Source organism: Oculina patagonica, chromosome 13 (genome assembly GCF_052425735.1).
Source record: "Oculina patagonica isolate OP01 chromosome 13, crgOcupat, whole genome shotgun sequence".
In the NCBI taxonomy this organism is placed as follows: Eukaryota; Metazoa; Cnidaria; class Anthozoa; order Scleractinia; family Oculinidae; genus Oculina; species Oculina patagonica.
Genome location: NC_135770.1, coordinates 19,103,157 through 19,227,646, shown reverse-complemented (window position 1 = coordinate 19,227,646; position 124,490 = coordinate 19,103,157). Strand labels below are relative to the sequence as shown.

General features: G+C 38.0%; 5 protein-coding genes across 6 annotated transcripts; all 5 read right to left on the bottom strand.

Moving 5' to 3' along the window:
* Nucleotides 1–4,384: 4,384 nt before the first annotated feature.
* On the bottom strand, nucleotides 4,385–39,989 carry LOC144634540 (uncharacterized). 2 transcript variants are annotated; one of them, XM_078493522.1, is made up of 25 exons: nucleotides 39,979–39,989; nucleotides 38,143–38,274; nucleotides 37,514–37,749; nucleotides 31,478–31,694; nucleotides 29,272–29,510; nucleotides 28,545–28,629; nucleotides 28,248–28,404; nucleotides 26,667–26,860; nucleotides 25,492–25,782; nucleotides 24,672–24,968; nucleotides 24,118–24,274; nucleotides 23,338–23,543; nucleotides 19,924–20,214; nucleotides 19,509–19,820; nucleotides 18,451–18,598; nucleotides 17,050–17,243; nucleotides 16,045–16,332; nucleotides 14,955–15,153; nucleotides 12,966–13,642; nucleotides 12,014–12,249; nucleotides 11,105–11,225; nucleotides 10,675–10,754; nucleotides 9,275–9,366; nucleotides 8,549–8,917; nucleotides 4,385–4,653 (listed from the first exon to the last, which is right to left on the bottom strand). In XM_078493522.1, the coding sequence occupies exons 3-25, from the start codon at nucleotides 37,739–37,741 to the stop codon at nucleotides 4,449–4,451; spliced, it is 5,283 nt and encodes a 1,760-aa protein (XP_078349648.1). In that variant the 5' UTR covers nucleotides 37,742–37,749; nucleotides 38,143–38,274; nucleotides 39,979–39,989; the 3' UTR covers nucleotides 4,385–4,448. The 2 variants fall into 2 exon arrangements, with proteins under 2 accessions (XP_078349648.1, XP_078349649.1); XM_078493523.1 differs by lacking the exons at nucleotides 29,272–29,510; nucleotides 37,514–37,749; nucleotides 38,143–38,274; nucleotides 39,979–39,989 and having other exon boundaries at nucleotides 31,478–31,689.
* LOC144636999 (transmembrane protease serine 13-like) lies at nucleotides 38,138–60,621 on the bottom strand. The gene is made up of 7 exons (XM_078496179.1): nucleotides 60,606–60,621; nucleotides 53,492–53,666; nucleotides 52,278–52,477; nucleotides 47,749–48,039; nucleotides 45,648–45,846; nucleotides 39,979–40,574; nucleotides 38,138–38,274 (listed from the first exon to the last, which is right to left on the bottom strand). The coding sequence occupies exons 1-7, from the start codon at nucleotides 60,619–60,621 to the stop codon at nucleotides 38,138–38,140; spliced, it is 1,614 nt and encodes a 537-aa protein (XP_078352305.1).
* Nucleotides 60,622–62,281: 1,660 nt separating this feature from the next.
* Nucleotides 62,282–99,391, bottom strand: LOC144636998 (MAM and LDL-receptor class A domain-containing protein 2-like). The gene is made up of 35 exons (XM_078496178.1): nucleotides 99,367–99,391; nucleotides 98,895–98,933; nucleotides 97,669–98,040; nucleotides 96,768–96,918; nucleotides 96,074–96,267; nucleotides 94,780–95,070; nucleotides 94,165–94,360; nucleotides 93,137–93,670; nucleotides 92,470–92,642; nucleotides 92,009–92,244; nucleotides 91,425–91,641; nucleotides 90,079–90,311; nucleotides 89,359–89,443; nucleotides 88,947–89,103; nucleotides 88,193–88,374; nucleotides 86,369–86,659; nucleotides 85,099–85,294; nucleotides 81,538–82,247; nucleotides 80,876–81,111; nucleotides 78,860–79,013; nucleotides 78,130–78,289; nucleotides 76,678–76,871; nucleotides 75,705–75,998; nucleotides 74,331–74,615; nucleotides 73,535–73,691; nucleotides 72,792–72,985; nucleotides 71,789–72,079; nucleotides 71,018–71,213; nucleotides 69,662–70,371; nucleotides 68,430–68,665; nucleotides 67,328–67,517; nucleotides 66,647–66,720; nucleotides 65,008–65,108; nucleotides 63,437–63,829; nucleotides 62,282–63,001 (listed from the first exon to the last, which is right to left on the bottom strand). The coding sequence occupies exons 1-35, from the start codon at nucleotides 99,389–99,391 to the stop codon at nucleotides 62,731–62,733; spliced, it is 8,418 nt and encodes a 2,805-aa protein (XP_078352304.1). The 3' UTR covers nucleotides 62,282–62,730.
* A 5,101-nt stretch (nucleotides 99,392–104,492) lies between these two features.
* On the bottom strand, nucleotides 104,493–118,855 carry LOC144634592 (uncharacterized). Its single transcript, XM_078493604.1, has 8 exons — nucleotides 118,742–118,855; nucleotides 116,637–116,896; nucleotides 116,379–116,493; nucleotides 115,704–115,826; nucleotides 114,501–114,584; nucleotides 111,724–111,757; nucleotides 111,035–111,170; nucleotides 104,493–106,985 (listed from the first exon to the last, which is right to left on the bottom strand). The coding sequence occupies exons 1-8, from the start codon at nucleotides 118,812–118,814 to the stop codon at nucleotides 106,470–106,472; spliced, it is 1,341 nt and encodes a 446-aa protein (XP_078349730.1). The 5' UTR covers nucleotides 118,815–118,855; the 3' UTR covers nucleotides 104,493–106,469.
* LOC144634562 (uncharacterized) lies at nucleotides 108,507–110,700 on the bottom strand. Its single transcript, XM_078493559.1, has one exon. The coding sequence runs from the start codon at nucleotides 110,625–110,627 to the stop codon at nucleotides 108,765–108,767; it is 1,863 nt and encodes a 620-aa protein (XP_078349685.1). The 5' UTR covers nucleotides 110,628–110,700; the 3' UTR covers nucleotides 108,507–108,764.
* Nucleotides 118,856–124,490: the final 5,635 nt, after the last annotated feature.

The following is a 124,490-nucleotide window of genomic DNA, read 5'->3' as shown; positions in this document are numbered from 1 at the left end:
CTGTCAGCGGATAGGATGCAGAGCTTTTCTGTCATACAGACATGACAGCGTGACGGGTTTCCTCTGTAAGAGCTTGCTCGCATGGCAATCGACCACATCGAGAAATCGGTCGGGTTATGGTCTATTTGGTCCCAGATGGAGGATCCCAACAGGATCGCTCAAAACGTTACCCTCCATGGATGTAGTTCAATTTTTCTTTCGACGACCATTAACTGCACAGGCTGATGATCGCCTTGTGCGTGAAACTCGAGCTGACTGTCCGTACAGTCTCTTCTATAACTAGTATTCCGCTCTGCATGTATTTGCATCGAGCGCTCTTTCGATTGTGGGTGAAACAATTTACATTTTCCTTTGTTTGCACAAAGACTTAACATAGACTTATGTCTTGATATGAAGGTTTTATAGTTACATCACTGAAACGCAGCGATGTAAATATAAATACAGTGCGTACTATAGAGTTTATATGTTGTTCTTCATCATGATTTGTGTTGATGCGCGGCGCTTTTAACTGGCGACTGAGATTCTCAGTACAGCATGATTCTAGACTGGAAAAATTATAACCGACCTTAGAAGATTAAGAAAGAGGGGGGAAAAAAAAAAAACTCGTTTTTCCATATAATATTTTAGAATACAAATATCAGTCTTGCTTTCCCCTTGAACTAGCAACCCCCCCCCCCCCTCCCCTCCCCCCCTAGATTTTCAGACAGCATTACTAGGCCCGGTTTATTCAATAAAATCACATTAAAGAACATGCATGCCGGAGCATTGAAAATGTATTTCCAGAATTTTGATTGGCTTGGTGGTTATTACTAGAGCTTAACATGACTTCAAACGGCATAAGCGAACTGACATACCTTAAAATTCGTCGCAAAATATTCGTTTTCTTGACGATATCCTCTTTTCCTACTTGTGAAATGAAATACAGTAAATGTTAGATTTAACTCAAAGTTATCCATATTTCCGTCCAAAAGCATCTCCAAATTGTTCCGCTACGGCCGGACTTTAGTTGGATTCGCGCTCATCGAACTTGAGACAAACTTAAGACATAATTATGTCTCATTTTCCCGGTTTTTGTCTAGGCCTCACTTTTTCGCTCGGACCACGTGACCCGAAACGAGTTGATCGCGACGAAAATAGAGGCCTAGGACTAGGCAAGTATATTTCAAGATTTCTGACAAGCTTAGTGGTTATTACTAAACTTCAATGTCGACCAGTAACCAGTAAGTAGTGAAATGTTATAATTACCGCAAGTCCCAAAGTTAGACAATCGACTACTTTAAATTTATACAAATGGCATGTATATGTGTGCTCGGAAACATTAAAAAAATGTTTAACCCGCTCCTCGTGGTGAAGAGACAATAGATAAACAATGGCTGTACTCATTTCATTTCCAAGACTTAAAGCGAGAGTGAAATATCAACATTTCAATCATAAAAATAACCACGAATGGAGATAAAACTTGTTTAACAATTATTAATTTTTGGACTAGATTGAACAAAATATCGTGATTTGTCAGTGGCGAGCAGATTATCAAATCTGCGTGACACTGACAAATCACGGTATATTGCGAAAACCCAGCTTCGGAAGCTCCCCTTATGTAACTTCCAGAATATTTAAGCAGTCACCATAAAACTTACAGGATGTATTGTATGCCCGAAACTCTTTCTTTTGGTATACGTCACGTGGGATGGTGACGTCACATCACGTGACAATTACATCATGATGTCAAAACAGCCGCCATCTTGGATCCGCCATCTTGGATTTTAAAATTTTTCCAAAATGCCAGAAAACCATCCAAAATCACTGCAAAGTACTCAAAATAAATAAAAATGTGCCTTAAACCCGTAAAAATGTAAAAACAATTCCCTTTAAGTTGATGTTCATTAACAGAAACACGCAAAATTACAAATTTGGGAAAACATGCCTGTCAAAATGAAGTTGCCATGGTGATTTCAAGTTCCTGACACATCATCCAACCCTACCAAATTGTTGCCAGATAAATTTTAGGAAAAGTCAGAAAGTTTGGCAGCGTTTGGTTAAGTCATAAAAAAAGTTATACCTTATTACATGAAATTTTCGCGACACGTTAATTTCGCGAATTCCGCGATTCTAAAAAATTCGCGAAATTAAAGTGACGCGAACAATAAGTGTCGCGAACATAACATGACGCGAAAATTTAGTGACTCACATAATGTCAATAATCACGAAGGAATGAGTTTAGTGTCACTGACGGAAGAAATTTTCAATGTAAATGGATTTTGTTGTCAATTGGCTCAAGAACAATTATTCATGCACGTACAATTCCAGCCTGACCAACCCTACTGTAGACATTGTGAGAACTGCCCTAGATCTGTTGTTGCTATTGTCGAGATTTAGTCACGCCCTTGCGTTTTTGTTAATTTTGGCGTAATCGTTCCTTTGATGAAGTCGTTTTATTTAATTCAAAGGCATGTTAAATAATATTGCAAAGCAAATTTTAATTGTGTCTTACTCAAAAACGCTAAATTGAAGTGATTCAAAATGCAAAATTTTCGCAAAATCGCGAAATTAAAGTGTCGCGAAATATGCGCACCTCAAAATCGCGAAATTAACGTGTCGCGAAAATTTCATGTAATAAGGTAAAAGGTCAAACTCAGCGCGGGCCTCAAAAGCCCCCCCCCCCCCCCCCGGTCTGAATAGGGTTAATGCAGACGACAGCGTAACTTCGCCTTCGTTAATACGAGCTGGTCTTCATCCAATTCTCTTTCTTTCAGATATTGCCGAAAAAAATATAACAGGAATTTTTATTGCCTTCTTTGTCTAGTAGCTAGACAAATCCAACTGCTCTTCTACATCTGTGGAAAACGGGCTGCCATTTCTCGGAAGTGAACACAACTACGCATGAGCAGAATGTTGTTTGCAACAAAATCACTGTCAGACGCTAATGCACACGAGCAGACCATTATAGGTAGGCAGCTATTTGCGGATCACGTGGTGGGCTATCGGCCAATGAAAAGGAAGAGGAAAATGCATCGAATGATAATGTATTTTATTAAAAAAAGAACCGAAGAACAAACGTTTATATACAGTGGATGACGGCATTTGGTGCTTAGGATAAATCTCTTAGTATAATATACTTATATTTATAACACGTATATTAAGACATTAAAATTGTTTATGGAATATGGCAACACAGCTACAGGCGTACACTTAGATAATAAACACTCGCCATCATCCCTGTATAACCGTTGTGATTTGCGGAGGCTTTAAGTTGGAGTCAATTCCCGCCTTGAAGACACCTCGCTATTACGGACAACCCGTTATAATGAGAAATAAAAAAAACTAAAAAATACGGTAATACGGTAAAACTAAAAATAACTCCCGCTACTACGGACTTGCTTTACTGCGGACTCCAAATTGTGGTCCCGAAGTTGTCCGTTATAGTAAGAGTAGACTGTATAAAGAATCATACCTTTAAAACGATTTATCGTGTGAAAATTAAAAAAAAAAAAATCAAAAAAAATTCTTGTACTATTTCTGGGATCGTTTTTATATAATTATTGTGCTGCCTCGTTGTCCATGACTTCAGAATGACTCCACCAAAAATAGCTTATAGTTTGTGCTCTAATGATACATTTTGAATGGCAGCACTGAGGTGCTAGTGTCGGTAAACAGCATATAAACGCAGAATGCCTCAAACTACAAAGTCAAAACTACCAAGTCATACGCAATTGCCTTACATATTATGCAACATAATTTATACAATGGTAATGAAGCAACAACCGTTCAGTCTGCAGCGTACCATGCCACTTCACTACTACAAAGGTGCAGTAACACCTTAGCACCTTGACAATTCGCTTTAACAATTTTAAAATTAAAACAATTTCGAGGAAGTCAATTAGCACATCAGCAGGATTTCGTGATAAGCAATGCGCCAAAGAAATCTTGTACATTTTAACAATAAATCTTTATAAAAAAAACAAGGTCCAGTGAAAAAAGAGTGCTTTTTCCAGCAACGTTTAGGGACGACAACGTTTATGTGAACGGCGGATAAATGATGAAAAGAATGAAATTATCCTTGCAGTGTGTTAGCAATTTAAGCTATTGCAATTGCTTAAATTGATAACACACTGTGAGGATCATTTCGTTCATTAAAAAAAAAAAAAAAAAACGACAAAAAATAACAATTTAAAAAGCGTTGAAAAAGCTTTCTTTTGGAAGTTCAGCGACAAAGAAGTAAAAGTACTAGTGTACCAAAAGAACGCTGATGGAATGAAAGAAGAAATATATATATATATATTATATATAATACTCATTTTGTCGTTCCTCTTACTACAACTTAAGTTAGAAGAATAAATAATTACTTTATATTTTAACTATATCTATATATACTATAACTGTGTAGTTTAATTGATTTATTACTCTGGACCGTGACAGTCAGTCCTTGAGGACATTGGATAATTTTGCAGCTACAATTTAGTTTCTTCTTCCGTCGCTTTTGATGCATCTTGAGAGCAGAAAGCCACACCATTAGTTGAACCGCTCGAAGCTTCATTTGCTCCACTTTCTTGGGAAGTCGTTGGTTCATTTACTAATGTACCATAAACGTGGTCGTCACCGTCTACGCCTTCGGTGCCTTGAAAGACGGCTCTTCCTGGCTCTAGTCTGCGCAACCTTTAGGTATAATTTGAGTGAGGGGAATAAGATTTGCAAGTAATGGCTATGTTACGGGGTAACATTACTAAATAATAATAATAATAATAATAATAATAGTGATGATGATGATGATGATGATGATGATGATGATGATGATGATGACCACGACGATGATGGTAATGATGATGATGGGGATGGGGATGAGGATGATAACTCGTATAGGGTTGCATATTGTAGCAAAAAACAGATTTTAGCTTCTCCATGTTGTTGTGAAACGTAAATCAAGCAAATCTTCAATAAAATTCAGTAAAAACGTAGCAAAGCTAGATTATTTCGATAAATCTTCACCACATCGATATTATATACCAGTGACTGTAATTTGATACTGAAGTGGTATCAAATAAACTACCTGGCAAACGTAGTCGTCAATGTAAAATAAATGGAGTTTTCTCAACACTTTCTGGTAAATAGATAATCTTAATTTTCTCTACATACAGAGAAAATATAGCAAAAACCATAATATGGTGTTAAATTAAAAGAGCAAGTGATCTCGGTGGACAAGGTCGGGCGTGGGAGGGGATGGATGCCACCCCTTTAAGTTTTTTTTCGTAATCACGGCAGACTACCTCGAAATGTTCGAAAGCATGTAATCAAGTTAAGAATGGGAAGAAATCACGAGGATAGTGAATTGAGCCTAGAATTAATTTGTTGATTAAAAATAAATAATTACGTTGTCAACGTCACGTTCAAAAGTGCTACTGCCGTAATAACAGCCATATTCTGGATAGACGTGTCGGCGCTGCAAACTACAACATAAAAACTTACAGCGCGGCTACTGTAACCGGGGTCACCCAGACAAAGTTAACCAATCACAAAGCAGAATGGTAACAATTAATTTCAACATTTTTTTCCTTCAGCCAATGAAATGTCGAGTACAGAACAACGAAATTTCAACTTCTTCGTTCGCCACGAAAACACATCAATGCCAAATAGTTTGGTTGTATGGCGCTGGATTTTCAATTAACTTCGATTGCATCCCTTTTAAGCTTGAGTATCTGTGACAGCACAGGTTGAAAAGTAAATATCAGCGACATTAATGAAAGAGGAGTTCGAAACTGTGTCAAAACAGGGAAAGCAACGGCCGTGCCATATGTCTCCAGTAGTAAAAGTGCGTGGCGGAGTTCGCTCGTGACAATTTCAAACAATTTCCTCTACGGCATCAACCGGAGTTTTGGTAGTATTAATTGGAAAATAAATGCGCGTAAGGCCAGCAAAGGAAGACATTCTAATGTGCATAACAGAGAAAGCGACGATGACAACATTTTTTTTTCAGTTCACACAATAAAATGTCAGTTGAGTAAAATTAAAAACAGTAAAATTTCATTTTGTTCACTCGTGAAGCTATTTACTTTATATGTCTAATAGAGCGTTAGCTAGCGTTGACGTTTCGATTTAAAATTTGGGTAGTTTCACATGCTGTACAAATGAATGTCATTCGTCATGCAAGTTTTCAAGAATCAACTTCAATCTCTGCGAAAGCAGTGAACGCGATGGTCGTTTGTTTCAAGTTTGTTTGGACAAACTGATTATCGAAAAAAATAAAACTTATAGCCGGCTGTTTCAGTGTTTTCTCGCAATTGTAACAATGCAGAAAACGGAACACATTCCAAACAGAAATATCGCTAACGTTTTCATTACTAACTAGCGAGTGAAACTGTTTTGAACTTCATCCATCTTTCGACGTGCTAAAGAGCAAGACGGATCGAAATCCGCCAATCACAGCCCACTAGCATGACCTTCTGAACTTGTGGGTCATTTGCATGAAACCAACAACGGTGGTCGGGACTTTTCTCGGAAAAATCGAAGCTTCTCTGCCGTACAAATGAGCGACCAATTTTAAACTTGAGGGGGACGGCTGCACACAGGATAAAACCATGTTTTAAAAGCAAAGTTGAGGTGCCCGAGAGAGCCAACCGGCGGCCAAATACGCCATGTACACTCCTCATCATCCAAGACCAACAACTCGACAAGCTTGTGAAGGAATTTGTTACGAAAAGAAATAAATTCAGATAAAGTATGTTAGTGGTGAAAACATCACCGATTTTCCTCTTCGGAATTGTGTCTTGCACTGTTTATACAATTGCAAGAAAAACTGAAAAAGCCAGCAATTAAGTTTTATTTTTTCCGAGAATAAAATTCTAAAAAACGTACTTTGCTTTCACTGCTTTAACAAATCGATTCTTGAAAACTTGCATGACGAATGACATTCATTTGTACAGCATGTGAAGCTACTCGAATTTTAAATCTAAACGTCAACGCTAGCCAACGCTCTATTAGGCCATCCCCTTTTTTTTTCGTTTATCGTCGTATGTGTTTTCTGATTTTGGGTTGGTCGGTCGGAATTAAAAAAAATTAAAAAATAAAATAAAAGTGGATAAGGAGTCTGGAACTAGGAGGCCCGGTACCTCAGCATAATGTCCGTGGAGCCTGGAAACAAGAAGACATGGTTACAAAGTCAACATGGCGGCAATGGAGGAAGGAAAAATCGACGTCGTGGTTAAACTCAAACAAGAACAGCGTAAAAAGGATGAAACATTATTTAAAATAATGTGTCATTGCCTTCTATACCTTCTGTATAATTTTTTTTTTTTTTTTGAAAACGCGAAAATCTGGGTCGGTCGGACGACGCTAAAAAGAGAAAAAAAAGGGATGGCCTTAGACATATAAAGTAAATAGCTTCACGAGTGAACAAAATGAAATTTTACTGTTTTTAATTTTACTCAACTGACATTTTATTGTGTGAACTGAAAAAAAAAATGTTGTCATCGTCGCTTTCTCTGTTATGCACATTAGAATGTCTTCCTTTGCTGGCATTATGCGCATTTATTTTCCAAATAATACTACCAAAACTCCGGTTGATGCCGTAGAGGAAATTGTTTGAAATTGTCACGAGCGAACTCCGCCACGCACTTTTACTGCTGGAGACATATGGCACGGCCGTTGCTTTCCCTGTTTTGACACAGTTTCGAACTCCTCTTTCATTAATGTCGCTGATATTTACTTTTCAACTTGTGCTGTCACAGCTACTCAAGCTCAAAAGGGATGCAATCGAAGTTAATTGAAAATCCAGCGCCATACAAACAAAATATTTAGCATTGATGTGTTTTCGTGGTGAACGAAGAAGTTGAAATTTCTTTGATCTGTACTCGACATTTCATTGGCTGAAGGAAAAAATGTTGAAATTAATTGTTTCCATTCTGCTTTGTGATTGGTTAACTTTGTCTGGGTGACCCCGGTTACAGTAGCCGCACTGTAAGCCTCAAAGTGCAAAGCGGACCATAAATTTGGACACACGCGAACCATGCTGCTAGCAATAATGACCATTAAAAATAAATGTACGGTCTCCTCTTTTTATGCATGCTTGATTCTCTCATTTTTCACGGTTATGGCAATGGGGCTCCGCTTCGCAATAACAAAATGGTAAACATGCCCGTCATCATCTAAAAACCACGGTAAAAAAAGCAAAACTAAAAAGACTAATAAGCTCAGGATAGCATGTTTAACCCTATTCAGACCGGGCTTTTTTGGATCTTGTCAACCCCATACCCACCCCCCCCCCCCCTCCGTAACGTCCACAATATTTAAGCAATCACAATGAAACTTAAACAATATATAGTTGGCTAAAGCTGTTAAGCCCCGTGGAAGCTAGGTGGGGGAGCCAGTGGTTGTGGAGCCCCACCCCAGGGTTTTCATTGTTTTATCGAGTTTGTCATTCGTGATCAGACTTAATTTTCGTCATTCGAAACCATCTTGAAGATACAACATTTTGAATTTCGGAGTTTCGCGCCACACAAAATCAAAATAGCCGTCTGAAGGCTGTCACGTATAAAAAATAAATGTACGTACAACGTACCTTTTAATTCTCTTAAAGCCCAGAAAAAGAACGACGATAAATACCAACAACAGAACACCACCCAAAGAGGCTGCTATAGCAACAATGACTGATTTGTCATCTTTTTCTGTAGGCATTTCCGTGGTTTCTTTGGTGGAGAATAAAGGCTGAACGCTTAAGAGAGTAATGTCCATCCATATTCCAATGCAATACATATCACTCTTCACTATGGCTTTCAAAACATCTCTGTGAACGACATTATCCAGGGACCATCGGGAAAGTTGTAAATAGAAGGCTAACAAGGTTATTAGCGGATCATCGGGTGACTGCATTGGATAACCTGGAAGGATGTGAACCAAATCGCCTGAAAATACTGGCTTGTTGAACGAACTAAAAAAAAGACAAAAAAAACGCGTATAACAGTTTATTACATAGAATAGGGCCAAAAATGGGGAACAATAGCTTGGTTATGTATTTTTACTTTCTTTCTGCCTGGGTGTACTTTGCTTTGTGTTATTGAGGCGATTTACTATCGAGTTTACACTTGATTTCTGCTCAATTCAATTGCAATCAAAAAGGTTCCTAACTCAGCCAATCACTCGGGCTAGAATCTTGTCACAAAAACTGAAATGTCCTGGTAAAAACTCTAAACCGGGCCTTTTGTAACCCGAAATTTTGAACGTGCAACCCGGTATACTTTGGAAAATGTTGATTTTTTTTTGTGCGTGTGATTGTTTTTTAATTTACCTTGTTGGATTACATTGGACTCCGTCAACAGCACAGTAAGCTGTAGCCATCATTGCAACTTCTCTTTTAAAGACTTTAGTGTTTTCGTTCCACTATAAAGACAAATACACGAACACACACACACACAAAGAAAAATAGATTAGGAATAGGAAGCAATTATCAACGAGAAGAAAAATGATTAAAGTCTCTGTTCAGCGTGGAAACATGTAATTGAAGTGGTACGAAAACTCGATCTTGCACCTGCTACATCGACACGTTTTCTCTCCTGCAACCTCCCTCTTCCATTTTATCCAAAACTTTGACTGCACAGTCCCCTTACAGCCGTAAAAAAGTAAAGTTTATTTGTCCAGCCAAGTGGACCATTATGTAGGCGAGCTTAAAATCCAGTTCCTTTACAATAAAATATTCAAAGAAATGTTATGTTTGTCCTGCCTGGACAGAAAGCTTTTCAACGATATCTGGTAGAAATCTCGCTCGTTTATTGGTCGGTAGCTATTATGAATGTGAATTTAAAAAAATGATCTAACCTAAGGCGCAACGCAATGGAACCTTTGGAAAACTTGCGAAATTGTAGTAATTTTTTAATAGACGGAAAACGAAGAGTTGTGAAATGTCGGGAGACGGGGCTTTTGAAGCCCGCCTAAACTTTCAAGATTTGTAGCTTTAAAACAATTAAAGCTACAAGCACCAAACTTTGCAACTTTTCCTAACATTGTTTTGGCATTGTTTTGACAGTAATGTCATGTGCTCATACACTTTGACGTTAATATTGAAACCATTCTTTAATAACTTGACACGAGTTCTACAGCCAATAAAATCACGGCTAAACTGAACAACAAACTTAAACGGACCAGATTTAATATCGATGATGTTATAACTTATAACATCATCGACTGACACAACATTTCACTGAGGAAAATAAAGACGAAAAAGAAGAAGAAGAAGAAGAAGAAGAAGAAGAAGAAGAAGAAGAATCGTTTATTAAAAACCATAACACTTCGCAGTCCTTAGACTGAATTACGAGTACTGTTGTTACAATGTTAAAAAAATGTATTCAAACTGTATGTATATAATAAGATTTAAAAAAAATATATTAAAAACTATTTACATTAAATATTTTGAACTGTTAAAAATGATTTATACGATCTAATTTAAACTACTGTCTATAATAAAAGAGTTTTTAAAACGGTCCGACTTACAAACTGGTGTGTCAAACACTCTCCTGTTACGAATTTGGCGACTATTAGTTGACCTCTTAGACAGCAGATTGACAAGGTTGTGGTCTTTTGTAGTTACAATATCATTGAATATCATAGAACCTATTCATAAAGAAATACGAGGCGGGAATCCCATTTGAGAGAAACGTAACAATATTAACAAAAATAAGAATTAAATTATACCTTTTTGATATCCAGGCCTTGAATTTTCAATATGACTGCTTCTTGCCTTCCCCTTTTTGATGGCGTTGGCGGAGTCGTTTCTTGTAAATGAAGAAATTAAAACAAATCTTTATCAATTTTTAACAAATACACCTTTTATTAAATGTGTTAAGTTCAAGTTAAGACTTGCATTTCGGCGTTGAAACTTTTGTTTCTCCAGCACCATCGAAAAGTCACCATCGTTCGATGCATGACTATTTTATTGTCACTTGCTTATTAGCCTTTCATCGACTAAAAATTAACGTGACTAATGTTAATAGCTACTGTAGCGCGCGAATACGCCTAAAAACAACCAACAACTATAACGAACTGGCTAATAGCAGTTCTTTCTTTAGAGAGAAAATGACAGTTTCAAGTTAATTGTGAGACAGATATAATAAACAATTTATACCTGGTGACGGAGTAGTGTGAGGCGCTGTAGTCTCACCCAGGCAACTTCCATTCCTTATCAAGACATCATCTATAGCTAAGTCACCCGTAAAAGAAGATCCAACTATTCCTTCAAAGGTCACCTGGAAAGTAAAGAGTTCATATAGTGGAAGTTAGTGTTCAGTTCAGGCCTAACCAAAAGGTAAAAACGAAACAAATGCATAACTTAAAGTGAAAAGAGTCATATAATAGTTAATTTTGATCTAAAAATCAAAATTTCTTGTTCGCAGTTTAAAATAATTATAATTAATTTGCGCTTTTACCTATTTTGATCCCTGTTGATATTAGTTTTATATAATATATAATGTAGTCATAATTTACGCAGGGCCACTTTTGATACGAGCCAACCTGCCTAAATAAAGTTGACCTTCTACCTTTTACTTTTAGATAAGGAGTTTTGATTTGCAAAATGATTCCAACATGGATTCGAGTTTTTGTTTTCGCTTAACTGTCCATGTTATTGCTAATGATGATGTTTCCTATCTGATAACGCTTGAGTCTTAAACTGGGTCATTAGTGGTAATCAGTTTTATTATCTATTCTAAGCAAAATAATCATGTCAATTATAATAAACAAATCTGCATAAGATTTATATGTATGTTTCAACAATACAAAAGAAACGGTTAAAGCACGATTTTTGAAGAACACGAGAAAAATGTTCTCGCACTTTTCGTGTGCTTTAAAAAATATCAAGTGCTTACATTGTATGGGCTCAACAATGTACAACGAACAAGTTTACTCTTCTTTGTAACGTGTTGATGTCGAGTGCGTGTTTATGGACCAATAATAAACTCAAACTAATCAATCGAAACAATTATTTTATTGAATTTCAATACAACGGGAAATAATGGTCGATATCAAGTATACTTACAGTTTTATTTAAATTAATGATAACCTCCGCCTTTCGCCAATGTTTACCATGGTCTCCGGATATGTTAAATACTACCACATTTCCACTGAATACGGAAAGAGTGCCCATCGCTTCTCCATACATATGATAATAGAACTCAAGACAAGCCAGTTCTCCATTTCCAGGCACAGAGAGCACAAGCTTTGCGTTATCACCGGCGACCCGGGGATACGACGTTTCGATGTACATATAGTATCCTGTCCAGGAAAATATAGGATAATTAGATAATCAGATTATATAGGATAATTGGACAATAATTAGGTAATATAAGATAATTAGACGATAAGATAATATTTGAAATGGTTAACCAATCATATAGCACAAAATTTAAAAAAGGCGCTTTTATATATATATACATTTTTTTTACTTCGTTTATTTGTTGTTAAATTTGTACCTCTTTGGTCTTTTTTTTTTCTATTTTTTTAATAGAAAAACCATTATTTCGAGGTTTCATAAACCATTTTTTCGAGTTGTAATTTAATTTGAAACATTTTTTCCCTGGTTCAGTGAGTGTATAGCCACTGTAAATCTTGTTCTTGACTTTGCTCTTTTTAGGCTGATTTTTATTTGGCATAAGAAAAAGTATAAGTAAAGGCCCATGGGAAGAACAATCACACCTTTTTATGCAGCTCACACAAGGAATGTCTATGCTTGCGCTTTTAGTTTCATTAACTTATCCTAACGGCTAGGCTTGTGCTTACGTCCGGTAAAAAACAAGCCATAGATGAGGGACGTTTAATCTATATATCACCTCAGCAAATATACTCGAGCTTTCTTCCTGTCAAAACTGCCAGGTTGACATTTTGTATATGCATGTCAACGTTCATCCAAATGTTTACTTTACCGGGATGAAAAATTTGATATTTCTGGACTATTTTTGTTGTCTAAAGATAAATTGACAAAGAACACTTACCGTATAGTCCGGTAGTGTGATCTGACGACGGTCCCGTAGAGTAAGGTGGAGTTAACCCACGATTACGTGTCCAGTTAAACACATCTGAGGTGGACTGTTGCCAGTCAGAACACAAACCAACGTCAAAGTCACATGATGTTAAAGGAGGATAAATACCGCTTATTATCCATGATTTCAAGTGACGAATTTTGGCGTATACCATATAAGGGTAGTCACATGTAAATTTACCCCAACTGGCAAGTCCCTCCAGATACCATTTACCGTTAAACTCGCAAACAAGTGGACCCCCGCTGTCACCGCTGCAGGCTCCCATTTCACCATGGTATTTACCAACGCATATCATGGAATCATCTAATGAATTAGAAAACAGTCCACAGCGTTGCTTTGAAACGAGAGGGATAGAGGCCTGCATGAGCTCATTTGTATGGTTACCATCACTCCATTGTGTCCCCCAGCCAGTTATCCAGCACGTTTTGTTAAGGTCATCCAAGGGAAGCTGTAATTTGTTATCTGACAGACAAACAAGGCCAACTCCTTTGCCTATGTTAGCCGGTTTCGATAGCTGGAGAAGTGCGATATCGTTGCTGCTGTGGTAATTTTTGTGCTTAATGATTCTTATGACGTCGTAGTCCTGTTCTGTCCCGACAGTACCATTAAAACTGTAATGAGCTCCCAACCTGAAATGCAAAAAAGGTTAAAATGTACACGCACAGTATATCAAATCGTCTATTTCTTCTGCCCTTCAAATTCTCCCCGTTTATTCTAAGTTTAACCGTTTTTGGCAATTCAAAAAGCTATCAACTTAGATTCCTAAGGAAACTGGTTTGCCAACACCCGACTTTAAAGCATGACCCAGTTATCGACAACTACATAAGTAAACTTTTAGTTGTCGAATCTGAACTTTTGTTTTAACTAAATCTTTTTCAAAGGAGAACTATTTTGTTGACCAAGACTTACTTAGAGATAAATTGCTTTACAAGCTGGTTTGTTTTGCTGTCTTGACACTGAAGGTATATACGTGGTATTGTGATTAGTCAGGTACCCAGGAGTCCAAAAGGGCTTGACTTTCACAGAAACAGCGTAAAAACTCTCAGATAATTCTTTAAATCATTTTTACAGCACATTAACAATGCTTTAAATGAATTTCTGGATGTATTATGCTTAAAATAGCTAAAGGAAAGACATGACGTCATAATTAAATGCATCAAAACATCATCTTAAGGCGAGAATTAAGCTTGGCAACATTGATTTAGTAAAAATAGCTATGTTGACAAAAATCAGACAAAAATGCCCGTGGGTGTCACATTTTGGACTCTTGGGTACCTGACTAGATGTTTCATATGAAAAGTCTAAGTGTAAATGTGAGAAATATTTCAGAGTCGATATTCATAGTGTGGCACTCCTTGGCTGTTGACTCGAAAACTTTTTTTACTCCTTCGAACTTCTCTGTTTGGCCTACACTTTTGCCTAAAACAGATACATCCGCACTTTGTTACTTGACTAATTTCTGCTAAAAAAAAACGTAAACAGACGCCTGCTACGCAGGCTATTTCTTATTCTAAGCCTACATATCACATTTTATTATATAATCTGCGGTTGTTTATTGGGATTTTGACCATGAAGAAAAATAGTATCCCGACGTGTGTAAAATTACGATATTTTTTTACGTGTGCTTGATATCACCAAACACGTGCTGACAATTTTGGTACATTTCAATGGTGAATGAGCCAATGGAAACATCTTTGGATCTTCGGCAATCTACGGAAATTTTCGAAAAAGTTCGGAAAATGTTCGTAAACATTCGATTGACCTTCGGACGACATTTTGAAAATCTTCGGAAAGTTCGGGAAATTTTCGGAAATCTTGGGAAAATTCGTCAAAACATTGTTATTAGTAGGTTTATAGAATGAACAAAATAATACATAGTTACTTGGAGATATGGAATTTATATTTTCGTTTTCACATCGATATCGTACACTTTCTCATTACCTCACTTTAAAATCTGACGGTTGTTCAAATCCTATGCAGTTAGCGGCTGTGACAACCCAGCGTGGATCTATCAAAGAAGCCCCACAAAACTTTTTTCTATATCTGCTTATAAATAGCATTGCCTGCCAGGGCCAGCTGTTAACTGGTGCAATTGTACCACCAACACTTCGTGAAATGCTAGGCCGAGACCCACAAGAAACTGAAATGAAACGAAACAACAGACATGAAATAATAATTGAGGATAATTAAATATTTATAGTGCGCAAATTATACTTGTAAAAAAATGATCAAATGCGCATAAGTGATAACCATTTAATTCTACATTTACCAAACGTTCAAAACGTATGAAATATTTAATATTTATCAATTCTTTTCCAAAATACTGATGAAAATCGTCTGATATGACAAGGGCAAAGGCTGGAGAGGTTAAAATCAGACGCCTTCCTCAAGATTGAGCAGGGGAATTATTTTATTTTGGCACAAAAAAGACATTAGTCATGCAGTGCCTTCTTAAGGCATTGGACAAATCTTTAAAAATTACGTATACCGCAGGATATCTACCCTATAGAGATTACTGATAATAAGGACCATATTTATCTAGGCATCATGACGATTGTTTTGATAAAAAAGTACCTAACTGCCCACTTTGATAACAGCTTTATTGCCCGTGGACTTAGTGACCTCCCGAGTGACTATGAGATTATTTAGGGACACCATTAACAAATTGCTCTCTTAAATTATTTCACCACATATTGAGACTATCTCAATTCCTAATTAAAACACTGTAATGGATCCTAGCTGTTGGTTTCGAACTAAGCAATTCACAGAAAGTCTCTAGGTGAGCCCAAATGTCGATCGGACTTTTTCGGTACCCTAATAATAATATTAATGTGGGTAATAATGTAGATGTACAAAAGGTAAAATTGAAACAGAAACATAAACACGTTATTTAGGCTGGCCACGGACATTCTTTATCAGGTTCATTGTAAAGTACGTTATTAATAGTTTGATAGGGAAAAGCCACAACTAAAAACTCCAAATTTAACAACGCACAAACAAACAAACAAACGATATCAAAAATACTCCTTACGCTTTTTCGTTTTAGCAATCACTTCCAGATTCCTATAAGGTCGACCCAATTCATCCACTCCAAACACTTGTACTCCGTAAGTTGTCGAATGTTGGATTTCATCAATTTCTGTACTCAGCCTTTTTCCATCTATTATTTTGTGATCCAGTGCATTTCCATCTGTTTTGTTTAAAAGGATGATGTAATAGAGTACTTGACGGTTAAGTATACTTTTCAGGTTTGTCCACTGTATTAATAGACGTGTCGTGCCGTTATCTGCGGACACTGTCCAGCCAGGGAGCACAGTAGCTGAAACAGACAACATCCAATGGTTACCTGTTTACAGTTACATATCATATCGTTTGGCGAGAAAATCATGTTTATGTTCCATTTATAAGGAAAATAACTTAGTCTTTCAATCCCTCTCCTGGTTGGGGGGGGGGGGACTAGTGACTTAAAGTAAGGGGTGGGGAGGAGGGGGGCTTAAGAGCCTCCCCCTCTTAGTAAGTCTTTACTTTTGGCAGAATTTGGGGGGGGGGGGGGGCATCCCTGAAACACCTTAAAAAACAAACGGAAAACTTGAGCGGATTAAACAAGCCTACATAATCCACATGGCGATGTTACCTCATTTACTGGCTAACATCAGGCCTTCTTCATCGGACAGACTAATAGAAACCTTACCACGGCCTTGACTTAACACAAATGAGTGACTGGAAGACCATTTCTAATCACCATCGACTTGCTAACCACAAAATCAACTTGGCTTAACCAGCTATTTACAGCGAATGACTCTAGCACAAAACTGACCATTTAGCTTTAACGGACATTATTTACTTTATACTTGACTCTGAAGATGACTTCCACTCAGGCTGTCAACAGCAAGAGTTATTTTCAGATCTACTCTCACACGAACGACCACACTTTACGTATACGAACCACCGACACTCTTTGATTTATACACACTACACATTCTTAGTTACATGCTGTCGAGGCAGACCATGCGAAAAACGCATTTCTGTTACGTACCTGCATTAAGTCCATTTTTTAACACCGCGAACTGCATCTTGACAAGGCTTGATTTCTTTAATAGCACGACATTAACTGTGATGTTGTTGGATTTCCCGAATGGAACTTCGACCAAAGATCTATGACTTGGATACCCGCAACCCGCTTGGTAAAACTGCATAGTTCCGTTGCCGCCGAAGATCTTGACATACTCACTGTATTGAGATGCAAGCAAAAAATGCGAATGAAATAATTTAACATCGCGTTTAAACAAAACTTTTGGAAATTTCGGATTGGAAGCCATCTCAGATATTAATTTTACAGCGTCTGGATTTTTTTTTATTAGTGACGTTGCTAGGGCTACAAAAACCCAACATCTGCATTCAAAATTTGTAGACACAAAATTACATAAGCAAACTAAGGTCATGCGAAAACAAACAAATCAGCAAATAATCAATAAATGAATCGATAATTGTCGCAAGCAACGAATTATTACTGGTTTAACTTTCAAGTTGTATAGTAACTCTTAGGGCCGATTTACACGGTGCGATTGTCGCATACGACATGCTTGCGATATGCTTACGACAGGCCTACGACACGAATTGTGTCGTCTAAATCAAACTTACAACTCGCTTACGACCGTCGTAGGCCCGTCGTAAGCTTGTCGCATGCGACAAAATCGTACCGTGTAGATCGGCCTTTAGGCAGATAAAAAAAAAAAAGATTTTAGCGCTAGTGCACACAGCCTGAGCAAGCAAAAAAGGCAACTAATCGAATGCAAGCGATGTTCAGTTAGTCAAGAGCTAGTCAAGAGGATTGGATCTTATATAAAAAAAGTATCGAGTTCGTTTACATTTGCGGTTTGAATTTGTACAGGCAATGGCGTAACATTTCAAAAGTGATTCATTTTAAAGTTAACGCGAGACATGGAACAACTATTGTGCGCGTCTGAATGCACGGCAAATTACAAATTAAATAACAATTATTACAGAAAATGATGTTAATAAAAAAACAGATAACACGACACTAATGTACAAGAAAAATAACATCACATTAAAACGCAAGAATTAAGTATCAAGAATGTTTGAGCTGCTTATTCAAAATACGTAGGGTTTTCTGAGTGGACTTTTAAAATTAACTGCAGTCTGTTGGGTGCGGAATCTACAATAGAAAAACAGTTATTTGAGCACCGCCTACGGCATGTGTAATTTAGTCAACATATAATTTTATTGACATGCATTCTGGGCACCGGGTGCTTTGTATTTTATATCAAGGGCATCAGTATTGGACAAACTGGCTCGATTATACGAGAATACGATAAAAAGCGGCAATTATAAGCTATCTGGTCTCCACATGATACAAATATCATCACTTCGACTATGTTAAAAACATCTGTAGAAGGTCGGATATATCTTTAATTACCTGCAATTACTTAAGTCCAGCTTCTGAATTAGAAAGAGGGTAACTGCGCGACTTACACCAACATTCCCTATAGTCAAGTAGTATATGTCATTGTAATCTGGCCTAACGTCTACAAAACCAGTCGATTGGTTTACAGTGACCTCCAAACCTGAAAAAAAAAAGTAAACGATGAAACAACAAACTGAAAAAGTCTTACGGTCGCTTGATTAAACGCCTTATTGTTAATTAACACGTCTTTTAACCGAGATCGAGAATCACAGCAGGAAAGGAAGCTCAAATTACTGGGTCAGTAGCTATATCAACAATAATTCTAGAATAGAGCAGAAAACATGCATTTTGGAGAGCCTGTGAATTTCAATCTCTATTTCTTAAAAAAAAAAAAAAACAACAACAACAACACATCGTTTTGCCAAAACAATCAAAAGCAGTTTAATGTCAATTTTGCTTTGACATATCTTTACTATACCCAAATATTGCATCGGGACTGTCTCGTAATTTGGTATTGCTCTCTGGTTATACTGCGTCCTCATTCACATATCCCTCGGACGTGCAAGCAAATTCATACCCAGACCGTCGCTCAAGAGGGAGTGGATGGACCCCCCTCTTTAAGGTTTTTTGCTCTATTAAGGCACAGCGAAAATACTTTGCACTGTATAGAAAGCCCGTTGCATGCTCTACAAGATGACGTAATTTGGTGTTGGACGTGACGTCAAATGATGTCGTGTGACGTCATTAGAGCCGCCATCTTGGATCTGCCATCTTGGACTTCACCATTTTTCTAAGAAATTCAGGAAATAACGGAAATTGATGCAAAAGAAAGCCAGAGTGCTCATGGAATGTAAAAAATAAACAAGTTGTATGATTTTGTTTCATAAAACTTGAACACACCTGTACGTCCTTGGGTCAATCGCTTTAATTCATTTCGATGCAAATCCAAAACCCATCGTCATTTGGGTTACCGGTGCCAGTTCCGTGTTTAACCTTTGAGTTTTCATTGGCTAACTCACTGTATTGTTTCAAGTTAAGTCATAAGCGTTGCTTTATTTATGGTGACTTACCTGTTTTATGTGTAACGCTTTCAGAAGATGGTCCCCGTCCTTTAGACGTGAAAGCCGCCACTTGGATATAGTATAGTTGTTGTGGTTTTAGTCCCGTTAAAGTAACCCATGTATTATTAGGGTTAACTGTTACACTGCTTTTGTTATATTGCGGGTATATACTGTCAGGTAGTGAAAGAGGAAACATGTAGTCAACATAATATCCTGACAATCGTCCATTGACATACTGCTTAGGAAGTGGATTCCAGTGAACTGTGATCTCAGTTGCTCTCACATTTGTGAAAGTGGCGTTTGATGGTGGCCTGCTAGGAACTGATAAAAAAGAGCAATGATTACAACCAAAAAGTAACGATATATAAAATTATGACTTAATACATATCCCCATCTGCCATCGATAACATTTATTCGTACATACCCCCTTCTTTTGTCCAAGCGGTGACTTCCGCACTCTTATAAACCTCGCCTTTACGGTTTACACCAACAACAACAAGACGATATTTGCGAAATGGTAACAGTCCATGGAATACAACGGAACTGACATTTCCAGTCCGGATGCTGCTGATTAAACTACTGCCATTAGTGCTTTTGACAAGACCAAAGTAGTGGAGAAGTTGATGCAGGTTCGGTGCCAGAATTGACCAGTGGATGAAAATACTTCTATGTGTAGTATTGGCGATGGATACACTCCAGTTAGATATAGGCAAAGCTACCATAAGAAAGAAAGAATACAATTAGTCCGTAGATTTTTCATGTAACTAATATCGTATTATATGGCTTCAAGTTTGTAAAAGCGATAAAACATAACATATATATATTTTTTAAATAGACCTCGGGGTCCATACTGTAAGATATACAGCTATTTCAATAAACGTTGTCGGGTCAAAGCTTAAAGCTAAAGGGCAAGACCGCATTGAGTTCTGGGTATTCACTACAAATTTGCATATAAGCTTCATTAAATGTACAAATTTGTATTTCGCACGTGAGGAATTCACGAGTTTGTTTTTCCACTCAGGAGGCCTTTCTGCAGCTTTACTTTCACTGTCGCTGGGCTCTGAGATTTGAAAATTCGTCTAAAATTCAATGTGCTTAAAAGCACCCTGTTTCACATGTCTGAAGAAAGAGAAAACGTGCAAATTCGCGTTGGTCGTGTCACTATATATTTTAATATTTAGCACGTGCAAATGCTCCCTTCTTCTACCCATACTGCCTTTCAGTTTTGTCTTTAAGCTTTGATCCGGACAACGCTTACTAAAATAGCTGTATACCTTCCTAGTTCATTTCCATAAAGGATGCGTCTCAAACAATGACAGTGTGATCTGACAAACGATATCAATTGCTGTTTTGGCATTAACGTAGGCAGAAATCATTTTCTTAAAGCGTTCGATACGTTCGTTCGACCGGAAAGGTGAAGGGAATTCGCTGCCACTTCCTCCTCAGTTTTTTTCGAACTTCTGAAAATATGATTTAATCTATAATTGCCCGTCAAACTACCAACTTTCTATGAAGAATGCATGAAATATTTTGCAGAATGTTCGGCGGCAAAGCAAAATAAAATACTGTAAACAACCTCGCAGATGGTAATTTTAAAAATCGTTCTGTGGAACAATAAAGCTATCTGCATTAATGGAAAATCAGTTTACAATCATGGACTTGCAGATAAGGGCATACTTATTGATGATAACGAGCTCATTACAAGACATAAGTAAAGGGAACTTAGGGCCGAATCGCACTAGCGGACAAGTTTTAAATGTCATAACATTTTTTACAAAAACAAAATTGTCGCGACAAGTCAGAGACATTTTGAAGAAACCAAAAGGTGTAATTATTAGTACAATAGCTCTGCACGTGCTTCTGCCATCCCTGTACATTTCTCAGCACGGTCGTCTTGGGCAAACATCAAATATGCAGTACAACGCGTTAACAAAAATCTAAAACAATTCGCATTTAAAGTACGCGTGTTCTCATGCAGTGATAATGAGTCGTCTCAAGATAACTTTTTCTTTTCTCATTCTTACATTTGGCCGAAACTCTTCACTTATAAATATGCTTTGCCTCTCGCGAAAAGATTTTGCGGCTGGATTATGAAAGTGAGAGTTACATCACAGTGCATACTATCCCAACAACTTTTGAGTGCGTGTTGTTTTTCGGTGCAATTTGGACCAAACACAATAGCAAATCAACAACATATTGTTATCTGGCATTACGAGGGGCATGGGAATGCGACTTGTCATGAGTTTTCCTGCCTTGAGGCAGGACCTCGGCCCCTTTGATGATTTGTCCATTTTGACAAAATTTGCCCTTGTCCAACAAGTCGTTCGCACTTTTTTTGCAATTGTTTGACAACATATATCGCGCGTGCAACGCGGACCAATCATAAGACAACTGCTTCTCTGTTTTCCTGAAATGCTGGACAAGTTCTAGGTCTCAAAAAACGCACTCGCACTTGTTTTCTGTAACAAGTGACACGTTTATGATGAAATATACCAATTGTTACAAAATTTGTCCGCTAGTGCGATTCGGCCCTTAGTATCATTCTCTCCGTTGGATGCATTTAAACTTTATTGTGTAATTGATGCCTTTCCAGCTGAATGGCGGAGATTTCTAAGAACATACAACTATAGGGACATGGAGCCCTTCAACATAGGAAATCAAACCCAGCTACAGTTAAACCACCGGCTAACCATCCTATGTTTGTCACAGCATGCCCATTTGAATATTCAAATTTCATTACTAATTGCTACTGTAAATATGTAAGTTTTCTAAAATCGGCTTTTGCGACTTTTATTTGCAATAAAATGAAGTAAAAATATTTTCGCATTGTTAAGGTTTGTTTTTATGTCGTTTTCTTGGCGTTTTGTAGCGCGAGAGAAAAGTTCTGGGAGTTTAAAATTTCGACTCGTGTACAGAATGCAAATATTTATACAAGGCGTGCAACTTTGACATACAAGAATCGAGTATCGCCTCTTGAATGTAGCCGAAAAAAACATATTTATCTCAACTTATTTTCTATGGAGTTACCGGCCCTCGAAAGAACAGTCTTCGAACTCTAGTCTGGTGTTATTTGAGTGCGATCGGTTCGCCCCGTTGCTCTTTTAAACAAGCTGGAATATCACATTAGTCCGTAAATTTGCCGATTTACTTTGACAATTTATGCAATATTCGCTGAAATTGGTCAAAATTACTGCCTATGCCCTCTACTGGAAAGCAATTCTGAGCCACTACAAAATGTTCTCTGAGGAACCCCAAAGAAATATTGTTCGGAAATCGCGATAGCGAAGCCGAATACAACTTGAACTGAAAATTTAAACTGCGTCTCTACTTCAAATGTTTCAATTTTTTTATTTTTGTTGTTTTTGATATTAACATTTCTTTGCACTTATGTACTTTAGTTCACTAAACAAATCTAAGTAATGGCAAGTATAAATAAATTTTCCGGTTCAAGTTGTCTTCGGCTTCGCTGTCGCGATTTCCGAACAGTATTTGCATGGTTTGAAACACCTGCCGCCAGGGACGGCGGAGCAATTTTCCAAGTGGGGGGGCTGACTAGTGACTTGAAGTGGGGGGGGGGGGGGGGGCTTAAAAGACCCTTCTCTTAATAAGTCTTTATTTTTTCTGAAATTCCGGGGGGGGGGGCTAAAGCCCCCAAACCCCCCCCCCCAGCCCCCCGGCTCCGCCGTCCCTGGCCGCACGTGGCCGAGACAACTATGGATATGGATCAATCAGTTGCCGAAACAAAGAGTGTTTTGTGCTCAGGTTGCTTTACATAATTATGATAAATCATGCATGTTTTCAGATTCTTCAAATGATGAAACTAATGAAACTCGCTTACCTGAGCTAAGAGATCGATTTAAAACCTTGTACCAGACTTTGACGTAGCCGTAATCGCTTGAAAACTGGACTTCTAGAGTAATGTTGTGTCCGTTCTGATATGGTATTTCCAATGACAACCCATCGGAAATTGTGTCATGCCTTTCTGCAGCAAACACCTCAAGCCCATTACTGTGAAAAACCTTGATGTAGCTTTTGTGCCTACAACTTAATCGAACAATTAGTTAATGTAAGCTCGTCACATACGTTAAAGTACTTATTATGAATTTGGCTGAAAAGAAGGAAACTTGGGATTGTTCTTAAACAAATCAGCAAGATAGCAAAGTCACAATATTGCCCTTTAAATGCGTCGCAAAACACATTTCGAAGACTATGATGACATTTCGGGGAGCCATCTGAGGCAAAGAATGAAGTATATTGACTGAGCAGTATTTTACATGTAGCATCATAATGGAATAGTCGTACAGTCATATCCATCGTTTATACACCGAAGTGGAGGTCAATAGTGATAGATATTTACCTCGCAAACTCGCGGTCCGGCAAATATCCACCAAATTCACCGACATCGAAGTGAATTATCGTTTTAGTCTATACCACACACGCTGGCCTAAAACATCACTTTGGGTAAACAAAGCGACGCGCGAAGGTGAGTTTGTTTCTCTTTATCTGCTTGGAGGAGAATAGTACTTTGCTAATTACCACCGAGATAACCAATCATTGCGCGCGGAAAGCAGCTACTCACTTAGATAACAAGAAGGATGTCAAAAAATATTTAACTTACTAGGGATAGCACGAACTGAAGTAAACGTATTGAAATGAAATAAGGGTGACTCCTTGCGGCATACCAGCACTTTTTATTTGGCCAATGCAGTTGAGAGTATTTCTCCCATGAGAAAAGTTTAACCATCCAGATGATCGGTTTACAAAGCCTGTGCAGCCTGATTTTTAAAAATAATATGAATTAAATTTTGATATTAAAGTTTTGATTTATGAAAAGGCTAGGAAATAATGTTTAGTGAAACAGCGTATCTAGGCGATTCGATGTATCACACTTCCAAACAAAAATTGTTGTTTTTAGTTTACATTGGAATTCTTTGTTGTTCCTAAATGTTTTCCTCCCTACTGCTGACGGTAGGACGAGTCAGGATTCGAGAGTAACATGTGTGAAGACAAAAATTGAAATACAAAGGGTACTGATGAATATATTGCAGCTGAGGATTTTGACGGGACGAAACCTTTGGTAAGTTGTTAAGCCTTTATATCTCCAGATTGGCTAAAGGGGGCACGGACAAAGCTAAAATAGTCAAGTTAAAGACATTCAAAACAGACACTTACCTTTAGTTATATAAAAAGAGGCTGACTTAGGTCCTTCTCCTTCGGATGTTAAAGCTGCCACGGAAATCTGGTAACGTTTATCTGTCCGAATATTAAATAGCGTAAGATGCGACTCTTCTGGGTTGATGGTGATGTCAGTTTTCTCCAATGGTTTATAGTAGTCCATGTCTTTGTAATAGACTCTATATCCCAAAAGACGGCCATTGATGTATTGGACAGGGAGAGGATCCCACTCTACCAATAATTCATTCAAGCCATGATCTGTAGCACGAACATTTAAAGGAGCTCGACTGGGTACTGAGAAATACAGATTAAATTGTGTATTGGTAAGGATAATAACTATAGAGAATTTCGGCTTTACAGTCTTTACAAAAAATTTCAATTGTATAATTGCACATTACAGCCCATAGATTAACTTAGAAATACTATATTTCGAAGAAACGTATCAGAAAGAATGTTTGCTTCCAAACAAGTTTTCGTTGGCTCGTTTTTACGCCCAGAAATGTAAGTTATGCACATAAAAATTCTCCCTTTCAGAAATATCTTCGTATAAAACACAGAAAAAATGTCGTTCTTTATATCGAAAGAGAAATAGACAATGGATGGACTCCCTAATAGCACTATGTCATGTCCCCATGTGACATTGTTTTCTTGCCTCGATTTTACATCAGAAAAAAAAGGATATGTACACATGCGAAATCTTCAGGTTTAAATTACATCTATATGAAACAACAGCAACAAAAAAACATTTACAGATGTCAAGATAACGCGAAGGTCTCTGAGAAGAGGAGAAGGGGGAAGAGGGGGGGGGGGGGCTTACCTCCTTCTAGTGTTTTGATGGAGACTGCTTGGCTGGAGAACGTGATGTTTCCATTAATGCTTGTCGTAAATGCGAAGACCTGAACAACATAGGATGTATATCCTTTAAGCGAGCTGCTGTAGTGAATATTACTTGAACTGTTTGCTCGGAAGAGTGTAATGACGCTATTAGTTTCCTTGTACCCGACCAAGTAATAACTGATAGACAACGGCAGAGGGAAATTTGACCAACGCACTCCAGCGGAGGAAGCTGTTATGTTGTAAGCTGTAACATTCCAGGAGACGGCTGTGGCTGTTGATATAAATAAATAAAGAGACAAACCAATAAATTTATGATTAAGAGACATGGCGACAAGCAGGCAGACAGACAAGCAGACAGATAGACAGAAAGACAGACAGACAGACAGCAGACAGACAGATGAGAGTCGAAATGTGGTGGTGGCTTTTATCGATTAAAATTGTGTCTCAATTTAATAGCTGCTCCATTTTGGTTAGGTCGATTTTGAATCAGGATAACGTTTTTCACCATCACTTCTTCATTCGAGAATGGTCCTTACACCTCAAATGTTTTTCAACAATGTGGCACGCGTCCTGTATACTGCTAGAATCAGCAATGTCGAATTCATCAAGTGTGTAGTAAATAATAAATATGGTATTTTTTTCATATCAGCCTAGTAAATGGCCCAGCTCACCACGAGTCTCTCGTAGCTCAGTTGGTTAGAGCGCCCAACCGGTATCTGGGAGGCCATAGATTCGATTCCCGTCGGGGACTCGAATTTCTTTGTCACATGCTCGTGTCATTGTTGAAAAAATACGCCTTAATTATATATCACCGAGCTAAAAATTTACCATCTTTATTATTTACAATGTAAATTGATTTTAACGCTTCTTTTATCCGTATTGAGTAAACCGTTGGCCGTAAAAAGCCACTTATATCACCCCTATCGCGAGCAGTGTAAACAACGTGTAGGAAAAAAAAAAACAAATGATAAGGAGGACAATAACCAAGTATACCTTAACCTTACGCAGGCCTAACAAAATTAAGACACTTATTAAAAAAAAAACTTAAGAGTTATGGGCGTGTGAAATGATTGTAACTTAAAACACGGAGCGGAAAAAATATTTTAATGCTATAGGTGGAGACTTGATGTGATAAAAAAAGTAAAATTCCCTCACCTGAGCTAAGGGATTGATTAAGTATCCTGTACCACACTCTGGCGTTACTGTATTTGTATGATAGTTGGACTGCTAGTGTAATGTTGTGTCCGCTCCCAAATGGTATTTCCACTGACAACCCAGGGGGATTTGAATCGCATCCTCTGGTAACAAAGACTTCAACCTTATTACTGTCTAAAACCTTGATGAATTCACTTAAACGAAAACACAAATGCATTAAAATTATTGATTAATTACAACGGTAGATTAATTAATCGGTTAATTAGTTAACATAAACTTATTTCAGAGGAGGAATGAGTTTATTATCACTTTTATTGAAACGAAGTGCAACTTGGTATAGTGTAACTACGCACATCACTGAAAGAAACCGCTGAGATGCAAGCCCCGTCTGAGAAAGCGGGCTCTGTTTTCCAGCCCAGTCAAACAGGCTTTGAAATGGTAGAAAAGCCCGTGTAATAGAGATAGAGATTTTAGCACGGGCTGAATTGTAAACTTAAGTACTAAAAAAATAATGGTCATGCCACGATATAAGTACGGTGGTCTGTAGATTCAAGGTTAATTTTAACCACTCAAAAGTTAAACGAAACATGCTCACGTTACAGCAAGTTATCTTGAGACAAGACGAGAAAAACTCACGGCAAAGTTTTTATAGCCTTGCTTACGAGAAAGAAGTAAATATTTCGTGTTATTGCCGTCCCACTTCAGGCCTACGATTGGTTCTATAAAAATTACAATCGAAGTCGCTGTAATGAATTGGGTTGCACACGTATGCATTTAAGCATCCAAAACGTTCACAATATTTCTGCAAAAAATAAGTGATAATCTTCTATCTCCTGCAATTTGCACCGTTGGAACAACTTTCGTTCCATTAAATTCGTCTACACGAGTTATCCATTGCAGTCAATTAGCTTGACTAAGGGAAAAATGTTTTAAATTACTTCAAAGCAAGCAGCCTGCAATTTTCAGCGTGTGTGATTTTGATTTTCAGAACAAGTTTAGGTTGAATAAAGTCAATTTTCGTCCAAATTTTCTTTATCGAGGTCGCCAAGAACTTCATAAAACCTCGAACTACGGTTTTTTTAAATTTCTCACAATCTGCTGCAAAAAGTACAAATTAAAATTAATTAAAAAAAATACTCAAATAAAAAACAATCAACTTCTGACATAAGAAGATCAATCTATGCAATTTTCTGCCCTGATGATGACAGCTGTACGTGGGGCCGTAATTAGGTAAACCCGACATACACTGCCTCACATGACTTATACCTACTCAATAATTTCTGATAAATAGATAAATTCTGATAATCATCTTCCAACAGAATACACAAAACTTTATAGGAGATTATACGAAGAAAACTTCGAAAACAAATTATTTTTTCCCTTTGCATCGCGTTTCCTTCAACTGAAACAACATTTGAGCATCGCACAACAAATCTTGTTCTAGGACTCCTCTCCCCCTACCCCTGTGTGGAGGTGTGGTGGCGCGGGCGGTCATTCGCCGGCATCAAAACCATTTTTTCTGCTACATGAGGTTGCTGAGTTTTCGTAGGTACGGAGCTCCGCTATAAATAGCTGCCTTACCTGCAATTGCCGAGGTGCATCTTTTGCAGGGAGATAATTGCAACAGCTTGTCTTATTCCAGCATCACCGATTGTCCAATTGCAAATTAATTCGCCCTCATCTCCAGACTTCCCAAAGTCTACCTCTCCCGAAGAATTGTTTAAAACACCTCCACAGTCTATTTATCCAATGAGTTACAAAAGAGAAACGTATGTTAAAAATTTAAATGCAATTTATAAGGATAATTATTAATATCATTTACATTATGCAGTTCCCAAGCTTTTATGATTATTGAATGTTCAAAATGCCAAATCTTACTTGGACAATTTCCTTCTGTGACTGTGACGTCATCAATTGCGATGTCATTTCTGTATGATTGTCTAATAACCCCCTCGAATGTTATCTAGAAATTAAAGGATTATAATATTTAATTTATCAAAACAAGGTACAATCTACCATTCGTAAACAAAGTTACAATAGCTCAGGTTTGAGAGAGCAGTTCTTCAGTAGTCATGCTGTATGCCCCGGTCGATGGTTCAAATCTGGCCGAAGAAAGGAAAAAGCTTCTTTTTTGGGCGAGCTTAAAATACTTTTTAATTATCGCGAGCGCGTGCGAACAAACGTCTTGCTTATTTTATTTATTTTCTTAAAACGTTCTTACCTTAGTTTATTAAACTTGAGTGTATAGGAACACGTCTCACGTTAACACGGGCACACGTCTCATTTACATGGTCAAGGAGTATATCTTGCTCCGTATTGACTCCCTAGTCAAGCTTTGTTCCGAGTTTGGTATAGGAATAGTCTATTGTCTGCAATTTATGTGCCACTCAGAGAGAGGGTCTAATGTGTTTGACGCTCCCCAAAGAAGTAGTACTGCTCTCCCTCTTTCATGAATTTGGTGTTCATGGTATTTTCTAACTACATGTAGACTGGTGATCTCGAAAAGTCAATTACAGTGAAATAATGTTTAAAACGTGAAGGCGGCCGCGGAACACGAAAATCACAAAAATGAGTCAATATAACACATAATATTCATTACACTTACAACATCGCTTGGATGTAGGGTAGCTGTCACTTTCTTCCAGGCATTTCCTTGATCTCCTGACTTATTAAATATTTTTACATTGCCGTTATAGACGTTCAGAGTTCCGAATCTCCATTCATTTCCGTGCATGTGATAGTAGAACGTTAAGCATGAAGGTGATTCACTTTTCGGTAGTGCAAGCTGAAGCTTGGCATTACCTCCGTATTTCTGATGTCTAGAGTCAGTGTACATATACATACCTATGCAAAAAAAAAAAAAAAAAAAAAAAAAAAAAAAAAACTTTCCATTAATTAATCCCTGTGTAAACGTAGAAAACAAAAAACTTATTGATTTATACCTCCCCTTCCCTATACTTGCTCAAAAAATTTACTATAGGCTCCTTCAACATCTTAAATATCTCGAAATATTTTTTTCTTTTTCCTTGGGAGTTCTGGAAAGAGGGGTTGTGCAGGTGAGTCAAAACAAAACATTATACGTGCAAATGAACGATTCGCAGTATAATACTACTGAAAGGTTTCTTTGAAAGAAAAAAAAAATGGATAGCTTGCGGGTATTCAATTAATCAATCAATCTTTATTAACGTGGTCAGCACGCTTAGCTAAAGAGCTAGTTTGCAGGTGCGCCACGAAATAAAAAATGCAAAATAGGAAAATACTGAATCTTCTTGGAAGTGTATAAAAAGTGTATAAATTAAGCGGCTATAATTAAAAATAACTACATATTACAATATTGTCAAACTAAGAATAAAATATAAAAAATTTAAAATATTATTAAAAACTTAAAATAGCAATAAAAAAATGATAAACTTCTCGGTCAAAGTTCCGTAAGATTTAATGTTCTTAAATTCGTCTTAAACATCGTGTAAGTTTTTATTTTTCTCGTTTCGCCTGGTATAGAGTTCCACAGTTTCGATGCAGTATATCTCCACGATCTTAGATCATATTAAGTTGATTTTACTTTAGAAAGGTCCACAATTGTGTTGCCTCTGAGGTTATAAGCGGAGCGTCTTATTCTTATCAATACACGTAAGCTTGCAGGACCGGCATCGCTGGCTAATATCTTAAAAACTGTGGTCAATATTTACGCTAATCGTTGTTCGTGGAGACTGGGGAGACCAATACGCTTTAATAGTTCCTTATAAGGCGTGGACTTTCCCCTGAAAACAAAACGGAGCGCTCGTTTGTTTACCATTTCCAACTTTTCAGCTGACTTCTTACTATAATAGTGTCACGTTTTGGAACAGTAATTAATAAAGTGCGGCAGTGTGATAGCCTTGTAAATGTCCCTCCTAGTCTCGAAGGGCAACCGTTTCTGCATCATTTTTTGTACAGCAATTTGTTTGACTTACTTTCTTACGTATTTTAGCGATGTGGTTTTCGAAATTCAATTTGTCATCAATTGTTACGCCAAGAAGTTCCTTTGTTTTTGATATGGGAACTTGTGACTCGTCACATTTGAACGCTAACTCGGCTTCTTTGTTTTTTCCCAACACCATCGCCTGGTATTTTGAACTGTTCCTTTTCATTCCATTTTCCGCGAACCATTTATCAGCACTAGCAAGATCAGTGTTAATGGTTTCTTCAACTCCAGGTACTACAAACGTTTTAATATAAAATGATACATGAGTCGAACTATTAATTGTATCGAAACATGGATCACAGAGCACGTCAGCAGTCCGAGTGAAAACATTCAAATCAGTTGAGTTGTGGACATTTTTGCGGTGTGCTTTAGATAAAACTTCGTGTGCTGTTTCTTCGCAAGGTACAGTTTTTTTTTTGCTTTCTGTCATATTTATAATTTATCCCTTTCAATTATTCTTCTTATTCCTTCAATTATTGATGTTCGGTTTGAAAAAAATATCAACGGAAATAGGAAGGCCAGCATTGGTAGTTTGAAACCATTTCGAAATAAAGGAAGGCTTATTTTTAATTAACTTTGTAGGCTTATATATTTTTCGATATAAATTATCACCAGTTTTTCTGGATTCTACTTCTAAAATACAATGAAGAACTTTTACCGGCCAAGTCATAATTTCTTCTCAATAAACTGAATACCGTTGAGGTTTTCCTGAATTCCTGGTAAAGCTTCAATTTCAAAGAAATCGATAGTTTTTTATATCACGAAAAGGCGGACAAACCTACAAGATTCTTTAATAAACTATCGATAATCTTTTCTTGAGAATGAAGTAGCCTCGAAGGCAACAAACCTGATCCACTATGATCTGTCGATGGACCTGATATTGTGGATGGGGTGGAACCAGAATGCAGTTTCCAGTCGAAATCATCTGACTTGGATTGGCTCCACCAGAAGCATAGCCCATCGTCAAAGTTACATGAAAATGGGCATTTTCCTTCAGTAATTTTCACTTCATCAATGGCAACATCGCCTGTATAAGAATTTCCAGTGATTCCTTCAAATGTAATCTGCAAACAAATTTTAAAATGCAAATATCGCTCTCGCTAATAAACATACTTTATCGTGGTAGGTTTGTTTTGCGTGTCCCAAAGACCCGGAGAGCTATGCCGGCTGCAGTCTTGTACTCAGGTCAAAGGGTAGGAGCCTGACAAAAACTAACAACTTCTATTCCGACTGCAAGCAGAACTGGCAAAGCTACCACGTTATGGTATGCTCTTTATAATGGGCGAGTTTAATGCAAAGTTGGGAAGAAGTGAATAAAGCCACCAACCTTAAGAGCCATCAAAAGCAGACGAAATACGAAGAAGCAACTACTTGACACCAAATCAGAAAGGACCGCTTTTAGCTCCAGTATAGAGAAGCTGACCTAACTGTTAAGAGAATGGCAAGAGCCAATGAACGCGTATAATATTATATTGATGTATTTGCTAGCCAGTCAGAAAATGCAGGCAACTTCGGAGAGCAGGGTAAGGTTTAAAAAATCTAAAAGATGGTATACGGCAAGTATGTTGGCAGAAAGGTAGCCCCTGTCAAAGACATGCAGGGTTGGCTGCATACCGCGGAAAGAGATCGGGAAATTCGTTGGCCAGAGCACTTCAAGGATGTTATCATCAACAGCCCCCACCCACAGTAAAATATGACACTCAGCTGGATGTGAACACGGATCCTCCAAACAAGCAGGAAATCACTGCAGCCTTAAAAGCCTTAAAAAGCAACAAAGCTCCTGTCTAAGACAGCCTGAATGTGGAGCTTTTCAAGCCGGCCCTTAAGCTTTCAGTAAGGATCTTACAGACCCTGTTCAAAGCAGAGTGGGAGGAGGAGTAAGTGCCACTCGAACAAAGCTAGCATCATAAAGATCCACAATTGAGGTCACTTAAGTGACTTCAATAAATTTCGCGGCGTCACCCTCCTGCCCACCTCAAGCAAAAACTGGCCAAGATAATCATCCAGCGAATCTCCAGTGCACTTGATTAGCAGCTCAGGAAAGAAGGCTGGATTACGCAAGGTTAGGAGATGTGTAGATCAGCTATTTACCTTCGTAATATCATTGAGCAAAACATCGAGTGACAGAGGCTTCTGTACATGAACTTTGTAGATTTTCAAAAGGCTTCCGATTGTATACAAAGAGACAGCTTGTGACGTAAGCTTCGAGCTTATGGTATAACCAGATTGTCCAACTTATCCAGAGCTTCTATAAATCCTTCACGTGTACCGCAGAGAACAGTGACGTCTATTACGAGGTAAAGACAGGCGTAAACAGGTCTGTCTGATGACTGCATTGCTATTCAAATTAATCATTGATTTGGCCGTTCTAGGAAGACCATCATTTTAGGGTATCTAGATTTTGTGGATGATTTAGCTATGTTATCTCACACCCACAGCCACATGCAAGAGAAAACCAGCCTTTCAAGCAAATTAAATACACTAACCAGGTGGGACTGAACATCTTCCTCACCAAAAAAGAATTCATGGAACTAAACAACTTCAACCCTAAGCCCATCAATGAGGAATAAAAAATCCTCCCATAGCCTAACGGTTTAACGGTGGAACAGGCACAGATATCCAGAGACGGCTAAAAAAAGCCAAGAGCACATTTAGTAAAGTGACAATATGAGGCGGTCGCCACAGTACTACACAAATACCAAGCTTAAGTGCGGCTTTCTCCAAAAATCAACTAATATCGCCTTTCGTCGGCACAAATTGGAAAAATCGATTTCGCTCATATTTTGCCTATAGATAGGTCCTAGTAAGAAACCAGACGGACTGCAGTTAGTTGTTCTTAATACAGCTTCCTTTCGAAGAAATATGCAAAAAAAGATTTTGCCCCAATTGGGCTCAAAATCCACTTTCGGTTTGACTGATTTTTTCAAAGTTTGATCGCCTCGCGCGTTATACTACAGCTGTTTATTGATATTTTAATAATATTTATAATGTAATTAGGTCTTTATTGTATGACTGAGCGAAAAATAAAACAAATCGAGATTAATTTTTAGCCTGAAACGGGGATAAATCCAAAGGCAAAATTTGCAAATGAGTAGCGAGCGAAATTATGCAGTAAAACTCTGCCATTTCTTTCTATGTGCGATAACTTAAAATATCGTAAAAACAATTTTTATGGGTTGACGAGACACTTATCTAATAGGATATCCAAAAAAATCTCTGGGGAAAAGGTTTTTAGTGGCCCGCTCTGGCCTTAGTTTATCACTAATTTTGCCGTAAATCAGCTAAAATGTAAACAATTGCGTGACACGGCTTGTCAAAATATCCGTAAACAGTTTCACAATTTGTGTATTTTAAATAATCTAATCATTTAAAATACACGAAACGAAGTAGATGTCACATTCCGATTGTAAATGGGTACTTAAAGCAAAACATTTACTTGCTATAATACCCTATAATGAATATATGTTTAACCTATCATTGAGGTGTTGCTTTTCCTGCGAGGTGGCTTGCTGTTTATTACTCTTCAGCTGAAATTAAAAACAAGGCAAATGTACCATGTTTTGTTTGCTCTTAAACACTTGAAAGTGTATCTACCTTTAATAAGACAATTCAGAAGAATTCAAACGGGCTCAGTTATACGATCTTTATTTTTCATGCACCCATCATGACGGAGAGTGTGAATGGGCGCTCTGCTACACGGGAAATAATTGTCGTTTCTTTTATAATTCATAAGATAATCCTCAACACAACGAATAGGAATACTAGGTTCACATTGAAAAATGCCCCTACTTTCACAACGTTCGTTTATTCATGATCATTGTAGGGTATTAGTTTTAAGATCTAGTGTTATTTCTGTTTTAGTACAGTTCGCTGAAAGTTAGTATTTTCAAATATATTTACGTTAAATCGGTAGACATGTACATGTAACTCGGTCTACTGGTGAATCCAGCGGAGATGACCAGTTCTTCATCTTTTGTTACAAAACTGAATATTTTGTACTAAAATCAGTGCCAACTAGACTCCACCTCCCACTCCCTTTTAAGGAAACGAAGGGCGAATGCCCACCTCCCCTCCTGCTGTGCCACTAAAAATGGGCAAAACGAGGGAATTTCAATTCTTTCATTTGACTCACAACTACTTCCTCCTCATTATTTACGACGACAAGTGGAGGCAGTTTCTCTGCTGCTAATTTTGACAGCTTCTCTTCTTCGGAAATTGAACACAAAAATTTCCCTGAGTGATCTGCACATACCTTATGGAAAGAGAAGGAAAGCTGTCAGACGTACTTGCATGTCGAAATGCCTGCATCCAGACAAGAAGCGAGTGAGACGTCGATATCTACCTGATCCAACGGGAAACAAATGTCCCATTCTTTTCATGATTAACTTGGAGAAGATTTTGTTTATTCCTTAAGCTTCTTTCGGCACTCGAACATTTTCCTCTGACGATTTTATGCTTTCGTATCTCTTGAGGGACCCTATATCTTTAGGTTCCTCTTTCCCAGCGAGACCATGGGTTTAGCAGTCATTACGTCGATACTATGAAGAGTGTAAAAAATCGTAGCTCGAGCAAGAATCAACTCTACTTCACTCTTCATATCATGAAACTCCAAGAGTGACTTTTGCTGTGCTATATTTTCAGTGCATGACAGTTGTGAGACTTTCTCCGTAGGCTGATTTCTGTCGCTGCGATCAAAGGAGCACTGACTTTAAAAGAACAACAAGCATTCATCTTGTTTTATACGCAAAAAGCGAAGAGTCGTGTTTACCGATCGAAGTGTGGAATTGGATATCAAAATAAAAATAATTTAATTATACAATTTGCAGGTCGCAAAGAAACTGGATTCAGGACTGATATTGCGTTAAAATCTGGCGCTAATCATATTCGAAGCTTCAGTTCCTTGAAACGTACTAGAACTTTGTACATAACTGGAGTAGAAAGGCAATGCTATGTTTTATCTGTCTTACACCATAAAATTGTTTAAAATCCTCAGTATTACCTTCAATGTTGATATCTATTGGCCGTATACAATTCTCCCCAATTATTTCTTAGGCTTTATATTTTTCTCCTTAAAAGGACATGAATTGGGAAAAATACCGGCAATTTGAGACAAAAAGGAAACAACAACACATCAACAAACAACAACGACAACATCATCGCACTCGACAAATACTTATAATTTAATTGTTGCGCTGTTTCCTTCAGATCAAGCAAAGAAATAAACCAAACAATATTTACTCGTTATTACGTAAAATAATTGAACCGAGAAAGCTTTCCTTTATACGACCGTTTTTTTGTGGATGATCGAATAATCAACAGCTTAAAACAACTATTAACACAGAACTAAACCATCTAGCATGTTGTGATAAAGAGCGTGTAGAGATCACGCAAAGGTTCCAGAAATGGTGAAGGGAAAAAATCTAATATTGCCTTTACCTTTTTGAATAGTTCACCATTTGACCTGTTTATTTGCATGGGTTGTTTGACGGAATTCTCACAAGAGCGTCAGACATGCATTGAAAATGATAATTCCATTCGCTGTTTACTACCTGTGTCACGCAATTGCTGTCACGCAAAAACGGCAGATTATCGGAAAAATTAGTGATAAATACAGGCCAAAAAGCGGGCCACTAAAAACCTTTTCCCCAGAGATTTTTTTGGATATCCTATTAGATAAGTGTCGGGTTAACCCATAAAAATTGTTTTTACGATATTTTAAGTTATCGCACATAGAAAGAAATGGCAAAGTTTTACTGCATAATTTCGCTCGCTACTCATTTGCAAATTTTGCCTTTGGATTTATCCCCGTTTCAGGCTAAAAATTAATCTCGATTTGTTTTATTTTTCGCTCAGTCATACAATAAAGACCAAATCACATTATAAATATTACTAAATGATCAATAAACTGCTGCAGTATAACGCGCGAGGCCTCACTGAGTAACACATTTGGTGATGTGAGCTCCCTGGGTAAAGAACATTATTATTATTATTATTATATTATTATAGGCGATCAAACTTTCAAAAAAATCAGTCAAACCGGAAATGGATTCTGAGCCCAATTGGGGAAAAACCTTTTTTGACATATTTCTACGAAAGGAAGCTGTATTAGGAAAAACTAACTACGGCCCGTTTGGTTTCTCACCAGGACCTATCTATGAGAAAAATATGAGCGAAATCGTCTATTCCATTTGTTCCAAAATGTTGGCGAATGGTGCCCACCGTCCACATTAAAAGTCTGCAAAAAATACTTCGCATCCTCTGACCTTTTCTAACAAGGATCTGCTTTTGGGATGCAAACAGGACGATGAGATGGATTATTGGCCATGTCATTCGAAAGGAAAACGAACCAATCACAAAGACAGCACTGCACTGTACACCCAAAGGCAGCCTCAAGAGTGGCAGGCCCAAGACTACATAGCAACGTACAGTAGAGACAGAATTTGGGGACTTAAACCAAGTGAGTAATAGTAATAGTAATAGTAATAGTAATAGTAATAGTAATAGTAATAGTAATAGTAATAGTAATAGTAATAGTAATAGTAATAGTAATAGTAATAGTAATAGTAATAGTAATAGTAATAGTAATAGTAATAGTAATAGTAATAGTAATAGTAATAGTAATAGTAATAGTAATAGTAATAGTAATAGTAATAGTAATGGTAATGGTAATGGTAATGGTAATGGTAATGGTAATGGTAATGGTAATGGTAATGGTAATGGTAATGGTAATGGTAATGGTAATGGTAATGGTAATGGTAATGGTAATGGTAATGGTAATATTAATATTAATGTTAATAGATATAGTAATAGTAATAGATGGATGGATGGATGGATGGATGGGTTGATGGATGGATGGGCGAATGGATCGGTGGATGAAACTCACCTGGCTTTTTAGATATAGGTTTCTTTCAATTTTCATCCAGTTGTTTCCCTGATCTCCAGACACGTTGAATACTTTGTCATTTCCATTGTAAACATTTAGAGTTCCAGCAGTTGCACCATACATATGATAGTAAAATGAAAGACAGGAATGTTGTGTACTGTTTCGAACAGTAAGCACGATTTTCGCGTTCTCTCCAGGTTTCCTTGGGGAAGACGTCTCGATGTACATGTAATTTCCTGTAGAGAAAAAAAAAAGATTGTCATCTATTAAGGGAGCAACGTACTACACATTCGCCACACAAATGTTTAACTGTTGTTATATATTTTCCATTATTTGTTGTGACGCTATTCATTTTTTGTCTTTTTCCTGCTCTGTATGTTTAGTTTGTCAGTGTGATTTTTTTTATTTTTCAGAAAATCGTTTGTAAAATGCCGAATGTGGAAACTTACAATATTTGTTTGGCGACTTCACGGCTTAAAACACAGAGAACGACAACTAAAAAAAAAAACTGCAGAAGGCACTATACAAAACAATACAACTGAATACCTTAAACCAGCGAAACTAATTAGTTCAATATGAAATATGCAAAATAAAAATTACAGGCAATGGGTATATTAATGAAATCTAACCTGATCCTCCATGACCGGAACTTGGACCCGTAGAAGAGGAAGGCGTCGAACCAGATGCCAGCGTCCAGTCAAAATCATCTGAAGATGATTGATTCCATCCGGAACACAATCCGTGGTCAAAGTCACACCAGACTAGAGAAATAAGAATATTTCAATCGTTGTTGCGTATTTTAATGCTTGGTTTTACCTTTACGTTTCGCACTTTGGAAGTTTAACAATCGATTTATCAATTGATCGATCGATCTTTCGATCAAACGACCTTTCAGTGTCAGCTAGTCCCCACAGCGCCTCCTTCTTGCTGATCATTTTATCAAACTCTGCTCGTTTCAAGTTGATACGGAATAAAATATACTTAGCCCAGATTCTTCCAAAGACTCAGTTGGATTATCAACATCACTGTAATATGAATTTGCCGCATTTGAATCACTCTAGTGCAATAAAACATCCTCCCAATCACTGCTACTTGCCCGAGCCGCCACACAAATTCTTATGTGGAATCTGTGTTGCGTAATAATTATTTGCGTTCCACCGCTTACGTCAAGAGGGCTTGCTATTGTTTTCATCGGAAGTCGAAAATGCCGTTTTTCTCCTTAACGAAATCGAATTGAGCAAAATAAATGCCAAACTCGTTTTCTTCGTTGCTTTTTACATAGATTAGAAGAAGTTTTATTCTAGTGTTTACAAGCCCTTTAAAAAAAACGGCGAGCCTTATTTCATAACAAAAGCATTGCTTACCGAGATTAAGATAACAAAAAATTTTAGACCGCGGAGTAGTCCATTTAAAGCTCACCAGTATCGCCTGCATGGCGAATGAAGTAAGACTTTCCACCCTTCGAGATTTTGAAAACCACGGTAGATAAACTGACCACCTTATATGTGTTCCAATCTCACCATTCATTTCTTTATACAACTTGAATATTTTACAAGAATGAGATCACGAGAAACAGAAATGGTTTGTTTCTGATCGATCGGCTTGTGACTGCACCGCCATTACTATTGGGACTGCAGTTCAACTCTCCAGCGGACTTTCGTTGACAAACCAATCACGTAACACAAATCATCCCCCGTGACTATTATCAAGTTGTTTTCTTATTCTTTCTTCTTTTGGCGCCGTTTTGAATTCTGCTGCCGTTGACCGCTCATGAGAAAATGTTTTGTATTCCAAACTGTTACAAACAGTATGTGTTTCGCTTAAAGTAATCATAGAGAACAGCTTATCAAAGGCCTTGTTTTTGAGGTGTCATGGTGGAACGAGCAAGAGTCGAACAATCGTTTAAAAAGCGCCTTGGTGAGTACAACGTAGCTTGTTTACTCCAATAAAACCGGCTGGACTTTTATGAAATCAGAGGCTTGACATTTTCAGAAGCATAAACATAACACTACAAACCTTTTAGGGTGTAAGTTTTTAAGATTATTGTGGATTTTACAATGTGAATTTCCCAGGGCAGTGTTATCCGACATTTAATGTTACAACGGTTCTGATTGCAACTCAGTAAACTGTTCATGAAGTTCATGTGCACTAGTAATTAAAAAATCAAATCAACATAGTTACTGACACAGCAAGAGGTTAATCGGAAAATGTATTTAATTTATTTTTACAGCCAAAAAAGAACAACAAGGAAACCTTTGATTATAGACTGGGTAAACTAGAGAGAGCTGAACCTTATCATGCATTTTTATCATATAACAGCCACCAGCTAAGTCTGTTTCCTCCTTACGTATATATGGATAAGTGTTGAATTTATATGTCAATTCACCGGCTCACCCCGGTTTTTAAGCCGAGTTTGACCCCGGCTTTCTTGATGAAAGGGATACTAAGAATAAAAATATACTCACCTAATGCAGAAGATGACTGATTCTGCGGCGATAACGTGGGTGGAACGATTGTGTACATTTTCCTCAAAAGCCAATCTGAAAAGTTTCTAACTTTGAAGTACACGGCATAATTTCCTGGTTTACATTTCCGGCTGGCGATCCCTTCAAGATACCACGTACCATTAAACTCGCACACCAATGGTCCCCCTTTATAAAGCGGGCAAGTATCGACCCCACCTTCACCCTGACCAGCACAGAGCATCGAATCGTCGATTTCATCAGGATAGGCATTCAGGCAACGTTGTTTGGACACCAGGTTAACAGATGCTTGCATAAGTAAAAATGGCTTGGAGCCACTAATAAATGACTTTTCCAAACCAGTAATCCAGCATTTCTTGTTTACGTTGTCGAACGGAAGCTGATGTCCGGAATTGGGCAGGCAGACGAGCCCAACTCCTACCCCAAGATTGACAGGTTTTATTAGATTAATTAGGGCAATATCTTCTCTGTATGAAGATGGACTGTAATAACTCTTGTGCATAATGATTTTAGCAACTCCAATATCTTGTTCTGTTCCAACACTTCCAGGATCGCTATCTCTGTAGTGAGCCCCCAACCTGACAAAGTATAAAATGGTATAGTAGCTTAGAAAGTATGTATACAGGTAAAGCCACGCCATAGTCGAACTTCCCCAATCTGCGGGAGCATGCTAAGATTATAATAATCGAATACTAAGCCATCACACGTTACGATAGGTTTTTTTAGGCTGCCCGAACGTTTCCTGGTACCGATTTGCAGGAGTATCGAATGGCCTTTGCGAGCATTTGCGAGCATGCGAGCACAGCGTTTTTCTTTGCGAGCACGAGCATTGACAAACGTTAGCCTTGCGAGCAATGAGCACTTTTCAAAAACTACCTCCACTAAAAGCCGAGCATGCGAGCACTTGTACATTTATGCGAGCTTGAGAAAACGAGCACCCACTAAAGTTTTGCGAGCATTCCGAGCAAAAGGCTAATTTTGCGAGCACTGCAAAAATTTTGATAGACCACTATGACCCCTATTTGTACCTGTGGCGGAAGACAGACGAGGCATTCGAAAGCTAAGCGTCTTGCAAACAATAATAAAAATGTTGTACAGATAGCTAAAAAAATAATAAAAAATAATATGGTGATTGCAATTTGTAACATCCTTTGTATACGTAGAAACATTATTCTTGTTCTATACATAATATCTGTTGCCGTCCCCATTTAATAAACAATAGGAACTTTAAGATGCCTGGACGGCTGACCGGAAGTTATTTTTCGCGTGTAGCCTATATTGCGCACATGCCCGTTCCACGCACATTTCCTTTTTTTTTTGCAGATATCGCTGACGTGATCACTGAACGTAAGTTCATCATCAGTGTTTACTCCAAGACTTCTCAGACTTGCCGTTAGTTTCAGCTCTTGATTATCGATTACAAGGGGGCACTCATCTTTTGTGACCTTGGCACTCATTTGGGGCAAAACTTTTTTTTTTGGGTTAGCAAGGAGAAGATTCCCCTTGTACCATTGCGAAACATTCTCGGCTTCTTTCGCAAGGTCGGAGATTACAGCCTTGATATTAGGTCCACTTAAATAAACCTGATGGTCATCAGCACACATGAACAAGTTACTAGGGTGAACTTTTAGAGATAACGAAGCCGTCCTCCGTTCACACACGCCGGCTCTTAACGTTGACAGTTTCCGCCAAGAACGTCGACATCAGCCCTGCCAGTCTTTCTCGCAAAATTCTACTGTCCTTGCACCGTCCTCGAGGTCAGCCGTCTAGGTATCTTAAAGTCCCTAGTAGATATTTGTCTTGTGAAATCGCCCTTTTACTTAACCTGCGTGGTCGTAGTTGTAGTAACCCGATTTGGCTAAAATCACACGATGTTGTGCAAAATTGAACAGGATGTTTGTTTAATTATTCGACAAAATAATTGTTAACTAAACACATTTTGCATCTAGAGAAACTGTTCCTTTACAGCGTCTCGGAAGATTTAAAACCTTGCGATTACTGTTCTTTGCAAGTGACGGATAACAATGACTTTCGGACCAAATACTGGGCATCGTGCAAATTTGTTGAAGAATAAGTAACTTTAGTAGAAACTCAACTGTGTTCTATTAAAAATCCGCGAATCTGACTCGCCCTCGTTTTCTCTGAGCGATAGTCGGCTGCGCCTCGTTGACCATTCGCTCATAGAAAACTCGGAATCGTAGTATAATTGTTAAATAAAAGGGCAAGCCTGATGTTTTAATCGGCTGATAGTTGGATAGAGAAACCGAGCTCAAGCCGTATAATTAAATTAGCACTTGCAACGTGCAGTAACAATCAACCCATACTCCTTAGAATTGCTCAAATTCGCCATTTCGAGCCGCAGGTACGACAGAAATGCAAATGACGTAGATTTCCTTTTTTTCAGCTTTAATGTGGACATTCATCGCAATATTTGATTAACTCTCTTTCAATATTCTCATAGATTTCTTTACATTTTGAACCTATAACCATTCACACCGCCTTTTCTCGCTATCGGAATTTTAGCCCTTCCGGCGTAGCCACTCAGATACCTTATAGTCGGTCATTGGTTTATGCCAATTGCGTATATCAAAAGCCAGGTTATTCTATAAATGTAAAACATGAAGGGTACCTACTCTACCGACTCCGGTAAAGAAAAAATGATAATAAAACACAATTCTTTATCTGCTTTTTTTAAGTTTAGTTAAAGTTTTTAAATAGTTTATCATGTACATATAAAATTCTGCTATCGGAAGGTTTTAAAAAGCATTTCAGAATTAATATTAACGTTATAAAAACATGACGTTTCGGCGACGAAATGTCACCATTATTCAATGCAAATTTTACAAGGTACGTAACAAAAGTGTAAAACTACATTAAACTAAACGAGGCATGTAAAACAGAAAAATGTGCATATTTAAGTTAAACCTTTAAGAAGAAACCATCCTTAAGCAACTCTTACGCTTCTCGCGTGCTCTCCAACTTGCCGCGTGCACCCATAACTCGATATAGTTTAGACAAAATGATCGGCTTAAAATCGGTAAAAACTGATCAGCTTAAAATCCTTGTTCTTGTCCTTCTACCGATCGCAACACTAGTTCCAATATTTTCAGAAAGACATAATTATACACCATTAATCAGGAGCAGACAAATACTTAAAGAGAAAATCTTAAACTGTTCAAAGAAGGTGCGTTCATAACATTGGATGGTATATCGTTCAGTTCCGTAATACAGCAGTTAAATACGAAAACATAAAATTGAACGCAATCTTTCTAGCTTGCCCGGTCGTACAGGTTAGCACTTACGGCATGCATACTCCTGAACATCATTCCGATTATCTGTGCAAGATAACTCAGCGTGAAGTATTGGTCGAGCCATGGTTTCTATTTTGGCGAGACGCAGCCGAGCCAAAATACCCATGGCGAGACCAACGAGCCTGATATGCAGCCGAAGCGTACCAAAAAGGTACGATTAGGTATTTACCGTACCCACATTTAGCCAAAAATCCGGTTGTATTTATCGCTCTGCTGAAGCCACGCTTGCAAGGTACGTACTGCAAATGTGTTGACTTGGTCTTCGACACTTTTACCTCGTTCAGCTTCTGCCTTTTTTCCACTCGTTTGTTTAGAGTTTCATTCTCTAAATTTTCAAAATCAAAATTAAGCGAACAATTTGGAAATTCCGACTCTATTCTTTTAGTCTGAATGTCTCAGTACTTGTCGGCAAACGGCTGATATCGTAGGATACCAGGACAGTAGATTGCGCTTGTGATTGGCTACTTGCGAATTTGGGTACGGTAATTATACCTAATCGTACCATTTTGGTATGCTTCGGTAGCATATCAGGCGAGTTTGGTCGAGCCATGGTTCGTTTTTTGGCGAGACGCAGTCGAGCCAAAATACGAACCATGCTTGAGTATAGCTATAGTTAGTCTGTATTGTTTTGGATCAGCGAGGAGTAAATTATTATAACTATAGTAAGGGTGAACAGAGTAGCGGTCACATTACCGAAATAGCTAACTATAGTTATCCCCGTCTTAACTATAGTTAGTAGCCCAGATGTGACCGCACTAATAATAATAATAATAATAATCAACTTTATTTATAGAGGGTTAACACATAACAGTAAAAAACTGACAAACCAGTGGCCCTCTAATATAAAATACAATCAAGAACTTAAAATAATGCTAAAAATCTAACAATCTAAAATTACAAAACTTAGTTAAAAATACACTATAATATAAAAACTAGGTAAAAATTACTCTAAAATGACGAAATTGATATAAAAGAATTAACTAAAAAGTAAAATGATCTATTGATCATTAGCACTATTGATAGAATCGTAAAACACAACATTAAAGGAATTTCTATTCAAGTCTTAAGAACTGTACCTGTTGTATTTTGTTCAGTAATTTATTCCTTGCTGTAAAATGCCAAGTTAGCACCTTTCACAAGCAACACTATTATTTACCAATGTATTAACCAATATCCTGAAATCTTTTTGAACGGATGATTTAAGTGATAAGCAATTTTCTTCCTAGAGATCGATGTTATTTTGTTGTAATCCTCATTTGAATTTGTAGTTTACTTGTCGTTAATCGCCACACTGTAAGCGTATATAAGTAGCCCAACATTCGAATCACCTTGAATTACCTCGAGCTACCTACAACTGTCAGGAGTTGTTTAGTCCAGATGCAATAAAGATTTAAGAGAACTTCTTAAACCTTTGAGCACCTTAGTGCTGCTGAAACGCTGTCCGACTCACAAGAAGCTAAAGACCCTGAACCTCTGGCATAATAACGAGTGCCGTGCAGCGAGCCTGTGCTTTACCTAGCTTTCTCCCCAGTCCAAGCCGTACAAGCCGTCCGTTCAAGAGCACCCCAGCTGGTTTATGCGTTTAGTGCACATTAGAGCCAAAAACCTATCGTAACAGTACAGACTTGCGTTGGCTGGCCAAACGGGCTTGCTAGTACACACAAATTGTCGAAAAGTTTTTTCAGTTCTACTGCACTTGCTGCAATTCAGTACTTGAAATAAACAGAAAAACTTACAATGACTTGCGTGAAAATGTGAACCCAACCAAAATGAACACAAGTCATTGCAAGTCGTGCGCAAGAGCAAGCAACTGCCAGGCCAAACGAAGACTAAGTTAAAAACTTTCGTCTATACTCGCGTCTCTGTTTGGCGAGTCCTTACGTAAGAGCGTAAGTCAGTCAGTCAGTCAGTCAGTCAGTCAGTCCGTCAGTCAGTCAGTCCGTCAGTCAGTAAGTAAGTATTTTTTATGAGATTGACACTTGACAATAAGAAAACCGATGAACTTGGGGCCCTCAGAAAAAAATTATTAAAAAGGAAACTAAGAAAAAAAAGAAATAACACGAAAAAGGCTTGTAGAAGAATTGTCCACTGTTCTTTGTTAGACTTAACTCTAGATTAAATTAGACCTTCGTGATAAATAAATACCTTCCCATGTACGGCGATAAGAAGTTTTTTATTGGCGGAAGCCTATTACCAGCTGCTCGTAAGAGTATTTTTTTTTTCAGAACGTTGCTGGTATAACTGATATTAATAGTGATAGCTATTAAGTCCAGTTTTCCGCCCTTTCGATGATCACATGTGTATGCAATCGCAGTTAAAACGAAACTACAACCTACATACCTTATTTTGAAACTGGAGGGTGACCAATAATCAACGCAATCAGCCGCTGTCACTACCCAGTATGGATCCACTAATGATCCACCACAAAACGGGTCTCCATCATCTGTAAATTTCAGCATCACTTGCCATGGCCAGCTGTTGACTGCCGCATTTCTGCCACCAATGATTGTAGCCTTATTTGGTCGAACACCACATAAAACTAAATCGACAGATTGAAAACAATCAATCAGAGTAGTAGCTTAATGTATAATTGCTACTACTACTACTACTACTACTACTACTACATACCACTACCACTACCACTACCACTACCACTACCACTACCACTACCACTACCTTAGGCACTGAATCAATTGAAATTGTTCAAGAATACACGTATTTAGGAACACGTTTAACCCCAACGGGAAACTTTACTCTTGCACTCGAACACTTAAAAGAAAAAGCGATGCATGCCTTTTTTAGCATACGAAAACACTCAACCCTTAATAGACTTAGACCTAATACTGCCTCCCAAATTTTTGACACAATGATATTTCCTATCTTAAGCTACAACAGTGAGATATGGGGGATGTACATGAAACAGAATTTTAAAACTTGGGATAGTTCCCCAATAGAAAAAATTCATCTCAAATTTTGTAAACGGTACTTAGAAGTAAACAATAAGGCCTCGAACATAGCTTGTAGAGCGGAACTTGGAAGATTACCTTTAATTATCCCAATTAACCAGAGAATTATGAAATACTTTGTCTATCTAAACAAGAAAGACAACGACTCAATTGTCAAACAATCTTTTCTTATGTCAAAGAACTTACACTCTATCAACAACTCCGGATTTTATTCCAATTTTTTGAATTTAATAGAACACTACCATCTCCCCAATTTCGACCCGGAATCTTTAGATAATTATAGAATTAAACGATACACAACCGATATGAAAAAGAAATATATATCTTTCTGGCGACATAGCCTAGAACACTCAAGGAAATTAGAATTTTTTAAAGTTTTTAAAAATGAATACGTTGCATCTGATTATTAACAACAGTTAAGATATTTTAATGAAAGAAAAAATCTTGTGAAATTTAAATTAAGTAATCACAAACTTATGATTGAACTGGGTAGATATCAGACTGACCATATACCCAGAGCAAATAGATTATGTCCATTGTGCAAGTCAAATCAAGTAGAAAACGAAACACATTTCTTATTAGATTGTAGCAAATACTCTTCCCAAAGGCGGACATTCTTAAAACGAATCAATGAGATAGTACCTGACTTTGAAAGGAAAACAACCTCAGAAAACATTAAACTTCTTATGAACTCTAATGATTATCATGTTAATAAGCTAGTTATGAAGTTTATTTCTTCATGTATGAATTTACGTGATGCATTGTTATTATCAGGTGAAAGCGATGTAACTTAATCAAGTTTTAGTATGATATAATAGGATCGTTTTGTTACTTTTAGTTTAGATATGCTTTTGCAACACTGTAAACGGTAACGGTCATGCAAATAAAGCAATTTATTACTTACTTACTTACCACTACCACTACCACTACCACTACCACTACCACTACCACTACCACTACCACTACCACTACCACTACCACTACCACTACCACTACCACTACCACTACCACTACCACTACCACTACCGCCAACATGATCATGACGATAATAATAATGAAAAATAATAATTAACAATTTTTCATTGTAGTGAGGTGAATAATTGTTTTAGTATATACCACACAAGTTGAATAACTAGCGGACCAAAACATCACTTTCGGTAAACAAAACGACACGCGAAAGTAGTTTGTTTCTCTTAAGCTGCTCGGAGGTGAATAGTACTTTGCTAATCACCTTCGAGTTAACCAATCAGCGCGCGAAATAAACACTATTCACTTGTGCGGTATATACCAACTATATATATTATAACAAGTCTGAATTACTACATCAAGTCAGACAAAGATCCTCAATTAATTGCCTGCTGTTGTTGAACAAAACCACAATCTTTTAGCTCCTATAAAGGCTAGGTAACAAACGATCTCATAGTACCAAGTATTATTTAAAAACAGATAAATGCACGTAATGCAATTAGTTTTACCTTTATTTGTTCTGACACCTCTTTCTAAACTCTTGTACGGTTGTCCAGTTTCGTCAACACCAAAAACGACAACACAATACTTTGTCGAGGGCCTCAACCTTTCAACAACTGCAGAAGCAGCGTGTCCAGGTACAATTTCCGTGGTCAGTAAAACGCCTTGGGCACTTTTTACTTCAATTATATAGAACTTTGCACTGTTGTTAACGTATGCATCAAGTCTCGTCCATTGAAGAGTAAAGTTGGCGGAGTAAGGTTGAAGGATTGTAACATTCCATCCAAATACCGGTATGGCTGAAAAATACGTAATACACAAAACACCAAATAAGTTATTCAAAATATATGGCAGAAATAGTAGTAGAACAGTAAAACCCAAGTAACTCGAACTCTGAATGGAAACGAAAAACAGTTCGATTAGCATAGGTTGGAGTTTTCGGGTCCATAAAATATTCAATTTGCCATGCAAATAATTGATAGTTCACAAATTTTGACAGTACAGTGCAAAGTAAACTCAAGTCTTGTCATAAAACGAAACGAAATCAGTTCCAGTTCGAAGTTATTTGAGTTTGAGTTAACCGAGTAATAGTTACTGAAATCAAATTCAAGGAAAATAGGACTTAGTTCGAGTTAGGGGGCGCGTTCGAGTTTACCTTAGTGTGAATGGTAGTAGTCGTAGTACAAGCAGTAGCAGCGGCAGCGGCACTGTACAACTAGTAGTAGTAGTAGTAGAAGTAATAGGAGTAGTAGTAGTAGTAGTATTAGTAGTAGCAGTAGTAGTAGCAGTAGCAGTAGCAGTAGCAGTAGCAGTAGCAGTAGCAGTAGCAGTAGCAGTAGCAGTAGCAGTAGCAGTAGCAGTAGCAGTAGCAGTAGCAGTAGCAGTAGCAGTAGCAGTAGCAGTAACAGTAGTAGTAGCAGTAGTAGTAGCAGTAGCAGTAGTTGTAGCAGTAGCAGTAGCAGTAGCAGTAGCAGTAGCAGTAGCAGTAGTAGTAGCAGTAGCAGTAGCAGTGGCAGTAGCAGTAGCAGTGGCAGTAGCAGTGGCAGTGGCACTAGCGGCACCAGCAGCAGTGGCAGTGGCAGTGGCAGTAGCAGTAGTAGTAGCAGTAGCAGTAGCAGTAGCAGTGGCAGTAGCAGTAACAGTAGCAGTAGCAGTAGCAGTAACAGTAGCAGTAACAGTAACAGTAACAGTAGCAGTAGCAGTAGCAGTAACAGTAGCAGTAGCAGTAACAGTAGCAGTAGCAGTGGCAGTAGCAGTGGCAGTAACAGTAGCAGTAGCAGTAACAGTAGCAGTAGCAGTAGCAGTGGCAGTAGCAGTAGCAGTAGCAGTAGCAGTAACAGTAGCAGTGGCAGTAGCAGTAACAGTAGCAGTAGCAGTAACAGTAGCAGTAACAGTAACAGTAGCAGTAGCAGTAGCACTAGCAGCAGCAGCAGTAACGGTAGCAGTAGCAGTAGCAGTAACAGTAGCAGTAGCAGTAACAGTAGCAGTAGCAGTAACAGTAGCAGTAGCAGTAGCAGTAATAGTAGCAGTAGCAGTAGCAGTAGCAGTAGCAGTAACAGTAGCAGTAGCAGTAGCAGTAGCAGTAGCAGTAGCAGTAGCAGTAACAGTAACAGTAGCAGTAGCAGTAGCAGTAACAGTAGCAGTAGCAGTAACAGTAGCAGTAGCAGTAGCAGTAACAGTAGCAGTAGCAGTAACAGTAGCAGTAACAGCAACAGTAGCAGTAGCAGTAGCACTAGCAGCAGCAGCAGCAGTAACAGTAGCAGTAGCAGTAGCAGTAGCAGTAGCAGTAACAGTAGCAGTAGCAGTAACAGTAGCAGTAGCAGTAACAGTAGCAGTAACAGTAGTAGTAGCAGTAGCAGTAGCAGTAACAGTAGCAGTAGCAGTAGCAGTAGCAGTAGCAGTAACAGTATCAGTGGCAGTAACAGTAACACTAGCAGTAGCAGTAACAGTAACAGTAGCAGTAGCAGTAACAGTAACAGTAGCAGTAGCAGTAACAGTAGCAGTAGCAGTAGCAGTAGCAGTAACAGTAACAGTAGCAGTAGCTGTAGCAGTAGCAGTAACAGTAGCAGTAGCAGTAACAGTAGCAGTAGCAGTAGCAGTAGCAGTAACAGTAGCAGTAGCAGTAACAGTAGCAGTAACAGTAGCAGTAGCAGTAGCAGTAGCAGTAACAGTAGCAGTAGCAGTAGCAGTAACAGTAGCAGTAGCAGTAACAGTAGCAGTAGCAGTAGCAGTAACAGTAGCAGTAGCAGTAGCAGTAGCAGTAGCAGTAGCAGTAGCAGTAGCAGTAGCAGTAGCAGTAGCAGTTATAGTAGCAGTAACAGTAACAGTAGCAGTAACAGTAGCAGTAACAGTAGCAGTAACAGTAACAGTAGCAGTAGCAGTAGTAGTAGCAGTAACAGTAGCAGTAGCAGTAACAGTAGCAGTAACAGTATCAGTAGCAGTAACAGTAACACTAGCAGCAGCAGTAACAGTAACAGTAGCAGTAGCAGTAACAGTAGCAGTAGCAGTAGCAGTAACAGTAGCAGTAGCAGTAACAGTAACACTAGCAGTAGCAGTAACAGTAACAGTAGCAGTAGCAGTAACAGTAGCAGTAGCAGTAGCAGTAACAGTAGCAGTAGCAGTAACAGTAGCAGTAACAGTAGCAGTAGCAGTAGCAGTAGCAGTAACAGTAGCAGTAGCAGTAGCAGTAACAGTAGCAGTAGCAGTAACAGTAGCAGTAGCAGTAACAGTAGCAGTAGCAGTAGCAGTAGCAGTAGCAGTAGCAGTAGCAGTGGCAGTAGCAGTAGCAGTAGCAGTGGCAGTAGCAGTGGCAGTGGCAGTAGCAGTAACAGTAGCAGTAGCAGTAACAGTAGCAGTAGCAGTAGCAGTAACAGTAGCAGTAGCTGTAGCAGTAGCAGTAACAGTAGCAGTAGCAGTAGCAGTAGCAGTAGCAGTAGCAGTAACAGTAGCAGTAGCAGTAACAGTAGCAGTAACAGTAGCAGTAGCAGTGGCAGTAGCAGTAGCAGTAACAGTAGCAGTAGCAGTAGCAGTAACAGTAGCAGTAGCAGTGGCAGTAACAGTGGCAGTGGCAGTAGCAGTAACAGTAGCAGTGGCAGTGGCAGTGGCAGTGGCAGTGGCAGTAGCAGTGGCAGTGGCAGTAGCAGTGGCAGTAACAGTAACAGTAACACTAGCAGTAGCAGTAACAGTAACAGTAGCAGTAGCAGTAACAGTAGCAGTAGCAGTAACAGTGGCAGTAGCAGTAACAGTGGCAGTGGCAGTAGCAGTAACAGTAGCAGTAGCAGTGGCAGTAGCAGTAGCAGTAGCAGTGGCAGTAGCAGTGGCAGTAGCAGTAACAGTGGCAGTAAAAGTAGAAGTAGCAGTAAGAGTAACATTAGCAGTAGCAGTAGCAGTAACAGTAACAGTAGCAGTAGCAGTAACAGTAGCAGTAGCAGTAGCAGTAACAGTAGCAGTAGCAGTAGCAGTATCAGTAGCAGTAGCAGTAGCAGTAACAGTAGCAGTAGTAGTAGCAGTAGCAGTAGCAGTAACAGTGACAGTAGCAGTAGCAGTAGCAGTAACAGTAGCAGTAGCAGTAGCAGTAGCAGTAACGGTGACGGTAGCAGTAGCAGTAGCAGTAACAGTAGCAGTAGCAGTAGCAGTAGCAGTAGCAGTAACAGTAGCAGTAGCAGTAGCAGTAGCAGTAGCAGTAGCAGTAACAGTAGCAGTAGCAGTAACAGAAACAGCAGTAGCAGTAGCAGTAACAGTAACAGTAGCAGTAACAGTAACAGTAGCAGTAGCAGTAGCAGTAACAGTAGCAGTAGCAGTAACAGTAGCAGTAGCAGTAGCAGTAGCAGTAACTGTAGCAGTAGCAGTAGCAGTAACAGTAGCAGTAGCAGTAGCAGTAGCAGTAGCAGTAGCAGTAGCAGTAGCAGTAGCAGTAGCAGTAGCAGTAGCAGTAGCAGCAGCAGTAGCAGTAGCAGTAGCAGTAGCAGTAGCAGTAGCAGTAGCAGTAGCAGTAGCAGTAGCAGTAGCAGTAGCAGTAACAGTAGCAGTAGCAGGAGCAGTAGCAGCAGCAGTAGCAGTAGCAGTAGCAGTAGCAGTAACAGTAACAGTAGCAGTAGCAGTAACAGTAGCAGTAGCAGTAGCAGTAGCAGTAACTGTAGCAGTAGCAGTAGCAGTAACAGTAGCAGTAGCAGTAGCAGTAGCAGTAGCAGTAGCAGTAGCAGTAGCAGTAACTGTAGCAGTAGCAGTAGCAGTAACAGTAGCAGTAGCAGTAGCAGTAGCAGCAGCAGTAGCAGTAACAGTAGCAGTAACAGTAGCAGTAACAGTAGCAGTAGCAGTAGCAGTAGCAGTAACTGTAGCAGTAGCAGTAGCAGTAGCAGTAGCAGTAGCAGTAGCAGTAGCAGTAGCAGTAGCAGTAGCAGTAGCAGTAACAGTAGCAGTAGTATGTCAATGGTCCTTGTCATGGTCATGGTCATGGTCATGGTCATGGTCATGGTCATGGTTTTGGGTATGGTCATGATAATGGTTAAAGTAGAAACAGCAGTCATTCGTAACGCACCTGAAGTCAGGCCCTTTTTTATAATGGCGAACTTGAGGTTGAATCTTCCGCCATTCATATAAAATTGAACGTGAATGTTTTTTAGATAATCAACTTGAATATCTGTGAAAATTTCCCGAGTAAACGATCCACAACCAAGGTGATGAAGAACGTCAATGGAATTTCCATCAGTTATCTTTGCATATTCCCTGAAATATTCCCTGAAGTATGAGATAAGAAAAGATACGTTTCAAATCTTAGAACGTAAAAATAATTGCCACAGTTAACGGAAATAGTGAATTTTACATGGCGTTCAAGTAAAATGTAATTTTTTATTTGATTTCACAACAACATTCAACATTTTAGGCTAAAAAATTCAATTGCTAAAACTGCTCACATACTGCGAGGATCATATAATTCATTTCATCATTATCCGCAGTTCACATATATGTCTTTGATATGTTCACTTTGTCATGTACTCAACATGCGCGAAATTAGGGCCCACCATTTACCTGCTCCTAACGTATTAAGGTTTCATAGCTCAGTTGGTAGAGCAATGTATCGGTATCGCGGAGGTCATGGGTTCAAATCCCGTTCTAGCCTTGACATGTTCCTTTTTAGGCCAAAAAAATGCAATTGCTTGAATTGCTCACCCACTGCGAAAATCATGTCGTGCATTTCAACATTCAGAAAATTTACAAAGGAAAACAATTTTAGGTGGCTGAGTTTAACAAGTGTTATAGCTTTAGTGTATTATTAAAAAGGACGGTTTTGATCAATTTGCCTGAAATTCTTAAAGCACTTAGCAACTCTCCGTAGGAGACGAGAAAAACAGGAAAAGAATGTTGTTGACCCCCACTTGATATTTTGCATTAGTTAGATATTCAAGAAAAGGGGCCAAAAGTACATTTTTTTAAACCCTCGGACGTACAAGGGGGTGGGCCCCCTATAAGCTTTTTTCCAATTTTTGAAAAGAGCATTTACTTACGTCTACTTGCGTTGCCGTTTGGTCAGGGCTTGAAATCCTGAATTAGCTTATTTGATTTTGGTATGGGCTCGAAAAGGTACGCATGTTCTACCAGCTATCTAGGGTCGATACCGCGATTTGTTTTCAAATTTATTCGAATACAGGAAGGTGTGAAGGGTGAAATTCTTGAAAACGATAGTGTGGACGGAAACATTTCATACTTTTTTTTTCAAATGTTCGGAATTGGTGTGCATCAGGACTGATTTACCTGCAATTGCTAAGATCTATTTCTTCTACGGAAATCAATGCGACAGCTTCCCGTATCCCAGCGTTCTGGATTGTCCAAATGCAGTGGCGTAAACCATAGCCGTATTCTGCAGTATAGTCTATCTGGCCAAACGTTCTATTTAGAATCGTATAGCAGCCTTTAAAGGGACACAGTCCTGCCAAAATAGCAAAAGTTCACTCAGCTCATTTAAATTCTTATCGCCAAAGGCAGCCAAATATATATATGTTCGATAGAAAAAAAAATATATATTTATATAATAACCTGAATTCTACGCGCATTCTGATTGGTTCTTACTTATGATCTATTAGAGTACAGACACATAGATGAAGTCACGCGGTGGTGTGACTCGCGCGCGTGATCAGAGTTCATAGTCCAAATCAGAGTTGTCGGCAAAGGTTTTCAAACTTGCGGGGCCACAACAAAGCAAAAAAGTTCAGCTTAATTACAAATCTTCAGTGAGAAACAATACGCCAAGCATCGTTCACCTTTCGAAGCATTTAACGGGCGAAACAAGCTTGAAGAAGACAGTGAATTATTCAAGAAATTATCCGAAATCTGTATGAAAGTTTGACCGATGTCTGCCGATGTTGTACTTGTCAAATCGGAATAAAGGTTAGTTTTCTCATCGACTTTCAGTTGACCATTTTTCTGTTTATTCAATCGGATTAACAGTGCTTCGTGTTAACGAAAACTTAATAGTGAAATCAAAACAACTTAGCTCATCAGTACGGCGGCATTGCTCACACTGAGGTGTGCTGAAGTCTTGTGTTATTATATAAAACAAATAGATTCCATTTTGCCGTGGGTCTGTTCAGTTATAGATCACAAAAGACGTCAAAATGTGGTATGAACATCAGTGACCCACTCGCCTTCGGCTCGTGGGCCACTTCTTTTGTTCATACCACATTTTGACGTCATCTGTGATCTATAACCGAACAGACGCACGGCAAAATGGAATCTATTTGTTAAATTGTACATGGCAAAACAGAAACAGTAGTTTCATTTTAAGTAAGTAAATAAGTAAGTCAGTCAGTCACTCAGTCACTCAGTCAGTAAGTAAGTAAGTAACTTTATTTGACGAGGGAACACTTAACAGTCGTGGACTTGTAACCCTGTGGCCCTCACCATAAAGGGTTAAAAAATAAATTACAATAATTTAAAAATATCTAACTAAGAATTTTTTACAATTTGATAAAATCACTAAAATAGACTACGACTTTTTGTTACATGCAATAAAAAAGATTAAAAAGACACTAAGAAATAAAAAATGGTCGATTTTGGCGTATCCCTTCTTTATATGCTGAATGTTTCTCTCTTTAAAAAGCATTATTGCGCTTTTCAGTGAAATGCGAACTCTGAAATTTAATCCTCAACCAACGGTTTACGCTTTTCGCTGCCGTCAATCATCTTTGCGGACCTCTCGGAAAACAGACGCTCACTTCACCTGGGTCAAAAGGTCACGTCTCTCGACTGTGATTGGTAGATTTCGATCCATTTTGTTTGTTTCTGTTTTTCATGGTTCGCTAGCTGTTGCCATAATCATGATTGACGGCAGCGAAAAACGCAATCATTAGTTGGATTTTGAATTTCAGAGTTCGCATTTCACTGAAAACCGCAATAATGCTTTCACTGAATCTACTGTGGGTGAGCAGAGAATTATATTGTAAAGTTGAAGTAGTAATAAAAGTTTTTCCTCCTTCTGTCGCCCTGTTGCTCTAGGGGCATCGTGCAGGATTGCAAGGAGGATTGGAATGGATAAGTTAAAAAAAAAAATAGAAAAACGAAAAAGGGGACAACAAAAGGGGACAACAGAGTTATCTGACTTAAATCAATTTTATTATTCTCATTGGTCTACAGCCTGCAGCTTATTCACACTGAATAACATATCTACAGACAGTAGGATTATTCATGCAGAACTGACGTCATTTCTACAGATAATAGGGCACAGATAATAGCATCTTGCAAACGCCTCCTTTTCCCGCCTTGCTAGTCTGTCTTGCTGGTCAGTGAGAGAAATCGAAGCGATGGCAGAACGATTCGCCACAGCTAGTAAAACTAAGGTAAAGCGATTTAGAGAAGCTGCTTGATGACAAGGACGCCAAAAACACAAAACGAGTAGCCAAGACAGCTCTTAGAGTTCAAAACTACAACCAGAAAGAGAACAAGAAAAGCGAACCTCAAGAAACTGGAGGGAATTAATTGCCGGGGTCCTAAAACTTATTTTCGCCGAAGCTCGGAAGCAAACGAAACGTCTTATTCCAGCATCAGAACAGCATCAAATTTGGACTTAACAGACACTTTAAATCCACTCGAGGCTTCGATATTATAAACGACCTCGAATTTACCAAAGCTAACAAAGTTTTTAGCGCGAAGTGTGTTGAGCTAAAAGTTGGACCCACGCCGCCAATGTGCAGGGAAGATCTACAAAAGCTGAACGAAAGCGACATATTCGACGTAAACAACCCTGTATCGCTGAAAAGAAAGTCTTTTCCTCTATTTCAGTGGCATGCCTGTAAACTAGCTATCTTGTAGATATATGAAGCTAAGTGCATGACCACTATAAACACATTTATATATTTTTTTATATATATATACATATATATTTAGTGTGCATTTGTGCAGGTAACAATGTCTAATAAAACAATTATCGGATTCGGTTTTCGCATGATAGCAAAAATATCGAGGCCTCGGTCTATATTATCCGCCTCAGCCTTTGGCTTCGGCAGATAATACAAACCTCGGCCTTGATAATTCTCGCTATCATGCTCAACCTCATCTAATAATTGTTAATTGTGATCAGGGCCATTGAATGTGGCCAACGTCTAGCTTAGAAAGACCTGAGTGGCAAGATAAATAGAGCACGGAAAAGCTAGAAGCCGTTTGTTGCAAACAGCAAGAATAGCAACAGTTGAAGTCATGCCATGATATCTAAATTCCAATGAGGTTCCTAATTTCAGATTCTAGAAATAATTAAATAAAAACCACGAAATATCATAGTGTTACGGTGTATAAAGCTGCATCTTTTTTTAAAATGGTGGGTAAACATAACGAATAAAGAAAAAATTGCAAGGCCGATTGAACGGTTTGGGACTGTATTGAAATTCCAATATTTCGGAAGGCACAGCCTTCCTTCTTCAGGGTCTTACAAAGAATGACTCTAAAGGTTAAACGTTACAGATATAGCACTGCATACTTACTGGACTCTGCTTTGCTCAACTGCATCCAACTTATCAAAACTAGAAAGGAAACGAAATGGAATCAAAAAACCCCATACTAAATTAAATTAAATTAATAATTAATATGAAATATTTGGCTGACTTAAAGTAATAAGGTATAATTGGTATGTTTCCTTTGCGACGTACGATACAACAGGTTAAACTATGACAACATGTGCTGCTAAAATAACATATGTCCAAACGTTTTAAAATGTATGCCATAAGGCAGCTTTTATAAGTTATTTAACTTTCAACTTCACCTTGAATTTCGAGCAGCCGTTGAGTAAAGGGGACAAGTTACCCTTAACAAGAAATGGGGCTAGATGGGATAGGCAAATGTCACTAAGAAAAGATTTTTCTGCGTAGCACTCAAAATAATTAACAATGAGTAGTAATTGAAAAGCTCTCTCGCCCAGGGTGGCTCGTTTATACAGGGTAACCCTCTTACCAGGGATAACTCTCCTTCATATAAACAGGCCCTTAGATCGATGTATTACTGATAAACCACGGCAAAACGAATGATTCCAACAATGGCTTATACTTTGCAAAACTGACCATTTCTGATTGGTTCGCGACAATAGAAAACGATAGAATCGTGCATTCCTTGCGTGACGCGTAACTCGGAACAATTGTCTTTTGTGTAGTGACTTACCGATACCGTCTGAGAAATTTTGCGACCTGTTTAGTATAATTCGAATAATTGCCGTGAAAATGAGGTGAGTTAAGTTCTTTTATCTTCCACCATGAACGATTACAATGCGAAAGGATCCGAAAGTGTGTCTTTGATACCGGAAGTTGATAATTATGTTTCTTTTTTTCCAGTTTACATTTTTTCACATACATGTATTCAAGAGAGGCATTTTTCACATGTTCAAGTTATGTTAAAAGTGACACTTTCAAGTCGGTTTACACGCTACAATTTGTCGGCCCGATTTTGCCCAGATTTGATAAGAAAATGAGTGCGCATTTAAAAATCGGCCTCATTTCTTAAAATACTGTTGCAGTGTCACAGATTTTAGAAATCGGGCCGATTTTCATCCTTTCAATTTTAATTGGCAAAGAAAAGTCGGCCGACGAATTGCAGCGTGTAAATTTGCTCGGATCAAATCGGGCCGACGAATCGTAAACCGGCCTTTACATTTTTTACTTTACATTTTTGCGGACACTCGATATTACGGACAAAATCCAGATCCCTCGCCACAGGGAGCAGAGAAACCAAATTCGTAGCGCTTCTCACGCCCTGGTTGCTGGCCTACCCGCAGGCTCAATGACCGTGGGCGCCACACGATTATTTCGTTACTCTTTTTCTTGTCGGCACTTCATGCCTCGCTCGGAAAGCTTCGCTTTCCGTCCGTTGCCCTTCGAACGGAAAACTGCTGCGATTACACAACAGACTATTGAACGAGTTTCCCGCTGGCTTAACTGTCGCGTAAACAAAAAGATCGGATAACGTATGACTAGCGCTACGACATAGAACGAACATTTTAATATTTACAAAGGTCGAATTTGGCTCCTCTGCTCCCTGTGATGACATCAGTGTCACGAGTTAGGGTTTCTTTTGTCATGTTTATTTCTACGACTTTGTACTTTTCAATACAGTGAACTCTCGCCTTGTGGACACCCCACTATTGCGGACACTCGATATTGCGGACAAAATCCAGATCCCTGGCTAAAGAGGTTTGACTGGAAATGACTCCCGCTATTACGCTATTATTTTTTCGGAGTGAGGTGTAACCCGAAAATACTATTTACCACTTATTGCTAACGCCTCACAAAACAAAAACTGGCACTTGCCTTTGATGCAAACAAGTAATGCGAAATGTCGCATCGATCCAATCATTTTGTTTTTCACTTTCTGTAAAAGCTCCTTGTCGATTTATGCTTAATTTGCAAATCTGCTTTGAAGTGTGCGCAGATATTCTTATACTCCGTCACAACTCAACCGGAACTCATTATAATAAGTGCATCTAAAAGTCATGGCGGATCGCACTCACCTTCAAAGTTTAAAAAGTTCCCGTTTCAGCAAGTAAAAGCTTTACACTGACCCAGTGCCTTTAACGAAGTGATTTCACGGCTTACGCGTACATTTGCGACCAAATAATCTTCAATTGCGCTTGCAGTGCTGTGTTATTCACGGCGAGACGTTGAACAAGACCCCAGTATTATATCATTTTCCATATATAGATATCGATTACGCAAATAATATCCAGTATACAAATCTAGTCCTAACATCGCTGTTCACTTCTCATCCATCTCTGAGAGGCAGACTTATGGGCTGATGTAATATCCTCTCTAGTTTGTAAGAAATATAATTCAAAACCTGCTCATAACGCTTTTTCAGCACAAAAAAAAAAATCTACAATCGTCATCAGAGACTAAACAAAATATACATTATAATGCAAAGCGCTAAATTAAAAAGTCTGACGATAATTTATGTCAACGGAATAAGAATTTAAAAAGGGGGGATATTAAATAATGTGTTCCTCTAAGACGAAAATACTTGTGATGCACTTTTTTTTTTGCATTTTCAACGTTCAGGTAAAATAAACATCGTGATGTTTGACTCGTCCGAATTATGTTAAGTATGTATTTTGTCGCACACAATGATTTTATGTCACAGATGTATTTTACCTCTGAGACATATTGCACGTGTTTCAGGGTACCGTATAGCCGATATCCACAAAGTGCGTCATTTGGCCTTTGTTCAACATGACCGGATATTAAGCGAGACAAGTCGTCCGTGACAGTAACATGTCAATGCACACGCAAGCATCGGTTATGAATTTTAATATTTTCGTCACAGAAATATTCAAAAGCAATTTGTTATAAAATCTTTTTTCTTTTATAATTATCATTTATTGAATACAAATAAGTAAATACTGAAACTTTTGGTTAATTACTAGTTTGTCAAATCGTGAGACGGTGCATTGGAAAATATTTTTTCATTCTTATTTACGTTTTCAAATCCTTTTGTTTTCCCTTGTCATTAATACAAGAAACAAGATACTCGAAAATATCTGAGCGGTCACGACAGCACGCAAGGACAGTTAATGGTTGTAGCTTACACATGCAATTATAATGTGACAATTTGTAGGTGACATTTTTTTTTTCTCGTGTACAAGAAGAAAATTGGCCAATTCTTATGTGGCATACATAATTTGTTGAGCATCTGGCGTGTTAGCGTTTATGTGATAAGTAAGGCTTATTTGCAATACTGAAACGATCGCAGTCGATCGAAACGATTGGAAGTCGATCAAGGGGTTCCCATGTGATCGCCCCGATCCTCTGGTATATGCAAAGTGCCTGGTTAAAGCCGAGCGAAACAATTATTTTGGCGCCAAACTCAAAATAGTGAAACGAGTTACAAAAACCTCGTGCGTGTGTCGGGATAAAATTCAAAAGGGTTTCGCAAAATGAAGAAAACAAATGATGACTCTATTGAAAACGCATCGCGTACAATTAACGGTAAGTGAATTTACTTTCAACTTATAATTCTAGAACAAGTCAAAGAAGAAACTTTCTTGTTTTTATAACAAATTTAGAAGGAGTCAAAGAAGGCGCAATAACAAATCAAAAGTGGCATCGTAGCGACCTGTGCCGTATGCAGTTCCTTCGTTCTTTACATAAATCGCGTAGTCAAAATTCGTCATTCACGCTTTTTTGCGCGTGTATTTATTTATTTATTTAGGCGCGAAAATCTGGTATTTGAAAATAACGTCCAGAGTACAGCGCGCAAGCAAAGAGGCGGGCGTGCAGTTCAAACACTCAAATATCACGAGTTTCACTAGGAACTCGTCACCCGAAAAAGACAAAATAATCTAGCACGTGGTCAATACTTTTGCTGCCTTCAGACAACAAGAATTCCATTAGAAACTCACCACCCAAGTTAGACATAATGATATATCACGAGGTCAATAAACTGCCCTCTGAAAACTAGAGTTCCATATTGAACTCTCGTGTTCAAATCGATATCTCACTCGTTCGCTGTGCTTACTCATAACATTGAACACTCGAAGATAAATGTATTAACCTCTATGTTTTGATAATTATATAATGTAGTAATAATAATCGCGTGCTTAGATTTCGCGCACAGTACTTGCAAAAATGTACCAAGAATAATATCATATTGCTATTGGCAAGTTATGTTACACCTTTAACAGGCCCTGCTAGATTTTACCGTGGGCTTAAAGCTGGTATTTGGGCAGGCTTTTACACCATTCACGATTTAGATGTTTTTTTGTAGCCGCGACACCCGCCGTTCCCTTGAGTGAGGTTTTCGTTTCTCCACAAAAAGAGGCATTCAGGAGAGAAACGCGGGCTTATTTTAACGAACAGCGGCTGGCAAGCGAGACTAGGTAAGTACGTTATGTATGGGGACATATAATGTACCGAAATAATTTTATAATTTGTTTTCCTCTATCACAAATTCATACAGGCCATCAGCGGTCAGGCCCAACAGCTCATCAATGATACAAACAGAAGTATAACGAAGAAGTCAGTTGGCCGCCATCAACGAATTTCACTCGCCAAGTGTCTAACTGATTCAATTTTTCGTTGAAATGGTCTTCTCTTTCCTAAGATCTAGATTTAGCTTTCGGCTTTTCGTTTCCCCAGGCTTTTACACGGTTTTCATCCCTTATTCATCAAATAATGGTAAACTGAAGTCCAATTCCGAAGCGACGTACCAGCTAACACTGTGTTTGGAAATTCTGCTCAAAAATCAAGCAGAACAAGTGAGGGCGCTCAGCCAATTAGAAACGAGTATTTTTGTTTTACTCGTCCAATCTGGATCAAGTAATTTTTCCTCGTGCAGTTACCGAATTTTTTTTTAAAAATGTCAATTTTATAAGGCAATAAATTATTTTGTCCTATATGTTATGAATAAAAAGTATCGATGTGCTCAGATATATTTAACAAATTATTATTCTACTCGCGCTTGTCGGTCAGGAGATGATAGATAGCCAATGGCATCATTTCCAAGACAAAATGCGAGGGTACAAAAATTATCTAACTTTTTCCTATTAAATTAATCACGAAATGAAAATAAAACTTTCTTATTTTATTTAAAAATGAACGAAAGATCATTATTGACATTATTAGATGCTTGAGATGAATCTTTCAATATAACTTACTTATAAACTGTATAATACATAATACTCAATTGTTTATGAAACATGGCAAAACAGCTACAGGTTTATACTTCGAGAACAAACACTCGCCATCATCCCTGTACATACATTGTTGCTAGCGGAGGCTTGTAAGGAAATACACAATTTGACACCGATTTATCATGTGAAAATACACTCGTCAATTCCTGTTCTTTTGGTTTGATTGTGTTATATAATTCTTTTTCCGCCTCGTTGTCCGTAATATTTATTATCATATTATAATATATATTATCATATATATTTTATTATCATATATATTTTATTATAATAGCTTGTGTCTTTAAGCTCTAATTGTACATGACAGCTTCATTAAAGATGCTAGTGTCGCAATTGCAAATATAGCGCGCGAAATATCACAGACTACCAAGTCATACACAATAGCTCTAAATATCAACACAACGCATACAGTGGTAATATGGTAGCTGCCGGTCAATCTGCATCGCACCATGCTACTTACTACTACAAAAGGCGCAGTTACATCCTAGCACCATAAGACCCTAGAACTTTAGCACTTCCCTTTAAACCTTTTAAAACGTTGTTCAGACATTTTAAGGAGACGTACAGCTATTATCGACTTATCGGTCATCAATATTTGCACATCAGCGGACTTTTTTTTAAGCAATGCGCCAAAGTAAGATATTGCATTTGTATATTTTAGCACATAATCTTTATCAAAATCAAGGATAAGTGTAACAAAATGCTTTTCCAGCCAAGTTTAGGAAAATGTAACAGCATAGCCAAAAAAGACAAAACAATTAACAGCAAAAAAGCGTTGTTTTAGAAAATTCAGCGGCAAAGAAAGCCGAGTGTGTTTGAAAAAGCCAGGGTGATCGAATTAAGCATATTGATTCTGAAATCCTTCATTTATTAATGCGTGGTGGGTTATCACTCGTAGATTGTGTTCTTCAGCTGTTTTCTTGTCTGATGGGAGGGCACGATTGACACGCATTGCTTCAGCGGCTTGTTCCACATAAACGTAAGTGTGGTTGTCATAAGCGTTGTTGGTTGATCTTTCAGCCATCACGGCTTCGTCTACGCCTTCGTATACGCCTTCACTGCCTTTAACGTCGGCTTCTTCGGCTCTCTCTGGCTCTTTGCTTTGCAACCTTTAGGCGATTCTATCGTGAGACAAACGAATAAACGTTCATTACCTAACGTTAACTTCCTTTAAAAAATGATATTATAGGCTCAGGGTAGTATTTTAAGTATGATAGAATTGAAGTGGATAACAATAAGTAGAAAGCTAACGTTTCATTCTTGTCGACGCAAGATGGACAGCCGTGATGGATTGCTAAACTACCAGCAAGAAAAAAAAATGTCTGGGAAGATTCAAATTCTGACGTGTGTTTTGAGACGGTTTTAGATGCTAATGTTTGATATGTTTTTTGTTACGTCTTGTAAACATCAGTGGGCGCGGTCTCCTATTTACCAGCTCAAAGAGTTGAAGTTAAGAATATAGATGATCGAAAGGTACACCTGTAATATACACATTTATAACAATAACGAAGTTTTTGTTACCGAAAGCACCAGGTGTAACCTACCTGTTACTTCGCTTGAAACCCAGAATAAGAACGATGGTAATAACCAACAGAAAGACACCACCAACAGAAACTCCTATAATAACAATGGCCGTCATTGATTCGTCATCTTTGTCTTTATCTTTGTCTGTAGGCAGTTCTGTGGTGGAGAATTTAGGCTGAACACTTACGATAGTACTACCCATTGATCTTCCAAGACCAGACATGTCACTCTTCACGATGGCCTTCAGGGCATCTCTGTGAACGACATTATCGGAGAATCCTTGGGGCATTTGTAAATAGAACTCTAACAAGGCTATCATTGGATCGTCAGGTGACTGAATTGGATAACCTGGAAGAATATGAACCATATCGCTTGAAAATACCAAGTTGTTAGACGACCGCCTCCGACGAGAACTAAAAAAAAGACAAAAATTATAAGAGTGTTGTAAAAAAACGTTGATCATCATAGGCGTACAAGTAGAAAACAACATTAACAGCAACAACCACAGAGATGACGACGACAACAAAAGAAAGAAGAATCCTAAAGGTTTCTCTTTTTTCTCAAATCTAAGAGAAATTATCAAACAATAACTTCTCACGAGTCTCTGGTTGCTCAGTTGGTTAGAGCGTCCAACCGGTATCTGGGAGGCCATGGGTTCGATTTCCGTCGGAGTTTCAGAATTTTTCTTTGCCATGCTCGTGTCATTGTTGAAAAATTTATCTTCTTTTTTTTATCACCGAGCTTAAAATTTACCATCTTTATTATTTACCACACACTTGATGATTTCGATATTGCTGATCCTAGCAGTATGCAGGACGCGCGTCACATATCAACCTAGAAAATGGCTCAGCTCACCACGAGTCTCTCGAAGCTCAGTTGGTTAGAGTGTCCAACTGGTATCTCGGAGGCCATGGGTTCGATTCCCGTCGGGGACTGAGAATTTTGTTCCATGCTCGTGTCGTTGTTGAAAAATTTATCTTCATTAACAATTTCTCTCTTTTGCGCATACTTTGTATTTGTCCTCTCTAACTACCCTGGTGTATTTTGCTTTGCGTTCTACGCGGCGATTTCTTTTGATTTTTGATTTGATTTTTGACCCTACTGTTCAATTTAACCAACATGGTTTTCAAAAACGTTTTTCGCGCAGGCTAGAATCCTTTCGCAAAAGCTACAATGTATCTGTAAGAACGGTTACTTGGGCCTGCTTTTAACTTAAATCCGTTTAATAACCCAAACCGCGAACATTGTTTTGACCTGTCATTTGATTAATCCGCCGGCATCCCAAGAATTTTGAGCTAACGTGGGATTCGGAAAAATAATTCGAAGAATTATTAATTTTGAGAATTCTTGCAAAAAGCCCCACGCATCCATTTATCACGTGTGTGGACACGTGACAAGAGGAAAATACACTCTTTCTGGCAGAAGTCACAAAAAGTTTTTCTCACTTCGAACTTTTGTTTTGTTTTGAACAAAGCGACAATATTTATGAAATCGTGCTGTTGTGATCGTGCATTTTTGTGTAAGTACGCTTTTGAATCGATGAATTACCGTTGTTTAGCAAATATTTTTACTATTTTTTTTTGTGATTTACCTTGTTGGAGTAAGTTGACATCGGGCAAAATCAGCGGCACAGTAAGCTGTAGCCATCTTTGCAACTTCTACTTTAAAGTCATTTTCCATGTTTTTGTCCCACTACAAAGACAAATACAAAAAGAAAACATAATGGAAATGGCCACTATTAAAAGGGAAAAAAAAACATTATTGTAGTCACTCTAATTCACTATTCACTGCAGTCCACTGTACAGAGGAGGGGATTGTTCTTCTTTTTGAAATTTTGAGAAGGCGATTCAGATCTGACCAGATAACTTTTTTTAAAGACGGTTAAGGACCTTCGGCACACTGTACAAAAAACAAATAAAAAGAAGATCCGGCAATTTACCTAACTCGACCGACTAATAATTAATCAAAACGTTAACTAGTAACACATTGAACCGCTTTTCAAGGATGTCCAGGGGCGTCATTCAAAGCTGTGGTGACGCAGTTTACGCTTACGACTTACTCTATAAAGGTGGATTTTGAATGTCGCGTCCTTGTCCACACATGTACACGTAAACGTACGTGAAAATTATAAATGTACGTACAAATGAACATTTACTCATACGATGACGTGTGTTGACTTAACGTTGTCCAATTTCTAATACCACGTTTTTCCTGGTTTTAGCATATTTTACAGGCACGTATACGCACGTAGCGACCGTGATGGTTTTCTCAAAAATGAATTTTTGCGGCTGTCTGCATGCGCTCACGCAGTCATTTAACCAATCGTACTTTTCGATTTTATCACATGATTCCACTTTCCCTGTCGACGCCATTCTGTTCAAAAACATTTTTTTTTTTACATTATAGGATCGGATTAGTTAAACTTAACATATTCCATAAGCATTCCAGGTTGATTTTAAATTCATTTGCGTAATTTTAATTACGACTTCCAAAGAAAATGGCCAAATCGAAGTTGGCAGCTGTAATGACGTCACGTGACGACACATAACGTGACAGCCAACAAAAAAAAAATATATGACAAGCCTAAACCACTATTTAAGCTCAGGGCCTTCACTTTGTGTTAAACGAATCAAAACTTTGTTGGCTCAATCAAGCCCCCCCCCCCCCCCCCCCCCCATACTCCCTACTTTGTACCAGGACAATGATGATTGCACAGTCCCCTTTAGAATCGTAAAAGAAAAAGGAAAATCTACTTATTGAGCCAAGCGACCCATCATGGAGGCAAAATGTAGTTAACTCCATTGTCTGTGCCATCAAAGAACAGAAGCATAGACATCCTGCCTGGAGGGAACCCAATTCTGTGAATCTGCGATAACTGGCATAAATCTTTCCCACCGGTCCCACAACTCTTTTAAAAGCTGTGGTGCATGAATGAAAAAAAAAAAAGAAAATAAAAGAAAATAAAAGAAAAATCGAGAAACAATGGCGAATTTGTTAAAAAGGGAAAACGGATAGTTGCGAAGTGTTAGTTGGTCCATTTGGTCCATTTTTTTTGTCCATAGAGATATAAAGAAGGCAAGCTTACTGAATATGGAGAAGGGAATCGTATTTAACAGAAACTTTTTAAAGCTCAAATGAGGAAAAAATGTTATCGTTCATGAATACATCATAATGCTCTACTCCGGAAAATGATATATGACTATTTCAACAAATAATAGTATAAATGTTACCTTGTTCATATCCAGGCCTTGAATCTTCAATATGACTGACTGTTGTCTTCCCCGTATACGTATTGATGGCGTTTCTTGTAACCGATGAAATTAGAAAAAAAAAAATAAACGTATTTTATGTTAAGTGATTCGAATTCCACTGAAATAGAAGGAGTATAAAAAAATTCTACAAATTGGTCCAGGACACAATTATGTTATGAGCATTGCAAAATGAAAAATAATGGGGGTCACCGTGCTAGTTTTTATCTAGCATATCCTTGTTCGTGTTTCACTTCTTCGTGAATTTAATTGCAAGCGATAAAAAAAAAAATGCGTTTGACTGCGTTGGAGTGTGAGAGTGAAAATCGTATATGCGACAGTGTCAAAATAAGACATTGATATGTCGCTGAGTGCACTGAGTACGGAATGTCTTTTTAAATGTGGTTTCAAAGTGTCGAGTGTATGCTCACAAATAAAGTTTCATTATTATTATGATTATTATTATCATTATCATCATCATCATCATCATCATCATCATCATCATTATCATTATCATTATCATTATCATTATCATTTTTCTTATTTTTTGACGTGGTGAACAAAATAAACTAATTAAAAAATGCTTCCAATAAAGAGAAGGTAAATCAAATATGAAAAAAGGAAAATAAAGAATCAATTTCGAGACAGAAAAATAAGCTATACCTGGTGTAGTGTGTGTGGGAGTGGGAGTCACCCGTGTAGATGCTGTGGAGGACGTTGGAGGTGCTGTTGGACCTGGAGTAGGAGTAGGGGGCGCTGCAGTCTGACCAACACAACTTCCACTCCGAATCGAGACGTCATCAATAGCTAAATCACCCGTGAGAGAAGATCCTACTATTCCTTCAAATGTCACCTGAAAAATACATTAGAAGAGTTTAGATAGTGAAACTTAAATGTAAGAAAAGATAAGTGAGAAGGGGAGACAGTTGACAGGAGACGGCATAGCAGTGTCGGTAAAAGGTGCACGTGTAAATCTGGGGCAATCAAGCCGTCGCTAAAAACGTCTTCACCCAAAAATCGGTTGCTCGGATAAACTTTAATAGCAATGCATGTGTGCATGAAGACTTGATGTTTCACGCCGCTTAGATGTTGTTTTTTTTTTACTTTCTTTTGGTATTTTTAGCCAGCTTTCTTTTAATTCCTGATGTTTCAGGTCACTGAGGACATATTGGTGGCGAAGAAAATGAAGCCAAAAAATTGTCAGAGTTGCAATTTAACAATCGGAAAATGGAAAATTATCTCGGAATCATTGTAGTATGATTCGCCAGCCTTACCTTTGCCAGACTGGAAGCCTTTTTCACCCTTTACATTGTAAATGGAGGAAAATGGCTATGAAGCCCGGCAAACTTCAACGGAGCGAACAGTATGCAAATATTACACACAATCTTTAATTTGTTTTAGACACAATGCATAGATTTCGAAACAGAGACCTTCCTATTAGTAATTAAGTTACTTTGACAGAAGTGAACAGCTATTGCGTTTTGTGCAGAGTCAAGACTACAACATGCGAAATAAACAATGGACTTCAATGTTAAGCTTTCCACTGTGCCATTAAATACCATTCGATAGCTACTGTGCACACTCGGCTTTCGGCAGCGCTATACCGCACTTTTCAGTCGTGTAAAAAAGGACGTTAAACATTAAACGATCCCTGGATTAGCAATTCCCCGATGCGGACCAATAATGAAATCGAATTGATCAATCAAACTAACTTCTTTATTTGCTAAAAAAAGAAATAATAACACCTGATACTCAGTATACTTACAGTTTTGGTCAAGTAAATGTCTATCTCCGCTTTTTGCCAGTAGGGACCATGGTCTCCTGACGTGTTGAATACTACCGCTTTACCACTGAAGACAGTAAGAGTTCCCATCGTGTCACCGTACATGTGATAATAAAACTCAAGGCAAGACAGTGCTCCATTTCCAGATACATTGAGCACAAGCTTTGCGTTATCACCGGCGACTCGGGGATAAGACGTTTCTATGTACATGTAGTATCCTGTTCAGGAAATATGAAAGAAAAAGGGTATTTAATACCCAGAGTATAAGATAATATGATAAACTATAAACAGCCGTATAGGATGTCAAAATATATTTTAACAACTTTAAGCGTATAACATTAGGGAGAGGTGAGTTTAGGCTTTGTCAGTGGTCTTTGTTTGTTGACCATTTATGTATTTCTAATTGGGTCTTTTCATACTTTTAATGGAATGTATCATTCTGACGTTTGCTTGACTTTGAGAGAGTTCTGTCCCCAGAAGAATCACTAAGATTACTTGGGACTGAATTTGTGGTTTTCACGCGTTTATATTTCTGAAAACATACCGAGACACTCATTAGAGCTTTTTATTTTAATACACCAGCCAAAAGAAACCGAAACATTTTTCGTAACTAAGGCATTGTATAATACCCAAATTTGGTTTTAGTTTTATAGTTTTAGCTTAATAATAAACTATTGCCATTGTAGATCTTGTTCTTGTCTAAGCTTTTTAATAGGCCGATTTCACAGGACACGAGCACAAGCATAAATGTATAAGAAGAACGAACTCTCTCATCATTCAGTTCTCACCGACTTCAAATTAGAATAACCCTGTGTACAAGAAGGAAGGATGTCCAGTTTTGTTTTCTTGTGCCTGTTCTTGTGCTTATTCTTAGTGAGGACAGCATAATAATTAGTGTGCCGTTTCTACTTAAGCGCTTATGCTTATGCTTTTGCTTGTGCTTGTGCGTGTGCTTGCATGGCTTACGTTAGGTGAAAATCAACCCTATGTGAACGTTATTGTATTTATAAACTGTCAGCAAATTAATTTATCAAGCTCTTCACATTAGACCTTCAACTGACATTTGGATATGAAAAAACTCATCCATATGCGACTCTCATTTTTGTGATCATGAGATTCTTTATGGATCGTTGCTGTGTACGCCACTAAAATGGACGATTCGACGTTTTTGCACTTGTCTGTTGTCTACATATACATTAATGAAGAAAACGTACCTGATCCAGTAGTGTGATCCGACGACGGTCCCGTATTAGAAGTTGGAGTTGAACCACGGTTACGTGTCCAGTTAAACACACCCGAGTCGGAATGTTGCCAGTCAGGACACAAACCAAGGTCAAAGTCACATGATGTCAAAGCTGGAGTAATAGCAGGGGTTATCCTGTTTATTATCCATGACTTCAAGTTACGAATGTTGGCGTACACCGTATATTTTGTGAAAGGAGATGCGCATGGTATTCCACCCCAACTGGTAGCTCCCTCCAGGTACCATTTGCCGTTAAACTCACAGACAAGCGGCCCACCGCTGTCACCTTTGCAGCCCCCAACTCCACCTTGGTCTTTGCCGACGCAAATCATGGAGTCATCTATTTTGCCAGGATATGATGCGTTACAGCGTTGATTTGAAACAATAGGGATGTCAACCTGCATGAGTTCGTTTGATGGGCTGCCAGGATAAGAAAGCATTCCCCAGCCAGTTATCCAGCAAGGTTTGTTAAGATCATCAACAGGAAGCTGGAAGCTGTTATTTGACAAGCAAGCAAGTCCAACTCCTTTGCCTATTTTAGCAGGTTTCGACAACTGAAGAAGTGCAATATCGTTGCTCCAGCGATTTGGTATGTTGTAATGTTCGTGCTGAATAATTTTCACGACGTCGATAGTCTGCTCTGTCCCAACAGTACCATTAGATCTGTAATGAGCTCCTAGCCTAAAATGCAAATAAGGTTAATGTGTATATATGATCCTATTATTTTTTATGAACAAGTTCAAATGGCGCATTCTAGCGGTACAGTATATTGTATCGCTGTCTGTTGATGCTGGATTTACCTCTATTTAAGGGAACCAAAATATTCCTTATAGTATTTGTTACTCTGAACTTTCTTGCACGAGCTACAGTTTAAATTTCTTTTGAAAAGGAAAACTGTTTAGGTTTCCAAATAAAAAACTTTTTCCCAGTTTATTTAAGGTAGCTTTCTTTGCGCACTGGATTTTTCGTATCTCTAACTTTTGCTATTTCAATAGTTAATTACCTCGTTATCTTTTGAAAAGGAAAAGTGACAAGTTGTTCACAACTAACCACAGCTTATTTTAGATAACTTGCTTTAAACACCGGATTTTTGCTATCTTCAATTGTTGTTGTCAATTACCTCTCAACAATACTGTGGCGCTAAGAGAAATTTACGTGGATATGTGAGTTTGACATATAATGCGTTGGTACTGTTGTGTGTAATGTTTTAATTCGACAACTAGAGTATTTTGTCTTGCGTAACTTAAACAAGTACATGGACTCCCGCATTCGCAGTCTATGCTATAAATACCATTTTTTCGCTTGGAAACGTTTGCCTTCTCCTTACCTTACTGTAACAGATGACGCTTGCTTTCCATATATGCAGTGCGTGGCCGTGACAACCCAAAGTGGATCTATCAATGAGCCTCCACAAAACTGATATCCGTAACTGTTTATCAGCATTGCCTGCCAGGGCCAGCTGTTAACAGGTGCAACTGTACCGCCAACAATTCGCGCAATGCTAGGTCGAGACCCACAAAACACTGAAATAAAACCAAACAAGAAATAAACTGTGCAAACTGTTATTAATTAACCAAATGATCTTTTTAGCTTCCAAAAAGCTTTGTATTCAACAATTATCTGCAAAATCGCGCGGAATATCGCCTAATACTTAACTGAAAGAACTACGGCCGAGGTGGCTAAAATCAGACGATGTTCTGCAAGATTGTGCAGGATAATTGTTTGTTATTTAGCAAAATGTATGCATCTGGATCAGCCTATGTTTGTATAGCCTAGCTACGTTAAAATAATAAAATGTTATGTCCAGCAAAATCAATTCCTCTGTATATATGATTAAAATTATTAATTGCATGGTTGACATCTGATATTAAAAAAAAAACGAAAAGATTTCATAAATAGAATTGAATCTGACTACAAACGGTACCAAAAGACTAGCTCAAGGTGTATTGGAGGAAATAAGTTACTTTTGCTGGCCACTACCAGTAGTCTTTATCAGGTTTATCGGAGTGGTTGTTGGCTTAATAAACAACAGCAACAAATAAATCATCAAACCCAGAAAAAAAAAAAACAACAACAACATCAGCAAAATCTTTCATACATTTTTCCGTTTCAGCGTTCACTTCCAGAGTCTTATAAGGTCGACCTAATTCATCCACTCCAAAGACTTGTACTCTGTAAGTTGTTGACTGTTGCAGTCCATCAATTTCTGTACTTAGTATTTTTCCATCGGTAATTTTATGAGCCAGTGCATTCCCATCTGCTTTGTTTAGAAAGATGATGTAATGAAGGACTTGACGGTTAAGTAGGCTTGTCAGGTTTGTCCACCGAATGAGTATACTTTGGCTCGTGGTGTTGTCTGCTGCCGCTGTCCAGTCAGGAAGCACAGCAGCTGAAAAGGAAAATATAGAGCGATTACCTTAACTCATTTACATATCGTTTAGAGGAAAGGCTACTACCTGTCAGTTATATGGTGGTTGTACCCCGCTTCTCATAATGATTAAGTTTTGTTTTCAACTACTTTAACTTTTAAGTTTGAAAAAAAAAGTGCAGGGTATTTTTTGTTTTAATCTCCTTCCTTGGAATTTATATTCAGAATGTAGAGGGCCGGCAAATATATTAAATACGAAATGACACAGTATGTAGAACGCTTTTCACATATGAACCTACAATAAATGGCCTTGCTTACCATGAGTCTCAATGTTGCCTAGTGGTTAAAACATCCGGTTGTGAGGAAGGACATACGTTCAATTATCATCGACGAAACATAATTTTTTTTGTCTTACCTTCGTGACAACAGAAAATTGCATCTTGCTCGTTTCATTTACCAGGCTTAAAACAACGATATATCTGTACACAAGAAATTTTCGTCTGATCCTAGTAACATGCAGGACGCGTGACGTAAATGAGCCATTAAGATGGCCTAAATCACTACTTGTGAGAACGTTTGACCTGTCTGCGGGACGTCCTGGCTTCAATTCCAGTCAACGACTGAGATTTTGCCTTTGTCTCATACTTGTGGCATTAGCCTAAAGTATTTGAATTATTCTTTCTGCTATGTTATCAAAACAAAACAAAGGCAAATATATATTTTTTCGACGTACCTGCATTAAGTCCATTTTTAAACACCACGAACTGAATTCTGACGTGGCTTTTGAATTTACTTAAGACGACCTTAACTGTGATGTTGTTGGAATTCCCGAATGGAACTTCGACCAAAGATCCATGACTTGGAGACCCGCAGCCCGCCTGGTAAAATTGCAGAGTTCCATTGCCGTCGAAGATCTTGACATACTCTCTACAATAATATGAAAGAATAAAGAATCCACCTCAGATGTTTTATAACGTCCGTACTTTTCATGTCAGTGAAGTTGCTCAAAAAAAAAAATAAGGATTTATTGGTAGACGACTGCGATATATGCATAGTGGTGTGAAATGAAGGAAGTTTAACGGTAAATTTAAAGCTGCAACACTATTACTCCGCCCATTTCTTAACTTGTAATAATTCCCATTTTGTATGCTAATTCTGGGAATGGTACAGGTTAGCGGCTAGGACTACTAAAACTTAACATCACATCAACTACAACTTATTAAATGCAAGCGAACTTAGTCCTAGTCAAGTAAATTTCATCATATTTATATGATAATTTACGTCGTATTAATTAAATTATTATTTTATATAACATCCCGTTACCTTAAGTTACGTCATGTCATGTCATGTAGTTTCATGTCATACCATATCATGTTATGTTATGTCATGTTATGTTATGTCATGTTATTTAATGCTATGTTATGTTACATATTGTATATTTTACTAAATATGTATAGGATATTATATCTTTATTACCTGCAATAACGTAAGTCTAAGTCCTGGATCAGAAAGATGGCAACTGCGTGAGTTTCACCAACATTCCCTATTGTCCAGTAGGAGTATAAGTCATAGAAATAATCTGTGTGTGTAACGTTTATAAAACCAGTCGATTGGTTTACAATGACCTCCATAGCTGAAAAAAAAAATATATTAATTTAATAAACGATGAGACATTTATACAAATAGGATTATTAAGAAGCAAAAACCCCTGCGGTTTCTGGATTTAAATAGACAGTGAATTTACTACTTCTTTTTTAAACGAGATCAAGGGCCACAAGAGGAAACAGTTCCTCCGAGATATGATAGCCCAGGATCTACAGCGCTGGTGGTTTGGGAATAGAGCCGAAACGTCTGTTGTTTTGTTTGGAAATATTACTTTATACAGAAAATAATGCCTTTCAAAATGGTTTCCTATCTCTATTTCTGCAAAATGAATAATCATAACCAACACGCAGTTTCGTCAAAACAATCCAAAGGAAACCCAAAGCAGTTCAACCTCACTTCGGCTCGTCATAACTTAAACTAGATCCTAGTACTACAACTATTCAGCGTCAAATTTGATTTAATTAGAATTGTTCTGGTTTCATTGCACACTAACTTTGTCTTTCATCTACTCAACCAATCTGATGCAAAACCAAAGCCAATCGCCATTTTATTCACTTGCGTTTTTTGGGTTTAGCACCAGTCACGTGTTTTTCCTTTGGGTTATCATTGGACTACTGTATTGCTTAAAGTGAAGTACAATAAAGCTGCTAAATTTAGAGTGACTTACCTGTGGAAATCATTGAGTATGAAAATGGTCCTTCTCCTTTTGACGTAAAAGCCGTTACAAGTATATAGTAGAGTTGTCTTGGTTTCAGTTCCGTTAAAGTAACCCATGTAGCATTAGGGTCAGTAACGTTTACAATGCTAATGTTATATCTTGAATAAGCATAGACAACTCTGTATCCTAACAGTCGTCCATTGACATACTGCTCAGGAAGAGGATTCCAGTGAACTGTGATCTCAGTTGCCCCCACATTTGTGAAAGTGACGTTTGATGGTCCCCTACTAGGAACTGAGGGGAAAAAAAGTATTACGACAAAAAAAAAAACAAACAAACAAACAAAAAACACTCCTTAAGACGCACTAACACGATGGTCAGTTGCTAGGGCTTTTTCTGCTGGAAGATTCTTAATTTTTAAACTCAATTTTTGGCTCACAAAGAAGAAGTTTATATTTGAAATGAAGCAAGATATTAGAACATATTAATTGGAGGATATTTTTCTTTGAATTTTTACAATTATAAAGTATTTTGGCTTTTCTTGAAAGTATGATGACGTACCTGACACCTATTTTTAGTAACAACATTAAAAATTTGTAAAGCAGTGTTCAAAACGTTACAGGCATTTTTGTCACTGAAAAATAAATTAATAGTAAAAACACCATTTCAATCGGATAAAATGGCGTAAAGTTACAGGTAATTCAAGAAATTCAAATTTCCCGCCACATGACCAAATATGGTCAAACTTTAAGGGTAGTTAAACGCGAAAACAATGAATGTATTTGCAACGGAGAATAGACAACACTACATAAAATCAAAATCGTAGTTTTTTTCATTGTGCATATGCAGTGCTATGACCCGTATTTCGTCACGATTACGTCCTTTCAACGTTATCACATATGAGAAATGAAAAAACAAAAAAAATTGATTTTGTGCAGTATTGTCTCTTCTCCGTTGCAAATACAGTCATTGTTTTCGCGTTTAACGTACCCCTAAAGTTTGACCGTATATAGTCATGTGGCGGGAAATTAGAATTTTTTTAATTACCTGTAACTTTAAGCCATTTTATCTGATTGAGATGGGTTTTTCACCAGAAATCATAGAATTCTATGCAGAAAACTAATAGCAATTTTTTGATGCCAAATTTGGACATCATATAAGACGTCACAATAATAGTCACATAGGATGAAATAAACACCAATAAATAGGTAATTTATCAGCCTACTTTCCTGCTAAGGGTCGTTACATTAGATGCATTCTAATTCTGTCTATGGCTTAAAACTCTCAGTTTTGGAAGGTGTGGGAGCAAAAGCCATATCAACCGATCACGTGTAAATGAATAACAACTCAAGGATTGACATAATCAATTTTCTTAGCACATACCTCCTTCTTCCGTCCAGGCTATAACTTCAGCACTCTTGTAAGCTTGCCCACTGCCATTTACACCAACGACGCTCAGTCGATATTCTCTATATGGCGACAGTCCATTAAATCCGACAGAAGAAGTGTTTCCAGACAGGATGTCTTCGTTTAAAATACTACCATTAGTACTTTTAATAAGACCAAAGTAATAAAGAACTGGCTGATGCAGGATTGATGTGAGGTTTGGCCAGTTGATGACGATACTTGATTGTGTGATGTTATCAATAGACACATTCCAGTTAGCCACCGGCAGAGCTAACAAAAAAAAAAAAAAAATTTTTTTCATAGTTGTTATTCAATAATGTGCTATCAGGTTAGTGAATAATCTGTAGGTTGTGTTGATTCCCAGAATTAACTGTAGTCTTTTAGCAAATGAGAAGACAGTCAGTGATAATAATAAATTATATAATCTATTATTTCAACATAACGAAAACATAACGAAGACAATGTCATTTTCAGGTATAAAAGGGCTCGAAACAATCGTTTTAAACATAGCTTTTTCCCTCTATGTCAATTTTTTAGTAGCTTCAGTAGATTTTAATAGTTGTATCATTTTTTACATAATTTATCTCTTTGTAAATTTGTACGCAATTCAGTTTCAGACTGTTATGTAGAATTATCAAATAAACTATCTATCTATTTAATATTCGCTAGAAGGTAAAATATTTAAAAAACATTTTCAAGGCAAAAAGTCAAGGAATTAAAAGTGTATTAAAACCAAACCTGTGGATGACTTTTAGTCGAAAAAAGTTGGTTTTAATACACTTTTAACTTTAATAATATTAATTATTTAGTCGAGTTTATATTCGCAAATACGACAATTTTCAGACTAGTATTTCATATCATTTAACATCATTGGATCGCATGTAGTATTATCTTCCGTGTCGCCTTCGCCAATCATTTGAAATACAACAAACGTTAACATGCATCTCACCTGACTGAAGACCCTTTGTTACAATTCCGTACCGAAGCTTGAACCGACTCCAGCGGTATGTTAAATTGATTTCGACTGTGACATTATTCCCGTTTCCATACTTGACTTCCCAGAAAGTTTTCCAAGGAGAGGACAAATAGCCATTCTTATAAAAAACTATTGAACCATTACCATCAATGATCTTGATGTATTCGCTGTGGTAATAAAACAACAGTTACAATAAATAATGATTTCTCTATAACTACAAACCAACCATCAAACGATCAGTGAAATAATCAACCAGCTATCAGTACAATGGTCCCATGCATTTACAAAATCAAGTAATCAGTCAAACAACCACGAAACATGCAAACAATTAATAAAAATAGGAATCAAGCAGTCAAGAAATCAATCAAGTCACCAATCAGTAAATCACCCAAAGCCAAACCATCAATTACCCATGACTTAATTTAGCCGATCGTTAAGTGACGTCTCATGTTAATCTATGCAGAAGTGCATATCAATCCATCACTTGCAACAGATATGAGTAATCAAGACTGACTTAGGTGGCTTTTTTGACCCCTTTGCTTCTAGTGTCTCAAAGGCACTAGTGTAAAATTTGAATCGCAAAAGCGATCACAGTTGCATCGTTTCCCAAATTCCAGCCAGAACTGCGTTTGATAGTCTTTTGTTGCGTTTAAGAACTTCCGGAGATACGATTCGATATGGTTATTACCAATATTTTCCCAATATTTGACCAGAGACGTATGTAAGCATGTTAGAAAAATGTGTAGCCAGTTTTAGTGGAACGGACTGCATTTTTTATATAGACATTCGTCTTGCATTTGAGAACTTCCTGAGAGACGACTAAAAATGAGAATTGCTCTAACTTTTCCATTTTTTTAAACGTACATCAGCATATTAAAAATGTGCTTTTTACTAGATATTGACTAAAAAACCAGATTTGGAATTGCTTTCGTTCTGCGAAAAGTAACATAATATTAATGATATTAATTGAGATTTACTACCAAGGAGAATAAATGATTTTATGCAGCCTGTCAATTAATTGTCCCGGGTGGTGTCACATCCTGGACTTTAATACGTTTACATTTAGGCATCTGACCATGTGGTAACAGACCTCTTTCATGACAGCTTCGGTACAGTGCAAGCATTTTCCCACCCAATCACCCCTCTCATCTTGAGTTCTTTCGCGTTACTACATTGTAAGATAATTAGGTCAAGTAAGGCGTCTTTGCCCTCACCTCTGGTGTGAAAAGGATCTCATTTTTAGATGTGTGTAATTTCATATTACCTTATCAAGTGGTCACTTAACTGAGTTTCCAAATTATGGCCAATAATTGTCTAAATTCAGTTTTATTCCCAGCAAACCGAGTTCAGTCTTGACAATGCACATTGTAAAATGCATTCCTCAAAAAGCGGGCATTAAGCATAAACAATAATTATGTCACTCACGAATAGTAGATGAGGTACAAATCCTGTAAAGAAACGAGAAGAACTGCTTGGTCTATGCCTGCCTTGCCAATTGCCCAGTTGCATCGCAGGGGAGAACTAGAGTAGCCTCTGGGACCAACTTGCAGCTCACCAAAGGACTGATTTAAATATCCTCCACAACCTTACAAGTGAAATAGAAGAATAGAAAGTGAACATTAATGCACCGTTCTGGTACTCATTTGATGAAAAACAGCCTAGCTAACCGGATTTAAATTGTAAATGCATTTTAAAATCTATAGCAGATTGTTATCTCCACGTTTATTTGATACTCATCTACAACCCTATCCTGCTGTATTCTTGATCGCCTCTTCTCCCTCTCTTATATATTTTTTCACAACAACAATAAAATGTCTTTCTTTGTATGGCCATTAAATATTTAAGCATTGGAAAAGCATAAGGTAAAAATGCTGTACGAACAAATATAAGAGAAGAAAAGAAGATAAGCACACGACAAACAGTAAAAAAAAATAAGCCTTTGACAATAATGTTTATCGCATATCAAAACAGATCGATATGTACTGCACTAACTGCATGATAAAATAGAGATTGACAGCAGTTTCAACCAAGACGGCAACAACCTTCATCAGAAGATCAAAAAAAGTATGAAGAAAAGCAACAAAACGGGCGAATAGAAAGTTTACCTGGAGAGATGGTGAAGGGGTAAATGATCAGAGAGAAAAGAAAACAATACCTGGTGACGGCCTGGAACTCGGAGTGGTATTCACCGGTGTGGGTGTTGTGGGAGGCGCAACAGTCTGACCAACGCAACGTCCACTCCTAATCGAGACATCATCTATCGCTAAGTCACCCGTGAAAGAAGATCCTACTAATCCTTCAAATGTAACCTGGAAAATACATTAAAAGAGTTCGGACAGTGGAAGTTAGTTTTCAGTTCATGCTTGGCTATAACAAAGATAAAAAATAAAGAAACACTTATGGATACGTATAAGATGAGATAAGAGCGAATTAAGAGGCATAGAAGAATATTTTATTTTGTTCTTTGTCAGTTTGCAGTTAAATGTTTCAGTTTTAAAATTGAATGGAATAGTGAAATTATGGCGTTTTTTTTTTTCAAATAAAATGATTCCAATATCGAATTGCGTTTGTTTTACTGTTTTTTTTTTTTTTTTTTTTTTTTTTTTGGCTTAAGTGCGCTTGTTGTTGCTGTTAAGTAATGATGTTTCCGATCTGATAAACACATAAACTGAACCATCCTCGGAGACCCAGGGGCAGTTAGTGGGGCGAGGGAAACGCGAAAATGCCGGTAAAAATAGCACGAAACTACGGGGAAAAAATCGGCATATAAAAGCTGGAGCGACTGAAAAGTGCCCCTGGGAAAAGAAACTTACCAGACCAGTTCAAAAAGCCTTCTAAATACTGCCTCCTGATTGGGCAGAAAAATCTTTTGTATTCCCTTTATTATTCTGCCCAATCGGCTACCAGCCTGACTACAGTCCTTTTGGTGTGTTTTCATACGAAGTATGTACACAAAACCAGTTCGCTCACCATATCTGCCTTGCTTCTTCGCCAAGAATTTGCTCGGGAAGGAAAAGTTTCGGCTAGTGTCTCCCCAACTCGGATGTGTAATGTCGGGGAAGTTTTGCCTTCGGGAATTATGACCGTCATTTGAGTGCTAAAATTGGTGCTGCGCGCTCTGCACGCGTAGCTAATCGGCCGCTGCGGTCACATCTAGATTTCTAACTATAGTTAAGACAGCGTAACTATAGTTAGCTATTTCGTTAATGTGACCGTTTCTCTGTTCACCCGCATTTTAACGTTTCCTTCGCCCCAATAACTGCCCCTGGGTCTCCGAGGATGAAACTGAACTGGGTCATTACTTGTTACGTTGTAAAACAATTGTAAAGCCAAAAAAAGTTATTTTTTTTTTTGCGCGTACGACTTTTTTCTCGGTCTTTACAAGGAAACAGTCAACGAGTCCGAGTGCATTGTAAAGATGTATTTATACGCAGGATTATTTTGCTAATACGAGAGAAGCGCTTCTCGTACTTTTGGGGATTTCTTACATTATTTTTATATAACTCAACAATTCACAAGGGGAAACCTTTCAATTTCTTTTAAAACATGCTAAGGCAGGCGATAAGGCAGGCGCGGTTGGTAGGCTTTTGTACATTATGCTAGCATTTTTTCGAGCATTTTAGCGAGGCAAAAGCATTGAGCATCATTCGAGCATTTTAATGGCATTTTCCCGGAAAATTAATTTTTTTCCGAGAAAATAAAAAAAATAATTATTTTTTTTATAGAAAGGGAAGACTAGAACTCAAAATTCAACAACAAATAACTTTCAAGAGATAGTCAACTACTTTCTGTACTTAGCCTCGTAGATGATTTCGAGGATAATGTTTTTTTGGCTGTATTTATGAACATGGATACGTTGTTGTTGTTACTTGCAACACTTGTACGTTTTTGTAAGTGTAAACAGTTAACACCATGTTAAAAACTTTGAAATAATTAAAAACCGTTTGTATAATGAGCATTATCCGAGCATTTTAGTGACCTTTTTGGGGGAGACCAAGCATTTTAGTGGGAAAAATGGAGCATTAAGGTGGAGCATTTTAGTGGGGAAACAAAAGCATAATGTACAAAAGCCTAGACGTTGGGTGCGTTGGTTATAATGAACTAAATCTGATCAAACCGAATTCTTGAATTGCACATCTTTTAAAGCGATGCTTGGTACTTATATACTTACAGTTTTATTCAAATAAATGTTTATCTTCGCTTTTCGCCAGCGGCTACCATGGTTTCCTGACGTGTTGAATACTACTGCATTCCCACTGAAGACAGTAAGAGTTCCCATCGTATCACCATACATGTGGTAATAGAACTCAAGACAAGACTTTTCTCCATTTCCCGATACAGAGAGCTCAAGCTTTGCGTTGTCACCGTCGACTCGGGGATTAGACGTTTCTATGTACATGTAGTATCCTATCCAGGAGAAGAAAAGGTAAGGGGTATTTAATTACTGGATAATAAGATAATCTGCGGAACGGTAAACCCTCCGTATAACATTTATTATTAAAAGGCACATCTTGAAAAAACAGGTTTTTTAGTTGGATATTTTTTGGGCCTCTTCCTATTTTTAATAGAAAACTATACTCACCTTTCTTTCATTTTGAAAGTAGTTGCCCGCTAATGCTTATGCTTGTACTTGGAAATACAAGCAAACAACAACCTGATGTGAGCGACTTTTGATCAATAAATAAATCAATGTCTCTACTATAAAACTCTCTCAACTTCGTAATTTAAATACTCTTTACAGATCTTCTTTGTGTACGTCACAAGAACGGATTATTGGACGTTTTTGTCCTTGTTTGTTGTCTAAAGATACGTTGCGGGATGAAGAAAACTCACCTGATCCGGTAGTGTGATCCGACGACGGTCCCGTAGAACCAGAGGGAGTTGAACCACGGTTACGTGTCCAGTTAAACACATCTGAGGTGGACTGTTGCCAGTCAGAACACAAACCAAGGTCAAAGTCACATGATGTCATAGCTGGAGTAGTAGCAGAAGTAATTTTGTTTATTATCCATGACTTCAAGTAACGAATATTGGCGTATACAGTATATTTTGAGGGGGACGCACAAGGCATTCCCGCCCAACTAGCAGCTCCCTCTAGATACCATTTACCGCCGAACTCGCAAACAAGCGGCCCTCCGCTGTCACCATGGCAGCCTCCAATTCCGCCTTGGTCTTTGCCAACGCAAATCATGGTGTCATCTATTCGGCCAGGATACGATTCAGTGCAGCGTTGCTTTGAAACAAGAGGAATATCAACCTGCATGAGCTCATTTGGAGTGACACCATAATAGGAAAGTGTTCCCCAGCCAGTTATCCAGCACGTTTTGTTGTTAAGGTCATCAAAGGGAAGCTGGAAGCTATTATTTGACAAGCAAACAAGCCCAACTCCTTTGCCTATTTTAGCAGGTTTGGATAACTGAAGGAGTGTGATATCGTTGCTCCAGCCATTTGGGATGTTGTAATGTTCGTGCTGGATAATTTTCACGACGTCGAAGTCCTGTTCTGTCCCAACAGTACCATTAGATCTGTAATGAGCTCCCAACCTAATATGCAAATAGGTTTAATTTGTAAATATGCTCCTATTTGGTTTATTTAGCGGTACACTATATTGCATCGCTCTCTGCTGATTCTGGATGTAGCTGCAACTAAAGGAACCAATAAGTTCTTTAGCGTAATTAGGACTCTGAACTACTTTGTTACACGACCTAGAATTTAAATAGTAGTTATCTTTTGAAAAGTAAACCTGTTAAGTCTTCCACAACAAACCTTAATTTTTTACAGTTCTTATTATAGGCCACATGCTTTACACACTGGATTTTTGGTGTCTGTAACATTTGTTATCTTCAATAGTTCACAACTACCTCTAGACCTATTTACTGGTTACGTGATGTTTGACATGCAATGAGTTGGTATTGATGTGAGTGATGTTTTAAGTCGACATATATTCTGAACATTTTGTTTTTACTTGCGTACCCTTTATCCTTAAAAATAATATATAGACTTCCCGCACCTGGGATAAACCTCGGACGTACAAGCAAATTCATACCCACACCATGTGTACAAGAGGGTGAATGGAATCCCTCCCCGGAGTTTTTGTTCTTTTATGGCACAGCAAAATTATTTTGGACTGAGTAGAAAACTCGTCGCATACTCTACAAGATGACATGACTTGTGTCGTCATTAGAGCCACCATCTCATCATGGATTTCACCATTTTGATGCAAAATAAAACCAGAACGCTTATGGAATGTAAAATTAAAGACATCGTTCAATTCTGTTTCAAAAAACCGGAAATAAAGAAAAAATGATGAAAATGACGAGTTTTGGCCAGACCAGCTTGTAACAAGAACTGCAAGCAGTTTATAATCGTGCGGGTAATGCTTGACCTCCTGACCTCTTTCAGTGCTTTGGCTTAAAGACACGGCACCGCACAGTAAAATATTTAGAAAAGCAGTCACTTGAGAAACACACAAGTCGTGTTTGCGTTAGTCACGTAGTGAACGTGACATGAATTTCCTTTACCACGTGATCTTTTTCTTTTTAAAACCACATGCCTAGCCGGAAAAATGCCTGCTTACGCATGCAAATATTTATTTTGTTCCGAATGTTCAATAAAATAACCCAAACCAGTTCATTTAAAAGAAAGCCAAATCACGCCAAAATAAAGAGTAGACTAAGGCCATCCCATTGTATTTCTCCGTTTAGCGGATGAGGTGTATCCCGTGCTTTGACACATTCTTGCTGAGCTTGCAACTTACATTTCGATAACGTTTCGATTCTCAAAATACCGTAAACTCAAAACAAAAATTGGGATATCCAGAAAATAAGTCGTTGTTTTGCAATATTTAACACGTTCTGGCTAAATTGTACGACTTATACTCGCTCCGAGCCAAACGCTTGAGTAACACAACAATAAGTATTTCACACAAACAGAGCGCAGAGTATTCAAACAGAAAATAGGTGAATGATTATTTATAGCTACAAGCGAGAGATCGCGTGACATGGGTCTGACGTAGTGGTAGTTTTAAATAGCTTGGACATGTCCAAGCGGTCTTTGTTTTCTCTATGTGATTATATTCAGCCCTCTCTTCTAGTAAAATATGGAATGAAACAAAATTATACATTTCAGAGAGCAGAGTGTTCATGTTAAACGCGAGTGATCGGCTGATCGCTACGGTTTTGAAATCTGTCATGACCTAATGGTTCTTTATTTAGCTTGCACCACTTGGACATGTCAAACTGCGTTGTTTTGCAGTATTCAGTACAGTCCGGGTACGTAATACGGCGTTTTGTTTTCACTCTGAGTCAAACGCTTCAATAAAACAGTTCTTCCTCATAAAATTTCTTTAAAGTGGAGTCTGGCTGAAAAAAGTGCACTGCAGTGACGCTTGCAGTTTCCGGCGAAGACAAAATTGCGTGAATGACGTAGTATTTACTACGAAAATAGCTTTCACAATTTGAATATTTAGTACTCGCTCTGAGACAAACGTAAGAATCTCCAAAAAGATGTTTCAGATTGATTTTTTTTTTTTTCAAGATAAGACCAAGAAATGTTTCGAAAAGTATTTGAATTTCGAAAGTTTTGAAGCCGTAAAAATTGTGCGTGTCTGAGCCGTGGAATTTATTAATTGGTATTGCGTTCACAATATTAAAATAGTTTGGACATGGCAAAGAAAGCAAGATTTTGCAATGCGAATCTCCAGTACTCGCTCCAAGTCAAGACTTAAATGCCGGACACAAAAATATATATATATTTCGCGTTTAACAGAGCATAGAGTACTCGTAAAATTAGACCGGGGAATGATTTTGTAACACAGCTTCCAGGGAGTGAACATTAAAACTTGTACGATTTGAACGTAATATTTCGCAAGTAATGAAAACTTGCGTGACCGTGACCAAGGGATCGGCTGGGCCGCGAGGTTCTGGAACGATTTACCGACAAAAAAAAAACGACAAAATCTGACACAGATTATGAATCGGGCCCAGGCCCCGCCCGATTAATTATGACGTTGGCAACGTCAAATATCATGGGCTCATGGTTGACATATCAACATTTCCGCAAGGGATGAATGAACAGCTACTGCATTGTAGAGCATTGTAGAGTAAAACATCATTTAAGAAAAAATCAGAAAAACCTTACGGGGGGGTGGGTGGGGGGGTGTCATCCCCTCCCCCTTGTACGTCCGAGGGTTAACATAACATGAAATGACATCAAATAATATGACATAAACTTTATTTTCACATTCGCATTTATAAGGTAGCAATTAGTGCTGGTATCCTCAAATGAAAAAAAAATTAATAAACTAAGTCAAAACTATACACATAGATATGGGACAGATATAAGTATGGCTTTCTTCCAATATCTCGCGTTCTATATCGTAGGCATTCTCCTTACCTTACTTTAACAGATGACGGTGATTTTCCATATATACAATGAGTGGCTGTGACAACCCAAAGTGGATCTATCAATGAACCTCCACAAAACTGTCTACCACTACTGTCTCGCAGCATTGCCTGCCAGGGCCAGCTGTTAACAGGTGCAGCTGTACCGCCAACAATTCGCGAACTGCTAGGCCGAGACCCACAAGACACTGAAATAAAACCAAACAACATATCTCTAAGTAACAGCTATTATACATTCGCGAAAAGATCTAAAAATATGTAAATGTATAATATTTAAGATTATTATTCAACAGATGCGCGCGCTGCCCATATATGGTCAAAATGTTAACGATATCTGTCATCCGTACATAACAGATATCCTGCGATATTCGTAGGTTGCGAAGATTCGTCCAAAATCTTGTAAAGCGCTGCACAATTACAGTTTTTCTATGTGCAAAATGTGTTTCGTTGACAATTTGTTGAATAATAAAACAATTATCCTGCTCAATCTTGCGGAATATCGTCTGATTTTAGCCAACTCGGCCTACGGCCTCGCCGGCTAAGTATCAGGCGATATTCCGCGCGATTTCGCAGGATAATTGTTAATTATTCTGCAGAATTACGAGTAGTATCAGCTAATACTTTGCTGATCTGATGAGGGCAAATACTAAAGAGACTAAAATCGGACTATATTCTTCAACATTGAGCAGGATAATTATTTTATTTTCTTTCTTTCTTTATTTTTACAAAAAAAAACAACAGTTTTTTATGCTTGGCCTTCGTATCGGACGAATCTTGACAAATCAGGAGGATATCTGGTATACAGAGATCACTGCTATGAAGGACTAGCTGACCATATCTGGGCATCGTGACAATTTGTTGAATAATAATACCTAACAGCCCACTTTGATAAATGGTTTGAAGTCCGGGGACTTGGTGGCCGTACGAGTGACCTATGGGATTATCTGGGAACACAATCAACAATTTTGGCGATCCGTTTCACCACACATTGAAGTTGTTTTCTGTCAATCATAAAGCAAGAACGTACCTAACTCGGTGACAATTTATAAGTTGCTATCATTATGGAAGTGAAAAAAAAAAAAATAAAAAACTCTGACAAGGAACAGTACTAAGAGACTACTACTAGGTGTATAGGGGTAAATATGATATTTCTGCTGGCCACCGACATTCTTTATCAGCTTTATTGTCATTAATGGCTTAATGAGCAAAAACAGCAACAAATAAATTAACAACCAAGCAACAGTAACAAGAATATCCCTTACGCTGTTCCGTTTCAGCAACCACTTCCAGAGCCCTATAAGATCGTCTTAACTCATCTACTCCAAAAACCTGTACTATGTAAGTTGTTGAATGTTGGAGTCCATCAATTTCTGTATTGAGTCTTTTTCCATCTGTAATTGCATAAGCCAGTGAATCCCCCTCTGTTTTGTTCAAAAAAATGATGTAATGATGAACTTGCCGCTTGAGTAGACTGGTCAGGTTTGTCCACTGAATCAATATACTGGTGCTCGTAGCGTTATCTGCTGACACTGTCCAGCCAGGAAGCACAGTAGCTGAAACAGACAACATCCGATCCAATGCTTACATGTATTGCCACATTTTAGTTCTATCGCGTATAACTGTTTCGTTTCACCTCCTGGAAACTTCAATAAGTGCGATGTCAACACCGGTACCCCTCCCCCTTTATTTTCAGAAGGTACGCACGAAATGACCACAATATACAGATCACGTGTCAATAAGTAACCTAGCTCCCACGAGTGTTGCTAAAGCTAAGCAGAACATGCGATCAGTGGGAAAAGGCACAATTTCGACTTCAGTTTGAGAAATCATATTTTTTCCTTAGTCCCACTTTCGTGACAACAGAAAATTACACTACTCGCAGATTATTGCTTTTGTTAACATTTGTACAGAACTTCCGATTTTACGTATTCAAGTTTGTAACGGTATAAAATAAAAACATATACCTCGTATTAATGGAGTTCAAGGAACAGGTCCGAGTTATTTCTCATTGATTAATGCTTTTGAGTATATTGTTTTGTGTGTACATGTTCAAATATTTATTTGCTTTATAAAAAATCGTTTAGCTGATCATTTGAGGCTAAATTTACGTGTTCTTCAAACGTTGAAACGTACGAACTCGAAAATATCGCAAAATATTCGGAACCAGAGAACCCTAAATTCTCAAGAAACTACTGGCAAAACCTAACACGTTGCTGTGTGATCGTGAAAGGTGTTGCAGATCTCAGTCATAAGCTGACTCACTTGCTGCTGGTAGTGAGCGCGAAAATGGAAATGACTGCAACGGTTGCCAAAACAAAAGTTGAAGGCATTCAAACTTTAACGGATAGACCTTGAATAAAATAATTAAATTATAGAATATAAGGCTTCCTGGTCTGGCTCCTACTAAGTTCATTTGAAAGCACCAAGAGAAACAAACGGCACTGAAGACACATCATTTCCACTCTGAGATTTTAGGACTTCCAGTCTTTATGTACGGAGTGGTGATGTTTCTAAACTGTGTGTAAGAGAGTGATGGCGTTTTTGACTTCTATTCAAGATTCCTTTGTCTTACAACAGCCAAATAAAAAATGCGAAGTTATTCAAAGCTCCTTTAGTCCAGAGTGAAAAATGTGCCGCATAGCCAGTGACGAACAGCAAATATGTTGATTTCTTTTGTTCGTTATGAATGTTCTATTCATCTATTCAGAGAGTTTAACTTCTTCGCAGTATTTGCAGACCTTTCGGTAGAGAAAAAAATAGAACGTTGTTGACTTGATTCGTGTTCAGGTTGCTCTACATATGCTACATGCACTAGAGACGTTTTCATTTTCTAAATTTGTGAAAAAAAATCGTCGGAGTTTGAATTTAGGAAGACCCTGTTCGCGTCGGTTTTGGTTGTCAAAATTTTCTTCCATGTGTAAACAATTTCCGAAATTTTATTGGTAAGATATTTTAATAAACAAACTTTTGGTTATCCGGAGAACCCTCAAATTTCGTGGGCTGTATTGTAGAACACCTCCCGTAAAATTAACCAATCACAACGTTCTATATATCTTAGATATATAGTAAAATTTTTACCTCCTCACCTGAGCTAAGAGATTGATTTAAAATTATGTACCAGACTTTGGCGTACGATAGCTGGCCTGCTAGTGTAATGCTGTCTCCACCCGCAAACGGTATTTCCACTAACAACCCGGGAGGTTTGAAATCGCAACCTCTCCGAGCGAACACCTCAGCCCCATTACTGTCAAAAACCTTGATCAATTCACTACACAAATCACAAAAGAACAGTACTGATAAATTACAATAACTGATTAAATAGTCGATAAGTCAGTTAATATAAACTCGTAGCTTACCAAATAATGTGTTTTTAATATTATTACTGAAAGTAATCTTACTGGAAAGAAGTTCAATGCTGTTCTTTTTTATAGCAGTTAAAGAAATTTCTAAGTCGTGTCTATAAAGCGGGAGAAATGTCTTTGGAAACGTATATGGTGAACACGCGGCTGTTGTTGTGAATTCTAGCCACGACGAAAATGACAGTGAAAATGTGTCGAATAAAATTTTACTCCCCCCCCCCCCCCCCCCACCCCATGATATTTTTTTCGAAATTTTGAAAAGAGGATTTACTCTACAATGCTGAAACTAAAACAGATTGTAAATAATTTACAACGTGCATTCCCTTAGAAGTGTCAATGACATAGTTTAATTTACAATTATAGTTGCCGAATTTTTTAGTTTTTCTTTCCAGCTGTGAAAAGATGGTTTAGCAACTTCACATCTTAATGGGGGAATTGTTTGTGAAGCAAACTGAATCTCGAATACAAGCAACCGCCCTACCTGCAAGTGCCCAAGTGTTTCCTTTGCAGAGAGAGAATTGCAACTGCTTGTCTTATCCCAGCATCACCGATTGTCCAATTGCAATGTAGTATGCCCTCATCTCCAAACTTGCCAAATTCCAGCTCTCCGGAAGATTCATTCAAAACACCTCCACAACCTATTCATCCAATTCATAAAACACATATCTTTTAGAATACTGATCACGATTCTTGGTCAACCTATTCTCGAGGATAACTCCCGTGAAAAGATGACAGGAATGCTTGTCTGAAGTTTCGAACAACGCAACTAATGGGTGAATAAAAAGGTTTTCGGCGTCGCTCAAGTTCACCCCAAAGAGGAAACCTTACTTGACAGTCAGGCTTTTATTTCCACTATTTTATGTTTATTTAATGTTCAAAATGCAAAATCTTACCCGGACAATTTCCTTCCATGACTGTGACGTCATCGATAGCAATGTCACTTCTGAATGATGATCCAATTATGCCCTCGAATGTAATCTGAGAAAGAAAGAGCTCTATTGAGCCAACTAGTGAATTGCAGGCCAGACAAATGATATTATTACAATAATGTTTTGATTATGAGCGGCAGTTGTTTTTACCCCCCTCCTCCTTCCATGCAAAGAAATATCTGGACAGGAATGCGTGAGAAATGAAAAGAACATGCTCATTTCACATGACAAAGGATTCGGAAAAATGTCAAGGTGTTTCATGCTTTTAAACATTTACCTTTTGGTTTCTATAGTTCACGGAAAATAATTTGACAGTAACTGGAAATGAAATAGTGTGATCAGTGATCAGTTTTTGGTGTAAAAATGGTGCTAAACAGGCCAATATACCCGTACTTGATCAAGTCCAAATTTTGGCTTATGCGCATGCGCCAAAGTAGAATGTTGTTCATTTTCACATGGAATTTCTGCAGTGTCAGAAAGTGCATTTCTAGCAAAGTTTAGAGGAATTTGGGACCGTAGAGCCAGGAAAATCGATTAACGGTTACAAAAACGTGTTTTTTTTTTATTAATTTCAGCATATTAAGGGTTAATTATATTACGTCGTAGATTTTGTTCGTGTTGTTAAAATGCCTCGTTAAATTTCTATAATAAGGTATATATAATGACTTTACTGATTACACTCACTACGTTGGTGGGATGCAGGGTAGCTGTCACTTTTTTCCAGACATTTCCCTGGTCTCCTGACTTGCTAAATATTTTGACATTGCCGTTATAGACGTTCAGAGTTCCCATTGACGATCCGTACATGTGATAGAAGAACATCAAGCATGAAGGTGATTCACTTCTCGGTACTGCAAACTGAAGCTTGGCATTAGCTCCAGTGTACCAACCTGTAGCTTCAGTGTACAAATACATTCCTATGGATCGAGACAATGATGAGTTTCCCCTTGCATGATTTTTGTGTGTCAACTAATTTTATTTATTCATTTGTTATTGGCTATCTACCTACTAACTTCCTCGAACATTTTTTTATGTATCCTGTTCCTACTAGATTGAATGCTGTGTATATAAACAAGTATGTATGTGTTGCTTTGGCGAAGCTCTGTTTGCTGGGATAATGAAAGACAAGACTACCATTTGGCAGATTTTGGCCACCTGTTTGGCCGTTTACTTTTATATCAAGGATAGAAATCTTAAAATATGGAAACCTTAAACTATTATCCCAGCAAAGGCGAAGGAGAACCCGCCAACCCAAATCAACAACGACAGAACATAGGGAGTGGAGGGAGGGGAAAATTAACTTGACGAGTTGAAAGCCGGCCATGAGAAAAAGGGGGATGTAACCGCGAACAACTAAAAAGAACAACTAAAAGCTTTCCTCGAGAAAATATCTTCAAAAAATGGATGTCTGGCTGGTACTACAATTTTTAGAAAATGGTAAATGATACAGTAGTTGAATTCTCACGAAAAATGGACCACTGACCCTATCAGCAGTGCGACAAAAAAAAAAAATAGAGTCAGTTGAGTGGCGGGAATTTCTGTGGTTTGCCTTATTTAGCTACAACTGCCTTTCCTGTTTCTTTGCGAAAGGTACTATTTTCACTTTTTGCCATTTTTTTAATTTCATCTTTTTTTTCACCTATTGATGCTCGTTTTTTTAATAATTTTATAGTACCAGAAAAGGTAGCAAATTAATTAAACGGCCGACGAACTTGTTAGTTTGCAAATATTTCGCAATAAAGAAAAGCTTCATATTAACAAATACTAAAATTTCTACTTCTAAAAAGCAATAGATAATTTCAATCGAAAAAGTCATTTTGTTTTCTCCGTGCAAAAAAAAAAAAAAAAAAAAAGAAACAACAACAAAAAAAAAAAACAATGAGGCTTTCCAGAATTCCCGCTAAAATTCATCTCCTGGGATATCTACAGTGTTCAATACAGTACAGGAGGACTTAAGGTGCCTACTATATTATTTTGTTAGCCTTCGAAAAATCCTTTTTGAGAATGAAGAAGTATCGTGGGCAACAAACCTGATCCACCATGATCTGACGATGGTCCCGTGTCTGAGGAAGGGGTGGAACCAGAATACAATGTCCAGTCAAAATCATCTAACTTGGACTGAGTCCACCCAAAGCATAGCCCTCTGTCGAAGTTACAGGAAACTGGGCATTTTCCTTCAGTAATTTTCACTTCATCAATGGCGATATCGCCTGTGTGTGAACGTCCAGTGATTCCTTCGAATGTAATCTGCAAACAATGTCAGATGAATATTCGTCATACAAAATAGACATCTTGGACATATACATCGATGCTTTATTTCCTGCAGCGTTTCTGTGTAAAGCCCTGGCAAAACGCAAGTAGTCGCAAAGTGGCAAGTGGACGCAAGTAGTCGCAGGTTGAACTTGTGCTTAAGAGTATTTGCAACTTTTCTCGAAGTATTAGTATTGCTTCACGTACTGAATTGCAGCGCGCGCAGTTGCATTGCAATGTTTTTTTTTACGGTTTTCGCGCACTTGCGGGTAAACTTGCGATAAGTCCGTTTGGCCACCCAGCGCAACATGTAAGTCTATGATGGCTGGATGGATGGATGGATGAATGAATGAATGCAACTCACCTCGCTTTGCAGATATATGTTTATTTCCATTATTTTCCATTTGTTTCCCTGATCACCAGACACGTTAAATACTTTGTTATTCCCACTGTAGACATTGAGAGATCCAGCAGTTGCGCCATACATATGATAGTAAAATGAAAGACACGATTGTTGTCTACTGTTGGGAACAGTGAGTACGAGTTTGGCATTCTCTCCAGGTTTCCTCGGAGATGACGCTTCGATGTACATGTAGTTTCCTGAAGGGAAATAAGGATGTGCGTTTTAGTAGAAAGTAAACGCACTACTTCCGCCTCGGTAGCATCATGTGCTGGATTCAATTGGTACGGAGTATGAAACCCATGGAGAATCGTTTTAATACTTTAAGTTTTATGCATTATTTTTTATGTTTTTTTTGAAATACACTCTTTATTTCATTCTTTAACACAAAGACGATGACAGTGGATATATAGATTAAATCTTACCTGAACCCCCATGACCAGAACTAGGACCCGTAGAAGAGGAAGGAGTCGAACCAGATGCCAGCGTCCAGTCAAAATCATCAGAGGACGATTGATTCCATTCGTCACACAATCCGTTTTCAAAGTTACACCAGACTATCGAAAGAAATATAAAAATTGTAATCGTTGTTGTATTTCTAAGGTATACAGACAATACAGACAATACGCAATGCTTAAGTTTTGCAAATGGCAAGCCTTATTTTTTGCCGTTTGAAAATTATTCAATCAATCAATCCATGATTGTTTAATTGAGTAAGTGACTGATTAATTGATTGATTGACCGATTGATCGAAGGGTTGACTGATTGATTAAGTGATCGATCGATCAATTAATCTTCAAAAGTGTGAAATTGTTGCCTTGTTATTGGCAAAACAGAAGCACTTTGCATAAAGGTAAAAATAATATAAATTATCTATATTAATTTATTAAAGTAGTATTACTGTCAATAGTATAATGTTTATTTTTTTGAGAGAATAAGTGAAGGTTATTTTCTTTTTAAATTTGCAGTAGACTGGTATTATTTATCATTTATCTGAGGAGTAATGATTAAATAATATTTTAAATAAAAAAATGCTTACGTATACCTAATGCAGAAGATGACTGATTCTGCGTCGGTGGAACGACATTTGACAAAAGCCATGGTTTCAAGTTTCGAACTTTGGCGTACACACCATACTTTCCCGGCCGAGCACATCCGTAACCCCAGCTGGTGACCCCTTCAAGGTACCACGTACCATTAAACTCGCAGACCAATGGTCCACCACTATCACCCTGACAAGTATCGACCCCACCTATATCTAGACCAGCACAGAGCATCGAGTCGTCGATCTTGCCGGGATAAGCATTTATACAACGTTGTTTTGACACCAGTGGCACAGACGCTTGCATGAGTGAATTTGGCGAGGAGCCTCCAGAAGATAAGCGTCCCCAACCAGTTATCCAACATTTCTTGTTAACGTTGTCAACGGGGAGCTGATGGCCGGTATCTGGCAAGCAGACTAGTCCAACTCCTACCCCAAGATCAGCCGGACTCACGAGTTTAATTAAGGCGATATCGTTGCTATCGCTGTTTGGAGTTTCGTAACTCTCGTGCATAATGATCTTGGCAACGTCGATATCTTGTTCTGTTCCAACACTGCCACTTGTTCTGTAATGAGCTCCCAACCTAACAAAGTACAAAATGTTACGCATACCTTAGAAATTTCTATATATACAAGTGATGCCGCACTCTGGTTATACTGTCTTAGGCTGCTCGAACTAATCACGGTTTTCGTAGAATAAATGAACTCGGAGCATTGCATACTTGGTCAGTTTTGTAGGCTGGCCACAATGCATCCCTGTCAATAACGACTCAATTCTGTGTCTGTTTCACTTTATGACCGAAATTGAACACAAGTCTTCGAGGTTACCAAGTCTTACATGGTGCAATCCATGAGGTGCGTACAACTGATTATCTAATTTTCAGATTTTGTCGTCTGAACTCGCGTTTTAATTGAAATTCCGCAGTACAAGCAAGCGCTCCCCCATTGGATTCATTTAAAGAAAAAAAGTCTTGATTGACGGAAATTTCTCCCCCAGGTGCTCGTAATGTTTCTCACAGAAGGTGGCCTGTATAACTAAAAATGGTGGAAATTGCGCAAGAAAGAAACTATTATTTACCTTATTTTGATACTTGAGGGCGACTTTCCATCAACACAATGAGCTGCTGTCACTACCCAGTAAGAATCTACTAGTGATCCACCACAAAACTGGCCTCCGTAACTGTATTTCAGCATCACCTGCCATGGCCAGCTGTTGACTTTCGCGACTGTGCCACCAACGATTCTTGACTTACTTGGCCGAAAGCCGCAGGATACTAAATAGAAAGATAAAAAACGTCAATTTGGTAGCAGTGTGTTGCTTGCAGAAAGAAAAATATCACGCCCTCAGTAATCGTTTTAAAGAGTGAAGGTAAGGGTTGCGATTGCCTCTTGAGGTACCTAATTGTTATAAAGGACTTCCTATTATCATAAGAAGAATGATTTGGAAACCGCTCGATAAAGTTGTTACCTTCGCAAAAGTAGAAAGAAATAATCACAATCATAGTCAAAATAATAATAATAATAATTCTATGTAAAAGTCCGAATTCGGTCGCATTAGACTAGGGTCCTTGCTTGATGATATCAAACAGGACCGGTTTCGGTCAAGTGTTATATCTATAAAACCTTATTATTATATCAACTATAATTGCTAAAGCAATAATGTAGATAATTTTACACAATGTCATATTTGTACCTTCGTTTGTTGTAACGTGACTATCTAAGCTCTTGTACGGTTGCCCAGTTTCATCAACGCCATAAACGGCAACATGATACTTTGTTGAAGGTCTTAACCTCTTAAAATCTGTAAAAGTGGAGTTTCCAGGTACAGTTTCCATGGCCAATAAAATACCGTGGTTACTTTTCACCTCAATTATGTAGAATTTTGCACTGTGGTTAACGTTTGCATCAAGGCTTGTCCATTGAAGAGTAAAGGAGGTGGAGTCAGTTTGAAGGATTGTTACATTCCATCCAAATACCGGTATGGCTAGAAAAGACATATTGAAGAAATTGAATGACGCGAATTATTAAATAGATAGTTATGACATTCAGATCCTAAAACCCTTTTTTATATCTCCCTACATTACATCGACGATTTCAGTCGCTTCAACCTTCATGTTTTGGTACACTTATGGCTTCAATTGTCAATACATTTTAGGAATAGAATTTTAGGAAAGTCAGTAACGATAAAAAACAGTATACGTGACCCTCCAGTGGGCTTCGATGCTAAAGGTGATTGCACGCTTACAACACGCTTTCATTTTAAAGCAAAAATAGTTCCATCTTAGCCCGCTTAAAGCGTGCTGTGAAGGGTGCGAAGCGATATAACATTTTTTTTTTTCACCCGACACACGCTAAATGGGATAATGCGTGGAATATGAAACATTAATGAATGATACATCGAACAAAGAAGCTTGTTCAAGCTTGGAAAGCAAAAGCAGTTAACGCGCCAAGGGTGTTAAGCTAATCATTTTCAATATGCATTTTTTATAGCCAGAAAAGGAAAATAAACGGAAAACCCTGTTATGTGGTGAACTGGATGAATTCTTGTCTTGTACTTTTAGTAAAAGACGAAATTAATACTTTTCACGGTGAAGTAACACGACCATGATGGCAGCGTTTGAATAGCATTTTACAATAGTAGCAGTAGCAGTAGCAGTAGCAGTAGCAGTAGCAGTAGCAGTAGCAGTAGCAGTAGCAGTAGCAGTAGCAGTAGCAGTAGCAGTAGCAGTAGCAGTAGCAGTAGCAGTAGCAGAGCATACAGTAGCGATTTTAAAGTGGTAGTGGTAATAGAAGAGATACCTGTTGTAGCCAAACGATGGAGGAAGTGATAGCAGTTAAAGGAATAGCACTGATAGAAATATTATATGTAATATAAGTGTTTGCAGCGGTACAGTGGTGGTTGTACGTAGTAGTAGTGGTAGCTATAGAAGTGATGGAGGCAGTAGAAGTAATATTAATTATAGCAATTGAAGTCATTACTAACACACCTGACGTCAGACCCTTCTTTAAAATGGCGAACTTGATTTTGATACTTCCACTTGGCCTCCAAGTATAAAATTCAACGAGAACGTTTTTATGTAAACCAAAATACACATCTGTGAGAAATTCTGGGGCAAAGGATCCACAACCACGGTGATAAAGAACTTCAGTGGAGTTTCCATCAGTTATCTTTGCATATTCACTAAAATATTAAGGTGGGAAAATGAAAAGAAATGATTACCTTTTAAATCTCAGAACGTTACGTGTCCGATTAAAGTTTCGTTTACTATCACCAGTAAAAACAAGTTCATTTTAAACAAGTTAAACAAAATGAAAAACAGCAGCAGAAAAGTGAACGAGTGAAGTTTATATAGGGTTCAAGTAAACTCTACATTGTTCTTGTTCTCTAACTGTGTTAACTGTGTTCTCTAACTTGTTCTCAACGAATAAAGCAATTTCTATGGACGGTTTCTTTGACTATGCCTGTAAATGTTTAATGCCACTTAGCGTTTTTGAAGTCTTTCCGGTGACTTATGGCGTATTTATTTACAGCAAAAGCGAACGTAGTATAAATACGTTGATAACCACCAATTCGCTAACCATCACGAGCTGATTGAAGTTTTTTTTTGTTAACAGCTTTTTTAACTAAAATCAATTCACTTACAAAACACAGGTGTTGACCAGTTGTGAAGAATGATTTACCTGCAATGGCCAAGATTTATTTCCTGTACGGAAATAACTGCCACAGCTTCCTGTATTCCAGCGTTCTGGATTGTCCAATTGCATTGTTCATGGTAGGTTGTACTGTTATGATCTATCTGGCCAAATGTTTTATTTACAGTCGTAGAGCAGTCTTTAAATAAAGAAACAACAAAACAGCATATATCAAAAATTGTAGGAATTATTTGACATAAATGAGATTGTCTAATTGGCGCGTGTCGCGGGTCCGAAAACCTGAATTTTTTCACTTGGTTTCCATTTTTCCAATAGTACAATAATGAATAATACTAATAATAATATTAACAATAATAATAATAATAATAATAATAATAATAATAATAATAATAATAATAATAATTATACTAATAATATTTAAAATAATAATAACAATAATGATCATTTTTCATTCGGTCGGATGAAACTTGCCTATGATTTTTTTTCTTAAAACTGATTTACTAAAAGAGGAAGTCAGCTCTGGATAGTCATGATGTGGCTTGACAACAAGACAACACAGAACATGTTTTATACCACCATCTAATGAGAGGAGTGGCACCATAAGGCCTGCTTTGTCAAAAATACTTTGTCAAGTTTGGCCTGTTGGTCTAGTGGGCTCAATTCTCGCTTATCCCGGGTTCGACTCCCTGGCAGGCCCCGAAAAACGTTTTCGGGCCGTGAAGCTGTTGCCGGGTGGAATTAAACATGCAGTGGATATTGTTTTTAGAAACCCTAAATAGTGACTTCTATTGATTGACAGTAATAATAATTTCAGAAATGCAGAAAGTCGCATTCTTTGTAAGTTGTGACTTGATTGACAGATTAAACAGACAAGTTCCAGTGTAATATGCCGGTCGCGATCGGTTGGTCACATATTTGCATAACCCACCTGATGAATATGTTCTATAGTGAGCCACAAACCCTTTTCCAGAGACAGACCCATCAGAGGTGAATTGCATGTAGATGTATCTGCCTGAAGAATAAACCGGTGGAGGGAGACTACTTCCACAACTTTTTGACAAAAGAGAAGCGTTACTGTTTTGTCCGTCAAAAATGTTTACGCTATCGTAACTGCACTGGGAATGATATTCCAGATCAAAAGTTGTAAAGTTGATGAGAATCCTCTCCCCATAGGGTGCTTTGAAGATCCATTGGCAATTCTCGTTGTCACCGTAATTGTTTGGATATCCAGGACTGTAGATTGAGCCATTCGTAGTGTAGCTAAGATCAATAGTTTGTGCTTGACCATCACATGCTGACCCTTTAATGAGATATTAATTTTGATTAGTTAAAGCATTGTAGAAACGAATATATAATATAGACAGCAAAAGGTCTTTCTATTGGTTGCAAAGACGAGATACATATATATAGTATGTCCGAAAATCTATATTTTGGTATACGTCACGTAGGAATATGACGTCACATCACGTGACAATTGCTTCAGAGAACCGCCCAAAATTACTGCAAAGTACTCAAAATCAATACAATTGATTATAAATTTTAGATAAACTCGCAAAGTTTGGCAGCGTTTGGTTGAATCTTGAAAAGTAATAAGCTTTCAAAGTCAGCGTGGGCACCCACACCCCCCCCCCCCCCCCCCTCTCCGGTCTGGATAAGGTTAAATAATTTTTGTTTCGTTTCCTCAGAAACGATACGTTATTATTTTGGCTTCGATGTGAACTATTTACACAGTGGGGGCTACTATCCAATCAGAAGAACGGTCGTAACCACAACGTAAATACGTTTGACCGAAGGCAATTAATTTCGTAAAAACATGTTCTTCAAATATCGGTAAGATATTTCTCAGCATGATCAAAAAATATTGAGATTCGTTGCAAACAGAAATATCTGACGAATGCAATGGTTTTAAGTTTGATTAAAGCGATGTATTATAAGAAAACTAGAGAAAGCTCTCGGGCTGTTAAAGTCAAGAATTAAAGGGCCCACTATCGTTACGCCCCTTTTGTTCACTGCATGCATGTTTATCGCGCCTACCTCTCTTGAGTAAGATAGTCTAATCGCACGTGTTGCGGGTCGAGAGTAAATTGTTATGCCGATGCAGCATATATAGAACATATTTTTTAGTAGCGGGTACGCAGAACACTGTATACTTACTTGGCTCTGCGTTGCTCAACTGCACCCAACTTATTAGTACTAGAAAAGAAAAGAAAATGACAGTTGTAATTAAATAACCCATCTCTTTTTTGCGAAAAAAATAAAATGAAATAATACACTTAATCTTTTTTACCTGTTTATTTGGGCCTTATTTTTATACGTTGACCTCTGTTCGCGTTGCTAGGTCTATGCATTGAACGAACGCGACATTTATTGGAAAATTAAATATTCAGTTGACCTATAGAAACAACGGACAATTCAAATGCTTGGTGAGTGACGCTCGATACAATGGGTTGCTTTTCATAATGTCGACATATAAATTTACGTCATAAGACCTTTGTAGTAAATTAAACTTTCGACCTAACCATGGACAAGTCATACATAACAAGACCATTTCACTAAAATCAGTGAAATGGAAACATTTAAAGGTCGTTTGCATCACGTTCTTTATCTCCAGGCGATTAATCAGTACTTGTCCGAAGAAAACACTCAACCATAGCGCACCTATGGGTGGTTGGCAGCGACGCTATTAGAATTTGTGCATTTTAGCTCATAAGAATAAGTAGTAGATAAAATATGAGCGGGAGATCTGTATGGGCATTTACAATGGCGAGCCGTTAGGTGAGCCATTGTAAATGGCCATACAGATCGGACGCGAATATTTTATTCTACTTGTGAAATGAAAACAATAAATTGAATGCAAAGTATTGTTTTGTGAATCAGTAGAGATCTGTATCAAAAGTTAATGAATACTAATTAGCTGAGCAGGAGTTTGTATCAAAAGTTAATTCTCTTGTTTGATTTGTATTGGGGTTTACAGTTGTGTACATGTGATCTGAATACTGTGCTGGGATTGGTTTGCACCCTCATGAATAGTTAATGAATTTTTCAATACTTAATAGAAACTTATATTGCGCAAGTATCAGCCGAACAGAATGTAGAATTGACAAAAAAGAGAACTTGGTAAAATTCTGAGCACCTGATGTGTATAAAGACATTGGCGAACGACTTTTTGCCAAACAACTCATATAATTGTGCACGGGAAAAATATTTTCTTTACGTTTGACTGTCACAAATGAACACTACAAAAAACTGTTTAATATAGGCGAGACAAACAGTCATTAAATATCAGTTTTCCTTAGATTGTTATTGAAGAAAGAGTTTAATTTATACAATACAGATTTTGGCTTTCTATTATGTGAAGAAAAGAGTCTTGAGGCATGTAAGTATGCATGATCACGTTCGAAGGAACAACTTTGCTGAGTAAGCGGTTGGGGTTTTCATTTTTTCAATGACGTCAGAAAAAATCACTTTCTTTCGCACTTTAAAAAACCAAAGTAAACTTCCAGTCATGTATTTTGATATCGAAATTATTTAAATAAGCTTTTGGCAAAACATATTTCACATAACGCTTTTTTGTATGTGTTAAATCGTTTAACATTTGTAGCAGCGAACTTGCCCTTGGACATTTTGGCTAATGCAAAGGGATAGCAACATGACCTATGATTAAACGTGTTTGAAACGTTACAGATTTTGTAAAACGAGGTTCGTAACCACTACTTATTATCATACACTACTTTCGAGATAGTATTGCAAAACGAATTTTTTCCCCACATGCTGAACACCAGGCCAAAAAAGTATTCATTGAGATTTGCCAAAAGAAAAGCACATGAGTACAGTTCGACTCCCAAGTAGTTAAAACGACACATTCTCTGAAATTAAATTAACGTGAAGCTATTAGTCTCGTTTTACAATCGTAGTTTTTGTTTTATGGATGTTGGTTTGAAACCATTCGAGGGACATGATCTATTAAGCTATTTCTGAAAACTATAGAAGACGTCAATTTTTGAGTTCAAATATAGTAAAGAAAACAAAATCGATAACGGTTGCAAAGCAGGAATATGATAAAGAAGTCGACCTGAGGCGAAGCCTTAAATCGAATGTACTTTTAGCGTTGTGCACTAAGATGGCCTAGTAAATTTGCTCGCTCTTGCGGCCACAGTCTGAAATTATTTTTTAACAAAAACGTATATTTCATTCATGTTTCTCTTGGTTGAATCCACGCCATTACTTATGGTGCAGACTTTTTTTATGAAAAGAAAACAGAATTTTAAAGTATTGGCAAATAACCTTCCTGCTAGGCCAATCTTGACCTTTATTAGATAACGTTACAAAAAGTCGTTTTACACTGCCTAGCAAACAAGGAATGCCAATTAACTTATCTGAGGGCACATAGGCTGCACTCGAAAATATAGATTTGTAAAAAAATATATCTTTTTATTGTCTTTTAACTGTTGGAAGGTTTGAATGTTATTTTCCTTAGAAAAATACAAACAGATTTATATGTCAGATATGCCAATAGCCACGAGTAACGAACAAAAAAAAAACTGGCTAATGTCGCATAACTGCAGGGGAGATCGTTGTGTCGCTTCGAAGTAAAAGCGAAACTAGCACTTACCTTTGAAGCAAACAAGTAATGCGAAATGTCGCTTCGATCTAATCATTTTTTCACTGAGAGTAAATACTCCTTTGTAGTTTTATACTTAAACTCTGCTTAAACGGCCGTGTGCAGAGCTTTTATACCCCGGCCCGACTCAAGCGGAACTCATATTTTAAATAACATGCAGATTTGAAGTCAAGATTGTCGCACATACATTTACATTAAAAAAACGTTCCCGTTTCAGCACGTGAAAGCTTTGCACTGGTCCGTAAACTTTCCCGTTGCCTTAACGAAGTGATTTCACGGTTTAAGGTAGAAGTACAGCCAAACGACCTCCGTGCGCTGGCAACACTGCTTCACTGGTAGACGTTAAGCAAAGTCCCAATCAAATATATATTTATGATTAAAGATTGCGATCATTCAGTACCAATTTATTAGACAAAATTGATCATTTCCCAATATAAAGATCGATTACAAAACGAAAGTCCGGTATAACAATCAAGTTATCGATTCTTATCGGATATAAAGAGGACATTTCAAGTTTTTAACATTGTTGATTTCTTCTCTCTTATCTCTATAGGGCCAGGTTGTGAAGTAATTTGATACGGGCTGCCTGTCTTGTAGAAAAAACTTTGTGGATCCTTTTATTATCGCGATCCAAAAATACTTTTATGTATCGAAAGGGCGACAAATAAACTTATTTTGCAGGATTTTATTTTGTATTATTATCTGTCATATAACTAAAGCGGAAAACATGCAAAATGGTGCATTAAAGGTTCGCCGGGTTGGATTCAGTCGACTCAACTCGGCCGTCAGAAATTGGAAAACGGAGCATTAGTAGTATTTACAGAGGTACCTTTATCGCAGCTAGACTCGACAGACGATTCAAGCGTCCACTGAAAATACTGCACTTCATTTGATATTACTATTATTGTTGACCATGTTTATATTGGAACAATTGATTAATAAACGCTGGTGCTTACGGCAATAACTTTACATTCAAGCCATTTACACGTAAACGGTCTCGTCTCGTTCGTAGCAACGAACGATACATTTTCATTCTTCGTAAGGATTCGAAAACTGCCCAAATGTTCTTTAACACGCAAAAATACTACAGTATTCTAATATTTAATTGTCTGGAGTGATTAATAAAACTGCGAGATGCACTTTGACGTAAATTATCAACGGATACTTCTTTTCGTTTCTGTTATGACCTGTTCTGACGTTGTTGTGAAGGGAAAAAACGCACACGAGGAATAAGTTCCACCAAGACGAAAATACCTATGATGTGTTTAAGAGAAAGGTTAAGGTGAAATAAGTCGCTTCACGTTTTTATATGTCTCTGTTATTTTCCATAAATACCTTGACGCACACAATATGCCTCAGAGGTATTGTACTTCTGAGACGTAATGCACGTATTTCATGGTACCTTAAAGCCGATATCAACACTGTGCGTCATTTGCCTTTGTAAAACCGGCGGGAAGTTAAACAAGCTAAGTCGTCCGTGACGGTAACGTGTCAATACACATATCAATGTTTATGCAAGCATCTGGTATGAATTTAAATATCCTCGTGACAAAAGTACTTCAAACTAATACGTTATAAGATAGGTCCTTTTAATCGAATACAAATAAGCAAAAAGTTAAACATTTGGGTTGATAACCACGGACAAACCGTGAGACGGAGTACTAGATAATAATGTTACTGAAAAAAAAATGATGTATTGTTTTCAAGGTCCGATATTCCCTTTCACGATAGAAAGAAACAAGCTAAGACGCGCAAGAAAGTCTGAGCGGTCACGCTGGCACGTGCAATCAGTTGTCCTAACTTTTTTTTATCACTTGCTCGTCCTTGACACTGTTTCCTAACTAATCGAATGCATGGAACATCATGTTTCATTAATCCATTGAAACTGATGATAGGTTAATATCAATAGACAGCGATAACGATTAACTTAAATCGGCAACATTGTGATTCTTGTCATTGAATAAATTGTTTCGGATGGTCGATCGTCATCGACTGATTTATACGCGAGGTATATAATACAGTTATGACTTCATTAGCTAAACATATTTTCTGTGGTTGTGTTGCACGACTAAACGTCATTCTCTACGGTTTGTCAATAACCGCCGAAAGAAGTAACAGCATCCGTATATACAGGATTGCTAGTCTCTTTCTTTCCTTTTACCCCCACAAATTAAGATACCGTTGTGAAGATAAACGACATGGCTATGGTTCTTTAAAGCAACAGACCAAAAAACAAGCCAAAAAAACACATTCCATTAAAGGAGTCTGGAGGCGTGTAGGATTGCATGACATGTTAAAAAGAACGACTTGTTCAGCAAACGGATCACCACTTCATTTTTTTATAACGTCGATCACATTCGATAACAATCGATAAAAATCGACTATTTTGGAAATTCAATAAAATATTTCGTTGTGAGTAATCGATAGTTATCGATTTTTCTCTTTAATAAAGCACGATTATAAAACCGATAACAGGGTGAAGTAGAAATATCATTACGAATGCCCCCGAAAACTTTTCGGCCCTCAACGCCACTGTGTTAGTTTCTGTATCTTAAAAAAAGGAGAGGGGTATAGGCCTGAAACTGTGTTTGAAGAGAACCTCTGTTCATATTAGAAAAATATAAATATGCGGATTAAGCAGCTTTTGTAAGGGTGAGATATTTGTATGGATATTTTCTGGTGCGAAAACTTTTCGGGACCTTTAAGAAATATGCCCCTGAGCCGAAGAATGAACTTAAATCGAATGTACTCTTAGCAATATTGAGCACGAGGGTAGCCAAATGCATTTGCTCGATAACCCGCCACCTTCTGAAATGGGTATTTAACAGGGAAAGAAATGAAAATAAATTAGAAATATTTGGTTCTCAGAAGAAACAAAAATGAAATATTGTTGTTAACTATTATATTTATTAATTTTTTTCTTTTTTTATTAATTTCCGTAAATACGGCGTTAGGAAATTTAGCAGCGCTATACAGGTGCGAATCAAGAAGAATGTTTTATAAGGCTTGGGGTCTAATTTTTACTGGTCATTTCCGCTGTCCGAATGGAGGCCATTGGGCTGAACTAAGGATTGAATTGGTAATACTACGAATGGACAATGAGGACTATGAATGATCATTTGCATTTACAGTTTATTTGTAGTTTCATATTGATCTGATATAAGTGCTTCTGTAAGTAATCGCCTATGTTATTTAGGTTGTCAACAGAACAATATGTCTCAAATTGTATAGCAAGCTTAACAGTTAAACATTAAAGACCTCTTCAGCTCCGTGTGTTTAATTTGTTTTCCCATTTCAGACCATGTGATGTTACCCTTCAGAATAGCTTCTTTCAATTTCGAAAACATCCACATGGAAATGAATTAATAACTTTCAGATAGATAAAGGAAACATTTTCTAGTGAACAACACATAATCTTAAATAGGCAATTGTATTCGCGTACCACACTTAAAAGGTCTATGAAGTCGTTCAGAGTTTCATACGGGACTTTTTCAGTCTGCTTCACTTGCGGTTTCGTTCTGTGAAGTCGATTTAAAACCAATGAAGATTGACGAACTATATCGACAAATCTTACCTTGTACAATTAATTAAAGTGTATATGACATGAAAAATATTTTCTCCTTATTTGAAAGGCCTTTCGAAATACAGAAGAATGGTGCTTTTCTTTTCGAAATATCTTTTTTCGTTTCAGAGATATTGACGTTTTTGTATTATGCAAATTAGATCAGTGATGACGTCACAAGATTTGACTCTAAAAATGGTAAAATACTGAATAAACAATATCTCTAAAACTATTGAAGCAGTGTTCTTGAAACTTGGCACCACAAATGTGCATCACAAAAGAAACAAAATGACACCCTTAGTATTTTTGCCATAGCAACTCTTTTAGCTCCAGTTTCTCTCTGTCAAAAAGACAAATATCCCCATATCTGACCTCTAAAGTGAGACAAAGGGTCCTGCTTAGAACAGACATAGTTCCCATATTGCCTTAATTCCCACCATTGGTTTGGCTGCGCTAGATGGTTCTTGGTTTAAGACAAAAACTGGGAATTTCAGTTTTTATTGAGACAGCACCAGCGGCAAAACTGTTGTCATGGCAACAGCCCTAAGAGTAACATTTTGTTTCTTTTGTGATGCACATTTGTGGTGCCAAGTTCCAAGAACACTGTTTTAATAGTTTTAGAGATATTGTTTATTCAGTATTTTACCATTTTTTAGAGTCAATCTTATGACGTCATCCCCGATCTAACTTGCATAATACAAAAACGTCAATATCTCTGAAACGAAATGAGATATTTCGAAAAGAAAAACGCCATTCTTCTGTATTTCGAAAGGCTTTTCAAATAAGCAGAAAATATTTTTCATGTCATATACACTTTAAAAGATGCCAAAAAAAAAAACACATGAACAAACAACAAAAACCCTAACCTTCATGGACCTTCAAAGCCAAGATGAGCGAAACAACGCTGATGTAATTTTTGTAAATATTAACCTCGCTACATTTTTTTTCTGCTCGTACACGTTTCATAATTTTACTTGTTTGAACAACACGCCACAGATCGGTTTGCTTGTCCCTCTCGCTTTAAAAACTTATGTGAACGCTATCAACTGTGATCGTCACCTTTCGCTAAAATGAAATTCTATTGAGTAATTCGTGGATTTAGAGGTATTTTTCTGCCAAAGTTTTTTGGCCAAGTTGTGCGTAAATTCTTTTTTTTTTTTCAATTATTATTTTCTACTATAAAAACCCTGCAGTTTTTCTACGTCGTTTTTCTACGACGTCGACGTCGTACGTCTGTTTGGAACAAAGAATTATTGAACGGAGGTCAAAAACGCCATTCCTATCACACAATATTTAGAAACACCATGACTGCATACATGAAGAGCGGAAGTACTAAAATCTTGCTCTGGAAATCGTATGTCTCCAGAGGCTTTCGTTTCTCTTGCCAAGGCCCCGCCTGCTAAGACAAGCGAAAGAGCAATGGGGAAGAGGAATGGTCTCGAAATATCGATACTCGTGAACGGTCAGTCTCGTCAGCTCATTTGCGATACAATGTCTAGCGCTGCGATGGAGAGCAAGTCAAATACTAAGTAGGTTGATCGCCATTCTACTGGACAAAGATATATCCCATGGCTTTTATGTCTTTGTCTCCATTATCTGTTTCATGGGCAGCCACATTTCCACACGTGTTGCTGTTATCAGGATATCCTGCTGTACCAAATCCGATTCTGGAATCACAGCTAGCGCAGTGATTTTCATTGTTACCAAGGAAACCGATTCTCGCTTTCCCGACGTCACTAACTGCATTAAACCCTTCTCTGTTACAGTTAACCTGCAGAGAGCCATGTGAGCCAAGCAATGTTTTCCACGTGTCACGGCCCAGTGATGTCGCGCGAAATTGCCCGTCAGCGATCAGTGAATAGAGCGAGTCAGCGGTCTTGTTTATGGCGATGAAAAACACGTCAGACTCCCCTGGGATCTTCATACCGAGACATATCTTGGAGAAGGGGGTGCTCCAGTAGGTGGGTAGCTTCGTCTCATGTGTATCAAACCCTGTCTCTCCTCCGGTAGGGTTGAATATTTCGTTGTTGGTCCAAAAGCTGGAGTCATAGTGGAAGGAGCTCTACGAAAAAAATGGCACATTGATAGTAATTGAAATTCCTTACATCAAAGGGAATTATGTCCGAGCAAGGTAATAAACTTGGGTCACCATAATAAACCTTGGGTTAGCCTGGTCATGGCTTCTCAAGAAAATATATTAGTAGTGTTCTTGTTATTTGCATTTTCAGAGCTCTATTGTTCCACCTCTTATCTCCGTTATTTTAAGCTTTTTTTGTAAATCTTAAACTCCTTTCTCCTTTTAACTTGAACTATTTTTCTTTGTTTAAACTGGTACCCGGTGATATTAGCAGCATTCAACTTGGTTTATTTGCGGAAAGCTTCTTGGTGTCAACTGGTAATAAGAACGTAGTGCTTTCACCTGCAACAGTCAAGCAACTTGCAGATACGAGAAATGGAGCAGCCCCCCGATAGGCCAAAACCGCACATATTTCTAGAGAATGGAGCCTGGAGCAACGGCAAATAAGAAACACTGGTAATCTATAGATCGTTTTCACTCACGTGACTAAAATCTTGACAACCGTTGCTACGCCGCCATATTGGTGTACCAAAATGTAAACAAAGCCGAGTCGCGTCCTTATAATAATCATGGTGTTGTGCATGATTGTTGGATGTGGAAGCAAAAGCGGCCGCGATAAAGGCGTACATTTCGCTCGAGTACCTTCTGTAGTTACTAATCAAGGTGAAGAAGCCGAGAAGCTGTCAAGAGAGAGGCGAATGCGCTGGATTTCTGCGATTAGTAGGGCAGATCTTACTGATGAAATTTTAAACAACGATCGCATATGCGGTAAACATTTTGTTTCAGGACAAGCGGCTAAAAGCTGGGACAAATATAATGTTGACTGGGTGCCTACATTAAACCTTGGACACGAGAAGAAACAGGATAAAACGAATCTAGAACAAGCTGCGCAGCGAGGGCAGAGGGTAATCGAGAAAGAGAGAAAACGCAAGGAACAACAAGAGCGCGAGCGAGCGTTGGCTGAAGAAATCGCGGCTAAAAAGTTAAAACTAAATGAACCCGGTGGTCAAGTTTCTGATATTTTGTTTGAAAATGAGCAATCAGCACAAGTGGATGCGTCTTCACAGACAGACGAGTTTGAATATTTATTCTCCGAGGCACCAAAACAAAGGCCTTTCATCGAATCCGAACTTCGCAACGACGACAAAAAGGTAAATTTCTACACTGGACTTCCATCCTTTGAGATATTAAACATTGTATTCTGTCAAATAGAACGTTTCGTCACTCGCAAATCCCAACTGTTGACTCCTTTTGTTCTTACTCTCATGAAGCTTAAACTCAACATGCCACTCGAAGATTTGGCTTACCGCTTCAATGTGTCAGTTCCTACCATTTCAAGGGTATTTCAAGCGTGGATGATTGTAATGGACGCGAGACTTTCTTCACTGATCAACTGGCCAGAACGTGAAGATTTGTGGCGTACTATGCCACAGTGTTTTCAGTTTTCATTTGGAAAAAAAACTACTGTCATCATAGATTGTTTTGAAGTTTTTATTGACAGGCCCTCAAACCTTCTTGCACGGGCACAAACTTTTTCCTCTTATAAACACCATAACACGGTCAAAGTCCTGATTGGTATTACACCACAAGAAACAATTTCATTTGTTTCTAAAGCCTGGGGTGGGAGGACCTCTGACAAGTTTTTGACAGAGAACTGTGGTATTATGGAGAAGTTGTTGCCTGGTGATCTTGTCATGGCTGACAGGGGATTCACCATTCATGAATCCCTTGTGTTCAAACAAGCTCAGCTTGCAATTCCAGCCTTTATACGGGGAAAAGATCAACTGGATCCGGTGGATGTCGAAAAAACGAGAGGAATTGCAAATGTGCGGATTCACGTCGAGCGAGTGATTGGCCTGCTTCGAAGGAAGTACACTTTCCAATCTGACATTCAGGGTTGCTGCAGCTCACAGTGTCTTCTATCGTTGCATTTCTGCAGTAGCACACTGAGTCTACCTTTCTTTCTTTTGACTTCACATCGTGTCGCCTGGTATACCACCTGCCAAGCACTTCGGGTAAAACACAGATCCTCCAAAAATTTGTTAGTTTTGGTACCACTGTTGTCCAGTGGTTAATGTCTGGCAAAAGTCTTTGATGTACAAGTGCTTCTTCCCTACCTGCCCCCAAAGCATAGACCACAAAGTCACAATACTGCCGCTTGACCGTAAAAATTTGCTGTTGACACTGATAGTAGTACTGGTGGTTTTTCTTTAGGCTATATTTACCAGTGCTGTCCTTTTCTAAACATGAAGAAGGTTTGAGAACGTAACTCTCAAAGTCACAGTTTTCAACACAGTAAGGGCATTTGACCTCACCGCAGCCCTCCCCACAACAATCGCATGAACACAGAAAGTCAGGGGAAGCATGCAACCATGGATGCTCTTCATTTATAAATAGTCCACATTTAACTATTCTGAAATTGACATGTGTCTCTTTCATTATCTTTTCATATGCATTAATTGCATCCTGTTCGTGTTTACAACCATGGCGAATTGCATCTGTGGTTAGTTTGTTCAGTTCCGGGTAACAAATTGATTGGATAAGAGAATTTGAGGGCAATGCAGGGTTTGTTTGACATGCTGCCTTACTTTTTGAAGCTCCAATCCTACCAGCTCTGTGTTTAAAGAAGTTGTTCCCCTTGGCCTGACTGATAGTGTCTCTCTCTACTTGAGCAATCTGCTCCTTGGTTACTTCAATCTTTACCTCCTTACAAACCTGTAACAGTTCAGGATAAGTTAGGTCAAGGTTCTTTTGATTGAAATGATCAGTAACAGTAGGAATCGTGCGGCTTTTAACTACATAGCTATCGGCATATTCAGGTATTAAGCTAAGTGCAATCGGTTTGATTTGACACTTGCTTAGAGCCGCATAAAACGTGTCCATTTCCGCCTTCGTGGGCTCCGGAATTTTCTTAACTGCAGCAGGTTGTGGGGATGCATCAGGAACTGGTTCGTCACAAAGGTTAGCAATCTTACCATCCAAATCGGCCTTCATTTTCTTTGCCGAAGTAAAGTTTATATCTCGGACCCTTGCATACTCCACGTGGTCCACGTAAGTGGGAAGAAGCCACGAGCATTTAACTTGCGTACACGAAAGTTTGCCATTAATTTTCGTCCACGCTTCCAAGTAGAAAAGCACACTGGCTATGTGCGAGCACGATTCTGCTAGCCCAGCCTTACAACCTCGACAGTGAGCGGATACAATTGTTCCTTCAGTTTCTGTAATAATCCAAATTGGGATCAAAGAGTCATTCATGCGCTGTGAATGTCTCACCTTCGCTAAAACCACAAACTTGTCTGCGATTATGTGGCCTTGAACGCTAGCAATGAACCCAGACACCATCTGATTATAAGCTTCAAGGCTTCTGAAAGCCTTAAACTGCTGCTGTGTATAAAAGCTTGTCTCCAAAACAAGGTAAAATAACAGATCTGTGGATTCCACTGGAGGCAAGCAGTCCGCTTCAAAATGTTTTCCTTCGATAAGCACGGGATCGATTCCAATTACTGAGATTTTATCCAAATAACGCTGCTTAACATGCGGTTCCAGCTTCTTAGCGTAGTCGGATAACGGAAAACTACTTAAATCAGGCTTTTTTGCCGACTTTTGATCACATTTTGAGGTATTCATGTCGAAAACAAGGCTTGGATTGTAGTTCTGAGTTGCATTTGCATTGATTACGCAATTAAAAGTGGTACACCAATATGGCCGACCGGAAGTAGTGTGACGTCACGTGAAAACGATCTATATACCTGACGTGAAAAAGAAAAATCCCCATGCTTATACCAATAGTCGAACGAATTCAATTAAATCTTCAGGTTCATTTTTTGTCACTTTGGATATTTTCACTTTGTTTCTACACTTTTTTTTCTTTCGAGAATGTGCTTGTAGACCATCGAACCACCATTTTTATGTTTTTGCACCAGATTGTAACATAATTAAGTTGTAACACACAAAACTACTGCCTGCAGAACGATTACGCAATTCGACTACTTTTATAATTAATTTGCTCATTTATTACAGGGACGTGTAAGTACCTGCGTGCCGTCAATCTTCATGACCAGCGTCCAACCGCCTCCACCACATGCCCCAAGGCCAGCGTTTGTTAGGTGACAGTAAACAAGAATGCTTTCATTTCCTACATTCAATCGGTACGCCTTGTTTTCACTGGACCTGAAAAATTCACTATTGATTGGCATTCTCGACAACAACATTAAACACAAACGTCCTCTCTGTGGAGTTATTCATCGCCTACCTTACAATTATTGTTTATTAACGCTAATACGATGCGATACCATGCAATGCAATCCAATGCAATACAATGTAAATCATTTTTTAATTTGTAATGCATTTCTTTTCTTAAACTCCATTATTTGCACTTCCCTAAGTGAAACTGTTCGCTAACAATACGCGAGTTTAAGAAGAGAGGGGTAAAATGCTAAAACACTGAGGGAAAATTAACGCGATTAAAAAAAAAATGCGGTCGAAACAGGAGCAAAAACAGAAAAAAATGTCTCACGCGAAAGACATTTTGCTGAGGAAAATTTTATCGTTTTCTCTCCAGCAGTTGGAATTCTTCAACCAGATTTTAACTATTCCTTTTCTAGGATGGTCACCTCTCTCATACAGGCACCTAAAGCTTTAAACAAATAGTTTAATTACAGATTAATCAGTTAAGCTGCTTTGTGTCTAGTTTTAAGCTGTGTAACTGAAATCGACCACTTACGAATTACTGTCGTAAAGGTCCTTGCATGTCATAGCTGTATCGTCAAGGAGAGATAAATATTCAAAACAGGAAAGTTAGCATTTTTTTCACTTATATATTATTGGTTAAATTAAAAATCACAGCAAATAATAGTAATATTCATTTATAGTTTGACAATGTAACAATTAACAATTATTGGATGAGGTTGAGCATGATAGCGATAATTATCAAGGCCAAAGTTTCTGTTATCTGCCGAAGCCGAAGGCTGAGGCGGATAACAGAATCTGAGGCCTTGATAATTATCGCTATCATGCGAAAACAGAATCCAATAATTGTTTTATTATGCACATTCCTGAGCTGCACTTGTAAAGACAAGAGCGCGCACAAACTTTATTGTTTATATACTTTTATAAGCTTACAACCTTTCGTCACTTCTGCATGCATAAAACTATTGTCTGTAGGTATGACGTCACTTCTACATTTGTAAAATCTAATGTCTGTAGGTATGACGTCACTTCTACATTTGTAAAATCTAGCAGGAGGGCATTTTGCGTGCGCATGCGTCGATATGGGCTAGTGCGCACGACAGAGAAGTTCTGCTATCGATTGTTTACATATTTTTCACAATTTATGGCCTAATTTTCAGCTCAAAATAAAAGGTGTTTTAAGTTTTATTTGCTGTATACGATACCAAGAGTCCTTGCTTTATCTTCTGACAACAACCAGCATACTTTGGTGTCGGCGTGCCGTTTATCTGATCGACTTTGGCTATGTGTATTAAACATTGCGCGTGGACAAATGGCGACCGAATGTCGAGAACCGTAATACCTTGCCCATGTTTTTAATAGCTGGGAGATCTAAACGGACAAAGAGCTACGGCTACTTAGTACTAAAATATAAAATAGCAGTTTTAACTATACCATGTTATAATCAAGTATCCCGGGTTTGACCGAGTGGTCATGATTTTGTTCAGATTTTTCATAAAACTTTCATTTCATTGTTCTCACAATGCAAAAATCTCAAAATCTAACCTTGATCTCCAGCGTCTACCGATGATAGATGGAGCCTGAAGTACTTGAACTATCGTCTAATGCTGCGAATGTAGCGTTAAAAATGGTCTATTGTGGTAATTTTTAGCTTTCTTTAACGTACGTTCTCGCTGGTTTATTCTAACAGAGAAACTATCGTTTGTGATTATTTCCTTAAACTTAAGCATTGGTCAAAATAAATTCACATTTCGATGTACCACAATTATTCCGTTGAACAAGAAAAGAATTACTGAGATCGGTCTTAATTTTAAAGTGTTATGGTAATTCTTTGCTGGTAGACTATTTGTTTACATTTTACTATGTTAATTAGTACATTTTTGGCTCCTTTAACAAAATCTAGCCTTGATCACCAGTCAAAAAATAGCATGAAACAAACAAGCGATATATATATTTTTCAGAAACGTTCTAATAACTGCTGCATAAAATGTCTTTTAAGAAATAATTTTTAACTATAAACAATGTTATTTTCAAATTTTCATTTCAACGTTTGTTTCTTTAAGATTGATGTCCGTTCTGTTATAACGACTGCTTTACTTCTGTGTCGCCTAAATGTGATTCTGTGTCGCCTAAATGTGTCCAGGAAACCCTGTTTGCCAGGCGAGGGCAAGTTGGCCTTGCTTTAGAGTCATCAATGAGCTGGATTATCATGTGCAGAACACCCAAACATGTCTTTCCCCTCAGGGAAAACCCTTTTCTTTGGTGGCCGTCCCTTTAGGCAAAAATCTCCCGACAAGCTATAATATTGCTCGCACTCTGCTTGTATTACAGCAATTGATTTGATATGAAGTTTTGATCTTAATATATCACACTCCAGCACACGATAAATGTTTTCCTCTTTTTACGGCCTGTTTGATTTCTGTCGGTGAAGGCTTTCCTACCTGTCCCACATATTTTCCCATTATTTTCAACAACGATCCCGAAGCAGGCCAGAAAATCTGCTTTATAAGAGCCTTGCAACACACAAAACACTTTTTTTTAGCAAAATTTACGTCTATATTAAATTATGTGACGATAAACAGTACAAAAAACAAAGTTTGAATCTTCCGCGCCATTTTTATTCCCAAGATCACGCGGTCTTTGTACAGCGGTTGCACGCATGCGCCCGCAAAATGCCCTCCTGCTGTAAAATCTAATGTCTGTAGGTATGACGTAAGAGAAACAGCAAGCAAGAATTAGCTGCGTGCTTATAGCCAATCAAAATCAAGCTGGTGACACCAATGTATAATAATAGGTTTTCAATTACAATAACCTAAACAACATTACACTAATAAAGTATAAATGAAATACAACCCCTTAAGTCTGCTAAAATTAAAACATAAAATAAACACTAATAAAATGCTTGTTTTGTTTGCTCGCTTAAATTGATCGATTAAAGTAGTTTTGACGGTAGCTTGTTCTATAATTTCAGCGCAGCCTCTGCAAAAGCCCTATCACCGAGGGTAGAAGGAGTCTTTACAACGGGTTGTGTCAAAAGCAGTTCATCATTTCATCTAAGGCTATAGTTCAATTTTGACTTGACAGATATACGATCAGAAATAAATTTGCAAAGTAATCAACATACCATTTGAAACAAGAAGTCGATCCAAGTAAGAAGTAATAAATTTCATGCCTCTGCTAAAAAGAACACATTCTATTCGTTGCCTATGCGAATTTCCACATCTCTTCCCTACGGTAAACGATCATCACCCCCACAGATTATATGATTGGTCAGAAAATGATCTAAATGTAAAAGAAGCGAATTCAACTCACCGAGGCATTCATAAGATCCTTTGGTGTTATAACATGATTTCGGAGCACTGCAGTTATGTCCTTCTGTGGCACACTCATCGATATCTTGAAAGAATGAGACGCATTAAGACAAGATTAAAATAAAATTGTTATATTGAGAGAGGAAGCCACAACAGCTCTAGTTTGTTTTCATGCGGATCCTCTTTCCAGGTCGAATTGGAATTTGTTTTATTTTTTTATTTTGTTGTTTTTTTTTTTTTGGAGGGAGGAAAACCGGAGAACCCGGGGAAATACCATCGGAGCAAGGCGAGAACCAATAACAAACTCAACCCACAAGTGGCACCGGGCCGGAATCGAACCCTGGTCACATTGGTTCGAGGCGAGCGCTTTTACAACTTCCTCATCCAACACAATAGAATTAAATTTGATTTAATTTAAGCTCTTGCTTGAAACCTGTTAACCCTCGGACGTACAAGGGGGGGGGGGGGGGGGGGGGGTTTCCAAATTTCGAAAAGAGGATTCAATCTACACTGCTGAAACTTTCAGTAGGGGGGGGGGTTGGATGCCACCCCCCCATAAGGTTTTTTCCAAATTTCGAAAAGAGGATTCAATCTACAATGCTGAAACTTTCAGTAGCTGTTCATTCATCCTTTACAGAAATTTTGATATGTCAACCATGTGTCCATGACATTTGACGTTGCCATGGCAACGTCATAAATACAGGCAGGTCTTGCCTATAATCGTCATTTTTAACATTTTTCTTTATGTTTTCCAGTTTTTTTGAAACAGAAGTGCAAGATTTGTTTATATTTACATTCCATAAGCATTCTGGCTTGATTTTGCATCAATTTCCGTTATTTTGTGACTTTCTAAGAAAATGTTGAAATCCAAGATGGCGGATCCAAGATGTCGGCTCAAATGACGTCACGTGACGTCATATGACGTCACAGCCAATTAAAATTATGTCATCTTGTAGAGTAAGCTAAGGGCTTTCTTATCAGTGTAAAATAATCTCGCTACGCCTTAATATAATGAAAACTCCGGGGAGGGGTTCCATCCACCCCCCCCCCCCCTTGTACGATGGTGTGGGTGTGAGTTTGCTTGTACGTCCGAGGGTTAATCTTGAAATGGTCACTGCGACTACAAATTTTGATGCCACAATGTGCGTTTGACGGCCAGTTGTAAAGCAAATCACTTTAAAAAAAATAAAGTTCGAAAATTAACCTTCGCAGTCATGTCCGTCTCCATAATATCCAGATTTACAAGTGCAGTTATAAGACCCTTCAGTGTTATTACACGCAGCATCAACACTGCAGCTATGTGTTCCGACAGCACACTCGTCAATATCTGCAAAAAAAAAATCCAGTGATTAGCTCTATAATTTATTCAGTGTTAAGTGGGAAACAACATAAAATCACAATTCGTTCGGAAAGGATTCATTTCGATTTGTTTTTGCTTTAGTTTCTAACAAACTGGCTGCGGATCTGTCATTCAAAAGGGTTACAAGGCCGATAAAACAGAACTAATAACATTGCGTTGAAATATATTATATTTTTTGCCAGTCGTATCGTTTTTATTACTTTTGGAGGAATCAAAACACAGCGGTATTAACCGAGGATGCCACACCACCCGCTTTTCTCTAAAAAAAAAAAACCTTTTTTTGGTCGGCCTTCCGTAATGATCTACGTAGCTGTTCAGTTGTTGTTTTTTTTTTTTCGTTTATTACAATAGTAGTAAAATTGGTGAATGATGTCAATGGAGTGTTATAACTAGTTTACTTGCACTTTTACCAGTCGAACTGCCTCATACCATGTATAGTATGTCTACGTAAGAAATTTACGTAAATCGATACCGCCTTACGTAATACGCAGAAACGAAAAGCAGGCTTGTTTTTCTCACCACTTTCACAATCCTGACCAGAAAATCCAGGAGAGCACAAACAGCGATACCCTCTGTCTATAAAACCGGTTTGACAAGTTGCCTTGTTCTTACAAAGGTTGTTGACACAGGCATTCTAAAAATTAGAAAAGTTAGATTTTTACTTTAGCACACAATTTTTTTCGAGCACAACAGTAATCACACTAAAATAATGCCTAGTATACACTGAAGTGCCAGTTCAACGTTTTGTATGTAACCAGTTTTCTGACTCGTTCTTACCTTTGCTCCACGATATATATAATTTGGGTTTTCCTCCAGGTCTTCCTCGTTTCCTTCATGGGTAGCATTACTCAATTCACATTTGAGTTTCCCAACTTCATTTTTCGCAACCAAATTATAACTAAAACAGTTAGGTTCCATGTAGCATAGCGCACCGCAAAATTCATTGTCCATGACGTCGGCGCTGCGAATCATGTGGTTTATTAAACGTTTACCCTCGAACATTTGGGCTGCTCTAAACTCCAAGTTACGACACTGGTCTGAAGAAAAAAATAACAAGGAAAAAACATTTTCGTTCAGAATCAATGTTAATCACTAGGATGTCCCTTCGAAATCACCCTGTTGAGTCCACCGCCAATCATTAGTCCTAACGCGGATCTCATTATTTCCGAACTGCTGTCTTTGGATCTGCCGTCTTAAATGTCTTGATTTTTCAAAAAAAACAATGAAGCAAAAGTAGCCAAAATTAACTTAAGGATAATTTTAATGGCTAAACGGGAAATTGCAAATAAATTTGGTAGAGCATGGCTGTTGGCAACACTTACTAAACAATTACATGCGATAGAGACTCATTACATGGCTAACCTCTTGTGCTTATTATTTACTACAAATACACACCGTACTACAAAGCCATCATTATTTTCAAAGTTTACAAGCCACAATTAGTAACCGTTCCGTCTCATTAATTTTTGGGGTGTTGACAAGCAACATTCTGATTAACTTTACTTTACGCAAGAACAAATACAATTGTTATACATCCGCAGTTTCTTTTGCTCTTAAGACGATCTCCATTGGCTGATTCGTGATCACGTGATCTGTCATTAATTTAAAAGTGTATACCGATCGGGAAACATTCCCATCAAATGTATCCCGATTAGGATACATTGGCCTAACCGTGATCAATAGGCAGAAAAAGCCATTGATCAAAACGTAACCAAGGACGGTGGCGTAATTGTGGCCTGATGTTTTTGAAGCTCACTTCTCGGCGATTCCAGGAAATTTATCGCTTGTTCTTCCAAAGTCCGCCAAACACAGTAAGACAGTTTGAGACAAAAACCATCGCTTTCTCCTTTTCATTCAAATCACAAAGTCAAAAAGCTTTTAGAGCAGAAGGGTTTCCAAAGTACCTGCAAAGTAAATCGTTTCTTTGCTTTCTTTTTCCGTATTTTGCGATTTATTTGTCGTACATTTGCAGTGTTTGATAAAAGAAAAAAAAGTCGTGATCAGGCGTGCTGTTGTTAACGCTATGTAGATTGTTTGTTTAATTTGTTCTTTAGGATATATAACAAAGCACTTAATGTCTGTTCCCTCGGGAAACAGTAAGTTTTGTTTTCCCTCGAGTCTCGATGTTTCCCTTGACTTCGTTTCGGGAAGCATCGAGTTTCTCGGGAAAACAAAACTAACTGTTTTCCTCTGGACCAGACATTAAGTGTATAATATTATTCAAGGGAAATCGTCCCTTACTGAAGAAACTTACAGTGTTGTTTTGTTGTCCTGCTTAAAATTATTTCTGAGTGATGAGAGATGGAACAAAATCTTACGACCCGGCCCCGAAAGAAAGCCAATGTATGAATTTAAATTTCTAATTCAGGTACTTGATACTCAGGGGGGCTCGACAACGACTACATTAATTTTATTGACGATAACAAATCGCTCGTAATTATAGCAGCAACAAATACATAGTTGTGTTTTGTGGGTAATTCGGCCATGGAAGTGTCCCCTTGAAATCAGACCTTAAAGTATAATCAGCTCAGTTGCAAAAATTCTTCAATTAAATTTTGAGTCTTCTAAATCCCCATTCGCTATCCCTTGATGAAATCCAATTTGTTTCGATGTATGATTTTTAATATTGACCTTTCTGTCCTATTTCTTTTACTGTAATTTAGGTTAAAAAAAATAATCATTTATAAGAATAGAAATAACAAATTGATCACTTCTGTCAATAAAAACGATCCAGTTAGAAAATTGATAGGAATTGTAGTCACCCTTCGCAAGAATCAACTAACGTTATGGCTAAAATATTTATATGTTCTTCTCATAATAGTTTAGATAAAACAAGCAATATTTGCAAAGATTACCATTAAAATTTTTTAGTAGAAACTTACCTACCGAGCAACCGGCCTCTGGTAATACAGACGAAAACAGGAACATGCCCAAGAACATTGGAATGGGAGACATGACTGATCTTGCACGATATATTCCGCAAAAAGCCTTACCGTGTTTTTTAATCTATACAACTTTCAACTAAAAACATTTGTAATGGTCAAGTTGCTGCTGTCGATATGTTTTCGTTGTTTATTTAATTTATTGTTTGTTTGAACCAATGGCGTTCAATTGGCCTCAGTTGTATCCATTGGTGAACTAATGTTTCTTTGCGGTCATTGGTTCAAAGGCAAATATTGTTCATCTATATATTTATCACTGAAAACGTAACACACTTCCTCTGAATAATAACTTGCCCGCTTTTGAAAAATTCTAGAAAAATTGAAGTGTAATCATATTTTAGAAACATATTAAGAGTTATGGATATACTCCTTTTATAATCTTACAATTGAGTAAGGATTCCGCCCTCGGAGAGTGCTCTAGAGACGAAGAATTTTCACATTTACTATATGTTACATCACTCAGCAGTAAAGGAATTTGTTTGAAACTACTTGTGATTTCTTTTTTAAATCTCAATGTCCTCTATTCTTCTTATTTCCTTCGTGTTTGTTTTGGTTGCTTCTGTTTTGCCGGCTTCAAACAGGACCATATATATTATTCAGATTATTTTAGGTTGAGTTGTTTAACTTTCTATTTTCTAAACCAAATCTACAGCCCTTAATTAGTCGAATGAATAGGTGAATATTTGGTTCTGACATTGCGTCAGTGAACTATTCGGCTGAAATCCAAAAAGTGGATTTTTTAACAATTTAACAAATTCTTAAAACTAACCTAAAATGAGATCGACTCTTTACTTCAGGATGAAAGTTCTACGAATTTTAAATGTCGGTTGACATTAAATTGAAAAGAATCCGGTGTGATGTGCATGAGTGCAGTTCAGTAAACATTTCAATAAACCTTTTGTAGCTCTGTCGGCCTCACGGTGACGGATCGAATCTGATGTCGACGTCCGTCATTCTTTAAAGAAAATATATGTATAATGCATAACTGTAAACATACAATAACGTCCTATGGGTCCATTCTGTTGCATTGTAAGCTAACATATGTGACCTTCCACGGGAAAACAGTGACAAAGGTGATAGCACGCCCACAACACGCTAACACAACACGCTTAGCGTGTCTTGTGACACAGATATGCACATATTTAATCACTACAACAATGCAGGACACGCAAGCTTTGTTTCGCACGCTTAACCTTTTGTTTTGATAAGTGTGCTCGAAGTCACGCTTAGCGTGCGACTCGAAAACACGCTTAGCGTGCGACTCGAAGACACGCTTAGCATGCGACTCAAAGTCACGCTTAGCGGGCGACTCGAAGTCACGCTGAGCGTGCGATTTAACACGCTTGAACACTCGAGAACACGCTAGAGTTATGGCTGAAACAACAGTCATTCAGTACAGATTATGTTCGGCGAACATGAAGTGTGAAACTTATTTTCAGAAAGCTTATTTGAAAGTGGCCTTTCAGTGATTTCACGTCGATAGAACAAATGATTTTTCACTGTAGAAAGTAATCGAAGTTAGACATCTCAACACTGCCAATCGATCTAGTTCCGAGAGAGTTTCAAGAGTGCCATTTTTTCGCGAGTCAACTAAATTCAACGATTTTTGGCCCACAAAAACTAGTAGCCAATAAAGATATGTCATTGCCTGTGAAAGACCATGCTTTCCTATCGTACAAGAGAAAAGCCGCGAAATACTGGAATCGAATCTTCTAGCCGCGATACAAATATGGCGTCGCTGACTAATTAAAACATAGCGAAAAGCTATAAAAGACTGAACAAGATAATTGAAATCCTAAGGAACTGGAATTGCAGCTTTTGCTGAACTATACACGGTGCAAAGCTTTCTTGGATGTTTTCTCGAGAATTGAAATTTGTAACAATAACCCCTTTCAACACAAGTTGTTTCCTCGTATTTTCGTTTTCGCGAAGAAATGGTAGGTTAAGAACAACACGATCTTTCTTTATAAAGTAGACTGGACACGCTTTTAGTGCTCGCTCGCACGCCTAGTGTGTTGTGCTGAACACACTAGGTCAGCACAACACACTAGGCGTGCGAGCACAACACACTAGGCGTGCGAGTACAACACACTAGGCGTGCGAGCACAGCACACTAGGCGTGCGAGCGAGCATATCTAGTGTGCTTGACACGCTTTTATGTTCGGCTACGCACGCTTTATTGTGTTTAGTGTGTCCTGTAAAACAAAGGCTTTACTAATGAGGCAAGTGTCAGAACACGCTTTAAGCGTGCTAAAATCGAAATCTATTGTTTTGGAGTGGAAGCGTGTTGTGAGCGTGCTATCACCTTTGTCCCTGTTTTCCCGTGGAGGGTCACATATAGCGTGTTTTTCTAGTACCCTCCTCGACTTACAAATTCCTTGCAATCACGTTATCAGTGCTAAAGGGTCGGAAAGTTTGTCTCTCGACTCTTATTAAAATCTGTGAAGGCTGATAAACAGTTACAACTTTAAACTTTCTAAAACGAATGAAGTTATTGAATTGAATATAAAGTATCAAGACGTGAGCGGTGTAAACATACTGTGTGTAAATAACTTAGCACGTCTGAATAAAAAAAGCCAGTAATTCAAAGGATACATGGGTCAAGTGTTTATTCAAAACCAAGTATATCACAAAATTTTCTATACATTATCCTATTTAATTAACATATCTTAGGAATTAAACACTAGTAATTTTTAGTAAGACAAATATGATGCTATGATATGGTGATCAGCTGAAAACATAATTAAAGCTATATACATTTTTTTCGGTGTCCCAAATTCCTCACACAAAAATAATTTGGTTCAATGGACAATGGGATTAATTAATAATTAAGAAACAGTAGCGTTAAAGTCGTCTGTTTGATCAAGCAAACTTTTATGGCATGGTCAAAACTAATAAACAAATATAACGCACGAGGTAAAGTCTCTTCAGCCACTGTAGCTTCGTAATGCCAATGCAAGAATGAGTTATCTTTGTCTTATGATGTGCAATGATATTTAGCTTATTTTTATTGTCCGGCCCTATCCCCCACCAGGGGGCAAGGAACTAAGAGAGAATTACAAAAGAAAGAGGGGGGGGGGGGGGGGTGAACAGGGGTACGCAAATCCGCCGATCCATGCTATTGTTTAGACGAATCGATCAATCCGCCACAATTTTCGTTAAAATTTGAATCCGCACTACTTGAAAACTTCGTGTGGTATAGTTTCAGTACAATGGATAATTTTGTTGGTTTTATGTCAATTTCATTGAAGAAGTTTGTTTGATTGCTTGCTTTTGCTTCAATTCCGCCAACAAACCGACGAAGACCGACAAAAGTGATCCGTTTCGTTTAGTATCCACAATCCCAACTTTCGGATTCGAAAAATTCGGAATCCACGCCAACATTTTCACTTAATACGCGATCTGATGTAATTTCGAAATCCACGAATCCGCTCAGTGTAACGCAAAAATCCACAATCCGTGTTCTTTTTAAGACCAAATCCGACGATCCCACAAACTATTTACCCCTTTAAGCAAAAAGCTCTGCAGGTAAGATCCCTTTAAGATAATGAATGATTGTGATTGATTTTTACTCTGTTAACTAGAAAAATTAATTGAGCAAAATCCGACGACGACACATCTGATAATATAATGAAACAGCCACTCTCAGTGTACATCGAAATACAGAGACCAATTTAAGTTTATCAATGGCTCCGCTGGAGTTTCTGCTTAATGACAACATTCATCTGAGGAAATATAGTTTTGATCTGTTGTCTGTTTCAGAGAGCGGACTAAAACCCTAAATAAATTCAAGTAAGAGTAAAACCAAAACAAAAATATTAGCGTCCCAGTTTATGTTAGGTTCTACGAACTGGTCGAAAAGCAACGCTCGTGTGCGCCTAGAAGAAACAGACGGTTGCGCTTTACTTGACTCGCTCAGTTATGTTCTTTATACAACGACAGGAGCCCATGGGCTCCTGACAACGATGTATACAACACAACTTCTGGTTTAATTAGAACTGTTAAACACCCACTCAAACCATTTCTATAGGATGACTAATGACAAAAAGATCATTTATGTCCACACAAAATTGTCTCTGGTCTCTCTTTTCTCGCGCTGGATTCCACCCCCTACAAAGGAGGCTTGGGAGAGGGAGTTTAGGGATGGCCACACCGTCAACAAGTTTAGGATGACTACACCATCAATTTGGTTGTAGTACTTGCCATCAAAGAATAAATGGCTCTTCTTAGTGGCGAACTCCAACAATTTCTGTAGACTTAACAGGACGGGGCAACTTCGGCGGAAAAAGGCGCAGAACCAAGCCATACACAGTCCCTGTTGCGACAGTCCCTAAAAAATACCTTAATGCTGCTACTCTTCTAAGGACATCACAGCAACCAAATTACTCGACGTCTAAAAACCTGTGAATTGAACTTATTCTCTTCCAGAGCATTTTTTCAGAACACAAGATTCACCAAATCCGCCTTTCCGTACAAGGACCGCCTTTTAAGGCGGTTTAAAAACGTTCTCAAGGATCAAAAGTCATCTTCAAAGGTAGCTGCTGTGACTGTAATGATTTTTATATAGGGAAAACAAAATGACGAGTTCATGACAGAAAAACAGAACATTTTAAGGCCCTTGCTAAATGCGATCATCCATCAGCTTTTGCTGATCATATCAAAACCAGGGGTCGAATAGGATCATTTTGACATTGCGTCTGGCAAAACTTACCTCCACCGCAAAAAAATAGCAGAATTTGTTCGTTCAACAATCAGTCATTTTCAATGGATCATGTAGCAATTTCTTATTCGACTCTTTTGGACTTGGAGGGAAAATTAGGATTTTCAAATAGACCCAAACTGTACATTTCAAGTCTCAAAGTGGCCACTTTTGCTAGATCTGGGGTGATAATAAGCTTTTATCAACGTTAAGGTATTTCATCACAAGGGCCCAAAATCGTCATTTTCAGTGGCTCATGCAGCAATGTCTTTAGTCGATTTTGTTGGACCTGGATTTAAAATTATGATGAATCCACGTGATGGCGGATTGGCAAAAAAGACCCAAACTTTACATTTCAAGTCTCAAAGTGGCCGGTTTTACTAAATTCGGGGTGATAATAAGCTTTATTCAACGTTATGGTATTTCACCACAAGAGCCCAAAATCGTCATTTTCGGTAGCTCGTGTAACACTCTCCTATTCCATTCTTTTGGACTTGGAGTAAATATAATGATGAATCAACTTGATGGCGTATTTGCAAAAAGACCCAAACTGTACATTTCAAGTCTCAAAGTGGCCGCTTTTGCTAGATCTGGGGTGATAATAAGCTTTAATCAACGTTTTGGTATTTCAACACAAGGGCCAAATATCGACTTTTTCAGTGGCTCATGTATCAATTTCTTTAGTCGTTTTATGGACCTGGAGTGAAACTTAGGATGAATCCACGCAATGGCGGATTTGCAAAAAGACCCAAACTGTACATGCCAAGTCTCAAACTGGCTGTTTTTGCTAAATGCGGAGTGAAAATAAGCTTTAATCTACGTGGCGGTATTTTAACAGAAAGGGCGCAAAATCGTCCTTTTCTGTATAGATCATGGAGCACTTTATTATTCGAATATTTTGGAATTGGGTTTAAAATTAGGATGCATTCACGTGATAGGGGATTTGCAAAACGAGCCAAGCTATTCATGTCAAGTCTTAAAGTGGCCGGT

Bases quoted from the DNA above. Each gene is read 5' to 3' on its own strand.
- LOC144636999 (XM_078496179.1), bottom strand. The intron at 52,478-53,491 runs GTAAATCAGTCC...CTCATACTTCAG, and splicing joins ATAGATCTTAGCAATTGCAG to GGAATATTTCAGGGAATATG. The intron at 38,275-39,978 runs GTGAGTATATTT...TTATTTCTCTAG, and splicing joins TCAGTCATCTTCTGCATTAG to TCTGGTGTGACTTTGACCAC.
- LOC144636998 (XM_078496178.1), bottom strand. From the start codon at position 99,391: ATGGTTGAGTGTTTTCTTCGGACAA. The intron at 98,934-99,366 runs GTACTGATTAAT...TTTCTTTTCTAG, and splicing joins TGAGTGTTTTCTTCGGACAA to TACTAATAAGTTGGGTGCAG. The intron at 72,986-73,534 runs GTAATAAAGATA...ATATTATTGTAG, and splicing joins TTAGACTTACGTTATTGCAG to AGAGTATGTCAAGATCTTCG.
- LOC144634592 (XM_078493604.1), bottom strand. From the start codon at position 118,814: ATGTCTCCCATTCCAATGTTCTTGGGCATGTTCCTGTTTTCGTCTGTA. The intron at 116,897-118,741 runs GTAAGTTTCTAC...TTTTTTCTTCAG, and splicing joins AGAGGCCGGTTGCTCGGTAG to ACCAGTGTCGTAACTTGGAG. The intron at 111,171-111,723 runs GTAAGTGGTCGA...TGAATTTTTCAG, and splicing joins GACCTTTACGACAGTAATTC to GTCCAGTGAAAACAAGGCGT.
- LOC144634562 (XM_078493559.1), bottom strand. From the start codon at position 110,627: ATGAATACCTCAAAATGTGATCAAAAGTCGGCAAAAAAGCCTGATTTA.
- LOC144634540 (XM_078493522.1), bottom strand. From the start codon at position 37,741: ATGTACATCGAGACGTCTTCCCCAAGGAAACCTGGAGAGAACGCGAAA. The intron at 28,630-29,271 runs GTAAGTGTAATG...TTTAATTTCTAG, and splicing joins CCCTACATCCAAGCGATGTT to ATAACATTCGAGGGGGTTAT. The intron at 19,821-19,923 runs GTATGTACGAAT...CTTTTTTATCAG, and splicing joins CGCTTGGACAAAAGAAGGGG to TTCCTAGCAGGCCACCATCA.